Here is a 144,179-nt window from a genome sequence, read left to right as displayed (position 1 = left end):
TGAGAGAAGCAAACAGGGCCAGGCACAGGGTGTACATCACAGCCACACATTTAAATTGTGAAATCAAAGGCAGAGAACTAGAAAACATTTCTTTGGTGTGGCCATGACCTCACTGTTATCAACTCTGATTGGCTGTAGCTTTCCTGGGTTTCGAAGCAGGATGCTTTCTTCACCCTATCTAGAGATCCTGGATTCCCCTGGTGTTCTCCCATCCAAGTACTGACCAGATCTGACCCAGCTTATCTTTTAAAATTAGGCAAGATTTGGTGTTTTCAGGGAGTTATGCCCTAATATCACTAGATGTACATCTTTCTCCTTGAAACAAACAAATGACATGAAATATGAAAATATAAATAGTACATGAGAGATACTTCTCCTCAAGGTTGAGTGAACTTTTTTTTGTCCCAGGAAATAATTGATTTGCACTTGAAATCACTTTAAAAAGCATTAAATATTTTTAATAAATTAAATACTGCCATGCAAGAATTTGGGGGGTGAGTGGGAATCACAACTTAGAAACAATGTTAATTTCCTCATGGCTTGCAGAATATCACTGGTGACCTGTTTTTGGCTTGGATTGCCAGATAAAACTTTCCACAGCTGAAGATAGAAAAGAGTTTTATCAGATTCAATAGTCTTTCACATTTCCTGAGGCACAGTGTGAGAAGAACCTTGTTTTGAGAATTTTCACATGTGCCAGTATATGGTGTGCATATTTCAAAATTCAAAGAGCTAAAAATGCATAATTGGAGGGGGGAAAGCCACAGACATGCTTTAGCGAATGTGGAAAAGCTGTGTAATGTTAAGTAAAATGTCTAAAAGGCATGTATCTTAGAAAAATATACAAAAGAGAAGAAAACACCACATCCTAGTGCATTTCAGTGCAGAAAGAAAATGCAGTGTCTTGCAACCTAATATAAACTGGAACTAGAAAAAAATGCAGGTGGAATCCGAGGAAAATCAGAACTGTGAGATCTTCACATTTTTTGTGGGAGAGAAATATGCTCACTTGTGTATATCTACAATTTAAGTCAGAGGTTCATGGGTGAGAAAAAAGTTGGCAAGTATAGTTCAGCTTGATGAATCTTAAGTGACGCAATGATTCATTTTCAAGATTTTCCTTATACTCTTCTTTGAAAATTAAAGATCAACAATTTTCTGCTCCTAGGTGTTTTATTGTTATTATTGATTCTTAGTTTCAGATGTAGAATTGTTTCACTTGACTGATATGTCTTTTGCAGGTTCAACTGCTGCCATTCTGAGCTTGTTTACTGAACTGCCATATGACCTACACATCTGCCAATAAATAAAATCATTTGTTTTTGATAAAGCTCTTGTGTTGAAAATGATTCATGGCTTTGGGCAGTGTAATATCTTTATTGCTGCTTATTGCAAATGCTTTGGTGAAGAGAAGAAAAAAAAGAGAAATGAGATAACAAGACATTATCCTTTTTTAAAAACTTCCTTTTTAATACAATGACACCACTGTTGAGAGGCAGCAAAGGCAATGTCAGCTACATCAAGGTTTGCTATGAACAACAAAAACATTTTTGTATATTTCATGGGACGCCAAAGGGTAACAAACATGGTGGTGAGCCTGGAAAGGAAGGATTATGTAAGAACGGAACTGTTTACGAAATCAGTATTTAATGCAAATCAAATTATGTTAACATTTTTTCTCCTAGTGATAAATTACACATTACTTGTGGGAGTAGAGGGAAATACTGTAGTGTGTTACTGAGCAAAATAGTGGTTAAAAAAAGTGAAGCTATATGGAGCTGAGAGTACAGTAAAATATATCACAAGTAGAGATGGGCACAAGGCACTTTGTGCCAGGTCGTCTTCACTCATTCTCCTACCCCATCCCACCATCTCCCCCACTCACCAGCTGACATGCCCTGCTTGTTTCCTCCCCATCACATGATCTTCCCTTCTCCACCTCCACCAGCAGCTGTCCACTCACAGGCAGCATTGCAGGACTCCCTGCCCACCTCCTTTGTGCCCATTTCTAATCACAAAATAACCCAAACCAACAATTCTTTAGCATAGAGATGCAGAGTCATTCAGCCAGTGATATTCTACTGGAATGTATTATAAATAATAATACACAAATGGACTTAGGATAGGACAAATATTTCCTAACATCATCACATTGGAAAAGACTTGAATATCCCAATTGATCAGCATGAAAATACGTATTATACTGCATTGTGCCAAGAAGGACCAAGGCAAATCATTGAAATAAATGACTGAGCCAAGACAGATTGTGTCTGTGAACCTATCAATATCATAACTTCTATGAACAGTGCACCATGTGTTAGTATTTCAAACCATATTTTCATAACTTGACCTAGCTTGAATCCATACTTTGACTCCTACGTGCTGCATCACCAAGGTATGAAGTGATTATGAGGCAGCCCTGAAGGCAAAAGTAAAATGTGTTCTTACTACCTGCAGAGTTGCCATAATCATAAATCTAGAGACTCCTAATGGAGTGCAATGAAAATTTGCTCAGTCTGAAAAGCACAATTCAGCACCCTAATTTGAAGGTCACATTCTTATTCTCTTCTGCTATACATTTACTGATATTTTGTTCCAGTCATACAGGAATTTTTATCACTGGTCATGTCTTTCTGTGTTTGCATCAAATGCAAAACAATCTTCTCAAGGATTAAAGTGATTGTGAAGAATTCTAACACCAACAATTGTAAGGTTCAAGGAAACTGGAACCGATGCTAACAACAATGCAGTTCATGTTCCATCGGGGGGGGTCACCCACGGGGGGGACGCCCACCCAAAAGCCATGGATGGGATTCAAAGGGTTAAATCCAATATTACTCTTATTTCGAATAGACCCACTGAGATGATTGGAATTTTATAATAACAGCTTAGTCCCCCTCATTGCAATGGTTGTACTCTAGGACAGTGGTTCTTAACCTTGGGTTACTCAGGTGTTTTTGGACTGCAACTCCCAGAAGCCTTCACTACCAGCTGTGCTGGCTGGGGTTTCTGGGAGTTGCAGTTGAAAAACACCAGAGTAACCCAAGGTTAAGACCCACTGCTCTAGGAAGAACTAATATTGAATATATCATTCATTATTTATTTTAAACTTATTTAAATTGGCTTTCTGTCCACCAGAGTCAGAAGGTCATTTATATTAGACTGCAAGAGATTAAAATAAGAACAGATTAAAAGCATACAAAAGAAACTAAAACTCTTTAAATGAGTTTAAAACTTTAAAACAACTGTTTTAAAGTGTTTAAAAACATACCTCAAACTTTTTTAAAGGCACTATGAGATTAAGGATTTTTAAATTTTTTAAAATTTAATTTTTTATTGTTTTCTACTTGTTTTTAAATGCTTTAAATCAGTATATTCAAAAAGCTATTTTAAAAAGTAGTTTTAAAAACATCGTATCTCACACATTCACCAATATATGGTAATCCTCTTAACATCCATTGGTTAGCACGAGACAGAATCCAATTGGATACATAAGTTAGAACATGCAAATTGCACAACTCTAACATTCTTGCATACACATACATACATGTTGGGTTGTACGTCTGTATTCCAACAGCCTGACACCTCCAATGACCTTTACTACCAAGGTCAACCTTACACAGTTGACTCTCATTATAGGAGGATGGTTCCTCTGCTCAGACCCTTATCAGTTTGTCATTACCTTGATGCATATGGTGGGAGTTTATCCCTCTGCCTCAGCAGCTACCTCACATCAGTATAATGGTGCTTTCTGTAAGCAGAGCTCCACTAATGCAATCAGGAGCCATTAGCTCATTTTCGGTAATCAGTACTGTCCCTCCTCAGCATTCTTAACAACACAGCCCAACCTGTTCTACAGTGTCCATGTATTAAGGGGGGGAGCAAGGATTGTCTGCTGCACTCACAAACTGGTAGTAAAACTATCTAAATATTGCTTGAGGAAGAGAAAAGGCACTGCTTTGATACAAAATGTATTGAAAATATTGAGGATAAATGGATTCAGTCAATAAATAATTCAAGCACAATAAAAAAATAGGGTTTCTGAGATACACTGATGTTGTTCCAAAGTGTGTGCACACTAAGGTAAACATGTTTCTTACTCTAGGAAGAAAACCAAAGCAAACAAACAAACAGTTAGGCTATCTCACTACCTTCCAGAAATTGCTAGAAGGAAAACAGAGAGGGGGAAGAAAAAACCCACCAAGAGAAATCTCTCTCAGCTTCCTCAGAAAGTGAAAGGAAGCCTGTTCTGAGAATCAGCAGGCACTCTCTTCTTAGACTAGTTCACAGGAAGCTATGATAAGGGAATAGAGATGGGCATGGACTACCAGTTTGGTGGTTCATGCTGGTTCATTTCTTTTCAGAACAAGTGTTTGGAATTTCCCAGCCCTGCCTCCTCCAACAGGCGCCCACTCAGAGGTAGTGACTGGAGGAGGCAGGGCAGAGAAGACGGGCCACTGCCTCTGAGTGAGCGCCTGCTGGAGGAGGTGGGGCTGGTAAGCACCAAACATCTATTTGGGTGAAAAAGGAACTGGCACAAACCGCCAAAGGGTTCTAGAAGGAAATATAACCCTTTTGTGCCCAAAGACATCAGCAGTGAACAATTCACATATTTCTTTTCTGCTGCTAATTTGCAGACCACTAGACTTTCCTATTTTGATGGAAGGGATGCTATGAGAAAAGAGGGGCAGGCAAGTCCATTTCTGCCAGCCTTGTTGGATATACAGTGGACCCTTGACTTACAGACAGCTCCACTTACAGTCTTTTTGAGTTACAGACTTCTCTGGCTGCAAAATTTAGTTTCGACTTGCAGCCAGAGAATCGACCTACAGACCTGGGAAAAAACCAAAATGGAACAAAAATGGCCAGTTACGGATTAATCGGTATTCAATGCATTGTAGGTCAATGGAGCCTCAACCTACAGACTTTTCGACCTGCAGCCACCGTTCCAATACAGATTAATTCCGTAAGTCGAGGGTCCACTGTACCTAAATTGACATCTAACCCATTGTGAACTCAATATTGTACGTCTCTTGAAACCAAAATATATTTATTGCACATTAATTGCAATAAAATATCTTCACATATGATCCAGAGGAAAGGACCTGTGTCTACCAGCAAGAACTGCCACTTCTATAAAGAAATTTAAGAGAAAATAGAGCTGTTAAGTCCAAGTGGTTACTGAATTGTCCTCTTTATGATATTTTTTAGCAAAGCTGGCTATTTTAAAGGAAAACAAAGCAAAAGCCTGTTACTTTGAGGAAATTGTTTCTAGCCATTTTTTCTGATGTCCAATGACTTACTCTACAGTGGGACCACATTCTATCTACAATTATTCCAAATACAAGGTGGTCCCATAATCACAGCTGTTTTCTGGTAAAAACTATGTTCAGTGTTCATTTATCCAGGACACAAAATGGCTCCCAACTGGGGTTTAGTGATGAATCAAAAGTGAAAATGCAATCACTTTGAATAACCTGCAAATGGAGAGCTACTGTGGTGACCTGATGATTAGTCTATTATGCTATTGTAAGGTTTTTTTATAAAAAGGATTTGAATTAGGCATAGTACTTATCTACTTTTTGCAAAAAGGAAAAGAAGAAACATCTATTACTGACTTCATTCCCAAGCCATAAAACAATGGCTCACTTCTTATGTGAAGGATTAAAATGCATCATTGAAGAAGCAAGGCATCAACACTGTGCCACATAAATTTGGAAATATGAAGTCTAATGTTCCTTCCTCCCCAGCCAACTTCTAAAGGGAGAAATAAAGTTAATATGATTTCTTCAGAGCCAATAATTCTATACAAACTTTTTTTGCTTTAATTTCTTTGTCAACATCATGGTAGTACTTGTGTGTGTGTTCATCTACACACACACACACACACACACACACACACACACACACACACACACACAGAGAGAGAGAGAGAGAGAGAGAGAGAGAGAGAGAGAGAGAGAGAGGAGTCACAACTTATCACAAGTTTTTAATAAGGTTTACACTTTTTGATGCATTTCCCCTGCCCCTCCACAGGTTACCTTTTCCAGAAAATTACCCTAATCCTAATTATTCCCAAAAAAAAGATGTAAGAAAACCAGTTCACTAGAGGTAGTCAGATTTCATTTGGCAGAGGTTTTACAAAATTTCAACCACTCCAGCATGATTGTCAAAGGTGTGACAGAGTCACCTACATACAAACATTACTTGCTTGATGGAAGCATCACATATAAGTGGCTTAAGAGAGGATGTTCATGAGTGAAAGAGCAGTCTGAAAAATGTACGGATGTTACAGTCTGCAGTGCACATTCCCCCCATCTCAAGAAATCAATCAATCTGCCTGAATACACTTCATTTACATGAAAAACGATATCATAAAGTCTGGATATGGGAACTGATCCTGAGCACCATATCACATATGAATTGCGGTGCAAAATGAAGACAGAAATCTATGTAGTCCAGTATTCATGTCCCATAGTGATGATCCTGCTGCTGACAGGAAGCTCAGAAATGTGAGTTGAGCAGCACCCTTCCTTTTGTGCTGCCTAACAAGTGATACACACAATCATATAGTCCAAGATGGCAGCCATTTGTGGTTTAGAACACCATCAAGTAATGCTTCTTTTTCATCTACCTGACCTTACTATTTTGCTGAGGCAAATAGTTCAGGCTCTGGGGAATGAAAAGCAGGAAGTTGTGCTGCTCACCCTCCTATTTCCCCACCACTAATCTCTCCCCTCCCTCTCCATCCCCCATATCTCAAAATGTCTGCCTTTCCTCACTTTTTGCAGAGTTGAGTTCCTTCTGGCCTTCCCACTTGTTAGCTTGCCTTTGGACAGGGGGGAGCTGGCTGCACAGAGTGGCCAATTCATGCTTGCATAGAATTGATGATTTGTGTCTCCATACAAAGTACTGTTTGTATGTGGTGGCAAGTCCCACTCTAGGAATGACAAGCAGGTAGGCCAGGATGCTATGGGCTTCATCACTGAGTCAAGGAAAATCTCTCTCACTTACTCACTCACACTCTCTCTGTGTGTTTGTGTGTTGTGCACATGTGCAAGCATGCTCCCTCCCAGAGAAGGGAATATTGAACAATTCAGCTTCAGTGACAAACTTTTTCTTGACTTTTCCTCTTGAGGGGAGGCCTTGTAGGGTCTTCTGCCTCAGTGGCCAAAATACGTTAAGGTGCTCTAATGCAAGACACTTGGAAAGGTGCCATTTGTTCCTCAGCCTGAGGCAACAACATGCTTTTGACTGGCCTTGGTCCCGAACCTCCCTCTATTAAGCTTCAGTGGATAGAGTTCAATGTATATTCAAAAGCCAGTTAAATGATGGGGCAAGTGCCTGAACATGAGCAACAAATTGCTCAAAAAAACCAATGTGATATTTGCAGTATAATTTCCTTTCTCTGTCGCTGTTCATCACACTCAACTGACAGAGTATTTCCTGGCTCAATGACTCTATTATTGGTGAAAAGAATGCAGGGGCTTAAGTGATATTGAGTGTGTAAAGAGCACCCCAGTGATTGAATCTACCATGAAAGAATGATTTAATATATTAAAAAGTGCAGGAAGGGAAGCTTAACAAAATTTAAAATGACAGTACCCCTTAATTTTTTTCTTCCTCCTTCTTTTGGTCTTAAATATAACCCACAACACCTGTATTTGGAGTACTTAAGTCATGAGATAAACTTTTCCATGTATACCTCAATTCATCAAATCATGCCAGTTCCTTGTCTCCTTAATGATGAGCCAAAAAAATGTCAGAGCATATTTTCTAAATAATGTTGGATTTAGAGGGTGGATTTCGTGCTGTAAAACTATTCACACTTTCATACCATGTACTGTTTTTCAACCATCAGAATTCAAAGAACGGTCCATTAAAGAGCTGACAGAAACAAGCTTTCTTTCCATGTTTTATAGGGAAATGATATTTTGGAGAAGCCATACATTTCAGAGAATGCATTCTTTTAAATCATCGAAACAAAACTGCTCTTTGTATGAGTTCTTTAAGAAACTATTAAGCATGACTTCTTCCTCAAGAGGATTTCTTTTCATCTCAAAATTTGCTTCTATACTGCCTGATTCACTCTGTAGGTGCCCACACATGATATGGACATCTCCAAAGTAAAACATCTGGGGACAGGTGCCTCTATGTAAGCTTCCATGTAACCAGAGTTTGTCTAGACTGGATGTCCCATCTCAGGTGGAAACCTTGTGCACAGGCTTTTTATTTAGGTCCTTACAGCTCTCTTCTTGTTCTGATTCATTCCCCTGCAGGGGAAAAATAGGGACACAGATGAGCTGGGATCCTTTCCTTGCAGACACCCGTGTTAACATGTGCTATAAGGGCAGAGGTCATTCACTAGTTCTAACATGATGCCCTATGCCGTAGTGTGTGATGGTAGCGTGAGGCCTCTTCATGCAAGTAGCAATCTGGGAAGTGCTAAATATTCACCTATTAGGGTGTTGAAACTGGGCGCTTCTTGATGATCTGGAGTGCTGAAATTTGACACACATCTCGGACAAGTCACTGGAAAATCTGAAAAAGGTCCACTATACATTTCTCCTTCCGAACGGAGACTCAGAGTGTGCCTTCAGATGACTACCATGTTTCCCTGAAAACAAGACAGGGTCTTATATTAATTTTTTGCTCCAAAGAAACCATTAGGGCTTATTTTCAGGGGATGTTTTATTTTATAGTCATGTCATTTTCTGGTTGATGCACAATGGTGCACAATGGTGAAGGGCGGGGTTTCACTTATTTTTGGGGTGGGGCTTATATTACGAGCATCCTGAAAAACCATACTAGGGCTTATTTTCAGGTTAGGTCTTATTTTTGGGGAAACAGGGTAATCTACTCATACACTCAGTAGAAAATAGAAATTAAATGGTTTTTTTTTTATTGCAAGAGAAGCATGAAAGGGGACTTTTTTCCTTTCCTTCATATAGTAACTGGAGAGGGGGGAATTAAATGCTATAAAGACACCTTGAACAAGATATGTAGGTAGTATTCAAGGCACCTTGCCTACGGAGGAAGGAAAGAAGGAAGGAAGTTAACTACTTTCACCTTTGTTAAGATGGTGTAAGGTTGGAGCACAAACTAGACAAACAGTCAAAGCTGATAAAAGATATATTGGTCACAGCAGATATCTAAGCATCCTTAGAGTGCTGGATCCAAGAGTATCCGTAAGCTGTGGACCCAACCTTTCAGGGGAAGTGTAATTCCACTGAGGCCAGTTAAGTTTCCTTCTAGCCAGTGATGATCCTCCGAACATTAGGGGATGTTTCTTATCTGGATCCAATTACAGTTTATTGCCCTTGTCCAGTCCATTAGCAATAGGCAGCACTTAAGGACCTGTGCAACATTATATGCAGATGAAGAAAAGGAGAGATAGATCTGTATGTGTTCATTGTACTGGCGACAGCAAACCACAGGTCTCTATATGATGTCTTCCAGAGGCTTCACGTATATGTTAAAAAGCATTGGGGAGATGCTGAAAGCAGAGGTCCTGAGGGGTACAGATAACATCCCCAGGCTGTCTGGGACTGGCCATCAAGAAAGGACTGAAACCACTGGAAAATGGAGCCCCAGATTCCTAAACTTGATAGTCATCCCAGAAGGATGTGGTCAATAGTATCAAAGGCCACAGAAAGATCCAGAAGGACTAACAAGGTTACACTTCCCTTCGTCGTCATTTAGTCATTTAGTCGTGTCCGACTCTTTGTGACCACATGGACCAGAGCACGCCAGGCCCTCCTATCTTCCACTGCCTCTCGGAGTTGAGTCAAATTCATGTTGGTTGCTTCAATGACATTGTCCAACCATCTCATCCTCTGTCGTCCTCTTCTCCTCTTGCCTTCACACTTTCCCAACATCAAGGTCTTTTCCAAGGAGTCTTCTCTTTTCATGAGATGGCCAAAGTACTGGAGCCTCAGCTTCAGGATCTGTCCTTCCAGTGAGCACTCAGGGTTGATTTCCTTTAGAATTGATAGGTTTGTTCTCCTTGCAGTCCAGGGGACTCTCAAGAGCCTCCTCCAGCATCACAATTCAAAGGCATTAATTCTTTGGTGGTCAGCTTTCTTTATTGTCCGGCTCTCACTTCCATACATCACTACAGGAAAAAAACATAGCTTTGACTATTCGGACTTTTGTTGGCAAGGTGATGTCTCTGCTTTTCAAGGTGCTGTCAAAGTTTGTCATCGCTTTCCTCCCAAGAAGCAGGCGTCTTTTAATTTCGTGGCTGCTGCCATGGAGCCCAAGAAGGTAAAATCTGTCACTGCCTCCATATCTTCCCCTTCTATTTCCCAGGAGGTGATGGGACCAGTGGCCATTATCTTAGTTTTTTTTATGTTGAGTTTCAGACCGTTTTTTGCACTCTCCTCTTTCACCCTCATTACAAGGTTCTTTAGTTCCTCCTCACTTTCTGCCATCAGAGTGATATCATCTGCATATCAGAGGTTGTTGATATTTCTTCTGGCAATCTTAATTCTGGCTTGGGATTCCTCCAGTCCAGCCTTCTGCATGATGTATTCTGCATATAAGTTAAATAAGCCGGGGGACAATATACAGCCTTGTCGTACTCCTTTCGCTATTTTGAACCAATCAGTTGTTCCATATCCAGTTCTAACTGTTGCCTCCTGTCCTACATATAGGTTTCTCAAGAGATAGATAAGGTGGTCAGGCACTCCCATTTCTTTAAGGACTTGCCATAGTTTGCTTTTGCATAGTCAATGAAGCAGAAGTAGATATTTTTCTGGAACTCTCTGGCTTTCTCCATAATCCAGAGCATGCTAGCAATTTGATCTCTAGTTCCTCAGCTTGTGCTTCTGGGAGTTCTCGGTCCACATACTGCTCAAGCCTACCTTGTAGAATTTTGAGCATAACCTTGTTAGCATGTGAAATGAGTGGAATTGTACGGTAGTTGGAGCATTCTTTGGCACTGCCCTTCTTTGGTATTGGGATGTAGACTGATCTTTTCCAGTCCTCTGGCCACTGTTGAGTTTTCCAAACTTGCTGGCATATTGAATGTAGCACTTTAACAGCATCATCTTTCAAGATTTTAAATAGATCAACTGGAATGCCATCACCTCCACTGGCCTTGTTGTTAGCCAGGCTTTCTAAGGCCCACTTGACTTCACTCTCCAGGATGTCTGGCTCAAGGTCAGCAACTACATTATCTCGGTTGTCCGGGATATCCAAACTTTCTGATATAATTCCTCTGTGTATTCTTGCCACCTCATCTTGATGTCTTCTGCTTCTGTTAGGTCCCTCCCATTTTTGTCCTTTATCATGTCCATCTTTGCACAAAATGTTCCTCTAATATCTCCAATTTTCCTGAACAGATCTCTGGTTTTTCCTTTTCTGTTATTTTCCTCTATTTCTTTGCATTGTTCATTTAAGAAGGCCCTCTTGTCTCTCCTTGCTACTCTTTGGAAGTCTGCATTCAATTTTCTGTAACTTTCCCTATCTCCCCTGCATTTTGTTTCCCTTCTCCTCTCTGCGATTTCTAAGGCCTCGTTGGACAGCCACTTTGCTTTCTTGCATTTCCTTTTCTTTGGGATGGTTTTTGTTGCTGACTCCTGGAGAATGTTACGAGCCTCTATCCAAAGTTCTTCAGGCACTCTGTCCACCAAATCTAGTTCCTTAAATCTGTTCTTCACTTCCACTGTGTATTCCTAAAGGATTTGGTTTAGATTATACCTGAGTAGGCCACTGGTTTTTCCTACTCTCTTCAGTTTAAGCTTGAATTTTGCTGTGAGAAGCTGATGATCAGAGCCACAATCAGCTCCAGGTCTTGTTTTTGCTAACTGTATAGAGCTTCTCCATCTTTGGCTGCAGAGAATATAATCAATCTGATTTCGATATTGCCCATCTGGTGATTTCCATGTATAGAGTCGCCTCTTGTGTTGTTGGAAAAGAGTGTTTGTGATGACCAGCTTATTCTCTTGACAAAACTCTATTAGCCTTTGTCCTGCTTCGTTCTGAACTCCAAGGCCAAACTTCCCTGTTGTTCCTTTTATCTCTTGGCTCCCTACTTTAGCATTCCAGTCCCCTAGAATGAGAAGAACATCTTTCTTTGGTGTCAGTTCTAGAAGGTGTTGTAAATCTTCATAAAACTGTTCAGTTTCAGTCTCCTCAGCAGTGGTGGTTGGTGCATAAACTTGGATTATTGTGATGTTGAAAGGTCTGCCTTGGATTCGTATTGACATCGTTCTATCATTTTTGAGATTATATCCCATTACAGCTTTTCCCACTCTTTTGTTGACTACGAGGGCTACTCCATTCCTTCTACGGGCTTCTTGCCCACAATCGTAGATATGATAATCATCTGAGTTGAATTCACCCATTTCTGTCCATTTTAGTTCACTGATGCCCAGGATGTCGATGTTTATTCTTGCCATCTCCTGTTTGACCACATCCAACTTCCCAAGGTTCATAGATCTTACATTCCAGGTTCCTATGCAGTATTTTTCTTTACAGCATCGGACTTTCCTTTCACTTCCAAGCACGTCCACAGCTGAGCGTCCTTTTAGCTTTGGCCCAACCACTTCATTAGCTCTGGAGCTACTTGTACTTGTCCTCCGCTCTTCCTCAGTAGCATGTTGGACGCCTTTCGACCTGAGGGGCCCATCTTCCAGCATCATATCTCTTAGCCTTTTGTTTCTGTTCATGGGGCTTTCTTGGAAAAGATACTGGAGTGGCATTGCCATTTCCTACTCCAGGTGGATTATGTTTAGTTGGAACTCTCCACTATGACCTGTCCATCTTGGGTGGCCCTGTACAGCATAGCCCATAGCTTCCCTGAGTTACTCAAGCCCCTTCACCACGACAAGGCAGCAATCCATGAAGGGGTACACTTTCCCCAACCTGCCTCCTTTAGGAGATTTTCTTGCAGAATGACCAGTGCTGTTTCAGTACCATGCCATGACCCAATTGAAATGGATCCTAACTGAAATGGATCCAAACTATCAATTTATTTCAAGAATGCCTGCAACTAGTGTACCAATTGAAAGCTTGCACTTTCTTTTCCTTTCCTTTCCTTTCCAGGCCTGGCACAAAAGACTTTTTGCTTTACAAAACTTTAAAAAAGAAGAAAACATTAAGAAGTTGGAAGATCATCTTATATTTCATGTTACAGTATTTATTAAAATCCCAGATTGTACAGTGTATCTTAGCCCAGTTTGAACTACACTTTATTGTAAATGCTTTGTATCAAGTCATTGATCATTCAAGAACTATAGACACACCACATTCAATTTGCAACTTGACTAATCTCAGATTTGGAGACCAGTTCTAATTAGAAGAAACTAGCTGTGATGGTTTATGCTTGCAAAGTGCCAGCAGAATGTGTCCCTGTGTTTAGTGGTATGCATGTCCCTGAATAAATAACCAAATACATAGCTAGGTTTTATGTTATTAGTAAAAAAAAAAAAAAAAGAAGAATGCATCAATGTATTATTCACTTTAAATCAGGATGAGAAGGTTCCCAGTTTCACACCATTCTGTTTCACTTCAGGGCCCTTCTATGATTGGTTCTATTTGATTATGGCCATCCAGAAGCTGAGCTAAGAGACTCAGGGCAAAATCCTATAATTAACCCCAGCTAGAGTAGACCTGTTGAATAAGTGGGATTTGTTAAGTCAACACAAAAGTAAGACCTGTTGAATAAATCTACTCGGTTTGGGATTAACAATGGGATTGTGCCCATCAGCTACGGAGGGACTTGCCTCAATAGATGGAGCAGGACTACAAAAGTAAACTAGGAATCTGACAATGTGGGAAGTTAGATCTCCCATATTAATCCTGAAAGCCCAGCAGATTATGATACCCCCTTCAACAGGTCAAGGTTTTCTAATCAGCCAATAGCCTGGCATCACAAAGAGAAAGCTGTCACTAATGCTTGGCAGTGACAGAATGTATACACAGGCCCAGTAGTTGTAAATGTTCCTTACTCCCCACATTCCCATTGTTTTAAAAAGTATGGTTTGTGAACGTGCACTTTCCAGGTTGACAGCAAGTTCCATTCCCAGCAAGAAGCACTGAGAAGGCTTTTAATAGAAGTTTTTCAGACTCCAGTGCCATGACAACCAACCCTCCAGGCCTCTAATCAGGCACCATGATTATGACCTTTAGAAGATGTTATAAGAGGGCTCCTCGCTGACAATTAGAGAAACCACCTCTCCCTCTGATTCTGTAACTTCCTAGCATACTCTGACGGGTGCTTTCTGAAATACTTCTCCAAAATGCATTTGTGTAACTTTGTTGGACAATTCTTACCAAACAGCTGTTAAAAGAGATTATCGCCATTTGCATGATTGGAGAGATGATTGCTTAGAAAGAAGCAACCCCACAAAAATACAATATGATTTCCATTTTTAATGCTTTCTGATCAGTTTTTTTTTTCCAACTGGGTCAACCAAGGGACAGTTAGGTTCAATAAAAACCAAAACAGAAAAAAACCTTGACTCAACAGGAGCATACTGACCACAGACATGAAGTGGGGAAGCTGCCAGTATGGAAACATTCAATCTTTCTGAGACGGTCCTGTTAGATCTAAATCTCACAGATGATATTCCACCAAGTCAGGCCAGTTTATTCCTTTTGAATGATTCTATCTCTCAACTTGCTCCTTGGCTGATCCAATTTACAGAAACGTAGACTATACTCAAAGTGCAGCAGGACCAAATTTGTAACAGCTTTTAAGAAGTTCTTCAGATGTTACACATCATAGAATGAATTGAGAATAGAGATGCACATTCTCTTTCTCTCACATTCAAATTTTGCGAATTTTGGTAAGTTCTGAAAAAGAAATAAAGTGGAATAAAATTTTTCCTCATTCTTAACTGAGCAAGATTAGCCAATACTTTTGAAAATTGAGCACTGGCAAAGCCAGGGGTTCTCATATCCTCAGCTATTACAGGTTACCCTGGAATAAGTAAATAATGGGAAGGAATGTATATCTTTTTTCATGTGCTTCCATTGTGAACTTTGATTCTTGAAAAATAAAGAAATTCTAAGGCACTGAGTGAGACTCAGTCATCAAACTGCACACAATTTTACCAGCTGCAACTTGGCCTTCACAACATTAATGCAAATGTTATGCTGGTATGTGAATCACATATGAGACTTAAATTGGGTCACAACACACTAAGTTGCCTGAAATACTGAATATGTTTATTATTCTTGCATTTATTTAGTTGGCAGAATGGGAGGGGGAGGAAGAACCGCATACAAACAGGACTCAGAGTTGTACCTGCTCACCATCTGAAAAGGAGGCATTGAATAATTATCCAATATCTTAGTTGAACAGCAACAGTAATTGGTTGCTAATTCCACATATGAGAAAAAGGCCTAAATTCCAGTGTAGTCCAGAAGCAAAAATCAATGTGCAAGGAGAGTTACACTGGATTTTCCTGTTATTCAAATAGAAGTGCACACATACATGAGTGGACATTAAGTACTGGAAGGGCTAGCCAAAATACTGCCTTAAAGTTGAGCTAGCTGAAATAGTGTTGGACTGCTTCCTTGCACCTAGTTTAGAACTGTACTTGTAGTAGAATAATATTGTTTTATATCAACCTTTAACTTGTTTCTCCTCCTTCTTCTTTTTCGTCTTCTGTTGTACAATGTGTGCATATTGTTACATTGCCTTATAACATATAAATTAGCTACACTACTATAAGCACAGGAAACAGGTCTTCCAGTGTGAGCTTGGCCATCAATAGCAGTGGCTTCAAAAAGTCAAAGCCATTTTTCCTGTTTCTTTCTACCTTTGCTCATAGCTGTGATTGTTCCAGTTTCCTTGTCCCTAGGACGGATGCATTCTTAAAATGTCAAACTGTCCCCTCACCCAGTGATATAAAAATTAGTAAACACTGTACATTTTATGAGTGATGTCATGAGTCTTAATGCACACTTATGGGTCTATTATACCTCAGTGAGATGGAGCACCTGGCTGCAGATTTTGATTCCTAACGTGTCTTGTAGGAGAAGAGCCAATCTCTGTGGTGCGAGGGAAGCTTTATGATCCCAGAGCATCCCCACAAGAAGTTAATTTTTGGACTACATCTTCCAAAATCCTACAACCAGCGTGGCTAGTGACCAGTGAGTGATTAAGGTCAGTATCCATATCGCCTGTGTGAACTGGAGGACTATAGTCTAAAAAAGTAACTTCTCCCCATTTCTGACCTTAATGTCTTTCTAATTATCTGCCTTGACATTTCCCAGTCTTATTCCCTGGAGAGAATAAATTAGGTAAGGCTCTGGTAGCACATTAGTCAATTCTATGCATTATGTATAAAGCAAGTGAGATCTGAATAGTAACACACTCCAGTCCTGAAAGTGGAAATAGATTGGCCTGTCTGTATAATGACTTTGTTGTATTAACTAGGATAAACAGTTGCAAATGGAAGCTACTCAGAAGAGCTCACCCAGAAACAGATCATTATTTATCACACAAAGCTTGTAAGAAAGTGAATATATAAATAGCACTTGCATGGCATCATATTGATTTACTTCTAGGAAATGTATTTACTGTTGGCTATTATTCACTTTTTACATCTAAGATTACAATTATCCTTTAACTTTTTAACAACTGATGTTCTGGAAATGTTACTATTGACTGGTAGAATGTGGAGAAATTCTGTTTTTGGAGTATTGTATGATGTGCCACCTCCTTAAGAAAGAGAAAAAAGGAGTTGAGGATAAGAAGGTAGTTTCTTCCTACATCAGAAAGAATTTAAATCAAATTAAGTCAAATTATTCTGTTTCATAATGGCATGTCACATATGGAGTTACACTGGCAGACTTTAAGGCAACTTGTGGCCTTCCATATGTTCTTGGACTGCAACTCCCATTAGCCTTAGGTATCATTAAGAAATGCAAGGGATCATGGGAGTTGAAATCCAAAAACATAGGAAGGAATACAAGGTGTCCAACCTGATTTAACAGAAGATCTGAAATTTGCAGGTTGGTAAGTCATGTAGATGTGCAGAGCCAGTGTGACATAATAGGCAGAAAGTTAGACCAGGGTTTAAAAGAACTTGGTTCAAAGCTCCATTCAGCTATGGAAACCCAGTGAAGAGTGACAATGAAAAACAAACCTTTAAACATTCCACATAGCTTGAAAACCCTATAAGGATCTCTGAAGTTGGAAATGACTTGCCAACACATAAGAATAAGTAATGCACAGGAAACATGATAGATAAGCAATTGAAGAAGTAATGAGAAATTGTAAGATAAAAAGGTGCCCTGAAAAAAATAACATTCAACTGAGTGAGGTTATTAGTTGTGCAAGAACAATAACTAAATCAGATAGGGTAAGACAAAAATGTGGGAAAGAAACTGGATATACCTGAGGGTGTAAAAGCTAGGAGGAGCTTCTTGCATGGTAAAGTTAGATAGCTTCCTTATTTTATTTGAAGGCAGAAGACAGCACTAATTTTTAAGATGGAGGGTGATCACACAGGGAATAAATTACATTTTGTTTTGTTTGCAGAATGGTCCAGTACAACAATGTGTGGGGAATTGTCCTTCAGCACAACCCTGATCCATACCCCAAAGTAGCAGGTGCATGGCTATTTTGGGGGCGGGGGGGCAGGGCAGGCTGGATTCTGTGACAGATGGATGGGTTGCTTTAAGGGAGATCATTCCTACAAAGTGACTCTTCCCAGAGCCTTTCCTGCCATGTGATCATGAATTTATATATTTCATATATTTACCCTTTCCTCACCACAACACTTAATCTGTTCTCTAAAGTGAAGGGAGGTGGTAGCATTCAGCAAGTCCTCATCAAGAAAGACACAGATTTTTGCATTTTATTTTTAAATACAAGGACATGTGAAATGGTTATAAAGAGGGCAACATAGCTTGCCTTCAGGTTTTCAGATTATTCATAACAAGAGTATCATCAGGGGGTGTGAGGCTTTGTGTCATCAGTATGCTGATGATACTCGGCTCTACATCTTTTTTTCCAACAACAGTGGATGCTGTTTTGTCCCTTGAGTGCTGCCTAGAAGCTGGTCAGCAATGGATGCAGGAGAATGGACTGAAGCTGAATCCAGGCAAGATGGAGGTCCTTCAGATGGGTGTCCCAGACATCAGTGGTCTGGGAAACTCCCTCTCTTTTTTTGGGGGGGGGGGGTGACTCTTACCACCAAGAGTGAGGTTCACAGTTTAGGTGTACATCTGGACTCGGCGCTCACCCATGGAGACCCAGGTGTTGTCAGTGGTCCATTCTACATATTTCCACCTTAAAACCTGGCTATTTGGGTAGGCTTTCCCTCCTGCCATATCTTAATTTCTTATACTTTTGCCATCTTGGATTTATAATATATGATTATTGGTTTTATTGTTTTTAAATTTGTAAACCACCCAGAGTAGACCTTTGGTCTAGATGGGCGGGATAGAAATTAATTAATCATCATCAGCATCATCATATTACGTAGATTTTGGGCAGAATAATTGTCTAAAGAAACATCTGTATTGTGAGCTAGAGATGTTTGGAAGTTGTGATGATCATTCAAAATGTATAGTAGGTGCACAATGTGATACATTATTAAGGTTCCTAGCCTATGCACTGACATACCTACTTAGAAATAATAATGCATTAATTGGGCTTTATTTCTAAGTGAATATAGGATTGCAGACAGAATGATTCCCTAGCTTCCAAATAGAACAATACCTGTATAAGAAGGAAGGAAGATGTATATCTCTATGGCATTGTGGAGGAAGTATCTCAGTTGACATGATGACATCCATTACATCGAGTGTCTTAAAGAAGACTCACTGTGGTTGTAACACAGAATTTAGTCCACAAACAGACATGGCAGAGGATTTGCCCTGTTTAATATTTTTGATGTTACAATTTTAAAGTTTAAATTAGATTTCAAAGGAATTAAATATGTAATTAACCTAAATCAGAAAATGCCAATATTCAAATTGGAAGAAATACCCTCTGATGTCAGGCTAGATAGATTTACATAGATGTCCACTTGAAATTCATTTGATATTAAATGTACAGAAGTGTAAACTGTGTCCATTAAAAATATGAACTAAAACTGAATTAAATGTATAGTGAATTATCCAAGTAAAAGTTAAAGTTTGCCAGTGTTTTGAGACTAAGAACTCTTCTCTATACAAAATGAGATGTAGAGCAATATTAGAAGTATGGTAAGATGATATTCCCCCTTCACGGTTTGCTGCCTTGTTGTGGCAAAGGGGCTCGAGTAATTCAGAGAAGCTATGGGCTATGCCATGCAGGGACATCCAAGGCGAACAGGTCATAGTGGAGAGTTCTGACTAAACGCGATCCACCTGGAGCAGGAACTGGAAAGCCACTCCAGTATCTTTGCTAAGAAAGCCCCATGAACAGAAACAAAAGGCTAAAAGATAAGATGCTGGAAGATGAGCCCCTTAGGTCGGAAGGCATCCAATATGCTACTGAGGAAGAGCGGAGGACAAGTGGTTGGGCCAAAGCCGAAAGGACGCTCAGCTGTGGACGTGCCTGGAAGTGAAAAGAAAGTCTCAAGCTGCAAAGAAGAATACTGCATAGGAACCTGGAATATAAGAGCTATGAACCTTGGTAAGCTGGATGTGGTCAAACAGATAAAAGGAACAACAGGTAAGTTTGGCCTTGGAGTTCAAAACGAAGCAGGGCAAAGGCTAATAGAGTTTTTGTCAAGAGAACAAACACTCTGGTCATCACAAACACTTTTTTCCAACAACACAATAGGCGACTCCATACATGGACATCACCAGATCGGCAAGACCAAAATCAGATTGATTATGTTCTCTGCAGCCAAAGATGGAGAAGCTCTATACAGTCCTGGAGCTGATTGTGGCTCTGATCATCAGCTTCTTATAGCAAAATTCGAGCTTAAACTGAAGAAAGTAGGAAAAACCACTGGGCTATTTATATTGCCTGGACCAATTTCACTTCATTTAAAACCTGTGGCTTCTTTGAGTTATCCATTTTGCTTGCTATGGATTCACTTATTATCCTACAGGGAAAAAAAACTTTCTTTCCTGGTGTGTTCCATCACCTGTAAGGTGAATAAATATTTTCTAGAGTCTTCTGAATTATGAAATTCTCAATAGTTCTGTATATCATTAATCAATATAAGTCAGCTATGTTGAGGCTCAGTGGAACAATTTTTCCCATTGACTCATAACTTGATAAAAAATTGGACATCCTAAAAATAAAATTATGAATTAAACTTTACAATATTCTTTTTGGGGCAGTGTCTTATTTTTCAGACTCATTTCTTCATTCAGTCCATGAAATTTGGAAATATTAAGTCAATTGCTTATCCATTCTTCCCTGTTGTTTTCAGTTTTCTTCCTAGTGGTTACCTTTCAAGTCCTGCTTGATGTGTGGGAAGAAGTGGAAATTGCAAGGTGAAAGATCAGAGCTGTAGAAAGAGGGGGGAGTTAGAATTAGAGTTAGTGTTGGACAGCAAGACATGACTAGATTATGTGACAATTACAAGTTGATTACATCAACCCATTTGTCACCATCAACAGCCCTCATTCCCTGAGCAGGAATTATTTCCCACCCACCCTCCGTCACTTAACAAATGGCTACGAATTAAATTAAATGATTCCCAGGTTGGTGTCGTAAACAGAGTGACAAACTAGCACCAGAGAACAGGGTTAGAATCCCAACTAGGCCATGGAAATTTACCGGGGGTTTGGAACTGGGGGAAGAACACTCCTTAAATATCTCACCTTGAAAGCCCTGTTAGAATGAACACACACATTTACATTGTGATACCAAGTCACAGTTCTGCATATGTGTAGAACAGATGAGGTGCATGTGCAGGGCTTGAAAAATTTTAGAATGTCTCACTAGTCAATCAAAAATTTCACCAGTCAGCATGACCGGACTATAGCCTTGCAATTTTTGTTAACAAATGTAAACTAGGCAGTTATTCACTTTTATTTCAACATAACAATGTGTACAAACCCAAAGTAAATGGTGTTATGTACACGGTATTTGCCAATGTCTTCTAGTAGAAAATGCACGGCTGTCAGAGGTGTTGCACTTCTGTCCTTGAACATGCCTGGTAGTTTTAGCACTGAAGTACCATTTATCAATGGCTTTAGTTGGGTTAAACTGTGGCAGTGGAGGTCCATTTAGGTTCACCATCATAAGGTCATCTAAGCTTTCAGTCTCTAAACACGATCTGAATTTATTTTTGATCAGATTTCATCTGGCTGAAACCCCTTTCACCGCTAACTGTAGAAACTGGTAGAACAGAGGCAATTTTAAGGAGCTTCAGAAGAACAGGAAACCTACCCCCATGGTGGTTCATTGCCTTTCCCAGTAAATCCACTGATGACAGACCTTTTGCACATATTTTGAATTCATACCATTCATCCAGGGCTTTCTGAATTATGTCTTCTTTGCCCTTGTGTTGCAAAAGGTCTTCATAATGAAATACAAGTACTGTTTCTTCCTTTTTACCAAAACTTTCCAAGGACGTTTCTGGCCATATGAAAGTATCAAATATTGACATAGATGTTAATATGCCATCTGTAGCAGTGTTCAAAAAAGCGCATCTTTATATCAGCCATTCCCATCTCAATAATTTTCTTTTCTATCACATTCAAACTTTTTTTGTCCATTTGTAATTTCATCAGGCTGGATTTCATTGTACATCCCAGTCACTGAAGTATTATTTATAAATTCATTCTCCATAGGTTCTGGAGTTTTGTTTTATTTTTCAGTTCTTCAAGACTGGCTGTTGTTTTCTTGATATGACTCTGCACTTGATTTATTAGTAGATCAGGCTTATGAAAAATCAAAGGAAGTTTTTTCAAAGGCAACAAAAATCATGAAGAAAATGCAAGGTTCTTAAGAATCTGTACTTTTTAAGGGTCTTCAGAATGCCTTTAGCTTTGTTGCTGTCACTCTCCTTCCCACAGCTCACATTTTTGAGGTGTGTCACAAGAGATCTCCAATCTTGAATGACACCTTTGATGGCCCCCACTTTGCTGGCTACCCAACATACTGTATGCAATTGCAGCAGTTTTGTTGACAAAATGTTTCTGAGAACTGCTTTTGCTTTTTACTGGACCTGTTGTAGAATTTGTACACAGAAATTAGGCAGTGATCAATTTCATCAATATAGGACACTCCTTTAAGTGACTTCAGCACACTTAACTGAAGTCTGTGTGCAACACAATGAACAGTTGTGATATGATTTGCACAATTGGCAATTTTAGTTGCCAAACCATTAGCACCCCCTATCATTGAAGGTGCTCCATCAGTTGGCAGGCCAACTAGCATTTTCCATGTCTCCAATCCAAGTTCACTCTTTGGAGTTCCTGGCCTATGGTGTCTAGGTAGCCTGAACCAGTTCTATGTGCTAAGGGAGTAATAGCTAAATATGATTCCTTGACACCACTAGTATTTATATACCTAATATAAATGATACATTCTTCCATGTCAGATCTATCAGTGGAACCATCTAGTAACACAGAAACAAATTCCGAGGCTTTTTTTTGTATTTCTTTTTATTTATTTTTTATTTATTATTAAAAAAAAATAATAATAAAAATAATTCCGAGGCTTTTATGTCACAACATCTTCTTTCACACTTTGTGCAATGTAATGTATGAGCTCCTTACGCTGCTTATGGTTGTTTAAATCCATTAAGATGAATCACACAATCTTTTGAACTGTGGACATACTGAACATCTTGCAACACCACTCTCAACGTTATACTCTAGCCATTTAAACTCCTCCTTCCACTTTAACAAAAAAAAAAAATTCTTTTTCCACTTTTTTGACTCTCAGCTGCAGACCCAGCACTAGAAACACATGGTAATTGTGGGGCACCTTGTACCGTACAGCTTTCATTGTTCTCCGATCTTGACATAGGAGATTGTTTTTGGAAAAAAAAAACAGATTTTTTGCACCATTTCTTTACCCCTCACACACGAGCAAACAATTGACAGGATTCACCAGGCCAGGAGTTTCTACTTAGGACACAGTAATTTTGGAAGCTTTGTGTTCCCCATTTTACTTCTGTGTTGCCAGTTGTATTCATGCAGTGGCGCGTAGTGCTTGCCGTGGATGCTGTGCAGTTGCTCACCCTCGCTGACTTGCTCGCGCACGTGTGGTGCATGTAGCCAGTCTCCTGATCATGATGCACCTAAATTCCTACAAAACCAGAAGAATGCATTCAGTCTGTACTTTTGACTTTGTCTTCCCACCAACTCTGCCAAGTGCTGTATTATATAGTTTCTCAGTTATGCAAATTTTGAAGTAATTCCTCCTTTCCTGATTTACCTTTGTACCTCCACCCCCAGAACTGTGTAAGGGAAAATCTTTGGCAAGAGTGTGGGGAAAACATCCTCTTTATTGTCCTCAGCCAGAGTGTTATATGTTTGACACACATTCATTCTGGAACATACACAAGCACTCAAAGCAAGAAAAAACAATGTTCTGCAAATAAAGGGCTGCAACAGGTTCTGAAAGAGAGATAGAGAGAGAAGAAAATAGAAAATAAATGAGTAGGAAGAAAATCTGCAACTCTTCTTTGACCTATTCAGTCGAAGCCCACACAACAAAGTCAGTCATCCATCCCACTTGCACACAAGCACAAGCAATTCTGAGTGAAAAAAAGAAGTAGGGTGGTGAGGAGAAGGAAGACATTCTAGAATGTGGCTAGTTTGATAAGAGAAGTAATACCTTTCCCTTGCCATTCTTCGACATGGAATAGCAGGTGGGTGGAGAATAAAGGGAGGCTGGCGAGGTCAACCTCAGCTCTCCCCAGGGCTCAGCAAATCGCATTTCCAGGAGAGGTTCTGGCTTTCGTTGGGCATTTATATTTATTTGTATTGCCATCAATCTCTTTCTGCTTTCGTGCTTTCTTCTTTTGCTACAGCAACTGGCACCCAGTACTATTATTTGAATTTTAGCGTTTTTAACACCCTGAATATTTTCAGGGACACTGTAACCAATCCAAGCCTGACTGGAAGCCTCTTGAACTGCCGTGCATTTCATTTGGTGACATTAAAATGACACTGCTTCACCTTACTTGGAGACATTTTTCTCGGAAACGGATGTCTGTCTCTTGTTTAATCTCTCTTTCCTCCAGGCAGAGCTGGGAAAGACTCCCATCCCAAACCCTGCCTGTTAGTGTAGATGGAGGTGGGCATGGTAAGCCCCTGAGCATCATTTGCATTCTGTATTATTATGCAAATGCTACACTCCTGCAGATTTGTGATAGCCTGTTCTGATTCCACTCCCACTCCCACTCAAAATAAATGAGCTGTATGCAGTTCCAAGCTTTTTTGTGCACTTCATGCTTAACTATATATGTAGTTAAATATTATGTTTTGCAGAAGTTCATCAGCAAGTAACTAACTAAAGAGGATTTCAATAAGGCACTGAGCAAGGCTTTTTGGCAGTGCTAAATGAGGAAGAAAAACCTACTATACCTTATTTCCAGGTATTTCTCCACCATTTTTCCTTAAACCTTAGTTGTTTGTTGTAGAGGTGTAAAGATGATGCTTTGGCTTTCCTAGGTGGGCCATCTGCTTTCTGGTGGACTTGCAGCAACGTGTCCTGATAGTGTGGAAGGTAGGAGTAGGGTTCCAGTTGGGAGTTCTAAGCTAAATAAGCTATACCCATGATAGCACTTTTCAAATATTTGAAAGGCTGTCATACAGAAGAGGGGCAAGATCTGTTCTTGATCATCTCAGAATGCAGGACACACAACAATGGGCTCAAGTTAAAGGAAGCCAGATTTTGGTTGAATATCAGGAAAAACTTTGTTAAAGCAGTACGACAGTGGAACCAGTTACCTCAGGAATTGGTGACTGCTCCAACACTGGAAGCATTCAAGAAAAGCATAGATAATCACCTGGCAGATATGCTTTGATTGTATTCCTGCATTGAGCAGGGGGTTGGACTTGATGACCTTGTAGGCCCCTTCCAACTTCATTTTTCTATGATTCTAGGATACCTGAAGGGTGGATCTGGATCTGTGGTGAGGTGGCAGGATCTGGGATTAGAGGAGGAGTTGGGGCTCATCATCCCCCACTGACAGATAGATGGAGGATAGGGTTGAGGCAGCCCTCTCCCATGTTCCGTGCTCTGTGTGAAGATGAGCCATTACTCATATAAGCCCCTCAATGGGCAAGTGGGTCTGCTTCCCTGGCAAAAGATGTGGGGAAGGAGCTCCAGTTGTCGCCTTGTCTAAGCTTGTGGAACAATTGTGTAGGTTCCCAGTTGAGTCACCTGGACCCAGACGTGACCTAGCAAAGGAAGCACCACAACGAGCAGCTGCAGCATCTTTTGAGAGACGGATTGCTGGGGGAAGAGGGCCCAAATCCAGTGGTTTGCTGGCTGGGGATCACACAACAGACAGAAAATGAGTCTCATTAAAATAATAATAATAAAAAATTGCTTCCAAACCAGGAGAGGCTCAATGCACTACAGGAAAATAAGTATGGAAGGAGAATGTTCTAGAACAAAGACACAGATAGCATTTTATAGTCGAAATTTCCAAAGTAAGCATGCATAGGATTATGTAAATTCATTGTTGATATGCGTACAACAAATCCAGGAGAGTAAGGTGTCTTTCCCTGATAGGCTGTTAGACTACATGAAACATGCATGATCGGGAACTGCTTATTTGTTGGCACATCTTTGCATATGTGACCTCCTGGCAGGAAGATATTAGTCCCACAGGATGCATTGCTTTGACTGAAGGACTTTTATTGGCCCAACATTACTGGTCCTCCCTAAAAGGCATGAGCTAGTTGGGTCAGTGTTTTGAGCTCAACCCCAGCCCCAGTTTAGAGTCTAGAGGCCCAGTGAAAAATGGGGGCCCAACCATGGACAGAGACTGATGAGGGACTCATGATGGGAAGAGGTGGGATGTGAGGTGCAAGGCAACCAACTGAACTTTGTACCCATTCCCCCTCTTAATAAAGTCCAGTTCTAGCAGCAAAGAGAATATTGGGCCCATGGAATCAGTGACGGAGGAGGCTTGCCTGACCCACCCCCAATCTGAGAGGGAGTGACAGTGGTCATAAGAGAATTGGGCCTTTTATTATTTAAAGCTTAACTGCTCCTTTTTTATTTAAGTCTGAATGGGCAGCAGTAAGAGAACTATGGAGAAAATCTTCTGGGTTGTGTCTCAGAGATGCCCCGAAGGATACCATGGTCAACGGTTGCTAAAAGGTCTAGCAGACATAGCAAGGATGCTCCCTGCAATCTTTAAGGTTCCCAGAATAAATAATCCACAAAGGCAACCAAGCTATTTTCATTCCATACCCCTGCCTGAAACTAGACTATTTAATCCAGAAATCTCTGGAACTGTGATGTCACCACACACTCAAGCGAGTAACATTTGTTGTTATTACTAATATTAAACAAATAGAACCCAGTAAAAACTTCCTGCTCTGCTACAGGTCACTTAGAGATCTCCCAGTAGACCCCAGCACATCTGTATGTGTTCTTATAATGGTTCCTTTTAAAGGGAAAAAGGTGGGCCTATGAATAAAACAAACAAATAAATACATATGATGTGTAGAGTTTGGACAAAACACCAGCTAGACTGTTGTACGTCTGGTTCTTGATTATTTGACATGTGTGAAGTCTTGACTGTGTAAGGATGAATTGGACCAAACTGGCACCATATAGGAATATATTACTTAGCAGCTGGACATTTCTATGCACCTGGACTAATTGTGTATCTTAGATATCAGTCCGGCGACTGCAACTGGTCCAGAATCGAGCTGCGCGGCTGGTGAGTGATGCGGCTGCCAGGGAACGTATCAAGCCAATTCTGTTTAAGTTACATTGGCTACCAGTTGCTGCCTGGGCCCAATTCAAAGTGCTTGTTTTGACATATAAACCCCTAAACGGCTTTATAAATGGTACCTGAAGAACCACCCCCTTCCATATGAGCCTACCCAGCAGTTAAGATCTAGCCAGGGGGCCCTTTTGAAAGAACCATCCCTTAAGGAGGTAAGAGGGATGGCTTGTAGACAAAGGGCCTTTTCGGCAGCTGCCCCAAGACTATGGAATGCCCTCCCGACTGAGATTCGTCTGGCGCTGACATTGATGACATTTCGGTGCCAGGTCAAAACCTTCCTGTTCCAGAAGGCTTTTAATTGAAATAATATCAGCTGTGGGTTCGATGGCAATTTTTAGAGTATATATTTTAATTGCATTTTAATTGTTCTGAATTTCTATTGTATTTTAAATGTTGTAAGCTGCCCAGACACCTTTGGGTAGTGTGGGCGGCATATAAATTAAATAAATAATTAAATAATTAAATAAATAAATAAATAAATAAATAAATAAATAAATAAATACATACATACATACATACATACATACATACATACATACATACATACATACATACATACATACATGAAATAAATAAATATCCACAAACAATTCCTACAGGTTCTGCCCCTTTACCACCAGGCTGTACCCCTAATCTCAATAATCTCATTCCCCAGGCCCCACCATAATGCTATCCTTCCAATTTTGCAATGCCATAAACCACATTTATGTACATTTGTGCAAAGGTTTCCAGATGTGATGTCAGCATATCAGAAGGCAGAAGTATCCACAAAAAAACATGAGAACAGATTTTGCACCTCCCTGGTGCAAACCAGCCTCATTTGTGGAAATACTTTAGGACGTGATAAGACTTCCTGGCTTTACAACAATTTCACAAGCTGTAAATAGAGATTCCCGTTCATTACGATGTGTGAGCCCAATATTTCCTATATATTTCCCATTCCATTCTCAGCTTTAAAATGCTTTATTTTGCTATGCCAACTAAATTTTCTTTTCTTGGAAAGAACTCTGGGATTCTCATCTTATTTGCTATCCTTGGGGTTTAATTGAAAGCACTGTCTCATGGGTTATATGTCTCTGATCATCCTTGAAAGAGCTGCCAAGATTTTCAGTAAATTCCTGCTTCTCAAAAGTTACACATCGAGTCAACAACATTGTGTTTATTTTCATTGGTTTGTAAATCGGGATTGCACTTCGTTTACCATGAGATAATTTCCTGAAATCCACTGGTGTAGAGCTAAGCCAGCTGACTTGGCCACAGGCAAGAAAGCTCATTTCTATTCCAAAATGCAAATATATTCTTAGGATGTGTGTTGCCAAAAAGTTTTCTCCCAGAGTTTGCATTCTATTTTCATGTTTGTTGCCTACTTCATTATCCATTTGGGAACGTTGATCAAGTAACAATATTGTCATCTTGTTTAGCAGCTTTTCACATGAATCCTGATTCAAATGTTATGAGTTATAATTTGGTGTTTACTCTTATTGCATTATGAATGTGTTTCTCTCTTTTTTTATCACTAATATCAGGTTACCTACAGACCCATCACTTAAACTAGCTGAGTGAAATACAGTACCTTATCATTTAAGCCCTATTCAGCCATTTATCTACTTATGTTTCTGGCCAAAAGGCTGGGGTGGGGTGGGGAATTGGCAGGCACATAAATGTCCCAGATCACCTAAACCAGACACCTCCTATGTATGGTGAACTTATGAATGAGCACTCTCCAAGATGTCCTGTCCTTAACAGCCTTGTTCAGCTGTTGTAAACTCAAGGCTGTGGCTTCCTTGATGGACTTAACCCTCTGTTATTTGGTCTTTCTTCTTTTCCTGCTACCTTCATCCTTTCTTAGCATTATTCTCTTTTCCAGAGAATTTTGCCTTCTCATGATGTGTCCAAAGTAGGTCAGCCTCAGTTGCAATGATTTGCCTCCAGAAATAGTTCAGATGCAGTTTGCTCTAGGATGTACTTGTTCATCTTTTTCGTGGTCCAGGGTATCCACAACACTCTCTTCCAGCACTGTTGATATTTAAAATTTTGTGTTTTATAAGAATTTGAAAGTGCAGTTTAAAACTAAGTCCCGGAACTGCTACTAGGAGTCAATTCACAACACTTGAAGTGTACCCAAAACAATTGATCACACATCAATGTTATAGAATTTGTAAACAATGATAGCTAAATGTTGAATATGTTTCACTGAAATAGCAGCATCTTTTGGGAAAGTATTAATATTCGAACTCTCGGAAATTCATCAATACGTTGTACTGAAGTATCAAAAACCAAGGCACCATTTCCCTGAAGTCATATGATAGTAAAAAAATATCAAATGTTATGAAAACAATTTTGTCAACTTTAAGAAACAGAACTGGATCTGAGTCAATGGAGACTTGTATTAGATGAGAACATGTAGAAATTCCTACAAGTTGGAAAATCCTAGTTAGTGAAATAAATTGCGGGGAAATAAAAACAATTTGTAAGAGTTATAAATATGGTGATAGGGCACACACAGTCATGAATGAAGGAACAAGCATTCGTCACAACTCCATGGTGCTCTGAGTACTAGCTATGAAAGAAGATGTAGCAGTGCAGTAGGAGGTTCCAAATGAATCATTCCCCCCCCCATCGGCTTTCTTTACTTTCCAGCTTTCACACCCCATAGATGATGAATGGAAATACAAGAGTGTAGATGATCTTGGTCTTGACCTCCAGTGGCACATCTTTACACTTGACGATCTTTTCTAATCCCTTCATTGTTCCCTTTCTAGGTCTCAGCCTTCTTCTGATTTCTTGGCTGGAGTCTCCATTTGAATTGATGATTGAACCAAGTTATATAAAATCTTTCACTATTTCAATTTCTTCATTGTCAATATTAAATTAAAATCAGGTAATTCTTCTATAGACAAGATTTTTGTCTTCTTCATGTTCAACTGCAGCCCTCCCTGCTTTGGAACTTTATTCCTTCACTCTTATCAGAAGTCATTTCAAATCATTGCTGCTTTCTGCCAGTAAGATAACACCATCTGCATACTTTAAATTATTGATGTTTTTTTCCACCAGTTGTCACACCTCCTTCTTCTGAATCTAGTCCAGCTTTCCACAAGATAAGTTCTGTGCACAGATTGAACAGACAGGAAGATAAAATACACCCTTGTCTGACACCTACGCCTAGAGGTCTCTCCATATTCTGTTTTAATAGTAACTTCTTATCCATAAGACAGGTTATTCACCAGGACAATAAAGTACTGAGGCACAGCCATTTAATTCAGAACAACCCATAGTTTCTTATGATCCACACAGTCAAAGGCTTTTCTGTAGTGTAGAAAACAGGTTGATCTTCTTCTGGAACATTTTGGTTGGTCCAATAGCCAATGTTTGCAATGTGATTTCAAGTGCTTTTTTTTTTTTTGGAACTGAGCTTGAATGTTTGGCATTTCTCACTCCATATAATATAAAAGCCTTTTACATCAGTTTGCGCATCAGTTTGCCTCCATCGGAAATTAGACTAGTGGTCCTAGAGCTATTGTGTTCTTTGGCATCTTCTTTCTTGGGGATTAGGATGTATATTGAATATTTCCAATCTGAGGGCTATTGTTCTGTTTTCCATATTTGTTGGAAATATGTTGGATTTGTTGGATTCTCATTAGGACTACTATACATGGTGATTTATTTCTCCCCAGTTCTTTTTGAGCAACTTTCACTTCACTTTCTACAGTTGCAGGTTAGTCATAGGATTCCTCTTGAAAGGAGTCAGTTATCCTTTTATTTCTTCTGTCCAGGTCTTTTATATAGTGTTTCCCCTTTTTCTTTATTTTCTCCTGGTCAGATAGTGCACTTCCTTTTTGATCTTTTAGCATTCCTAGATTTAAATTTCTCTTTGTTTTGATATGTGATCAATTTACTACAAAAATAACTTGTTACAGGTAATTATGCAACTTGATATTTCAAAACTAATTATGACTTCCAGGTTTATGTGTGTGCCCATAGCTCTTTAAAATTCTAATTTGTAAATTTGCATTTACTTTTGTGTCCCATGTTTCTAATCTTGATTTGGTTCATCCCAAGGCTTTGAGAATTTAGCAATCTAAAATTAATCTCATCACCAAGCTTGAGGCACATGAAAGTGAATTGTTTTTAGTCTATTTCTCTTTATACATGCACTGTTGTATGCAATTTTGGATCTTTACATATTTTTAGGCAATTTTCCAAAGAGGGAATAGATTTAGCTTTTGATGCAACCAGGCAGCATTGAAATATGATCTTGCTGTATATGACAGATTTAAGTTAACAGACTTTACAAAAGTATGCTTCTTGCAGTCTGAAGAATAATAATAATAATAATAATAATAATAATAATAATAATAATAATAATAATAATAATAATAATAATAATAATAATAATAATAATAATAATAATGATGATGATGATGATGATGATGATGATGATGATGATGATGATGATGATGATTCTCTTCTCTGTCTTTATCCCCTTGTTTCCTCTTGACATCTCTCAGAATGTGGAAACAGCAAGAACCCAGGTACAAGGAGAACATTACAGGTCACTTTCTGGACTTAGAAGCTCTCGAGTATTATGTTTCCTTACCCTGATGCAATACCCTTGCAACGTTCTAGATGCTGTAGATACAGTAAAAGTGAGGGGAAGGAGGAAAATGTTTTCACTGCTGGAGGGAAAGATGAGCAGACAGTGGGAGAGATTGACTTTGTAGTTGTTGCTGTTGCTACTATTCCTACTTTGCTGCCAGCTACAGTTGGGCTGATAGACAGAACTTTCCTACAGTGATTCATATGAGCCACATTTAGTTCACCTGATAAGAAATACAACATTTTAAATGGACATAGGTGCTCAGACAGTATTTTCTCCACAGATGAGATGTGCTCCGTGTGGCCAGTTTCGAAGTCTACTAGCTAACTGAGCCACAGTTTTGAAGGTAGTTGAGCATCTTGCTTCAACAGACTCCAGAAATGGATTGTAGCAGCCCTTGAGAGAATAAGTTACAACAATGGTGTGATTGATGACAGCTAGCTATGCTTTTGAAGTCACATTAGTTTGGTAGAGAATTAAAACTCCACTTCAGAGTGTAACCAGAGTAAGTGGTTTATTAATAAGGCAGTTTACACAGTCTTTCTGTCTGCTCCCACAAAATGGCAGTGAAAGAATCAGAAGGTCATTTCATTCCAAGTGCAGGCAACTTGTTGAACAAGGCACGGGGTTGCTTCACCCCCAAGTGCGTGTGTATGTTTGTGTGTGCATGTGTGTGCGTGTGTGTGCACGTGCATGTGTGTCTGTGTGCATGTGTGTGTCTGCCCTGTTCACAAGCTGTCCCTGACTGCAAGCTTATCACCTGTTTTAATTCTTTTTTTTTTCACAATAGACTCCCACAGCCTGGATTGGGCTTTGTTGTTGTTACACTTATTGTCCCCCTGCCATCCTCACTGCTCAGCTTCTCTACTGCTATTGCTGCCACCACCAAGAGGAGAAACCAAACCACAATGACCCCAAAGAAGCACCTCTTTTCATAGTAAATGAAAAGAGCAGTGCCACCCCAAAAGAAACTAAACAGGCACCCCTTGAAAGAAACTGAACTGAAATGAAAGTTTCTGACATGCACATCTCTAGTTTACAAGATCAAAACACCTTGAGTCTGGTTAAGCACATTATGGATCAAGCGTCCAGAGAAAATGAATTGCTACCAATTTTGTTGCTTAAATCCCAGTAAAAACAGATTTCTCTATTTTAAGAACAGCATATAAAAAAGCTGTTCCCTTATTTTATTGTGTTTATGTGTGTTTTTGTTTCCAAAGATGCTACAGGCTTGGCTCCACAGTAATGACTTGGAATCTGCAAAAACAAACATTTAGCATTCCTCTCTTTTTGTGTGGCACAGTCTTGCAGCCAAGTCTAAGATACAACTTACTGGAGAAAAATGCTGTTACTACTGAACATGCAAGGGACTTGTGGACAGAAAGAAATTGTTTGTTTGGTTTTTTCCAGCTGGAACAGTTATTTATGCACTTCATAGCAGCTTTCCAACTTGGAAGGAGGGAGTGACTGGATAAAGTGTAAATCTCTGCAAATCTAAGTAAGTAGAAAATAATCACAGGATACAGTAAAAATATTTGCAGATGTGCACCTTAAGCACTGTTCATTACTTACCCTTCGGATTGCTGCATTTTGGAAAAATGTGTAGTTATGTTACCTACAATCCTTTGGATTTTTTAAAATTTGGAAACATCATCTGTCCATCATTGAAGATAATAATAATGATAATAACGTGTCATCAAACCCTTTTTCAGAGTTTTCCAGGTAAAGAATACTCAGAAGCAGTTTACGACTCCCTTCTTCTGGGGGTGCCCTGGGACTGTGCAGCTTGCCCAGGGCCACACAGGCTGGCTCTTCTCTCTGCAGGCACAAAGGGGAGTCAAACTCCCAAACTCCCAAGCCAGATACTTAAACTACAGTTATAGAGGAGGATACTAATGTTGCCACTGTAGGTTGAGGATTTCCCCTCTGTTTGCATTGGGGGCGACCTTGCTTGAAAGTAAATCCTATTACTGTGACAGGCCAAACACATCTGCAAGACCATGTTGTCACCCCCAACCACGGGCCCCAAGCCCTCCACACCATTCAAAAATTGAAAAACGTTTGATGTATTGTCAAAGGCTTCTTTAAAGGTTTGTTTAACGTTCCAATAATTTGTCTGGAAAAAAGTTTCATCCAGAAAGTTACCTTGTGTCCCTTAAGGAGCCATTGGGAGGCAATTTGCAGATGCTTTTGGAGACTCGGGGGGGGGTGTATCTTAAAAGTCTTTTTAATTTACAGAGATTGTTAGCAGATGCAAGTGAAGCTCTTCATTTAAAATAATTAATACAGTGAAACTGATCTTTATGTTTTCATAAAAAATCATACTGTAGCAACGTTTACAATATAAAATCACTACATTACACAACACCAGCTTCAACACCAAGTAGTACTAAAAAATTATTAGGACCGTTTAAGTTCAGTGGAACATATTCTCCTGTAAATGTGTTTAGAATTGCAACCATTATTATTTTCTCTTTGCACCCATTATGACTGTGTTTAGAACTGTGTTCCCAGTTCCTGCATGGACAACATTATTATTACCTGGGGCTCTGTTTGGTTTGAACAGTACCAAATTAGTCACAAATTTCATGTTCTTTTTGTCTGCTCCACAAGTTGCATATAGGATGCTCAGCATGCTGCAAATAAAGCCAAATGTTACCTGCTTACTGACTGTTTTTCAAAGCTTTTTTTAGAATGTTTCAACTTGTGCCACAGAATTCCCACAATTAGCCTATCACCTCTCCTTTTTAACCAAAGTGCCTCATTTTTACTTGACAGGTTTGAAGTGTGTCATCCGCTGTATCAACAACAATGCAAAAATTATTTGCCTTCTATTTTATTGTTGCTTCTGTGCACTCAGAACAGCAATCAAACCTTCTTTTTATGCTAAAATCCTGCAGCAGATAATCGTGTCTCTCCTTTTTACTGCCTTCTTTTCTTCTCAAAACTTTCTTTTCTTTTTTTTAAACATCAGTGTTTCTTTCATGCTTTTGACCTTGCCATTTCTATACTCCTCTCCCATGTACCTTACCACAGTTTCATCTGTTTTTACAATCCATTTACAATGCATTATTGTTGCTGTTTAATGGATAAAAAAAATGAGTAATAGGGTAACATATTTTTCCATAATATAGCCTGACTGGTTTCATTTGCTTTTTGATTTCATGTTATTTGGAAAGTTTATTTGTTATATTTCTGTAGAATATTTCTGTTCTAACAACTTCAGAATGCTTATGCTGTCAACTGAATTCCCTTTGTTGAAAAAATGCCAGAAGTTGGTTGAAAAGAGAACTGGTCTACTTTTTAATCTATAAGTAAATGAAGTTTGAGTACAGAGTTGTATGTTACTAGTCATTGTCATTTTGGTCAAACCCCTTGTGACGTTTACCACGTGCCCCCTGCTTGTTTCACCAAACAACAAGCTCACGTTACATATCCCACCACGTCCTTTGCCACGCTGCCACCAGTTGATCTCTTTACCAACTATGTTTCCTGTGAAAGACTGAGGTCCATTCAGTACTTTACTTTGAAATAAGAACAGGTTTATTGGTTACAGGTTGTTTCAGAAACAGTTCTTAAGCACATTCTTAAAGTTGCACAAAGCGTTCAGTATTTTCCTTTAACCTCTTCTATACCTAACTAATAAAGATAACACTCTGACTGTTCACTCCCTAAACTCTCTCTCTCTCTCTGACTCAAAACCCAAAGCTCCTCTTCAAACTTCTCTATCTCCTCTCTATATATCTTCTCCACACTCTGCCACAGCCCCCCTTCTATATAGCTGGCTCCACCTCCCAACAGCTCTGTATTGGTTCATACAAATGAACTGCTGAATATGCATGCCAGAGTGACCACTACACCCCTAATTAGAAAATAGACACTACCAAGGAGTTACCCAAATGAGATAATGATAAAGTAGCTGCCTTCATCCAAATGGTTAAGTGTATGTTCCAGTGAAGCCCAAGAGGTAAAATGTCTATACTTTCGATAATTCAATTATTAGAAGGCAAGAGAGCTTCAAATTGACCCTATGTGGTACCCAGGATATAGTGTGGCTGAACTATCTGGAAACAGTGACCACAGTATTATCACATGCAAGTTCCTTGTCAGAAGAAAACTGAAAAGGAAATTCAGTACAGCTAAATGTACATTCAGAAGAGAGACTTTCTCATAAATGAGGGGAAATGGTTAAAAGGATGTTGTTAGGGAAAGCTGGATGGGGAAAATCTCTCTGGAATTCTAGAGAGTTATTCAAACAAATAATAACAGGAGCTGAAATAAAAATACATATCATACAGCATGAACAGAACCACATGATTATCATAGCATTGATTCAAACTGGCCTACTTTAGTTGTGATTTGTTACTGGATTTCATCAAGTCTCTGTTTCCACATTTGAGGTATAATTACATTTTGAATGCTATGCACAGTTCTGACCCCACTTTTATAACTGGTGACTTAAGTTATGACAATTAGCATTCTTGGAAAAGAAATGCAAAAAGGCCATCATAGGAGGTACCCTACTTTGATAAATAAATGAATTGATTTTTCCTTCCCATATTTGTTGATTGCAGGATGCACTGAGCATTGTCCATAGCCCCCCCCCCCTTTTTAAATGAAAACATTCTTTTTCAGACATTGTACCTTGTTAGCTATTGAATTCTTATGTGCTATTGTACTTGCGTGTTTTGCGTATCATTTGATGCACTCTTCTCATTGTAATAGAGTTATCCTAAATGAATTTTATGAAGGATGCTTTAAAACTGGAAAAGAAGCTTAGGGCTGCTTAAATTAGTTTTTTTTAAAAAAGGCAATTAATAGAATGGAATTGTATTTTCCTTAAACTGTGGATGGTGGTGGACAGGATTCTTCCATCCATGTCCTCTAAATCTTTGCTACTGAAATGTAGTGAATTGATATTGTTTTTTCTCTTCTTTTTGCTAAATGATGCAGTAGCATCACAAAAAATCTGAAACATTAAGATGATACAGCAGCAAAAATCAAGGTATGGATAGAAACAACAACGTCAGAGTGAGAGTCCTGAAAGCAGCAGGAGAAATGTCCTCTTAAAAAGTTATGCTGTTGTTGCCCTTCAAAAGGTGAGCAGCAGTAAGATCATGAGAACTTCTCCTGGTACTGTAGGGCATTCTAGTGTCTCAGCATTATTACAGAACTGTCACTGCTTAAAAGATAATCTCATCCTATTGTGGTGGTTCTTTTGATTTAATCTGTGGTCTTTGACAATGTTTCATACATATCATTTAGCTCTGATAGGCCAATAACAGTGACAGCTGAAAACCAGTTCAATTGTTGATGCATGAAGATCAGAGGTTTGACGGATAATCTGAGGGCCAGAAGTAAGTTCAGAATCAGAACAAGGCACATAATAATATTCCAAAAAAAGAATAGAATAGTGAAGAAGAAAGAATTTGCTGTGTGTTTAAAAGGAGCAGTCTTGAATGGAAGCAGGAAGATAGGCCACTCACACCCAAGTCAACTGGTTCAAACTGTATAATGAGCTTATCTACATGACCCTTTTAAGGCTTTGTATATAAGGCCCAACTGATATTCAAGGTCAGCTGCTCCTTCTGCCAATTACTGGAATTGCTGGCATCCCAATATAAGGTACTGACATTTCTAGTCTGATACTTTATAGACTTTTTTGTATACCTTTAAAATAGTGTTTTATATAGTATACAATGATAACAGTATCTTCAGTATTCCGGTGCAAATGTAATGAGGTTAGTGGAGGAGTAGTGTACATAATACTTTTATTATACTATAATAATACATAATACAGTAACAAGTTAAATTGCAGTTGTGGATTTTCCCAGTTAGTTCAGATGTAGCTTCATTCACAGGAAGACCTAATTAACTGCATTTTAGGAAGAAATAGATTGTTCCTCCCACATTGTATTCCTACTTCCAAGGTAATATCAATCAGTTTATGGACAAAATCAAATATCTATTTGAAATCATTGAACAAGTGTCCTGAGTTTCAGCAGCATCTCATTAATTGGAATTTGGATTTCCCCCTTTCTGCACAGCATTATTAGCTTCAGAGTGTAGCATTTCTGGTTTTAGTAAAACGAAATCTGAGCTTGAAGAAGTCAACCCTGATTTTGTCCCTATATTCGTCATACATAAATGGCCCAAGCATATAATGAAGGAGCCACACCACTGCTGCGGTTTTCTGTAATCTGTAGGATATGGACATTCCAGTTTCCAAAATAGGTAACAAAGGATAAAATGCATTAGCATCAAAGAGTTTACAGATGTGCCAGTATAATTGATGCAAAATTCTATCCAGTCCATTTTTGGACTATAAAAAATGTTCATTCTCACCAGCCTCTGGGATTGTAAATAGGATTATGGATGGCCCTGCTGTTAAAGTAGTTTTGGGCCAGTTTGCTGATCTGCAAGAAGATCTTCATCATTGTATCTGGACCAATAGTTACATCCATTTCTTCTCAACTTGCAAGAAATACGTTGTTGATGTTTTAAATAGTTCGTTTCGCTTTAATCCATCTTAAAGTCTAAAAGCTAGGAACTTAGCATAGGGGTTTGTTAGCATTGATATGTGCACGTGTTGTTAAAGTATATAGGTCTAGCTGTAGAAAATGTACACTGTAATCTATGCAACACATGGATACTACTACTGCTGCACAATGAAGTCAATTCTAGCTTACGGAGGCTCTTTCTATGGTTTTGTAGATAGTCCTCAGAAATAGTTTCTTCTGGGGGCAGTCTGGGACTGCACGGCTTGCCCATGACTACATAGGCTGGCTGTTCTCTCAGGAGGCACAGTGGAAAATCAAACTCTCAACCCTCTGACTTTGCAAGCCAGAAACCTAAACCACTGAGCTATCCAGCTGGTTCACACACAATAAAAAGCTGAATATAAATCAAATGGCCAAATGGTCACTCACAACACTATCCTCTGTCTCATTCAACACCCCTTCCATCATGGCTGCTGCAATATTGGCGTATTGGGAGAAACAAATTTTCAGAAAAGTCAAAATGTTCTTCATTTTTTAAAAAAATAAATAATATTTGCAAAATATATATATTTTTATTTATATTGCTGTCGTTAGTCTCTTGATTTGGCTCTTTTGCTTTTAGTGGAATCACATCTCAGGAAAAGTTTTCAGGGTAGTGATATCATCCTACATACGGCATAATCCCTGATCATTTGGGATCACCAAAACAGCAACAGATGAAGGAAACAGGGACATCAAGCAGAACTGAGGAAACAAAAACAGAATGAAAAAGGCATCTGAGGGAATTTCGTAATCCTCCCCCACACCTGAAATAATTACTATGGGTCTAAAATCAAAATGAAGGGATTTTTGGCACTTCACTATTAATACTACACACACAGACAGAGGAACTGAACCATCAGCTGTACTATTTGAGTGAAAGCATTTCTATTTTTAAATATTGGCTTGCAGTCTTAATCTTTCGGTCTGATTCATATCCTTGTGAGGACATTTAAATATTCAGCTGCTTAACCTGGCTGTATGTTCCCAACTGAAGTGCTTGCTTCATAAATTACCAACAACAAATCTAAAATGTCCAAAGAAAGTGGAAAAGCAGTGAGACTGGAAGAAATATTTTATTTTGTCAAGCTTGAAAACACTAGGTCTTGAGTTGGGTATGTTTTATAGCTACAAAATACCTTATCTAGAAATTTATATCACATTCTGGGGAAAGGCTTTTCATTTTTGTCAGGAGAACTGAATGCAGATGAGAAAGCAAAAGAAATGTGTAGGAAGAAAAGCTGAACATTGATGTGATAGAAGTGAAGACAAATATAAGAGAATCCTAAGATTGCAGTATTTGAAAAAAAAAACACCTCATTTTCCACTGTTAAAAAGAAACCAACTATGCACACAATAGTTAGGCCTAGAATTGTGTGCAGAGAGCCTTTCAGAATTCTCTTCTGTATTGGAGAGCTGTGTTGAAAGGTTCTTCAAGTGTATCTCAGGAGAAAGATGAATAACAATAGAACATCTTCCCTAAAAAAAACAACAACAACTTTCATGCTTCCCGTTAGGGATGGAGAAACCTTTCAGTTTTGTTCCCTCCCTCTTTCTTTGAATATTCAGATTTGGGGAGAAATCTGTGAATTTTCATAAGTTCTTGTAAAAACAAGAAATTCCATTAAAAGCAGGGAGAAAATGCCTCACTGGTCTACCATGTAGTTATTAAAGATGAAGAGAATCTGAGGAAAACAAAGAGAGGACAATCATAGTTCAACATCACAAACATTAAAAATGGCAAACCTCACCATCAACAAGTGTGCATTGTATTCAGAGAAATTTCTATGAAGAGATACTCATTTTTTCCAGAGAGGCAACTGAGATAAAACATTTTTGTTTTTTTAAATCAGAATATTTTTCAGGAAAATAATTTCGTTCTAGCTGGGACAACAGGAAAGACCACAATGTGTCTGATATTTTCATTATTATCACCCAATCTAATATATGGTGGATAGGTAAGTATTTAACTTTATGCAATTCCTTAAAGAGAAGAAAAACCTTTCTTATGGAGGAAATCTGGTGGGTGGATGCATTAATTATTGTTATTACCTCCTCCTATTTCAAAAACACATATAAGACCAAATTCACATGCTTAAAAGATCATCTAATCAGCCTGAGTCCCAGAGCCTGCTTTTCTATACTGAGGCACAGGGCTTAATAAATCAAGTGCCATGTCCTCTTTAAATTTGAAAGTCAGATAGCAAAGATATTCCACTTCCAGTGACAAAATATTTATTCTGCCTTTAATATGCAGTGACTCAAAGAGGGGGCAATTCAACAGTTATGTGGAGCATCTTGAAGTTTATTTAGTCTGATGTACAATTCAGAAAATATTATTTTCCCCTATTGGTCCTGAAGTGGTGCAGCCTTATGGGGACATTCATTTTTCTCTTAGGGTTTGCAATAGAGCTGTGCCAATCTTCTTTTAAAGTTCAGAATCTGATTGGGTGGTTTGAATTCAGATCTGATTCAGTTCAGAGCATTTCAAACTGGATCCAGTATAATTGGAACTTGAACATCTGTATCTTTATGTCTCCCACTGTAAATGAAATCTTTCTTTCTTTCTTTCTTTCTTTCTTTCTTTCTTTCTTTCTTTCTTTCTTTCTTTCTTTCTTTGATATGCAAGAAGTTGGGAGACATGGCAGTAATTTCAGAATGGATTATGCCTGCCCAGGTGCAATTTACAGGTGTCCATATGAGAGAGGGAACAACTTCTATTCCCCCCGTAAAATTGGCATAACATTATTATTATTATTATTATTATTATTATTATTATTATTATTATTATTATTATTATTATTATTATTATTATTATTATTATTATTATTATTTATTTATTTATTTATTTATTTATTTATTTATTTGATTTATTTGATTTATTTGATTTATTTATTTATTTATTTATTTATTTATTTATTTATTTATTTATTTATTTATTTGATTTATTTATACCCTGCCTATCTTGGCGACTCATCCACTCTAGGAGGCTTACAATATAGGATAAAACAACAAAACACAATATAAGCATATGAAATGTGATGCCATTACAGTGGGTGCCTCGACTTATGAACGTCCCTACTTAGGAACATTACAACTTACAAGCAGCTCCGGTCGCAACATTTTGCTTTGCCTTGCGAACGGAGCTTCCATTTATGAACAGAAAAAAGGCAGGGGAAAAAGGTGGGCAATTCAGATTTCTTACTGTAGGTGGCAACGAGGCTGCTTTGTACTGTAGCTCTTTCACTTTCAGCATTTAGAGAGTGTATCATGGTAGTAGGCTTGGGAGAGCCACCTTCTGCTTTGGGGTGAGCTTGTGTGTGTGTGTGTGTGTGTGTGTGTGTCTGCAGGGAGGTAAGCTGCTGTTTTCTCCTTTTAAAAACTGTTCTGGGTGGGTTTTGGCTGGGGCGGTATGGCACAGTATGTTTCTGTGCTGTGTTGTTGGTGGCTTTGCTGTTTGTTTTTGTTTTTTTCTTCTTAAAATTCTGCAACGGCAGTGCCTTTAGTGTTTGTTTCTGGAGGGTTTGTTTTTTTTCTTCTTAAACCCCGACTGGGCTTGTTGCGTTCTTTTTATTTATTTTTTGGTGATTTTTTTTCCTTCAGTTGGAATGGATGAATCAGTTTTCAATGCATTCCTATGGGAAATGGTGCTTCGACTTATGAACATTTCAACTTATGAACACCATTCCAATACGGATTAAGTTCGTAAGTCGAGGCACCACTGTATATCCTTTTCTGAGCCAATAATTTTATTTGCTTTCTGAAACACCAAATGGACAAAGGGAGAGAAGGTGAGAGAAGTTCTAAAGCAGAGAAGACCTCCTTCATGGACCTCAGACCACAATCCACCAATCTGTGGGGAGGGAAATCCTTCCTTCTATGCACCTGAGTTGGCTGTTGGGTGCTGGCCACAATCCTCTCCATGGCCAGGTGGGATCCTGAGCAGGGACAGCCAACAGCCTCCACCCAATGCCTGCTAAGTCATCCCTACCCACTGTCAACACTGAATGACAAATTCAGCCACTTGGTGAGTCAGGGGCTGCTGCTTACATAGGTGTTGACTCACCAAATCCACACTGATTCAACAGACCTACTCTAGCTGTAACTTACTACTGGATTTCAGCCCATATTTGTGAAAAAGACAATGCTCACATTTGATGTCGGTAGAATAGATATTGATATATAGCTAAAGTCTTGAGATCTTCTTTTGACCACTAAATGATGGATGTTTTATCTTTATCTTTATACTCTTGAAGTGTAAGTGTTTCAGTGATGGTAATTGCTCATAAAATCTAACCATCTCAGCACTGGTGATATTCCAGGATTCAAGGACATAGTTTAAGGTACTTACGTATATACAAATGCAGTGTTCATTCACTTCAATAAAGTGGAAGATACCAGAACAATGGTAGAGAATGGGATAAAATAAATTTTTAAAAAAGCCTACCTGTATGTGTTTGACAATTATTATTTACAATAGAAAAGGAAGGGAGGAAGCAAAGAGGAGAAAAAAGAGGGGGAATCCTGAGGTGGGGAGTGAATAAACAATTATATACACCTATATGTACAGAAACGGAGACAAAGAAGACAAAAATGTAGGCTCTATCAAAAAAAATTGACATGGCCCTTCATATCTTATGCTTCTTTCCTTATCTCCCAATTGGTTCAAAGAGGTAAGTGCTTTAGTGTTGTTGTTATGTTACTTCTGACTTTGAGGGTTTTCAACGTACCTGTATGTTAGATGAAGGTACATTCAAAATTGTCACACACACACCTCAGTGAATTTTCATAACCAAGCAGGGATTTGAACCCAAATCTCCTGAGTCACAGTCTGACACTCTATCCATCATATGACAATGAGTTTCAATTACTTTACCAGAAGATCGTATGTATCTTGTGGTATCTAAATATATGATCTCCTGGCATATTATGCTTCTACCAACAGAATGGTTTGAAGGCATATTTAAATTATGAGGATTAAAAAGTAAAGTAGCACATGAACCAGTGACTGGCTTACAGAATGATAAATATGACCAATCCATTAAAGTCATTTGTATAGTACTGCAGCTCTTGGGTCTAGACAGTAAGGCAGTATTTCTACATTCCTAATAAGAAAAATGAAAGTACAGCTATCTTCCGAAAAAGGTTATTACTCCATAAGCATGTCTAACTGAGCAGCAAAACAACAAAACAAAACATAAGTTTTGAGTAAACAGAACCAGTGGAACTCAGTTGCTTTCCTCCTACCTAATCGGAGATACTTGCACAGTAACAAGGTTTGCTCCTGCAGAAGAAAGAATTTGGAATACATGGAGATGTTCACATTGTCAAAGTGAGAAGGTGGCTGGAAAAAAAAAAGATTCAAACGTCCTCTTCCTGGCTAATTGGCAAACCTTTTTAGAGAAGTTTTCTTTGGGCAGTCAGGAACTACTATAATATGTGCATGAATAACATGAGCTATCAGCTCCCCATTGTGTCTCTTCCATTTCCCAGGCTCTGCACACTAAGCTTCTGCATTAAGGCAATGTCTTTTATTTATGTGCAATGCTTGTGCATGAAGACTTACTCTGTAATGGGAGTACAAGCACGGTTTGGATGCAGCTACTGTAGATGGGCATTTGTCCTGCAGTGTGGTCTGGGTTGGGGGCAGGCTGGTTTATATCTTTTCCCAGTAGCTGCACAACATATATGCCATCGCAAACCAGCTCAGCCCTTGATCAATGCCTATGTGCACCTTTTGGAGACACTATTAGGGGATTCTAGGATGTGTGTGTGTGTGTGTGTGTGTGTGTGTGTGTGTGTGTGTGTGTGTGTGTGTGTGTGTGTGTGTGTGTGTGTGTGTGTGTGTGTGTGTGTGTGAGAGAGAGAGAGAGAGAGAGAGAGAGAGAGAGAGAGAGAGAGAGAGATCACTGGGATTGAAACAAAGTAGATGGTTCAAGCTGTCCCCTTTGCTTAAACCACTAAATGATCTTGAGAAATAGGAACCTTCCTTGCTGCTGCCCCATGAAGGGGAAGGGAGGGTAAATTTTGCACTTCTTTTTAATTGTTGCTAACACATCAGCAGTGTTTTGAAAGGACTTAGTTTTAAAACCCTTTTAATACATTACTGATGTGCTTGTCAGTTAGCAACAAGGAGGAGGTGACAGGAGGCGGATTTGTTGTTTCTTTCATTTTAAAAGGAAAGAAAATTGGTCTAGATCACTGGTTCTTAACCTTGGGTTACTCAGGAGTTTTGGACTGCAACTCCCAGAAGCCTTCACCACCAGCTGCCCTGACTGGGGTTTCTGGGAGTTGCAGTTCAAAAGCATCCGAGTAACAAAGGTTAAGAACCACTGGTCTAGATCATGCTAAACAGGGTTGTTTGAGGTCAGGTGTGGTTGATTGTTACAAGACGATGCAAAGATCACCCTAAATGGCATACTATGATCTCTATGATCTTGATTGATCATGTTTAGCATCATCTAAACTGACCCAGGCTGAGATAATTGGCTAGTCACACCCTTAGCATCGCAGATTGAAGTAAAAATCAAACATAACTTGGAAAACAAATGGGGCAAAAATGTCTGTGTTTCTGGTGGTGAGGAGCAAAAGAAAGTACCACTGCTTCCCAAAAGTACTGCTAAAACATGAAATCTCATGCACAGGTTGGCTCCACAAGCAAGCAAACAATATAAAGAATAAAGGAAGATAAAAAAAATCAAGAGAGGAAGATTGAGTAGTACTGTAATTATTTATTAATTCATAATATGTTTCTTACATTGATGTACTACACTTGCACTAAAGGATAGTGGTCAAAGGGGCTTCAGACTGCTTCAAAGAGTAGAAACAAATAAAACCACATTTAGCTAATAATACAGTCATATAATCATATAATCAACCCCATCGTAGAACTATTAAAACTAGGTGCATTAAAAAAGAATTAAGATAATGAAGGATACATTTAAAATAACACAGTGGCAGGTTAAACATCAGATGACAGTCAAATTCCTTTCTTAAAATCAGTAAGAGTGGAAACAGATTGCAACTCAGAAGTGAGCATGTTCTGTAGTCTGAGAATCACAGACTGTGCATTTGAAGCAAAGAGAAGCAAGTGACAATTAAAGGAAAACTACATATGAGCTACACCAAAGTTATCAACAACTGTTGTCAGGGAGTGCTGGCAAACTTCTTCTCAAATGTCTGTCACATCACAATTCACATGCAGTACATGGATTACTACTCAAATGTGCAAATTAATAAGAAAGGCCATCCCCACGCATCCCCCCAAAGTTGGCAAAAGGTTTGGAAATTTAGAGGCAGCCACTCGAGATTAATCAAAACAATCAACTGCCATCGAAACACTTACTGGCAGCTTTTCCAGTCATCTGCTACAAGTCACAAATGAAAAACAAACAAAACATTTTAAAAAGAGAACTGCATGCCAGAACTGAATATATAATTTTAATGATATCACACAGTCCCTTCCTCCAAGCACAGTGACTAGAAAACTCTGGGAATCTCCTTGTCTAAAATTGTGAGCTAGAGCTGTTAATGAGCAAGATCTCGGTCACTCTTCTTCCATTTCTCTGTCCCACAATTACACCACCCTAGTTTTTTCCTCATATGGTGCTCATGTGCAGTCTTTTGGAGAGTCATTGCCTGTTGTTGTTCTTGCTTAGTCCTTAAGTCATGTCTGACTCTTTGTGACCCCATGGACCAGAGCACGCCAGGCCCTCCTATCTTCCACTGCATCCCAGGTCAAATTTGTGTTGGTAGCTTCGATGACACTGTCCAACCGTCTCATCCTCTGTCGGCCCCTTTTCCTCTTGCCTTCACATTTTCCGAACATCAGGGTCTTTTCCAGGGAGTCTTCTCTTCTCACGAGATGGCCAAAGTATTGGAGCCTCAGCTTCAGGATCTCTCCTTCCAGTGAATACTCAGGATTGATTTCCTTTAGAACCGATAGATATATTCTCCTTGCAGTCCAGGAGACTCTCAAGAGCCTCCTCCAGCATCACAGTTCAAAAGCATCAATTCTTCAGCAGCCAGCCTTCTTTATGGTCCAGCTCTCACTTCCGTACATCACTACAGGAAAAACCATAGCTTTGACTATGCGGACCTTTGTCAGCAAAGTGATGTCTCTGCTTTATAAGATGCTATCTAGGTTTCTCATCACCTTCCTCCCCAGAAGCAGGTGTCTTTTAATTTTGTGGCTGCTGTCACCATCTGCAGTGATCAATGGAGCCCAAGAAAATAAAATCTGTCACTGCCTCCATATCTTTCCCTTCTATTTCCCAGGAGGTGATGGGACCAGTAGCCATGATATTCATTTTTTTTTTATGTTGAGCTTCAGAACATTTTTGGCACTCTTCTCTTTCACCTTCATTAAGAGGTTCTTTAATTCTTCCTCAATTTCTGCCAATAGAGTGGTATCATTTGCATATCTGAGGTTGTTGATATTTCTTCCGGCAATCTTAATTCGGGCTTGGGATTCATCCAGTCCTGCCTTTTGCATGATGTATAGAAGTTAAATAAGCAGGGAGAAAAAAATACACCCTTGTCATACTCCTTTACCAATTTTGAACCAATCAGTTGTTCCATATCCAATTCTAGCTGTTGCTTCCTGTCCCAAATGTAGATTTCTCAGGAGATAGATAAGGTGATCAGGCACTTCCATTTATTTAAAAACTTGCCATAGTTTGTTGTGGTCCATACAGTCAAAGGCTTTTGCGTAGTCAATGAAGCAGAAGTAGATGTTTTTCTGTAATTCTCTGGCTTTCTCCATAATCCAGCACATGTTAGCAATTTTCCTCTATGTCTTTGCACTGTTCATTTAAGAAAGCCCTCTTGTCTCTCCTTGCTATTCTTTGGAAGTCTGCATTCAGTTTTCTGTAACTTTCCCTATCTCCCCTGCATTTTGTTTCCCTTCTGTTCTCTGCTATTTGTAAGGCCTGGTAGGAGAGCCACTTTGCTTTCTTGCATTTCTTTTTCTTTGGGATGGTTTTTGTTGCTGCCTCCTGTACAATGTTACGAGCCTCCATCCATAGTTCTTCAGGCACTCTGTCCACCAAATCTAGTTCCTTAAATCTATTCTTCATTTCCACTGTGAATTCATAAGGGAGGTTTAGATTATACCTGACTAGCCCAGTGGTTTTTCCTACTTTCTTCAGTTTAAGCTTGAGTTTTGCTATAAGAAGCTGATGACCAGAGCCACAATCAGCTCCAGGTCTTGTTTTTGCTGACTGTATAGAGCTTCTCCATCTTTGGCTGCAGAGAATATAATCAATCTGATTCCGGCATTGCCCATCTGGTAATGTCCATGTGTAGAGTCACCTCTTGTGTTGTTGGAAAAGAGTGTTTGTGATGACCAGCTTGTTCTCTTGGCAAAACTCTATTAGCTTTTGCCCTGCTTCATTTTGAACTCCAAGGCCAAACTTATCTGTTGTTCCTTTTATCTCTTGACTCCCTACTTTAGCATTCTAGTTCCCTATAATGAGAAGAACATTTTTCTTTGGTGTCAGTTCTAGAAGGTGTTGTAAGTCTTCATAAAATTGGTCAATTTCAGCCTCTTCTGCATTGGTGGTTGGTGCATAAACTTAGATTAATGTGATGTTGAAAGGTCTGCCTTAGATTCGTATTGAAATCATTCTATCATTTTTGAGACTGTATCCCAGTACAGCTTTTCCCACTCTTTTGTTGACTCTGAGGGCTACTCCATTTCTTCTACAGGATTCTTGCCCACAATGGTCTGGAAAACTCTGAAAAGGGGTTGCCGTAAGTCACAATTGACTTGACAGAACCTGATTACTATTGGTTTTTTTTAAATTATTTTTAAAATGTTAAAAGTTAGTTCTTTAGAAACAGATCATTGACTCTAAAAGCAGCATTTAATTTATTTTGTGATAATAATTGTGTGCTGTCGAGTTGTTTCCAACTTATTATAACTCTTATGAATTTGTTAGGTATAAATTCTCAAAAGCAATTCAAACACACTCAAAATCTTCAATTTCTTTCACATTTAGTTTGTTTTAATCTCAAATCCTTTCTGTCAGGTTCATGAAGAAATTTGCAAAGCTCATACAGAAAAACAAAACAAATTAATTCTTGTTTTTTCCTGTGTAAAGCAGGCTTTGCATATACACTTGAAGAAAACAACTACTTTACTTAAAGTATCAGCTATAAGAGTGAAGGATGTGATGTCTGAAAAAGAAAACTATAGACATATTTCGTTGTTTAGTCTTTAAGTCGTGTCCGACTCTTCATGACCCCATGGTCCAGAGCACGCCAGACCCTCCTGTCTTCCACTGCTTCCCAGAGTTGGTCAAATTCATGTTGGTAGCTTCGGTGACACTGTCCAACCATCTCGTCCTCTGTCGTCTCCTCCTCCTGCCTTCACTCTTTCCCAACATCAGGATCTTTTCCAGGGAGTCTTCTCTTCTCATGAGATGGCCAAAGTACTGGAGCCTCAGTTTCAGGATCTGTCCTTCCAGTGAGCACTCAGGGTTGATTTCCTTCAAAATGGACAGGTTTGTTCTGTGACCTTTTAAGATGCAAAGAGGAATTTAGCAACAAGAGGAACTTAGTGAAGTTCTAAGTGTCACCTCTTTAGACACCAGTTACACAGGTCCTCTTAGTGGTGATAAGAAGACCACCTTCTTCCCTACTCCCAAAGCTTCCTACTATCTTTTCCTTGCTGATGGGTTAGAGCCAAGCTGGAAATGACATCACACATACCCTGACAAATTCCACCCCCAAACCGGGCCCCTTTAAATTTCCCCTCATTTTCAGTGAAATTAAATGTATGAAACTTGCATTTGAGGTCACAACAATCTATCCAGGGTACCACTGAGTGCCTGAAATATGAGAGTTATGTGGGTCTTTGGTGTTCATTTATAGTATGGATTTATTGTTCTTCCAATGCTTTTCTTGAAGTTCTATAAACTCAGCTGAGGAAATGTAATATTATCAAAATGTTGACAATGAGTTTTGGTGCAAGAAAGTGTCCATATCTCTATCCTGATATCATTGAAAGGGTAAAAGGAACAGTATAAAAATAGAAAAGTAATATGCTTCCTACCTTAAATAAATAGAATTACCAATTTTAAAATCAAAGGTTAGCAGTTTGTACTTCAGGATGCTACAGTGTGCATTTTATGGATTTTATGTCCTTCTCCAGTGATACAAGGTCTATCTTTCTGTTGTATAAAACCCCAGACAGATACAATTTATCAATAAAAATTATCAAATGACTTGTCTATCTTCTCCCTCAGACGCAGAGATGACCTTATCCTTTTCACCATTGGAGATGAAAATGCAATGTCCACACCTGCTCGAGTCCCACTGGCATTCCCAGGGGTAATGGGAAAGTTATTTCCAAGCTAGTGCTTGCATTTAAGTATTTGTAGCGAGTCCAGGCTTCCAGCTGCCATGTTGCCCAGAGAAAACTGTTACCTCTAAGTTTACACTCCCGGGAATATTAAAATTCTGGATTCCTCTTTCTAAATAAAATTTGGATGATATAGCTCAAGGAAAGATGGGTAGCCTTCAGACACAGTGTGTTCATAACTAGGATCATAAGTACTTGTATAGATCCAGCCAGGAGTACCATTGGTACAGATCCCATCAGACTATCTCTTCCATGTCAGGAAGGTAACACTGCATGGGTACCATGAACTAGAACTATGACTTCAGGCTTGGAAGTTACCTTTTGTTGAGGGAGGATATCCTGGCTCATGGTGTTCCTCCTCAAAACTTCAAATATATACTCTGGATGTTGCTTTCCTCCCTTTCACAGTGTCATGTTGCTCCAGATACAGTGGTGCCTCACTAGACAGTTACCCCGCATGACAGGTTTTTTTTTGCTAGACATTGACTTTTTGTGATCACTTTAGCGATTCACAAAACAGTGATTCCTATGGGGGAATTTCACTGGACAATGTTTGGTCCCTGGTTCGCAAACCAATTTTCGCTAGACATCGATTTTGACAGCTCCCTCCGTGCTCGCAAAACGGGTGTTTTTGGGACCTAAGCTTCGAAAGACAGCTATTTAAACAGCTGATCAGCGGTTCTTAAAGTGGCTTTCGTATGGCCGATCTTCGCTAGAAAACAACGATTCTTCCCCATTGGAATGCATTAAACAGGTTTCAATGCATTCCAATGGGGAAATGCTTTTCGCTAGACAATGATTTTGCTAAACAGCAATTTCAGTGGAACGGATTATCATCATCTAGCGAGGCACCACTGTAAATTTGAGTCCTTGACTTTCTCCATAAAATGTATTTAGTTGATCATTAAAGAGACTTATACTCGTGGACAACTTTGTCACTGTGTCTATCTGGTGAGACTCAGCACAACCAAGTTCCATTCTTCCTCTATCCAATGCAGTATATGAGAAAATGAGACAAATTAAAGAAGAAAAGGTGTCTCAATGATCTAGCAGAAAGCAAGCAAACATACTTCCTGTCCCTCACAGCAACCAACTACAGAGGTGCTTCGACTTACGAAATTAATCCATATTGGAATGGTGGCCACAACTCAAAAATTTTGTTAGTCGAAGCACCATTTCCCCTAGGAACGCACTAATCTGTTCCGGCCACAGGGAAAAAAAGGTCACCAAACAGGAGGCAGCAGGCAGCGGGAGGACTTCCAAAGCCACACCTGCTGCCCTCTGCCTCCCATCCCCGCTGCCCTCTGCCTCCCGTCCCCGCTGCCCTCTGCCTCCTGTCCCCGCTGCCTCCGCCACTGCTGGAGGCAGCAGGGATGGGAGGCAGAGGGCAGTGGGGACAGCTTTGAATTTCCCACCCTTTACCCCTGCCTTTTGTAGGTTGAATCTCTGGCCACAAGTTGAACCAAAATTTTGCGGCCAGAGCTTTTCATACCTTGAAATTTTCATAAGTAGGGGCCCCATTGTAAATTCTTTGCTGATAAAGTAGAGTGGGTAGGCAGGACCAAGTTGAAGAGAAAGTGGCCGACAAAAGGAAAGGTCTTATGCCTCTTTCTTTGAGTCCCCCCCCCCATGTCACTTGTGTTCTGACACTCTTTATGTTGTGATAATGCCTGGCTCATCTCCTTTTAAGCCCTATAATGGTGGGCTACCTCCAGAAGTCTTGGGGGCACACAAGATCATATCCAGAACCTGTAGGGTTACACTTGCTCTGGAGAGCATTCCCCACTCCTCAGAATCTTACAGCTTGGATGATTGTTTAATGAAAAAGCTCCTTTTGTATCCTTTACTGGCCAGAGGGTTTAAAACAGACTGAAATTGTCCGCATATTCTCATGGCACAAGGGGACATTTTGTGGGAAAAACATTTCTGATTTTTGGGAGGGAAGAGTCAAGATGGTTGGGGGGGGGAACGTAAAGATGCTAGACCTGTATTAGGGACCCTGATAGCTGTGCTCAAGAGGGGTTGCCATACCGTAACTCCTTGGTTTCCCCACTTCTGTTCAGAACACACAAATGCTGCCCTATGCCTGGCTTTGTCTGGAGCTGTGTGGCTGGTTTATTATCAAGCTACCTTCCTGATCACAGGGAGGCCCTTCCTTATGACTGCAGAATGTCCCTTTGAAGGAAGTGTGGGTCGGTAGGTGGTTCTCAAGGACAACACAAGTCAGTGTCAAACAGGAACCACGTTCCGGTTCAATCAGAACGATAGCATTTGCCCTAGAGCCACTTCTGGTGAAGAGGAGAACTCTATTTTATAGACTTATAATAGACTCATTAGAAGATGAACTTTGCAAGGGCTTATTTAAGCTGTCACATCTTATCAATTATGCATCCTTTTCAATATTCAAAAAAGTATCTAATAAAAGCAATTTATTACTTAATTTATGTTAAAATGTCATTTAAAAATAGCACCCAAAGCCTTCTGTTTTTCTTTAAAAGAAAGATCCTGCCAGTTGTCTCCAGGATTAAAGATTTCTCTCCTTCTCCTCCAAGAACAGGCAACTTTCTATGTTAACCACACTCTACATGCTTCTCCTCCAGCTGAGAAGTTTAGAGACAATTTCTTTTTCCTATAAATTTTCCTATAAGAGACTTCCCTTTTTTAAAAAAAAAATGACTGAATTAAATACCTTTTTGCTTGCCTTTCCTTGTCTCTTGTTATTATGGAGATTTCTTGACAGGAGGCCATTCCTGTCAAAAAATAAAGGGGAAAAAAGAATTCTGGAAACACTTTTCCCCAACCATAGTTAAAATAACTTCTACGAAATGTGTAAGAGAAATTGTTACCAGGAGAGATGGGATGCCTTGCTTTATTTTCAGTGTAACTAATTAAAATATTTCCCCTTCATTCCACCACTTGTTATAATGGCAGAAATATAATGGACAGCTTTTACATTCCAAGCACATTTTTTAACCAGTAGAGCTTGAAGACAGTGTTCAAAATTAAGCCCAAAGGGCACATCTACAACCAGATCAATCCTGCCTCTTTACACTATATTGTGGGGTATACCAGCATTCGGAAAAGTTTGTGGTTTTACTGTCAGTAGGATCCTGGGAGTTGTAGTCCAAAGAAGTACCTTCCCAAGCTGTTGGCTTTTGGTTCTATACCTTATATAGTGGTAAGGAGCACGATCAACCTTTTGACTGGCACAGAGATTAGCAAATGCAGCTGATGCAGAAAGGTGAAAGCAATGACAAATCTTTTCACTTTGGAACTTTCAATAAAAGAAGCATCTATAGAAGCATTCAATAAAAGAAGCATCCCCTGCAAGCGGGCAGGGGACAGTCTTTTCTGTGTTGGGGAAGATTGTTCCTTGCTGGACGTGGCCTCATCCTTAAGAATTACAGTTCAATTTATCACCGAAAAATTCCAAATCCACAAATTTGAGATAGAAAGGAGATAAGGTTAAAAAAAAAGATGTGATTGTGAGGGAAAGCCTCATGGTACAATAGTTAAACTGCAGTACTGCAGTGAAAACTCTGCTCATGAAGTGAGTTCGATCCTAATGGGCTCAGGTAGCTGGCTCAAGGCTGACTCAGAATTCCATCCTTCTGAGGAGGGCAAATTGAATACCCAGCTTGTGGGGGATGGGCTTAATGTGTAGCCTGTATGATTACATTTAAAATGCCCAGCGAGTGCTTTAAGCACTATATGATGGTATATAAGCAGCACACTTTGCTTTGTTTTGAAAGCAAAAGTAACAGTTTTCTGTTCTTAGCCAATCTAACAAGTACTGTTTATGGGCAGCAATTGCTGAAGCACTGTCCCACTACTGCTTACTAAAATCCCTTAAACTGGGGCTGTTACAAATCAGATTGGTGACCATATGAATACCGGGCATCTCTTTTACCAGTGAGCTATGATACCTATAACCATTCTAATTTTGTTGCAGACATAAGAGTCCAAATGAGAACAATTCAGAAATGGTGCGAAACACTGGTTTATGTGATCTTGTCTCCTTGTCTTAGCATATCCTCTGATGATACAGTGGTCTAATTTCATTGTCAACATTATGACGATGGAATAATCTCTTTTATTAATCAACTATAGTAATAGGCCTGAAACAAAATACCTAACACACTCAGTGGAGTATTTATTCTTCTTGATATAGCATGGTCTTCGTTTTCAATGAGTTCAGTCCAGAGATTCAATAAAACTGAATTTAGACAGAAAGACCATCTTAGCTGAATATAGCTATATAAAACCAGTAGTAGTTACTATATTTCCCCACTTTCCTTTCAAAAACTCAGAATGGGGTATTTTCAGCTCTTGGTAGAGTTCCATCAGGGCAGAGGCCAAGCTGCCTAGTGACTATGTTTCCTGACGGACTGGGAAAGTATTTTGGTCTTGTTTGAAAAATACAAAATTTTTGGCATATGGTGCTTGACTATATTAATGATGTGTTACAGAGTGATATATTTTTGGACTCATCCTGAGCTTGGATGCCCAGATTCAGGTGGTGGCCAGGAATGCATTTACGCAGATAAAATTGGTGTGCCAGCTGTGCCTGTTCCCGGAGATGTCTGATTTGGCTTTACTGACACGTGCCTTCATTATATCCCACTTGTTTGACTGTAATGTGAACCATTTTGAAGATGGTTCAGAAATTTCAGCTGGCTCAAAATGCAGCAGCCAGATTGCTGACTGGGGTTAGTTATAGGGAGCATATAACTCTCCTGTTTGCAACAGCTCTACTGGTTACCAGGTCTAATTCTGAATTCTGGTTATGACATATAAATCCCTATACAGCTTATCTGAAGGACTGTGCCATCCAAGGTAAGCCTTCCCAGCCCCTAAGATCTTCAGAGGAGATGCTTCTTTTTCTCCTGTTGCCACCACAGGCCAATTTAATGGGGACAAAAGAGATGGCCTACCCTGTGGACTGCTGTCAGATTGTAGAAGGCTCTCCATCAGAAGGACTGGGTTGGTTTCCCTCAGTTTCATCCTTTTGGTGACTGTAAGAGAAGGGCATGAAGTTAAAACTAAACCAGGAAATTTGTTAAAAAATCTCTAATTTGTTGGTTTGGATCAGTTCAGTTCGGTGATTTATGAAGCTCCTGGTTCATTGTCCCCACAATTTGCCCCCTACCTTTCCCCACTGTCCCCCACCCCCTTTCCTCTGCCCTTGTTGCCTCCCTACCTTTTTCTGCCACTGCGTCCTTTTCCTCAGGTGCTGCCGCCATCTTAAAAAAACATGTCTCTGCATGTCCCTGCCTCTCAACTGGTAAGCAGGGACATGTGCAGATGGCTCCGAGCTGGCTGATAGGTGGGCTAACTAAATCAACATCATCATTTTAGTTATCCAGCCTGTCAGCCAGCTGGTGGCCATCTGTGCATGTCCCCACTTCTCAGCCTGTAAGTGAACAAAATCCCCAAATGGACCAATGATTCGATTTGTAGTCCAATCAGGAGGACAGGTCTATGCTGTTTAATATGCCATGGAGTCAGATTACTTTGCTTGGAAAACTACAAATCTCTGCAGAAAGTCTTCATGTCCCTTTTGTTTCTGGCTAGTTACATGTTGTACCACTTTTCCAGGATATTTTACACTTTCTCTTTCCTCATTGTCAATCCCAATATAGACCCATAAAATGGCACCACATGTATAAGCACAAACTATGACTTTATGAAAACCAATGACTTTGGAACTAGGCTAAACTGCTTAGACAAAGTCAATACATAAGACAATCAACTGTTTTTCTTGTGATGCTCTATCTATACCAACTCAGTTTCCATTGTTTTTCATGCAAAATGTTATTGAGATGTAAAAGTGATTAAGATAATCCTTTTAAATATCAAAAAGTCTGAGTATCTTATATCTGTTAATTGCAATTAATCAGCCAATACCTGATTTGTGTTCCTTTTCTTTTGCATTCATATTATGCATGCATAATAGATTTCATCATCTGATTATGAAAGCTAACCTTTTCCCCAAGTAAGAATTATTCATGTGCTATGTATTTTCACAGCGTCTACTTAATGTGAGGTAGGGAATGAAAAGTGGAAATGGTGCATGATCTATTAAGAGGAATATAATGCCTGGTGTTTTGTTTTTTAACAGCAGTTTTTATGCTGGCAGTTCATTTATTTGAGAAAATGACTTCATTTCCTGTACAATATAGCTAAAAAACAGAGGAGAAGAGAAAGACTTATTACTCTACCTGAGAAGTATAATAACGTTTCGGATGCTAAAGTCAGTGAATACCAAGCTTCTTTGCTATATTGTAAATGGGATGAGAACTAAGAATATGTTATATGTGATAAATAATTTTAAATAACTTGTGAACATCTATGTAATTTCCCCCAACAATGATAGGATCATAATTCACAGGTAAAATTTAACTATTTAATAAGTAGGTATTTAGAAGGATAACTTAAAGTAAAGTAAAAGTAAATTAGAATGATCTTGTTACATCAGCCAGTTCTAGCAAAATGTGGGAGATAGCTAACAATGGCAGAATTCACAATATTAAGATACCTAGGAAAGTAGTATGGCATAAGCTCTCTCCGTTCACAATTATTCTCACGGATAGTGTAATTTATATGAGGTTGTTAGATGTTACAGTAGAACCAAGGATGTAATGAATACTCACAAATCTTCTCTTCCTCCATGAAAATTAATGAAAAACAGTTAAAGAAATTGTCAACTATTGTTGGGGGTGGTGGGTAGGAATAAAAAGAAAGAAAAATACTTTTTGTTAGCAGAAACAGTTGCAAACAATGTAGATTTTTTGCACATAAAGCATATTTTGCATCTAAAAAACTGTCTTGCATTATAAACTAGCATTTTGCATTTTTTTGTTAACATCATTATCAAAACCAGGTGTTCATGGATCCTTTCTGGCAAAGTAAGTATGGCAGAAATGAAGAAGGCTCCTAATATCTGAAAGACTCTAAAAACTAGGATTCTGGGAAGCGACTTGAAGAAGTGGCTTTTGCTTTAGCAGAATCCAAGCAAAGTGGGATTACAATGTGGCTATTTTGCATAATAGAAAATAAAGTGGTGGGATTGTGATGGAGGAAAGCATCAGCACTGAACCTATGAAAAAAGAACATTTCCAAACTCTGTTATAGTGCCCTTCTCAATTCATGAATGCAAAACTCCATAATATAGAACAATTTGTCTCCATCTGCAACCATTATTCATTTTTCAAAAAATGGGGTAAAATCCTGTAGTAACAGAAATATGTTCCTGCCACAGAGGGTCACTAATAAGCCATTGGATTTATATTACTCCCACATACTTTGGGATTACTTTTTATAAAGATTGAGCTTTTTAATCATCCTTTTAAATCTCAATTTTGGTCATTAGTCATGGTACCAATAAAGAAAAATAGTTAACATGACAATCTAGGTAGGAGAAATTAATATTCTAGTTGAGTTGTTTTATGTCCAAATAATAGCTTTGTGTTCAAGAACACCTACGTTTTCTCTTGGTTCAACAAATTTACTTAAATGTCAAACACAAATTGCTTATTGTTATCCATCATTAATTTACAAAGCATGTTAAAACGAGAATTATTCAAATGTCAATCAGTGAAATTGTAAGAAATTAAATGGGCTGGGTCAGTAGATGGTTGTTCCTCAACCGTGAAATGAAGAAGCAAGACACAAGAGGACCACAATTTTATTTAACTATGTATATCCTCTTACCTGCGGAGAGACTTTAAGGTAGTTCTTGAACTTTGGTCAATGATCAGGTGGTTTATCCATGTCCCTCTCCTGCTCAGATATGGTAAGAGCCTCATGGTGCAGTGGTTAAACTGCTGTACTGCAGCCAAAACTGTGCTCACGGCAGGGAGTTCCATCCCAGGTAGGTGGCTCAGCCTTCTATCCTTCCTAGGTCAGTAAAATGAGTACCCAGCTTGCTGGGGGGGGGCAATGTGTGGCCTGCCCAATTAACCTTCAAACTGCCAAGAGAGTGCTTTAAGCGCTCTGGGGTGGTATATGAGCAGGACACTTTGGAGTTTTTGTTTTTGTTTTTTGTAAGCTCCGCAGTCTTGAAGCCTTGCTCTGCCTAGCACCCTTGCCCCAGGCAACCCATCTTGGGAAGGCCAACTAGAGTCTGTTCCCAACCTAAGTCACAGGGGGGTTGGTTGTAGCTCAAACTGATCTCAGAGGGTATCCCCTAGTTGTCTGCTTGAATCACATGATTTACAGGATGCAACCAGGCTGACCAATTGCCAAATAGCACCTCCTGTGATTCACCACTGCCATACATCTTCCAGCACTATGTGCCAAATTATGACCGAGTTAAGTCAACACCACCTGAGTGTGATAAGCTCATGTGTCCCATAAGAGATCAGAGTGGGATAGACAAAAGCTTCCTCAGCCCTTTTTAATAAATACACCAATCAGGGGGTTCAGGGGAAAAAATTCTATCCAACCCCAGGTGGGATCGAAATCACTCTGGTTTACAGTGCGGGTGGGTGGGTTGAACACACCACAGGAAAGAAGCCAGTGTTATGACAGAGCAGACATTTTAAAGTCTCACAATCTTTGTCCCCTGTACCAGGTGCATTGTGACACAGTGTATCATGCTACATGCCCTGCTTTCTTCCTGGAGTTGGGGCACACAACCCTTACCATTCAGGCTCACAGTTGCAGCCAAAGGGGAAGGCAGTTTTCCTTGAGCCATCCAGCATATTGATTGCAAATTTTCTTCTGCCTTTACCCAGGGTGCCAAACCCACCTCTACCATTTCCATCTCTATGAGACAGATTGTCTATAGCTGCCTGTATCAATGCCATTTAGTGCATGAAAATGAATGTGATGTGACTGATTTCCTGATTAAATTGGGGCATCAAATTATGAAAGAAAAACCGAAGTCTCTTTTTTACAGTATAAAACCTGTTCATAAACTATAATAAAGCTACAGTTTTTATACATCATGAGTCTGGCCTCTTGTTCATAACTGGATACGCTGGAAGTTACCGATCCTTGATTGCTTGTTTAAATTGGGAAATCAAACATAAGATTTTTGTCATATGTGCATTGAATTGCATCTGAGCAGGTGGCATATCAGTGAGCTATTTCCATCTGTACATGAGAAGGCAGTGGAGGAAAGGATTCTAACTATGTGGGCAAGAAGTTAGAAACACTCATGTTCTGTGCATTGGACCTGACTGGGGAAAAGCATCAGCTGATTTGGTTCAGTGACTCTCATATGCCGTTCTGTCTTCTCTCTTTCTAAATCTTTTGCACAGCCAGAGCACACTACGGGCTGCTACTTAAACAACTTTTCCTTTAGCCTCCTACCTGATCTGCTTGTGCCATTGTATAGATTTGAGCCCAGGGTGCTCCCAGCATATAACCACTCATGTCTTCATTGCGGATTGGATATAGCCAGAATCAAATATAGACAAAACTCTTCATGATTTTGTCTTGCATCTTGATTTTGATTACTGATCTTACTTCCAAGGACTATATTTAAGATAAATATGGAAGCTGCTCCTTGGTATGTTAAAATGAAACATCTTAAAGTGAAACATAGCCACAATTTTGAAGTCATGCTGATGATACAGTATATCACCAGTGCAATGGAGTTTCCTGCCCTTTTGATATCCCCTATATCTCAGCATGCTGCCGCTAAAACAGCCCCAGTGGGTTTTCAGCCTTACAAAGCCAGTTGTAAGAGGGTGCTTAGAGAAGGATATCGACCCCTTTCTTTTAGATTCTTTTGTTTAATCTGGCACTGGATATTCTCCATAGGTTACTTGTTATTTCTAAATGATGTCCCAGATGACTTGACTCAATGTTTGTTGGTTCTACCACAATAAAGAAAGTTACACTGGAAAGTAAAATTGGTGATATGCAGGCTGGAATCTTATCGGCTGCATACAACAGCGTAACACCATCAGCATGGCTTTCTAGTGGTGTATCACTACAAGTTCAGAAGTTATTCTAGGCATTTCCTATCCCAATATCAATCGATGTTGCACTGAGACCATTATGTTGAAATAAATGTACAACAGGATTCCAGCCAATGTGTCCAAATAATATCACTAGCAAATGCAAGCGTTATATAAGTTCACTGGTTTGGTGTCCTTATTAGCAGAATTGGACGAGAAGTTTAGGAAAATCAATTTGCTAATGTGAAATATCTCTAAAGGACATTTTAGAGAAAGATGTGCAGATTTCCCCATTTTCAGGTTTAAACAAAGAACTCTTTCATTTAGTTTTTTAAGGTAAAAAAAAAGTGGTCCCCCCTTTGACTACACAATAGTGCATACTGCAGTGAAAAAGTGGAGATGTAGAATTGCACATATTACTTACATATACCTACCTATTTATCATGATATCATGGAATTGCCTCTGTTTACATTCATTGTTTCCTTTTAAAGTATTATTTGTTAGCATATGTACTATAATGACACCTGTCAATAGTCATGTTTCTCTGTTGACTGATCTAAGCATATACACTGCCATTTGGGCACATCCATCACATTATTCACACAGTGAGAAGGCACATGCAACCACTTGGGGCTAAAATGAAAGGTGACTGCCAGCTGAGTAGACTTATTGAATCAATGTAACATACACAGGTGTTGACATAACAACAACTTTCATTAAGTGGTGTAGCGTTCTCCATTTATTAGATCTATGGTTCTTGTTGTATTATGTAATGGTTTATGAATATTCATATTACTGTGAGGTGGAGCTGGGAGAGATGCTATAAGAGGTGGAGTCAGAGAGTCAAGAGCAGATTAAGTGAGTTTAAGTCTGAGAAATGTAAGAGTCAGCCAGGAGAGAAAAGCCAGACTGAGTAATAGAGTGTGTAGTTTGGGAAATTTAGGTGTGATTAGCTACTGAAGATATTTATGGTAAAGGTAAAGGTAAAGGTTCCCCTTGACAATTTTTGTCCAGTCGTGTTCGACTCTAGGGGGCGGTGCTCATCCCCGTTTCCAAGCCATAGAGCCAGTGTTTTGTCCGAAGACAATCTTCCGTGGTCACATGGCCAGTGCGACTTAGACACGGAACGCTGTTACCTTCCCACCGAGGTGGTCCCTATTGATCTACTTGCATTTGCATGCTTTCGAACCGCTAGGTTGGCGGGAGCTGGGACAAGCAACGGGCGCTCACTCCGTCACGTGGATTCGATCTTACGACTGCTTGGTCTTCTGACCCTGCAGCACAGGCTTCTGCGGTTTAGCCCACAGCGCCACCACGTCCCTTGAAGATATTTATGAATCTCTGTAATCAATAAACCAAAATCAATAAACCAAAGTTTTATTTAAAAGAACTTGAAGTGTAGGCCTGAATCTTTCTGAAGTAATGGTGATTTAGAGAGCATCTGGTGGTAGCAAGTGTAAAAGAAGAGAGTCAATTCTGAGCCACCTACACCGGGAGCTCTCTCCTTTTTTAAATACAGTGAGTCGAGCTGAGATGTCCAGCGCTCCGTCTTGCCCAGTGACTTTCGACTCCTTTCAGCCCGTGACACCTGATTCTGTGGACAAGGTGCTGGACCACTGTCAAGCTGCCACCTCTTCTATTGACCCTATTATTTTATTTTATTTTTATATCTTAGGCACTGTATCTGTTATGAATTATGTTATCATGTTTGTACTGATTTAATGTACATATTTTATGTTGGAAGCCGCCCAGAGTGGTATAATTTACCAGATGGGCGGGATATAAATCAAATAAATGAATAAATAATATAAATAAGTGTTTGCCTCCGTGTGCTCTGAGGCTTGACGGTCAAGCAAGGGTCACAAGCATGGACACCACAAGTGGATTTGCAATAGTTGGGATAGTTGTATTTCACTTACAAACAAGAAGTTTACAAGTTTGCATGAGCATCCACACAACAACATTTTTTGTAAATGTTAAGTTGGAATTCTATTCTCATTTCAAGTATTAAGTGTCATACCCAGGAGGGATGATGAAAGATAATACACATTCCAAATGATCACGATGAACAGTCTATAACTATAAGAACATGTACAGCAGTCCTGTCACATCAGCACATTTCTTAAGTTATAAACCTCCTAGATCAATGAGGAAAGAAAAGAGACACTTAATGATGTAGCAGACACTTATGTCATCAGTTCTTCAAGCTAATATTTTATATGGTTGTTAAAAAGCGCTTTTGATTTTGAAGATGATATGATGCATGCAGTTAAAAGACTTCCCATTTTTCAGGTTGCGCTAGCATTGCTGAGAACCTTTAATTTATTTACTCTTTTTTTCTTACAATTTTTTAAAACACTGCAATTTTGATGTAATGCTCTTCTTCTTGATATGGCCATCAGATCTGATTTCCAAAGTTATAGGAAGAATGTCCAGCAGTGTGATAATTATCTCTCATTTAAAGAATGAGATGGAAACAAATTCTGGAATATGAGATAGATGAAGTCTCTTCCAGGAAATGTTTAGGTCGATGCTCTTAGTGTGATAAATTTCAAAGATACACAATGGACTGTTCAATATTTATGCATGTGAAACTCCAACTGAGGAAGCTTCCACAGTAATCTGATCAGATGCTAGTCACATATCTAGTTGTGCGCAACAAGCACCTTCTCGGGTCACCACAGCAGCTTCCATAGCTGGAATTCCACGTGTATATAAATGTTGAACAGGATATCCTTCAGGATAGAAGTCACTATCCTAGAAGTTCATAACGTTCATCTTATGAAAGAAGTATATTCCACAGAACCCCCAACCTCTGGCTCCATAGCCAGATATCTAATTGACTAAACTATCAAGTCAGCTTTATTCATATTAGGCCACTTCAAAATGGGTGGCTCTTTAAAACAATGATATCCCCTTATTTTGCTGATGCATGGCAGTTTCCTAAACACTGCATTGTTCCATCAAGCTTCAGAGGAGATAGCAAAGCTTTGCTTTGTATAAGGAAGCTCCCCAATTTAGTCCTAGGCATTTTCCATTCATAAGGAATTGGTACCTCTAGGGAGAAGAGCCAGTCTATGTGGCCTTGGGCAAGCTGCACAGTCTCAGAATGCTCCCAGAAAAAGGGAATGGTACACTACTTCTGTATATTCTCCACCTAGAAAACCCTGAAAAGGGTCATCATAAGTCAGAACTGACTTGGCATGATTATTATTCATCTGAACAGAGTCTTTGTATAGAAAGCTTTTTTTTTTTTTATCTTGGCTTCTTTGTGAATCTTAGGATTAGAAAAAGCCTGAACTATTTCTCCTAGCCATGCATGCATTGCATCCCATATTATGTGCTTTCAGTCGAATGTTGCTGAGTCAAATTTTCCAGATTTTGTGATATTCCCAAGTGGTCAAGGGTGATTTCAGAGGTGAAGAAGGATCAGCGTTTTCCTATGGTTTTCCAGACAGCAGCATACCTTACAGATGTTATTTGCATGCACAATTATCATCCTCATAGCAACTCTAACCTTAGCAAATGAGTTGGTGCTGCATGCAAATGCAAACAGTATTAATCAAAATGACAGATACACTTCCCCGACATTCAGATACCATTTTAAAAAGAAAAGTCACTTCTCTCATTTTTAAATGGAATTTTAAAAGCCAGAGAGATGTGCCCATGATTCCAGCTTAAGCTGCAGAACACTTTGGCCTTTTGGTTTAGAAAAAACACAAACAGGTAGCTCGTAAAAACAGCTGCTGCAGCAGTAACAAGAAAACACTTGTGCATCATGGGTTTAACATAGGTGGTTTCCTTTAATCCTAGGCTTAGTTTCATTGCACCACAGACTTAGACCCAGTTAATGAGGCATATGATAATCCTGGGGCTGTAATCGCATTAGCTTTATAGCCATGAATGCAAAAGATGTCACACTAAGAACAGAATACAGTATATAGTAACACTTCTTCTGAAAGCTCTAGACTGGTTACTGTTTTGTTTCCGGGGCCAGTTTATATTGTGGTGTTGACCTTTAAGAGCCTAAATAACCTCACCTTTAAATATGTGAATTTCAAGCGCGATCCTTTGCTCACAATCAATTTTACAGTTTAGCAACAAGACTCTAGCAAGAAGACTGCTAGTAGTCAACACCCAGGAAATTCTTCATTCTTTAATGAGGATGTGGAGATAAATATAGTCCATTTTGATTTAGTCCATTTTATTTGCCTTACAAATGGAGAATGGACTATCAGTTTGGTAGTCCATGCTGATTTTCCTTCACATGAAGAGGTATTTGGTGCTTTGTGGCCCCACATCCTCCAGCAGGCATCCATTCAGCACCCAGAGGGGGCCGGGCAGGGACGCTGGGACACTGCCTATGAGTGGGTGTCTACTGGAGGAGGCAGGGCTGGGAACCACAGAACACCTGTTCCTCCAAAGGACAAATTGACATGAAGACCTGAACTGGTGGTTCATGCCCATCTCTACTTAGAAATCACAATCGACAGCAATGAATTTATACTGTATTTATATAGAATTCTACTCTCTGTTCCAGTACCACTGTCTAACTACATCAGTGTTTATGGACTGTAGAAGAAACTAAGAAAAAAGTATGTGCAAATACAATCTGCTTTGATTCAGTCAAAATTATTTGTCTTTACAAATTGCAACCAATTCACTTCAAACCAATTTGTACCCCTTGCAATTCGGTTTGTATCTGAATATTTTGAAGTATTTGTATTTGTTTGTTGTGGGTTTCTCAGGTTCCTTGGCCGTGTTCTGAAGGTTGTTCTTCTTGACGTTTCGCCAGTCTCTGTGGCCAGCATTTGTACTTCTTTTAATTATCTAAATGGTGGGGAAAAAGGTGGGGGGAATGAAGAGCTTCGACCTGGGATGGGGAGTGAAGTTCAGTGCCATCAACGTCTGCTTGAGCATCCATGCGGAGACAAAACTTCCCCTAGTTTTCTTCCTTCCTCCTCCGCCATTGCCAGAACCCATGCAATTTACCATATTGTTCTGTTTACAAGATGACCCAAAGTATAAAACGACCCCCCTTTTCTAACCCCCAAATTAGAAAATTTGCATGCTTGCGCCCCTTTGATCCTCCCACCCTTTCCTGGCTGCGTTTCCCACTTCCTAAGCCCTGTGGAGCTAAGGAAATGGGTAATGCAGCCATGAAAGGGCAGCATGCTTGCGCCCCTTTGATCCTAATGCCCTTTCATGGCTGATTCAGGATCAACGGGGTGCAAGTGAGCTGCCCTTTCACAGCTGATTTCCTCTGTGGCTTCACAAAAGGCAGAGAAAGCGGCTGCCTGCTGTGTATAAAATGACCCTTAATTTTTGGTCTAATTATTTAAGTAAAAAGTCTCATTTTATACACGGAAAAATACGGTAGATAGTTTAGGTCCTATTCCTAATACTGCTGTGACTTACACCACTCAAATCCTGCATAAGAGTGCAAATTGCACATAAAAAGGAACTCAGTAGGTTAGACTGAGATGTCCGGATGCCTAAAAGAAAGAAGGAAAAAAAATCTTCAATGCACATCCACCCTATCTTCAGAAAATTAACGTGGTGCAAATAGCAATATTTCTATTTTTCTACCTTCCCTTGCAAAATGGCCACAGATCATAGGTTCAGGGGAATACCCTCTCAAAGGCTCTGTGATTGGTTTCCAAGATATCTTGGGCTATTCTTGTGTGCTTGAGCTATCAATCTGCTTTGAGCTTAACAGTTCTTCTATTACAGTTTTTCATTTTCCTTCTGAACATTTTTAATCACCCTCACCCCAGCTTTTTAAACAATGAAGCACCAAAGCGATAGATGGCATCCCAGATATTCAGTTAGAGCACTACTTTAGGCTTGTTCACTTCGCTTTGGATCAGTTTGGAAAGAGATCAAAACCTCCCTGCTTCACTTTGTTGTCTGAACGACTACTGAATTTGAAGTGCATGCATATCCTTTAGAAACAGAATCTAAAACAGAAAGAGAGAAGACACCATATTTGTAATTAGAAGATGATAAAATATTTTCCTTCCAGAAATGTGTTGTTTCAAATCCCCCATGCCTGAGCAATCCACTTAAAAATGGAGTGAATGCTCATCTCCTAATGACCAACCCCAAACAGCAAACTAATGGGACTGAGAAACCCCACACGATGGTGGACAGCCAACAAATTAGCTTCACTACTGATTAAGTGATAGCTGTTATAGCGCCCCCCCCCCGGTTGATTGAAACTGCCTTTTCTCTTTAAATTGTATGGTTCTCTCATAGCGGTTTCTTGTTTGAAGCTGTAACTTCCATATTGTGATTTCTTTGCAGACGTTATTTTCTCAAAGTTTTTCCAATGAGAGTCTCATAGCCAAACTTTAAAAATGCTATTAGAAATCTGATTAAAAACAAATTATACAAACACCATGGCCCAAATCCCGTTGCCTAATAAATCACATTAGTAGGCCCACTGAATCAGTGGGGACTTGGTAAGTTCACTTCTCTATTAGTTTCGATAATTCAAACAAGCCTACTTTAAATGCACTTACTTCAGCATAGTAAATTGCAGTTGGACTAGGCCCATTTAAATCAACAGAGCCTATGGAGGAGTTGACTTGCCCAATCCCCATTGATTTAATGGCCCTACTTTAATGCAATATACTATACTAGGCAACAGGATTTTTGGCAATAGTTTAAGTAATTAAGGTAAAGGTTCCCCTTGACAATTTTTGTCCAGTCGTGTTCGACTCTAGGGGGTGGTGCTCATCCCCGTTTCCAAGCCATAGAGCCAGCGTTTTGTCCGAAGACAATCTTCCGTGGTCACATGGCCAGTGACTTAGACACGGAATGCTGTTACCTTTCCCATTGAGGTGGTCCCTATTTATCTACTCGCATTTACATGCTTTCGAACCGCTAGGTTGGCGGGAGCTGGGACAAGCGACGGGCGCTCACTCCGTCGCGTGGATTCGATCTTACGACTGCTTGGTCTTCTGACCCTGCAGCACAGGCTTCTGCGGTTTAGCCCGCAGCACCACCACGTCCCACCAGTTTAAGTAATTATCTGTATTTAATTAATTTAGAAGCATATGCACAATAGAAAGTGAAGCATTCAAAGAGTATATAATACTATAGATGGGAAAATTTGTTCATTCATGTCTAGTCAAGGTTGGCGTTCTGTGTTTAGTACTTCCTCCATTGAACTTGAGTGGACTTTCTTCTAAGTAGAAACATGAAACAAACCTGTTTGATTCCATTACACAAACACATCCACATACAACAGAATAAGCCCTTTACATTATGGAGAACTATCTGTTTCTGCATGTCCCGAGGCAAATAAAGAGCAGGTTTCATTATCCCCAGTCAGAAATGATTAATAGCTAAAGCCCAACAAGGAAACAAAAAAGTGACCAAGGTAGAGTGCTTTATTAATGTTCTTGTTTCCTCCTCATTTTCTTCTGTGCTCCCACAATGCCTATAAGCTTGTATGAGTTGACAAGGTGTCTGGGCACTCGTAGTAGTCAAAACTAAGAACGTTAAGACTTGTGCATAGTGGCTTGAGCCTTTGGATGAATGTGCATAAATGAACCAAATCAGTGATTGTGCACAGATTAAGGTGCCACTCCTCATCCTGGGGCTTAGCAACATCACAATGGATCCTTCATATCCCAGGGACAGAGTGGGTTGAAGTGTCTCCTGACAGTACGGGCTGGATTGGCTCCGATTTGGATGACTTTATTCAGGTAAAGAGTTGGTCAGGGGGGCTTCCACACACCTATAATATGGATTTTTATCTTTCTACATTAAAATAAATAATTAAAAAAGGACAATTGGCTTAAGCAGACAGTGGAGAGTTCTGGTGCTAGGGGTGTTCTCTTTTAATAATTCCCACTTGTAAATGGTATCATGAGAAATATGATGATTCCACATGTTCAAAAAGGGGGGCGAAGTTTTTCTCATGTTAGGGGCTTATAGATTTCCTCATAATAGTGATACACAATGGCTGACAATTTTTTAAAAATCTCTTCCTTTCATTTACCTCCTATTAAAACAAATTTTGTGAGGATGATCTCCTCAACCCCTACCTACCTCTTTTTTCCCTGTCTCCTTCTCTGTGATTTATTACCATACAGGTTCAGAAGGCTTATCTCCGCTGTTTCTTCTGTGACAATTCCTTAATATCTCTTTAGGTTGCCTTAGTGCTCTTTCTGCTTCCCAGCACACTCACCAAGTTTATTTTCAGTGGTGGCTTTAACAGAAGCTATATTACTTTTGAACATTTCAAACACGTTCAAGATTTTTTTTTTCATTCTATGAAAACACACACTGTACAAATGTTCTGTGATAGTTCAGGATGTTGGGTTTTTTAAAAAAATAAATAAATATTTGTGCTCACCTTCATATCTGTATTGTGGCTCAAAACTGCTTTAGTGCATTATCACTGTAATCATCACTACTAGCACTCCCTCTCCTTCATCAGTGTCCAATTCTAAGTTGCAAGCCTCTTAAAGGAGGGACTTATTCTTTTGTATGCTGTAAAGCTCCATTCACACTTAATGGAAATAAATAAATAAGGAATGCAGAAAAGTCAAGTGAGGGAGGGAATACATCGCAGTTTATCCCACAGTTTGTGTCAGAATTGGCACAGTTAAAATTGGAATATACCATCCATCAATTGCACAATATAAGAGATACTCAGAGTGGTTTAGTGGGTAAAGTGACAGATTAGGACTCAGGAGATGTGGGTTTGAATCCCTGCTATGCCATGGAATCTCATTGGGGGAGTGGAACTGGTAGAAACACTCTTTTAAATATCTCGATTACCTTGAAAAGCCTATTAGGAGCACTGTAAGTTGGTTTCAACTTGACACAGCCCATAACAACAACAACAACACAACATAAAGATAAGTGCAGGGAAGCCTGACCTGTTTTCATGGCCATTTGTTTCTTTTTATTTAGCTGGAAGAGAATGGTTTATTTTGTACCAATCCAGCCCTCATTGCTTTTCTCCATTTTCTGACAGGTGTGATCACTTATCCTAGCCCAAAGGGACAGTCACAGTTGTGTTTATTGCAATAACAATGATTTCTTCAGTGGACTGCAGCATTACAGCAGGAAGATTTCCCCAATAAAGCAAATGTTATTGTCCCTCTTCCAAAAATGCCTTTTAAAAAATTATATTCATCAAATTTAGGGTTGAATCAGATAAGTGTTACGTGACTTTTTAAAAAAAGAGGATGAAGAGATGGGATGAGGAAGATGATGGTTTCAATAGGGTGGGCTACACTCCAGGTGGAAATTGAACAGGTTGGGAAGTCACGTGTGGACTCTTGTAAATGAATAATTAATTTTATTGATGTAGACAACTACAGGAATTTCACTATTGGAAATCAGCAGCTACCCAGTTTAAAAAGCCTTTGAAGTGAACTGGGTATTCCTCCCTGTGTAGTCACACCCTGAGTCGGCCTCCAAACATTCTGCATGCAGAACTCAAGCTTTTTACCAAGGTTTATGCATTTTATGCTATGTGGATTCATTACCTAATTTTTATTCTAAGTTATGAGCTATCAATCATTTTGTTTTCACTAAGCATGAAGATGGGAAAAGAAGTACTGAAGTACTTGGCTGACTTTTTTAAAATTAAAAAATAAAAGAAAATTAAATTAAACATATTCAAATGTTAGATCCTAAATTCCATGCTTTTCTATGGTGAAGCGTGTCTTGTCACATTTTTTTTTAAAAAAGCATAATAATAATATCTCACAACACAAACTCTTTTTCTTTCCCTGACATATTCAATGTGTGGAGGAAATAAAATCATGTGCATTATGTTTGTCTCTGACACACCTGTCGACAACATTATGATGACTGAATAATTGGCAGTTATGTAAAAGAGGGCCAATATCTATATAAATTATGCAGATAATACTTCTCTGGATGAGCAAGAATACTGTGAGGCTCCTACCAATGGTATGGTTTGCCTTCATGTATCTATGTAGCCATAAACCATCTTTGCTCATCATGATCAAATACATGTTCATGGATATGAAATCAGAACATGCATTGATGTCAGATAGAATTTCACTCTCCAATTATATGTTCCCTGAATCTATGGCAAGTTTTCTGTTATACTTTTATAGACAGGTAAATTTAAAAGGATAATACTCTCTTTAAAATGCTGATTACAGTGCTTCTAATTGTTTTTTTTTTTTTCTGGCTCCAGTAGGAATATTTGGCTCCAGGCAAAAGATAAAGTTGACCACTGATGTGGTAGAAGATTGAACTTCTGGTAATCCAAAATATTCTAATCTCAGTATATCTCTTGTGAGAATATCAGCTACTGTTCTTACAATTTAAGATATATCTTCCCAAATGTTCAGCTACCATTAAAAAAAGAGACAACCTTCTGAATAATCACACTGATTAGTCAAGAGGTATCATCTTAAATTTGTATTTAATCAGACTAAAACAAGATAATCAAGGTGAATCTCCTTTAGCATACTCCAAACCACCTCTTGAGAATTAATAAATTAAAATGACAAATTGATTAGACAGATTAGATATACTTCTGGTGAAAACTTTGGCTCCCAAATATTATAATAACCTTTTATGGTCATTTTACCCGATTAATTTAATCATCTGACCTTTGATATATTGGTGAATCAGTTATATCTAATAAATTTCCATGTTGTGAAGTACACAATCGCAATGACTTTTTTTTTTGGCAGGGGAAGGTTGATTAAAACTAAATCATAAGTTATAATTTAGAAAGCAAAGCCATTCACCATTAGAAGGACAAGTCCATCTTTCATGGCATGTTTTTCATTCCTTATTATGTACATGCATCAAAACTTTTTTTTAATAGGTAAGTTCTTCTAAACTTGATTGGACTGTCTAAAGAATGAGGATTGTAAAGGTGAAAAGCTTTGCATCCTAATTTGATTGGTAATTCCTGTCATCCATCTTGGAGCCCCCATAGGTGCTCATATTTCAAGATTGTTGCTCTATCCACCCTATTTCTATATCTTCCTTCTCCTTTTGGCCTTTGTGGCTGTGGCATCAGGGAAGAAAGAAGTTTAGTAGTCTTTTCCTTTCCCCTTTTCTGTATTGTCTTTGTTCCTCATCTTGCCTTTCCTGATACTGGATATGTTGAGAAGCATAACTTTGTCAGGGACATGAGCAGATGGCCACCTGTGACAATTCCATTTTCCAGCAATAGTCAAGGAAAGGAAGGAGGTGAAAGAAAACTAGAGAACAAGCTAGGAGGCAAAAAATTATTCTATTCTCTTTGTTTATGCTGCCACCAGCATTGGTTCTATCATGGAAGCAGCTATGGTTATAGAGCTTGTTTGTTTGTTTTTGTTTGTTCATTTTGTGCAATGCACTATTCTGCATGGTTCACAGCATACTGTACTAAAACAACACCCAACAGTGGTAGGGTTATAAACCAGGCAGGCTTCGCCAGACAGGCTGGAGGGCCATCTCCCTGCCCTGAATGGGGTTACACTCCCCCTAAGGGACAGGGTCCGCAGTTTGGGGGTGCTCCTGGACCCCAGTCTAACACTGGAAGCCCAGGTGGACTCGGTGGCCAGGGGCACCTTCCTCCAGCTGCGGAAACTATACCAGCTACGGCCCTACCTGGACGAGCGGAGTCTCATGACAGTTACACATGCACTGGTAACATCCCGTATAGATTACTGCAATGCGCTTTACGTGGGGCTGCCTTTGAAGACGGTCCGGCGACTGCAGCTGGTCCAGAATCGAGCGGCGCGGCTGGTGAGTGGTGTGGCCGCCAGGGAACATATCAAGCCAATTCTGTTTAAGTTACATTGGCTACCAGTTGCTGCCCGGGCCCAATTCAAAGTGCTTGTTTTGACATATAAAGCCCTAAACGGCTTGGGCCCTGGATACCTGAAGGACCGCCTCCTTCCATATGAGCCTACCCGGCAGTTAAGATCTAGCCAGGGGGCCCTTTTGAAAGAGCCGTCCCTCAAGGAGGTAAGAGGGACGGCTTGTAGACAAAGGGCCTTTTCGGCAGCTGCCCCCAGACTATGGAATGCCCTCCCGACTGAGATTCGTCTGGCGCCGACACTGATGACATTTCAGCGCCAGGTCAAAACCTTCCTGTTCCAGAAGGCTTTTAACTGAAATAATATTAGCTGTGGGCCCGATGGCAATTTTATATATATATTAATTGTATTTTAATTGCTACATAACTTTATTGTATTTTAAATGCTGTAAGCCACCCAGAGACCTTTGGGTAGTGTGGGCGGCATATAAATTAATTAAATAAATAAATAAATAAAATAAAATAAAAGTCCAATAATCACAAGAGGAATAAATTCCATCTAAAATATGGAAAGCAAGACCTGAAATCAAGTATGGATATCATGAACAGCAATTTGGCAATTGCTTTCAAAGAGAACCATGCTTCTTCACTTAATGAAATTCTTTCCTTCTCAAAGAAGAAGAAGAAGAAGAAGAAGACGTGTGAATTTTGATAAATTCATATCCATCCAGAATTGAAAATGAATGAAATTCCCCCTAACACTTGCAGCCTTATTTCAATAGTTATAGCTTTACCCAACATGGAAAGGACTATGTTTTGTCTAACTGTCATAAACAGGATGAAACTGTCAGGAGAAAAAGAAAGGGGTTGAACCTGTCAGGAGGAGGAGAAGGAAGAAAGATGGTGAAATGAAAAGTCCCAATGTTCATGAATTTATGCAATCCCCTTTCATGTTTGTTTGAACTGGCAACCATTAAAACTACTTGTGGTACTGAATTCCATGTTTGTATGCTGTACAAGGAAGTTCCTGAGTTATCTGTCCTGAATATCCAAATATTAAGCTTGAGAAGATTACCTCAGGACTTAATACTATTAAAGAGGCTTCCACATTGGATGAGGAATTCTTGACTATGTCTAGATATGCGAATAGCTGCAGGTCGTTGTCAATTACACCAGAGATTCAAGGCAGGAGGAAAGAGAAGGAGCATCAGGCATGATTTAATCCTTCTCACAGGGATCAAATGAAAGAGGAAGCCTTAGGAGATCACTAGTTATCTCCTAAGGCTTCCATATGTATGTAGTAACTTGCTTGCTACTGTGCATGCATATATTTGCATCAAGAATTTCTGCGTCTACAAATCAGAAGAACATTGTTCTATATTTATAATATGCAGTATGTTCTTTAATATTTGAAAGGGTTTTTTTCGTATTGTTTTCCCACTCTGTTTCTGGTTTTCAGCTTTAGATTTATTTTTCTTCCTGTTAGGGGAGCTGCAGTTTGACCTTTTTTATCTGTCATCACACTGAGAAAAATGTCACACTTTCTAAACATGGATTTAGAAAACCTATTGGATTAGAGTTTTGCTTGGTTGTTTATTGGGTATATTCACTTGTAACAAAGAACAACGAGCACAGAATATTTTTACAAAATCACTGTTTTGTATTTATGAGGCTTTTAAGGTAGCTTGGACAAGATCCTACGGATTAGCTGAGGTCTATGGCTCATGGAAATGAATTCTATTATAAAAATATCACTTCACTTCTGGATTTTGCAAAAAAAAAAATCAAATTGGCAAAAACTGAAAATGGGGGAAAAAAAGAAAGCAAATCTCGCAAGAGTTGAATTAGCTTCTATAAATACGTTCAACAGATTGTGCTTTGGAAGGACCAAACTATGGAGCCAACTGTTATAATATTCTCTTTACACCAACTGCAGAAAAGTTACTAGAACTTTTCTAAGCTGTCATAACCCAGCAGGAACAGATGTGCTCATAGCAAAAGTAGAATGGAGTTTAAGGAATGGATAAGGCAATACCACTCTTCATTCACTCGAATGGGCACTAGCTTATTCCCAGCAATTGCATCCTGACCCAGGTCAGCTGAAGCCAATTCATGCTGATAAAAACCTTCTAAGCCTTGTCCATTAATCATTTTGCAAATGTTTTCCTCCTATCCATATATCAGTGATATGACTAAATGGCATTAATGGAGTTCATTGTAGCGAAACAAACAAATCATAAAATGAATACAGGGAAAGTCATCATCTTATGCTGGGTTGCAAATTATTTTTAAACATCTTTCAAATAAATTAACAGCTGCCAAAATAGACCTTGCAGGGAAGTGGAGAAACTCTTGCAAGGAAGTGGAGAAACTCTGCCCCTCTGACTGAGTAAATGCATATGATAATGGGTATTGTCCAGATAATGTAAAGGAAAGGCTATATTAGAATTAGAGGTGGAGAACCTGTGTGGTATTTTAAAAAATACATATAGGAGTCCCTTTGTCCATTTTGAAACAAAGTATCAAATTAAGGAAATGTATTTTTCTATATCATTTTGCTAGTTTATTGGACATATTGCTTACAATAGTATGACTTGTGAAGTGTAAATTATTGCAAAATGAATTGTGAAATATAAATTAATTAATCTCTTGTCTTACATAAATAAATTTAAACAATTAGCAAAACTTCATATTTAAAAAGGATATATCTTTGGAACTTCAGGGCTGGCTTTGGTCCTATTGCACTGAATTTTCACAGAAAATGATTCTGCAAGATTTTTACTTGGGCCCATAAAACCACTAGCCTATGATATTCCTTGAGGCTCCGTTTTGCCTTCTTTGTTTTAATAGGAAAACACTAGACGGTCACCACCCATAGTTCAGAAACAGTGAGATCAAATATTAAGGCAATTCCTCCCCCTCCTGCTCCTAATGCCTTTCCAGGCATGATGATTGTTCATTTCTACATGTCCAAGAGATCAGAAATACAAACAAAGTCATGTGTCTTCCAGTTGACCAATTATGAAACAAAAGCAGGATCATGTTCAGAATATGGATTGGAAGAAATTTATGATAGAATAAGCAGGAAGTCTTTTTCTCTTAAAGGAGCTCTGCTTCTAACGACAGGTTAACTGTATTTTTGATTGTCAAGACAGTTACTAGGACTCATCATTATGCTGATGACATCCAATCTGACCTATCTTTTTCAACTGACGCTAAGTTGTTGAAAAGTTGCTAAGGAAATACTGAACCAAGCTGGTTATAGATGAGATGTTACAGATTTGATGTGGGCTAACATGTTGTAGCTGAATCCAGACAGGATTACAGTTTGTGGATTTTTCTGCACTGCTCTTGGAGGATCAGGTGGGTTTCTCTGGTTTTGCCAGTGGTGCTCCTTTCCTAGAAAAAAGTTAGTGTTGCTGCAATGATCCATGTTTTAATCCTATCTTGTTTGCATTGCTCTGCTGTGCTTTAAGTGGGCATGAATACAGAATCTGTGAATGGGAAATGGATTTTTCAGAAATTAGTGCAACTGCATCCTCTTCTGTCAAACCAGAGATGAAGGAAAGAAGCAAAATAAATGGTAGGATTTTTCATACTCCCCCCCCCCAAAGAGACATTACTGTAACTTCCATGGCAATTGAACATCAACTTAACTGTTTAACTCCCTCCAAGTAAGCTTGGGGCATTTGTTTTTCTTCCTTTTGTGCCAATCTGTTCTTACAGATTGTTGCTGTCCGTGTTTATTCTTACTCTTCTTACCCTTTACTCTTTCAGAAATCAGTTCCTGTACAAGAAATGGTCCACATATTTTTAACTTCTTGAAGAAATGCAACAAAAATTCTATTGTATGCTGGATTTTTGTGTTGTTGTTGTTGCTGTTCTTTCAATAGATAAAGACAAAACTGAAAGCTTCCAAAGGGAGCCCACAGCAGACATCTGCGGCCAATTCACTCTGAGAATGTATTGTCTCTTCAAAACATTTTCAGGAAACCCATTTTTTGGGGGGGGGGTTGTGGTGGTGGGCTCTCTGCCTAGGAATTCAAGAACTACAATACAATTCCATCATGCAAGCAAGTAGCACCCTCTTGTCAATTCTGTGCCACCCTTAGGCTTTGCCCTTTCCATGAATTTTCACTCTCCATCCCAGGCCACAGTCCTTCATCTCCCCCATTTTCATATTGTTTCAGTATCTGGAGAAATGCAAACACATACAAATACTTTAATATTTTAAAGATACAAACAGGAGGAGATGCTGTACAAATCAGCTTGAAGTGAATGTATCGTAATCTGTAATACAAATAATTCAGACCAAATCCAAGTGGATAGTGTTCATACGCCCCACTCTGTATAATCAGACCTCTCCTCAGCTTTAAAAAGTGTTTGCTAGTAAATCTTATGCTTTCACTGGTTTGATGTTTTGACATCCATTGTATCTTCTATAGGGTAAGTGGAGCTTTTGCCAAATTATTCTGGAACTTGAATGCTATTTTAAACGTGAAGCCTCCAATCTTCTATTCTACAGTACTTATCCACATGCCTATGCCTTAAGATGCCATGCTCCACTTCCAAGTATTGAAGTATGATTGGATTATACATTGTCATCAAGTCTCCAGATTAAGATTTAGGAGCATTAGAAGTGGATACTACAGCACACAGCTCTCCACTGTGCAGGCATATGTTGCTGCTTTGTATAAGCTCTATCTTGGCATCAAAAAGTCAACAGATCTACTTATGCCAGTAGACGGACTCAGGGCCTGACTGTTTCAATACAGGGATCCTCTGATTGTTAGTTTCCCTAAAATGTATCATTTGGAAACAAGACTAGGACAACAAAGACAGTAATTAAAGTGAGATTAGCCCCCAGATTAATACTGTCTTTCCCCAACCTAATTTGATTTAGTCCAATGTAGAAAATAATCACCACGTTCTACATCAGGCATTTGTAATTTCAATTTCCATACCATATAATTATCTAGGATAATCAGGCATAACCGCTGGTTAGTTCCCTCATATTGCTGAACATACAAATTGCCAGGGAACCTGACATATAACTAGGAAAAATTATGATGACCCATAATTGTAGAAATTTGAAAAATGTGTAATTTCTGCAATCAGCTGCACCAAATAAAGGATCTTTTGAGCAAACCCGCAAAGAATCCTATTACTACTATGTTTAGGTTCAACATGCTTTTTAAGTAGATTTGTAGATACAGGTACATGAATATTCATTGAACTGAAAGTGTCAGCTCAGAGGTGAGCTTTAGAAGTTTTAAGTTTTGAAAAGAACACTACACATTGAGATCTGCATGCACATCACATTTGTGGTGAGCCACAGTTTTCATTTTCAGTGAGATTCACATTCACATTCTCCCTTTCAACATCTTTCATCGGAGAAAAATCCTCTTGAGTAAATTGCACTTGCATAATATCTATGATGTCACCAGGAGGGGGAGACTGCCTATAATCCTGCAGAGTTTCTACTTCATTCCCAAGGCTTGCTTGAGTTGCAAGTGAGTCAGCTGAGAACCAAGACTGAAGGAAAAACTCTTTAATCACCATAATCTCCATCTGCAGGGGATGTCATCACCCTTAACAAGGCCATAATTTCCTCAAAAGGATTTTAGGCTATGTCTACTGACTTGGAGAATTAAGAATCCTTGTGAAGCTTTACTGCTTCAATCCAGATCCACTCCAAGTGTTGCTGTTTACTTTAGAACAAATATAAAATGCATAAATATAAAACAGAGGAGATTAGCTTTGTGTGTGCATCCATCTCCCTGAAAGAAGAGGTGGTAGATAAGGTGTTGTTGACTGTAGGCTCCATGGACTCACCAGTTCTGATAGGTTCCAACTCATCTTTATTGGGGCAGGGAGATAGAATACATTCCCAGTTCATGTGTCTTTGGTCCCCCTTTCCTGTCAGTCGTTGTAAGGGTTACGTTTTTTGCACTAGCCCCTGTATTCCCTAGTCTGCAGCTGGAGCTGAGTTTGTAGCACTAGCTTCTCATTGTTCAACATCTGTGTCTGGGACTGATGTTTTGGCACTACACCCACAACCCAATGCCCCTCATTGAGGGCCAGTGGTGCCAGGCCAGTGTCAATCCTCCTAGCAGAGCTGCTCTAGGCCAACTGGATTAGGTGCTGGTGTTGCTGTTGATGTCTCCAGTCTCTATATTAGGTCATTGTGGACTTTCCCAGATGAAACTGCCAAGGATGGTTTCGGTAACCATCCCAGTAACCCTGGCAGGGGATGATGGCTACTTCCCCACCATGGTTTCTACCTGGGGCATAGCTGACCCTCTCTCCCATCCAGGGGCTTTGAAGGAATTGTGGCAGTTTTCTACTTAGGTGCAGAAGACTGGGTTGGTTCCTCCAATACCTCTGACCACTCTTCTGACACAGAGACCAACGAGTCCCCCTCATCCTGTTTCTCTTTTAACATAGGCTCCCATCACCCAGCACCACCTGTGGCCTCACCCGACAGCCAATGTTCTTCCATCTGCTTGCTCCTACCTGGGCCTTCTGTACCATTGTAGGCACCCTCGGGTTGCCCTACTCGGAGTAGTCATCCAGGGAGTATGGGGCTGAGGTGGACAGCCTACTGGCAATGACAGAAGTGTTCCCCTTACACTTGGTCAGCTATGTACCTCAAATCTCCTCAAAATCTATATAAAAGTTTTGCAGACATTTTGCTGCTTTTTTGTGTGTGTGCAACATTTTTGCAATATTCCCCCAAATGATGTAAGTAACCAATCAGATCAATTAGTGCAAAATTTTGGTATAGACTTTGGATGAAAAGGATAGTGCTGGGTTGTGGTTAATTAGCATGAACTCTGATTTGATTGGTTAGTCACATGATTTGGGCTAGCATTGCAAAATATGGGTTTTGTGCTGCAGATGTTAGCATATCTTTTAGGGAGTCCCAAATGTGCAGGTTTGCAGCTACAGTACTAAGGTTTTTGAAATGACATTTCTGAGAGGATAATTTTCTGAGGACGTTTTGAGTGTTCTCATACATTTAGGAAAAGAAAGCTTTTTACAGACTTCTTTAAAAAATCTCAGCCATGATTTTATGTGGCAGCAAACTTTGTAAACACATTTACACATGCATACATCTCTTAACAAAAAGGAAGAAGCTGTGCTATTGATACTAATTGTGAGCTTGGCCACCACCTTTAGGAATAACTGGAAAATTTTCCATTCTTTTAAGACGTGGTGAAATGGCCTCTCCAGTTTCTCTGCCTGCAAGGTGGGAATGTTTAGATTCTATTTGTCTATTGCACTAAACAGCTTGGGACAAGCACAAAATGTCCAAGAAAATTGGACAATTTAGAGGAGAATCATTTATAGCAGGTCAAATCTCATGAGTATCAGTGTGTGAACTTTGACCAAGATGGCTAATGAACTTTGACCAAGATGCCCTTCTTTCAGTCATGAAGCTTACTGACAAAATAATTATATGCATGTCTACTCAGAAAACATGAGCTCATTTCACTCACTGCTGCCACCAATGCTTGTGCAACAAGAAGGCTCGTTCCCTTTCTCCAAATGGCACAATGGGCCAACAGGAACATTTCAAATAATGAGGGGAGGGGAGTGAACTGGGAAGACAGCAAGCAGAGACATGCACTTGGGCCCTCATGCCTTATGGAACAACACACCCAAACACCTTCATGCTGAGACAGTGAGTCCTTGCACCAGCTGGGAATGGGTGGAGATGGGTGAGCAAGCTTCAAAAACCACCTCTCTCTCTCTCTCTCTCTCTCTCTCTCTCTCTCTCTCTCTCTCTCTCTCACACACACACACACACACACACACACACACACACACACACACACACACACACACACACACACACACACACACACACACACACACACACACACACACACACACACTTTATCCTCCTGAACCAGCATGCTTTGTGTGGTACTGGTTTTCGTGTTTGCATTAGTCTCTGTGCTACAATCTCAAATACCATCTTGACTGGAAAGCCAGCATGATTAATAAAATTTGAGAAATCTATTCTTTGTTCAGAGCAAAGAAGTCTTTTAACCACAGAAGGATGTGTCCAGAAAATGTTGCCAAATGAACAAGGGGGCAAAATGTAAATGAATGTGATGGTGGGAGAGTCATTGTGAAAACATTTGCATGCATCAGAGGTGGGCGTCTCTCTCAACGAAAGAAATTCAACCTATGTAATGATGACTCTTGTAGGACCTTAACCTGCATCCTCCATCTGGGTGATGGCTGGGAGTTTGGGTAGTCTGGAGTGCAGATAGAATGTAACATGTAGCCTATAATTGCCTGACTGGGTTATTGTTCTGATGCATTTCTAGAAAGATGATTGTCACACATGGTGCTAACTGTTGAGAACCTTGTGAGACTTTTTCTCTCTCGTTGATGTCCATACAGCAAGACAAGTCCAATATATATGCATTGTAGTGGGCAACCCTGAAGCCTCTACCAATACAGGCCTCCTAGAGTGCTCACTACTCTTCTTCTACTGCTGCCACCAAAGTTTATTCAGTAATCAAAAAGGACGTTTCTTCCAAAACAAAAACTTTGTTTATTGAGTTGACAAAATAAAATAAGCAAATCACAGGTAGTAAAGGTAAAGGTTCCCCTTGACAATTTTTGTCCAGTCATGTTCGACTCTAGGGGGCGGTGCTCATCCCCGTTTCCAAGCCATAGAGCCAGCATATTGTCCGAAGAGAATCTTCCATGGTCACATGACCAGTGCGACTTAGACACGGAACGCTGTTACCTTCCCACCGAGGTGGTCCCTATTTATCTACTTGCATTTGCATGCTTTCGAACTGCTAGGTTGGCGGGAGCTGGGACAAAGCAACGGGCGCTCACTCCGTCGCGTGGATTCGATCGTATGACTGCTTGGTCTTCTGACCCTACAGCACAGGCTTCTGCGGTTTAGCCCACAGAGCCACCACGTCCCTTACAGGTAGTAAATCAAGTTGTAAATCACGTGTCTCATTTAATGTACCTCGCACAGACTTTTCCCTCACTGACTAACTCTCACAGATCTATCTCACTCTCTCAAACAATTTATCTCATCTCTCCAAACTCTCAAAAACTTTCCCCTCACACATCACACACACCCCTTATATAATCCAGCTCCTCCCCCTTCTGCACCACCCTCCGTCCTCTCAAGAGCCCTATAACACGTAACAAATACAATGCAGACTTTGTGAAATAAAATATTTCTGAAAATATCTGTTGAAATATCCTTATTCAAACCAATAGTAGTCAATCCAGAGCAGAATGGTGTACCTTTGGTTCTCCAGATGGTTTTAGACTACAATGGACATCATCCCTGACATTGGTCATGCTTTCGATCTGAAACTATAATGAATTGGAGTCCAACAATGTCTGTACTTCAGAGTGCTGATCACCTTTTGTTTAAAGGGACGGGTCAGAAATCCCAAGCCAGCAGCTGAAACCACACCCTTCCCCCACAAGCATATTGCAGACTGGAGACTACAGCTATCGCCATCTAAGAAGCTACACCTGCCACCCAACAGTGGCCATTAAAATTTTGAGATTTTAATATAAACATATAATTTTGGATCTACCCAAATTTGGGCTGTACCCAAACGAACAGCCCAATGAAGATTAATTATAATCAAAAACATGCTTTTTTTGGTTTTATTTTCTTAAAGGTCCAATAAAGGTACCACCTGTTCCTGGACTTGTATTGTTTTGGAGATCATACAGCCTTCTCCTGATTTTTTTCTGCACAGTAATAGGTTCCTTTCCACTTTTAGTGGGAAAACTAATTTCCATTTCCAATAAAATGAAACAACTGGAATTATGTAGTTTGTGGAATAATCACTAGGTCCATTTTCATCTTCTTAGAATAAAAATACATATATTTCACTTCTGCATTGCTTGTTTCAATCAATTTCTCAAGCAATGTCTTATTCTACAACCGATTTGGCCATGTTTGTGGGAGATGGGGAAGGACGTACCTAATAGGCCGAACTATTTTAGTGATGATAAGTAAGTGCTTTTGAGAGTACACAATATATAAAGTTCTCCACTGGAGGTCTTTTCCTCAATAAGCATTGCTGGGAGACATGTGTTCTTAAAAATCAACCAGCATGCTTTGTACAAGGCCGGTTTTCTTCCCCTTGGCTTCAGGGAACTATTATAAGAACAAAAACAACTTGTGACCCACAAAGCTGAACACAATCTCCTGGCCCTGTATGTCCTCCCCTTAGAAGATTGATAAACCTCCTTGGGGTTTTTTTTTTGTGTGGCTTGCCTGGGAGACTAGTAACTCAAGTCAAGCAGCTGGCAGTCCATAATACACACCTGGTGGGCTATTTGCAGCTTATCAGTCACAAGTTGTTTCAGTCCAATCTGTTATGACGCATGATTGTGGGGTCCTTTTTTATATAGAGAGGATAAAAAGTTGGAAAGACTCAAAAGTGTTTTTCTCCTTCTCTGCTTTCAACTGACTTCCCAGCTGCAGTAGGAGGGAGAACAACTACTGCCAGGGCCACCCTATCATGGAAGGCATTCTTTCAGGGCTAATCTGCATTCTTTCCAGAGTTCAGTCCCTGAGCATCAGCACCAATGTGGGCTGTTATGCAGTGTTCATTTAATGGGTGCTTAATCCTGGTCAGTTGGATGCATTCTCTTCCAGCCTAATTGAGCACCATCTCTTTCAGTTGCTGTTTCAGCCTAATCATCTTCTTACTTGTTGAATCTTATGGGAGAGGAGAAACATCAGGGACAAAGGATTAGGAAATTTCCAATGAGCAGTTGCTAGCAGTTGATATCTTGGCCTTTCCCACTATCCCATGATCAGGTTCCCCATGTCTTTTTTGGGTAGAATTTCAACAGGTGATGCCTTTGTCACCCTCGCATGTGTATGGTACAAAATATTAAGAAACATAGTTATGGGGCAAAGGAAACAGCCTTCCTAAAAGTTAATATCCTCCATCCAATGGAACGTCTTCTTAAATAACTGAGGGACAGGTAATGATAAGCGATAGCTACTACAATATCTCGAGAGCTGCAAGTTCCACAACCCTGGAAAATTACAACTAGAGCTGTTTTCAGAGGAGGGGTGAAATAATTGGCTTTGTGAGAAGGATGCATTGCTACATTGTGGATGAGGACTACAGCTTCTCCATTCTATAGTAACAGTCTGTCCTTAAAATATGGTTAAATTGTCTTATCACTACTTGAACAATGGCTTGGATTAAGGACAGGACAAAGGGCCATTCACACTGTCATTGCGCTGTAATTTAGTTGAGTATAGATTCTGGTAGCAGCACTTATCCAGAGCTTGGAAAAGTTACTTTTTAAAACCACAATTTCCAAAATCACTCAGCCAGCATGGTCACTGGAGATCTAAGATCTGTATCTAGCCAGGGTTTAGTGGCCTTCTGATGGACCTGAAGCCTGATTTGGAATAAAACAGAGGCTTCCACTGCAGAAAGAGAAGATTCTCATTTTTTCCCTGAAAAGCTTTTGAGGCATGCAAGGTAGAAACCCTACTTTGCCTAATTGTGGTCTCTAGCACAGAAGGGTGTGTTGAAAATACCCCTCTATTTCAATGTTGCAGGCTATAACTATGCAATATTTCACATTCTTTAGGAGCCTCTTTGTGATTTGAAAGTCTCAATTGACATGAGAATCAGGATAACATCACTTGACTTACATAGGAAGCAAATTCTGTATTGGTCAAGGAACACATGGAGCTTCACAACAAGATTCCTATGTCACATCCCAATGATCCATCTCTGCAATTAAATATAATAAGGATGGCTTGGTGCATCATAGGTCTTTGTGTATGCCCAGAAAGAATTGTAGAGGGCGTTCCCAGCCCATTTTGAGTAAGAATGCTTTTTTTTTTTTTTTTGGCATTCACTGAAATTCTGTTAAACTGTCTATCACTAGCTTCCTAGGAGGGCAGAACACAGGCACATTATCCTTGATGAATGGTGTGGAAAGGCCTATTAAAAAGAATGCAAAGGATGGCTAATGGAAGTCAAATGGACTAGGAATTTCTTCTTTACCCATAATAAAGGTGTACAACAAGTTTTCCAGGGTTTCTTCAGGTGACTTCAAAATTAATTTCAGGTGCATTCTTATTTTTGCTATTGAAAATTATTTTCACTGCATTTTTAAAAAAATTTTATTCATGAACCAGATGTAGACAATTTAATCTGCTGAGCACCACTGCAGTAATTTTGAAAAGAGTTAGGAATTAGGAATAGCTTGAATTTATAAACCAGATGTTTTTTGTACATTATGGAAATGAATGCTTAGTGGAAGAATTTTAAAATTTAGCCTTATATTAAGAGTGAAAGAGTGAAATGGAACTAATTATATATGCACAGTATTACACAAGAGTCGTCAGCTGCGATGGTCACCCCTCCCTACCCTAATTCAAATCAAAATGTATGAAATGAATGAAGGAATCTTTAGAGGGAGATGATTATTTTCGAGAATGAGGTAAGTAAAATAGCCACCTTATTAAAATAACATAGACATAAGTGAAAATTAGATTGTGTCAATAGAGCACTTCATTTCTTTTCTCTTTAAACCTCAGGAGGATGTGAAGGATGCAGATCATAAATAATACCTAAAATATTTGCTGTACGTGAAATTGCAATCATTAGTGTGACAAACCTTTTAGTGTTTTACTTGTTTATTTCTCATTTAAATTAATGGTCTCCACCACATGCATTAGTGAGACCTTTCATACGGTAGAACATTTAATAGATGAACTCGAACAGAATGCAATCTGACGTGAGTTCACAGCCCTGGATGAGATCATGTCAAGAAGCTCAAATAATTAATGGCTTAGGCAGCTCAGAAGAACCAGTATCATTTGGAGACTAATAAATCTTCAAGCCTAGCATGGCTGTGAAAGAAAGGAAAGTGAAAAAAATGGTGTAAAGCAAAGATTGTAATCTGGGGGAAAAAATCTAATATGAGGAAAACTCAATAAAACTCTTGGTGGTCATTAACACAGATAGTCAACTTGCTACCCAGCAACTGGATTTCCAAATTCAGAATCCAGGGACTTTTAAAGTTGCTGGTATGGCTAGGAATATTAGGTCATAGAAGTAGGATTTAGTATTTGGTCACTGCTGCTAAGCACTAGCTGAGGGCAGAAACTGACAGAATGGATAAGGAGTTGTTAGAAAAAGACAATCCTGAAGGGTTGATTGTGCACTGGTGTCACAGATGGAACTATTTTCTCCTCCTGGAATTTCCTGATTAGCTCACTTTGTTTTGTGATGAAGTCTTCAGGACTTTCACAAGGGTTCCTTTGAAGTCTGACTCCTTGAACATCAAAGTGTGCCTGAATCTCATTTCTCCAACACTAACATGCTTTCAGCTCTAATGATGAGTCAGCCACAAGATTCTGCCATGAGGGAGCACAGTCCTTACATCTCTGCACAGGAAAAGATTTGTGACTCAAAGAGCAGGGGAAACCGTAGGTGCGTGGAATCTCAATTGCTCACCCCAGAAATGGAACTCTACAGTGTGTGCACTTTTTGTTAAGACAGGCACCATAGCTTAACACTTTCAAGTTTTGAGGTACCTTTAATTTTTAAATGGGAGGTTTTTCTAATCCTATATTAATATTTGTTTCCAGAACAATAGAACATTTTTAATGAAATGATTTCAGAATAGAGATTAGCCCTATTCAGACATGAACGATTCCATTCTCAACACACTAAGAAGATATTACTTACCTTATTTTCCTCCTAGTAGCTTTTGTTAGGCAACCTGTTGAACCTGTAGAGGAGAGGTTCAGTACATATTTAGGCTCTCCAGTCCAGCAAGAACACTGGAAAATCTGTGTTCCTGCCTCAGGTAGCACCTATGTGCAAACAGGAACCAATCTTCCCTAAACTCAACAAAGATTTTATGAAACCATGAAGGAAACTGGGCTAGGCAATCCCTTGTAAACATGTTGAGAATAGATCCCCTGATCCCCTCTAAGTGTGTTCAAGAAGCTGGCTGGCTGGCTGAGTGATTTAGGTATCTGATTGTGGAGACATAGATCAAGATTAGAGATGGGGGTATTCGTATTCATATACAAATACCCCAATTTCTAGTTGGGATTTTGATTCCCTACTGTGCTTTCTAGGAAAAGAGTCATGGGTAATCTGGGTAACGATGGGAAATCATGGGCAAGCTGCACAGTCCCGGGGTGCCCTCAGAAACCATTTCTAAGTTTTCTCTACCTATAAAACTCTGGAAAGGGTCGCTATAATTTGGAATTGACTTGACAGCACAGAACTATTATTACTGTGTTCAAGCTACCAGGTTCCGTTATGTAATGACTGAGTCTGTATGGTACAGCTGCAAAGTCTTATACTGTATCGGACAAAAACATTCTATATGTGTGTGTACAAGTACTGCAGAGAGATTCTCGTTAAACTAGAAGGGAGGCTGTTCTGAATGTCACAGTTCCAGAACACAGCAAATTAACCAGAACATTGGAGAAACAAGGCTCTGATGAGCAGATTATCAAATAAGCATCCAAGACATGGAAAATGACAGGAAATATTGTCTCTGAATAATCCTATTCAATGGCTCCAGCTATCAGAAGGTAGATAGTGCAAAGAATGAGACATTGGACAGGAATACCCCAGGAAAAGAGTTTCAACTCAGAGAAGCAGATGTTCTGCACACAGGCAATGACTGAAATCCTGTTATGCAGTTACACAAAGAGTATAACTTTTAGACACGCATTGCCATAATTTAAGAAATCTCTGTAGTCATTATCTGTGTCATGTTGAGATTTCTCAATTTACAGTACTTTGCTTCTAAAACTTAAACCTTTTGTGTAACTAAACAACAGGATTTCAGCCAATACATATCAGTCCTATTCTGAAATAAAAAAACAACACTGTTGCAGTGGAGAATCTAGATCTCTTCCACTCCTTCATCACTTTGCTCACATCAGGTGGTGATAAGGCCAAAGAGGTGAGAATCCTATCCACATGCAGGCTCTACACTCACTTGGGAGATCTAATTTCTTCCTTGCATGTGGAGGCTACACTAGAGCAGGATCTTCTGTGTCAGGGTGTCCAATTATCCTGACCTGGATCAATCTAGATCATGCTAAACAGGGACATTTTTTTGCTGTGGTATATCATTTGGAGTGATACTTGCATCCATATGCAAGGATCAATCATACTGTACCTCAAACAATCCTGTTTAGCACAATCTAGTAATCTTCTTTCCTTTAAAGGGGAAGAAAAACAAATGACGAAACCCCCTCTTGTTTGCTCCTTCATGCTTTCCCCAAGCTGCTTAATGAACTTGAGAAATGGAAAATCCTACACTGGAGCAGATCTGAGCATAGCAGAACAAATATACATCACTACCTGGTGAAGGTGTAGTTAAAAACAATAAGTCAGGATGGGTGTTCCCCCCCCCCCAACTGTGTTTATACCAATTTCAGCCCTGTATTGTCTGGACATAGCAGTATCCTGGCTTCAAGGAAGGTTGAACAAATACTCCATGTGGACGGGCTTATGGTGGGTTTTTTGTTTGAGATTGGACTAGAGGTGAGAGCCATATCTGAAAAGGATGAAGAGCACTGCACATCATTAGATACACAATTAAGAGTTGGGCAAATAACTGGTTGTACTGAACCCTGGTGCCTTTTAACATACAAACCATTTACTGTATATATTGTGCAATGTAAGTAAAATAGGTTTACCCTGTTTCTAAACACAACCATTAGTCTGACAATATCCTAGGTTTTGATGGCTTTCTGGTGGGACACAGAAGTCATGTCAATACACAATGTGCCATAAAATTATGTAATTTGCAAATCATGTGCAACACTGGCTCACATGTGCTAACTAATCAGCTGAGTGAATCACAGTGTCCTGACGATTCTCAGAGTCAAGTGGAAAAAACTTAATTAAAGTTCAGTTTGACAAATGAATTGTCACATTGTTCATCTGAATAACAAGGAGAATCATTTGAAGAGTAGTACATGAAAATGTGGAATGAAAAAGAAAAGAAGTGGCTTTCCTCAGCAAGGTTATTGTCCACAGACATGTTCAATAAGCATATAGGCAAGTGCACCCTCTCACTGATAGGACTTCTGTGGTAACAAAAAAAGAGAGAAAGAAATGTAGCAAACAATGGCTGTTCTCTTACGGTGTCACCATTTTAGCAAAAGTTTCACTTGCTAAATTTCTGTCCGGGTGCTTGTCAAACTCATAGGCATTCTGCCAGCAAATGGGTAGCTCTGCTTTCAAGGTTACTGACAATTAAACCTGCTAAATGCAGTTGATACATGATTTAAAAATCAGGGATGCTAGTTGTAACCTGTTTATAGCCCCACAATATAGTGTTTCTTTTCCTCTTTTCCCCCTTCCTCCAACTCAAAATATATGGAAAAGCTACCATTTTCAAAGAGGGAAAACAGGTTCTTATTAATTAACCTTCCTCAAACTGTGCATCATTAGGCAAGGAAGGTCTCTAAGCCAACTCCTCCAATTTCCCTTTCTTAATCCAAGCATATTATTCCCTGTGGAAGTCAGCTTGACATATCACATTTGAGTATTCATTCGAGACATGGCTTGCCGACGGTATGACCTGCCAGGCTGCATAATGCTTGTTAGTTTGATCACTGAGTATGTGTAGTGCTCAGTTCCTAATGAGAACACAGGTTTAATAAAAATGACCAAATGGATTTGCATTGCAAGATAAAATTGGAGGCTTCAGCACAGAAATCCCTGGGAGATATTCGGAAGGTCAGGAGTCACAATAAAATGTGAAAGGCGCTGTACAGCAAAAGAAGATATGCAGTTTTGGAAACTCCAGTATCTTATGTGTGAGGTCTGAGCACTGAAACATATACTTCCTATAACCAGTTACATTGGTACATTGGGGCTTTGTGCCTCATGCTGAATTTCCTTGATTTCAAGGACAGGTGAATGATGAATAAATCTAAGATCAAAGGAAATCTCACCTATATAATAAGAATACCATTTCTGTTCTTAGTTTATGACTCTGCATTAAATGCTAATCTCTCTATCTGCTGAGAGGGGGGAAATACATATGATTAAAGAGCTCTCTTCTCTGCAGTAGTCACCAGCCCTGGCCAATGTGGCAGCATTCGATAAATAATGTATGAAACACTCTGAAACCTGGTGGTGGGAGATATTTGCCTTTCCTTGGTCTAGGTGCTCAACCTCATCATCTTAACTGAGGGCCATGAATGCTGCTCTGGTTTTGGATGGGGGTGGGGAGAATAATGACAATATCTATTTCTTATTATCAATTTTTTTCTTTCACAAGATAAAAGACACAGTTTTCTAGGATGTTGTTCTGCATTTCCACTGTAGGAATAAACAGTAGCTTCAGAAGATGACTGTGAAGATTCCAACTTCAACACAGTTGCATTCACAGTGACAACAGTTCAAGTTATATCTTGGAATGTTACCAAATTAGGCAAAATACAGCTGACAACAAGCCTAGAAACACTGATGAACTTGAATGAACTTTAGATTTATTTTGTAAATGCTGGAGACTGCAATGAAAAAAAATTATTTCAGTTGGACTAGGGATACACTGCAGATCCTGACTTGTTTGATCTCAGGAAATAAATGTAAAAATGCAAATACATGTACACAGATATACTATCATATAAGGTTCTTTTTTGTTTTCGTCTCAAAGAGATTTTGCACGTTTTCCAGAATTTTATTTTTTACATTGGAAAATGTGACATGTGTTGCCTTCTTGCACAAACTGATGAATATAGCAACAATAGACAGATGGGTCATATCTTATTGTCTTTTGGTGCTGTGCATATGTATATATATGTATGTATGTATGTATGTATGTATGTATGGATGGATGGATGGATGGATGGATGGATGGATGGATGGATGGATGGATGGATGGATGGATGGATGGATGGATGGATAGATAGATAGATGGATAGATAGATAGATAGATAGATAGATAGATAGATAGATAGATAGATAGATAGATAGATAGATAGATAGATAGATAGATAGATAGATAGATAGATAGATAGATTTTCAAAGAGAAAAGACACTAGTTTTGTGCTAAATCATTTTCATAAAATGTATGAAAATGATGGGAAAGAGTTTGTTGTTGCACTCTCACATGGCAGGAGAGAAATTTCAAAGAAGCTGGAGAATCGTCAACAGGCTTTGCCAAGACCTAAAACAAGTAGTGGTGGATTCCACCCCCACCCCACCCCACCCCACCCACATACCTAGTCTGGGCTAACTTTCAAGTGTTCCAAAAAGGGTCTACTATTGGCATTTTCTTTATGTTTGGGTCTTACTTGTCAGTTCTACATTGGGATTTGAAGGTTCCTTTCAATTCATATTAATCTGTTGTAGGAAAAGCCACATTATAACTAAATTTAATTTTACATTTTCTGGCCAAGTACAGATCTCAGTTTTGTATGTTACAGTCTACTGATCATGTATTTCTTATGTAATCATGTTCTATGCCATTGTTCCTGAACCTGGGGGGTTGGGACACCCAACTGGGTCGCAAAGTATTTCATGGGAGGTTGCAGGTCACCTTACATGTAGTCCTTGTTAAACAATTGGTTCCTTGACCTGTCAGAGCCAGCTGTTAAAGTTAGTGTTTATGTATGGCAAACATGTCCTTTGAGGGAGAAAGAAGCCTCTATTTTCTGAGAAGATATGACTTTGTCCCATTAAAATGTCTTTTTATGAAAATGTGGTGCAGGTTGCAGGTTACTTGACTATTATAAAAGGGGATCACAACTCAAAAAGTTTGGGAACCACTCTTATATGTTATAATGACCTCCTACTGACTTTGAATCTACAAAAGTTGCCTTCATGACACTGCTCGGAAGATTTTATGGTGGCCAGAGTTTATGGTCTTTCAGGCAAGATACCTCATATATAGCATAATTTTATTTCCTTTGGCTTTTCAGATGTCTGCCAGCTCTGGCCTGACTATCAGCCAGTGAGGCAGCCAGTTCAGACAGCAGATGCTGAAGCATGGAAAATGATGATGAGGTTTTGGAGGGCAGAGCTTTATGCTATATAATGTGCCTGCTGAGGACGGTGTGACCCAAGAGGGTCTGAATGAACTCTTCCAGGGAAGGAAAGAGCTGCAAAGTGGCACTGCAGCATAATTTGTGTGCACAGTAGGCTCCAATATGAAAACAGTACGTGTCTATGGCTATAGAAATAAATGAATTTAGAATCCCAGAGAGGACAAATGCTCCTCTCCTCCCCCCCAATGGGACAAAGGAGTCTCAGGCCCAGTTATACTGTAAGGTTCAATTACCAGTCTTTGTGAAATTCCACAGAGGCACCATTTTGTTCTTTGCCTCAGGCAGCAAATCCTCTTATGCTGGCACTGCCTGTACATTTCGCACCATGCAGTGGCTTCTTTGTTGTCAATCTCCCCAGATATTTACACAAACACACTCTTGTTTGCCTATCTGTACAGTCTTTAGACAAATGTGGAAACTTGTATCATATCAGGGTTTTCTACTGAAGTCTAGAACTATTGAAGCACTAAGGAGGACTCAGACTGAGGTCACCAGAGGTATATATCCCTTCACAACCATGCCATCAGCCATTTCATGGAGCTGTAGGGTGAAGAGAAGGACTTGCTGTTTAGACAGCAATCCTGTATTGAGAATTTTTTTTCTATTTCTTTTCATTCTTTTACTCAGCTTAGTTACTAAATTTTACTAAAATATTACATTATTTAGATTGATGAAATATGTCATTGTGGAAGGGTGATGGATGTATGGATTGCGAATGGCTAGGTCACACAATGAGGACTCAGCTCGCTGGGGGCCAAAGTATTGTTTGCATAATTATATTGTAAACTGATCAGAGTGTGATTTAGCATGATAAGGCAGTACATAAGTTGAAACAAGAACAACAATTAGAGTACTGCATAGACCCCCAAGGTCATAGCTATTTGTACTTTTCACCATTTGCAATATTTTGTTAAATAGGTATCCAAATAACATCACAGATTCAAGGACAGAGTGGGTCAGACTAACGCGTACCTAAAAAGTCTAGAGTGAGGGGGCTTCAGTACACGTCTGCTCCTTTTCAAGGTACTTTTCCTTGGCTGAGATGATGTGGACATGCATAATAATGCAATAATTGGAGGAAAACTGGGAATTCCATAGGAATATTGTGCGGGTAGGTTGGTGAGCCAGGTATTGAAAGCATTCAGCATCCTCTAGGAAGGAGTCTCACTTATGTTAGCCCTGGAGTTGGCATGGTTATTTCCCCCCCATTGACTGTAGTGGGGAGTGGACTAGGGAGTGGATAATGAAACACAGCACCACCTTCCTCTGTAGCTTCAGAGAGCTGGCTCAGCTTAGGCAGTGGTCAGAAATCCACCATGGAACACCCCCTAATCCCAATAACCATGTTCTGCTGATTACCTTCAGGATCCAGTTAGATAAGATACTGTAATGAATGAGTAAAGAATATATTTGATTCTTTGATTCCTTCCTAAATGTAAGAGAGTTTGGTATTTCTATATAGGATGGACAAATGAGGCAGACCCCCTGATTTGGAGCTTCCACAGTCTGGATGTGTAGGAGTCAGCCATCTGGATGAATGTGACGAAGGATAAGATATCACTGTAAACAATGGTTCAAAAGTCTGAGTGCCTGAATTTAGGTTACAGCTCATAGAAGCTGAAGTCAAATGAAAAAAGGTTTTCACAGGATGCTTTGCTGTTTTTGCTGCAAAAGACTAACGCAGCTGCCACATCCACAATTTCTGAACAGTTCGACTATGTAGAAAGCATGCTGTCTTCTTGCTGTGTATGATATGCAGAAATATTCCATTCAAGCCGGCTCTGTGCATGTCTGTCCTGAAAGACATCCTCGGGTGAATTTACTCCCAAGGATGTTTGTACAAAATTAAAGCTTTATTCCTTTCCCCTCATTCTAAAGTGAGGCACCTCTCAGCTAATGGCTATAATCTTCTGATTCTATCTCATTCTTGACTGCTTTACAGGCCTGTGTTTTATCAGTGTGGGCACCTTTAGCCATTATCACCCAAATTACTTCTGTCTTTCCATCTCTTCTAGAGTTGTGTTTTTCTCCTGCTACCTCTCTGCCTTTATTTAAAAGTACGCCAAGATAATAAAAAAGAACTCTCTTTAAATCAGGAAAAGAAGCAGGGATGTGGGAAATGAAGTTGTTCCTTTTTGCTTTAATTCACCCTTCTGTGCATTAGACTTGCAGGAATCCTATTAGGGAGGGTGATAATGTTTGCTAAGATGAGACACAAATGGGTCATCTCAGGACATAACAACATTCTTAGCTTGTAATTACCTGACATGGCTTTTGTAAGAAGTAGTTGGTATCATGTTAATTGCCATACTGCAGAAGAATTGCCTTCTTTGTTATGAACACCAAATCAACAGAAATTATTGGGAACATTGTAAGTCACAATGTGTTGAAAATTAGCTGGAAATTGTAGCAAACACATCCTGGCTTTTGTCATGTGTATTGGTTGTTTGTTTGTATTTAGGAGATTGACTTTGAAAGCCTGCCTCTCAAAATACAGCATTTTCTTAAGATACCATACAGGAACCATAAAACCCCACATTGACATTAAAGGTAATGAACATAATAGACCACGGAAGCAATGAAAAGCAGTAAAAGAACAATAAAATCAGTTCATGTCAGGCAGCCATTCTACTGTAGGATTAAAACAAAACAGAAACAGAAAAATAGAACCCACTGCACCATTAACATCAGTAAAACCCTGAATTACACTCTTGGTTAAAGCAGTCTGATGCCTTGTTCATTTTTACTTTGAAGTGTGCCAAGGAGCTAGCCCTGCACTCATAGAAATGCAACTTGCTGAAAAGAGGGAAGCTGCTGTCCTTGGGTAGCCTTTTCATGTGAGCCAGAATCATGATCTGGGGTGGGGATAGGTTGGCTTGCATAGAAATTGGAATGCTGAAACCTCTATCTCTATAGGCAGTCAACTCTCCATGATTAAATAGATGCCAGAGGGGTGTGTGTGTCTAGCATAGTCTCCTCCAGACATATGGGCTCCACACACACTTCCACTCACACTTCAAAGCACAAAGGAATAGCCAGGAAGGACATTTTCTGGGCCACCCTAAATGAAAAGAGGGTGAAGAAGAAATAAATCTTGTGAGGGTGAGTTCTGTAACCTCGGAGCCACTGATGAGAAGTTCGTTTCCTTTGAGCTCACCAACTGAGCTCCTGGCAGGTTCAGGGTCTAGGTCAGTGGTGTCCAACCTTGGCCCTCCAGATGTCCTTGGACTTCAACTCCCAGAAGCCTTCACCACCACCTCTGCTGGCCAGGATTTCTGGGAGTTGAAGTCCAAGAACATCTGGAGGGCCAAGGTTGGACACCACTGGCCTAGGTAGTGGGTGGCAATACTCAGGCAGGTTCATTTGGTATGTGCATAGGAAACCCATGGTTCACTGAGGGAAATTCTGAGGCAGGCCTAGGCTCCAGAAAGCTCACTGGATAGCTCAGTGGTTTAGCTCTGTGGAGCCAGAGGTTGGGAGTTTGCTTCTCCACTGTGCCTCCTGTGAGCAGAGCCAGCCTGTGTGTCCCTGGGCAAGCTGCACAGTCCCAGGGCAACCCCCAAGGAAGAAAATTGTAACCACTTCTGATATTCTATTCTGGAAAACCCTGGAAAGGTTTGCCATAAGTCAGAATTAATATGATGACACATGATTATAGGGGGGGGGGGGAAGCAAAGTGTGCTGCTTATATACCATCCCATATTGCTTAAAGTACTCTCTAGGAAGTTTACAACTTAATTATGCCGGCTACAAATTGCCCCCCCCCCCCCGCAAGCTGGGTACTCATTTAACTGACCTCGGAAGTCAACCTTGAGTCAGCTACTTGAGATTGAACCCCAGGTCATGAGCACAGTTTTGTCTGCAGTACAGCAGTTTAACCACTGTGCCACAAGGCTCCTATATTATTATTACTACTACTATTACTACTATTACTATTGTTGTTATTGTTATTATGCTCCAGGCTTTGTTTTTAAACTATTTTATTTTAATTTATTCCATTTTATTTCATTTTCCCTGGCCTTTCTCTCAACAGAAGAATCCAAGGCAGCTTGATTTCAAACCTTTTTAGGTTGCAAAGGATAATACCAAGACTTTGAATTGGTCCCTGGGAAGTCTAACCATTCCAAGCATCTGGAGCACTATATTCTGTACAAGATGGCATTTCTGGGTTGTCTTGAAATGCAAGCCTAGGCATAGTGAACTTGCATTTCCCTTGTATGGATGTAACTAGGGCATAAGTAACTGAAGCAAGTTCTGGTGTAGCCAGACTAGGTGAAGTTGTAGCTGAGGTATAGGCCTTAGCTACGAAAAGACACTCATGGTCATGAGCATCATCTTTGTTTCCACAATTCATGCCAAGTTCAGGAGAATTGGAAAACTAATAATGTGGTGTTTCAAAAGCAATGCAACTGCAGATATATCCAGAACATGTATTCTCAAAGGCTTTCACGGCTGGGATCTGATGGTTGTTGTGGGATTTTCAGGTTCTTTGGCCATGTTCTGAAGGTTGTTCTTCCCGACGTTTCGCCAGTCTCTGTGTCTGGCATCTTCAGAGGACTGGGGTAGGAACTCTCCAGAAAAATATGGTACATAAAAGCCGAAAAGAGCCACCATACATTGGCATTGGTTTCAAAGTGGAATTACTGTAGTTAAAACAGAGTCTTACACTGCTGCGGGTGGGGGGGGAGAACAACTCTGAAAGAATGTATGTTTTAGTGCCAAGTGGGAAGTGGCATTGTGTGAAACAGCAGGAGTGGCTGTGGATTGAGAAAGGGCAAAAAGGGACATGTGGATTCAGCCACTCTGGATGAGTTCCCCAGTCAGCTTCATTGAGATTTTGAAATGCCTTTTTGGGGGCTGAGGGGCTTAAAAGTAAAGGGTTACAAACACCAAGTTACTTGTAATTAATCCCTTTTCATAATAATATATAAGTACACCTGTGGTGCCTATATGTTTTTTTTTCATGCAACCACAGCCCATTTCTCTAGCAGGTTTCTCTAGAGAGTGATGAAAACATTTAAATAGAGGGGGGGGGGACTCATCCTCTCCAGCAACATCACACATATCTTAATTATTTGCATCATAACAAACACAACCAGGGAGGAAATAGACAAATTAGAGCCAGGAGAGAAGAAAATAGGCCATTGATAAAGAGTCCAAGGATTTGGTTTTCCTTCCTCACTTGTTTTGTGATAAAGGTAAGACCTTGTTCTAAGGCTGGTCTTAGAATATCACAGCAGACATTTCCCTGGAATGAACAAGGTCTACTTTCACAATGCCATGTGTTTTAATTACTATTGTGAAGCTGAACCTAGCAAACAGAGATTGGATACCAAGCATGATTCACTAGTCTGAGATTCACTGTAAGAAAAGCAATCTTGAGCCGGAGGTGATAGAATGTGCACAAGGATATAATCATATGTCCAAATCATATTCATGACTGCATAATGAGGATTCTATTTGTGTGGTGTTATATCCTTGTGCACATTTACTGAAAGGAAGCTACAAAACCTCACCAGATATATATTGGTGTGTGAGTGTGTGTGTGTATTTGTGGACTAATTTTAATTTCTTTTTAATTTTTTTATTAATATAACAAAATGTAGCAAAAATATAAATGACAAATAGAATCACAACTCAACTACACAGTGTAACCCACCACCATTGGGAATATAAATTTATGTATATATGTATTTTCATAAATATGTTTTATCTTAATTTGTGGACTGATTTTAAGGGCTATATTGTTCTCCCAAGGCATGTCACACAACGTAAGTTTAATGAAATCATAATCACTTGCAAACACATTCAATATTAGAACCAAAACAAACCAAACCAAAACAAGAGCAGCAACCACTTCAAGATTCTCATTTAAGAAGCCAGGCAGCTTCAAAGCAGTCAATGGAAGCAGATGTAGATGATCAGGTCTAGCTTGTTTTCATGTGTTAAATAAGAACAACCCAAAGCAAAAGTAACAGCAAAGACCTTACAAGGAGGAGGTGAGATGGGGGAAGGATCTCAGAGAGAATTTGAGTGATCATTTATATAGTTGCACCAACTTACAGGACTAACTACCTTTTCAGCACATGGACTTTTCAAAAAAGTAGATACATAAGGGGTTTGGTGGGGGGTTATGTATTTTTTGGCATATTTTACATTTGTTACACATACAGTACACGTGCTTACTTTCAGAAAGACAAAAGATGCTAGAAGCTAGACATGTCTGAACAGCCCTTTACTTGTGGTATACCTGGATACTGGAGAAGCATCTGTAAGCACATGATTAGACATAGTTCTCAATCACATGAATGATATAAGCTCATTCAGGTGAATATGCCTACTAGAGATGGGCATGAAACTCAGTTCAGAAGTTCATACCAGTTCATACCAGGGAGGTGGGCACCTGTTCCCTTCTCCCACCTCCCCAGCTTGATCACCCACTTAACAATTGGCAAATGGTCCTCTCCTTCTCCTCTTTGGCTGTTTGGCCAGTCTCTGGTAGGAGCAGAGGCTTCCCTGCCCCACATCCTTGGCTGATTGCCCACACAAGGAGGTGGGACAGGCAAGCCCTCACTCCTGCTGGAGACAAAGGAGGAGGAGAGGAGTGCACTCTGACTGGTGAGTGGGTCATTGGCTGGGGAGGCAGGAGAAATGAATGTACAGCACCTGTGGCGTCATGTGTATGAACCAGCACGAAGCTTCAAACTGAGGTTCATGGCCATCTCTAGTGCCTACAGGTGCATCTTCAGATCTTCACACTGAACACTGAGACATCTGTGTGCATCCAGGGCAAAAACTAAGCACATGACTTAATGTGTATGTCCTTGTCCTCACCATGCTTAAAGCCCTATATAAATTTGACTATAATGTCCCAGGGCCAGCACCCTCCCCCTCAATTTTTAAAACTTTCTGAGGAAAAAAAAGTATTCAGAAAAGTTGCCTCCTGTACTTTAGAGGATAGAGGGGCCAATTTCCAATGGTTTGAGGATCTTGCAGCACCTCTAAAGCCACACATTCTACTAACAATTTTTCAACTTTTGCTCACTGGAGGGTACATGGTACTTTTTTTAAGTAATAAAAATTGAATTTTATTTTTTTTAAAATTGGAAATGGAGGTATGGGAGTGCAAACAGCTCTGTAAGGTTGAGCAATGGGCATGTTCAGGCCTCAGACTTCTGGAGTTCACCTACCCGGTTAAAATATCTACACAACAACATACGTTTGGTGTGGCATTTAATTGGCATGAAGAGACCCTCACTAAAACACAGTAGAAAATGATTATTGCTTCATATAAGCCACAAAGTGCCTTTTTCCATGCACTTTTTGCACTTGAACAGCAGTGTGTCAGGGGAATCTGTTTCACAGTCTGAAACACCACACAGAAAATAATCAGATCTTGTCACTCAGGTAAACAAATTAGATAAAGGGAGGCCAAGGCAAAAAGCTGATGGTGATCCATTAACAAGGCAATAGGTAGCAAGATGACTAACATTGAAGCTCAGACTACAATCAACACAACTGTGTTCTCAAAGGTCATTCACTTTCACTGCTAACATAGCTATACTTGGCAAGGGAGTGACAAACGAGAAGTGTGACATAATGTTATCAGCATTTTTTTTGTACTGTCTTTTTATGCAAGTGCTGTAATTGGAGAGTTCTGATGAAATTCTTGCATCAGATGGCATGTTAGAGGCATCAAAAAGCAGAGCCATCTCCCCTCCCAATCTTGCCATCATGTTAGAAAAAAATATACTGTTTGGCTTTTTGAGGGGAGACAATTAATTGCTGGATCAGTTGGAAGGCTTTTGGACTCTTCTGTTTTGCTCTGGAATGAAATCCAGCCACTCTATTTCCATCGAAACCTCATACTTATCAGGCCACATTAGGCCAATCCAGTTAGTACTTTGGGCTTCAGCCAAAGCTGATGCACAGTCCTAATTATAAGCCACCTTTTGACATGTGTGTTCTACTCCATGTCTCTGAGGAAACATATTGTAATCCATACAAGCTCATGTTAAAATTAACAAATCTGTCTGTTTTAATGGTGCCATGAGACATTCTGTTGCTTCCTTTATAGAACCAGTATCCAGGAGTAACAGAAACAGAAAGGATAAGGAAAAATAAAATGGGAAAAGTGGAAAATCTTCACTCTTCTGCCTTGAAGACGAAACACAGGAGAAAGGAGAGAATGCTGAGCTTGGTGGCTTGGACAGGAAGCTTCTACTTGCCAGCTGAGGCTGGAGTAAGGCTGCCTTCAAAATGGTTTATTTTAAAGTAGGTATGGATCCATTTGCAATGAGATGAAGAGAGTGGACAGGCAAGGCAGAGGCAGTGAAAAATAAGATGGTGCTATCTGTGGACAGAGTGCTACTAATGGCAATTAATCCACGGGTCTGCTGGGCTTTTCAAGTGGACCATCAGCAGTTTGAATCCATGCAATGGGATAAGTTGAGCCTACTTATTAAGTTGGCATGAGACTCCCAGGTGTAGCCCTTAAGTAGCCCTTAGAATAAGCAGGCAGGCAGAAGGTGGTAAGGACCCAATTTGGAAGGCCCTTGAGATAGGATTTGTAGGAGTCACTGAAAGTAGAGTGTGTTGCCCCATCGGGCACTGTAGTAGTGGGCAGCAGCAAAGTACTGTATCTTGCCCCATCGGGTGCTGAGGAAGTTGGCAGCAGCAATGTAGAGTGTGTTGCCACATCAGGCACTGAGGTAGTTGGCTCCAAAGTAGGCAGGAAAGCATGTCTTAATAGGGATCGGGCACCGAGGCAACTACCTCAGTGCCCAATGGACTGCTGTTACTAGTACCTTACCACCAAGGTGGTGCCTATTTATCCACTTGCAATTACATGCTTTCAAATGGGTTCTGGCTCAGTACCCCAACCTAACCTGACCCAACCTGTCCGGGCATGGAAGCGTCACCCCAGGCCAGTCCCTGCCCCACCCAAAGCCTGTCGAGCCACCCCAATCTCGCACGGCTTGAGATTGCAGAGTTTATCTTGTGCCAACAACAACCACCATCTCTTTTCTTCATCAGTAACAAAACAAACAACACCATTGCAGAGCTTCAAATTCAGACTGCAGACTGATCATCTGGTTTTCAAAGCTGTCCTCCTGGCTTCCCTGTGCCAAGAGGGCTGGGCCAACCCAAGCCCTTCCTGGTAGTCAAAAACAGCATACTTAACTAAATAATTAATTCTTTCTGGAGGCTTGTGTTTCATATGCCACCTTGATGGCAAACACCACCCACTTGCTCATTGATGTTGAAGATTTCTGTCACTACACACCCAATAGGCAAAGCCTACTTTGCTGCCAATTGCCTTGGCCACAGCTGCCGACGATTCCATGATAGCTGCGCTTGGGACATCCAAGCCCCAACCAGGCCTGTCTGTTCCCCAGCCAAAGCATGTCTGGGCATCCCTGGGTTCTGCCCACCCAATTCATCTGCTGGTACTGCTAGTGCTGTTGCAACCTCAGTTGCCTCCTGGGGGCAAAATTAACTAACCTTGCAGACAAATGTGATGTTGCTGAAGACAAGAGTCTTCTGCTTTTTGCCTCAGTGCCTTGATGGGACCAAAAAGCCTGCTTTCCAGCTGGCAACTGCCTCAGTGTCCCATGGGGCAAGACACGCGACTTTGCTGCTGCCAACTTCCTCAGTGCCCATTGGGGCAAGACATGGTATTTTGCTGCTGCCCACTATCATGGTGCCCAGTGGGGGCAACACACTCTGCTTTCAGTCCCATGCCAGCTCAGTAGGTAGGAAGAATCTGGAACAAACTACCCAAACAAATTAGATTAGCTCACCAGCGCCCCCGTGGATTAACCACTATAGTAGCAGTGCAGCCGGGCTCTGCCCCACCCAAAGCCTGTCTGCATGTCACCTGAATGTGCCAAGAGGGCCATCTAACCCTCTTGGCTGGCACACCCAGAGCTGGTCCTGGCACCCCCAAACAAGCGAAGAGGACCATCCAGTTCTCTTGGCAGACCCAGACTGAGCAGTAAGAAAAATGAATAAATAGTTGCTCTTGTACAACTATTGGGTTGGGTGATGCCCATAATGTGCCAAGGCAGAGGGCTGTCCAGCCATGTTGGCACACACACTCTGCCCTATCCAAGCCTGTCCAGGCATCACCCCATTGCCCCATTGCACGGCTTCAGATTGCAGACCTGATCTAGTTTTTCAACTCATGCCAAGAGAGCTGGCTGGTCCAAGCCCCCCAAAACCTCTGAGGGCTATCTTTGTTGTCAACACTCAGTTAGTAATAGTCTACGTTGCTGCTGCTAACTTCCTCATGTGGTGAGCATGACTAGACATGGAACACCGACACCGTTAGTAATATCTTCCCAATGAGGTGGAGCAATTCATCTGATGGTGTTATTGTTGTTGCTGATAAATGTTGCTTGCCTCCTTTTGTTTTCAAAACAAACAACACACCTCCACAGCCACCTTTTGCTAATGCCCAACCAGGCCTGTCCCTGCCCCACCCAAAGCCTGCCCAGGACATCCCCGTGCCAAGGGGGCTGGGTTGAGCCCCACCCAAGCCTGTCCAGGTGTCACTCCATCTCCCCATCACCTGGCTTCAGACTGCAGAGCTTGTCTGGTTTTCAACCCATGCCAAGGGGGCCAGCCTATGTAAGCCCCCTCCCCCAATCCTCCGAGGGCTATCTTTATCATATCCAGGCGGTCTCAGCAGCCAAGTTGCAATCCCCAGCTTTCTAGTTCTAAACGAGCATCTTTGTTGCCCCATCGCCCAGCTTCCGATTGCAGAGCCGGCCTGTTTCTGACAGCCCCACGGCCCCGTGGATTAACCAGTGTTAGTAGCACCGTCCCTGTTCATCTGATGGTTCTGCTGGAAGTTGCAAGCAACCTCAGTTACCTCCTGGGGGCAAAAACCTTTGCTTTGCAGGTAAATCTGATGTTGCTGAAGAAGACCAGAGTCTGTTCTGCTGCTTTTTGCCTCAGTGCCCCAATGGGGCCCAAAAGCCTGCTTTCCAGCTGCCAACTACCTCAGTGCCTGATGGGGCAAGACACGGTACTTTGCTGCTGACAACTACCTCAGTGCCTGATGCGGCCAAAAAAGCCTGCTTTCCTGCTGCCTTTTCCCTCAGTGCCCAATGGAGAAGCACACACCACTTTGCTGCTGGCAACTAACTCAGTGCCCAATGGGGCAAAAAGAGCCTGTTTTCTTGCTGCCATCTTCTTCAGTGCCCAACAGAGCCAAAAAGCCTGCTGTGCTGCCAAATACCTCCTTGCCTCCAGTCCTCCTGAGGGCAAACTCTACTTCACTGGCAAATGTAATGTGGTGCTGAGCTGAAGACAAGCTCAGTGCCTCATGCATGCCTCTGCCAAAGGAACCTCTCATTCTGCTGGGGCTAAATATAACTCCATCAATGCCATGGGCTTCTGCACCATGTGTTAACTTTCCTGTGGAGACCCAATTTGTGGGTGATTAACTTAGAGTTCTGATATCCAATATTCACCAATGTTGGCAGGTGTGTTGGGGAAAGACATAAGAAGCTCTGTTGTGATTTTGGATTCTCTAAGTACCTGAGGGGACCTTTCCTGGGGGGGTCCTCTTTGTGACTGTGTAACCCCGTGGTCCATGATCCAATGTTCCCCAACCTTTCAGGAGTTGTAGAAAAGTGTCTGAGGAAGCTTCCCTGCAAATTTGGTGTCTCTAGATCATTGGGTGCCAGTGTTATAGCTGTTTAAAGTGCAGATGAATCAACAGATTGATCCATCGATTCATCAAAGAATATTTGTATATTCGTATTCGCTGATCCAGTAACCATGACAAATAACAGATCAAAATGAATCACCATTTTTTTTGTCCCCATCTCTAGTAACCACCAATAGGATCTCAGAAGGCAAATCAATAACTTTTGAAATGTGCCAGTTCCAGATTTGTTAGATGTAATGAAGTGTTGAAAGAAAGATGCATTTAAAGCTGTGACAAATCTGGATGACACTGTTCTCTCCAAGCTGTATTACATTTAGTAAACACAACATTGTTTGAGTTCATCGAGGAGGCAGGAGTTAGAAAGAAAGAAGCAATTGAGGGGAGGAGCAGGAGAAATTCTAAAAGCCACAATATAATAATTGGCTAATAAAAGAATATTGTTACAAAATGAATCCAATCCCACCACCATTTTCCAAAGTCAGCTTCTTCCAGGGGCCAACATTTTAAATAAACTGTCCTAAACCATAAGAATACTGCCAGAAATACTACTTTCAGAGCCGGAACACGGAATTACTAACACTGACTGACTTTTTCAACCAAGGACTAATGCATTCATTTACAGAGTTTGGACAAGTTACTTCTTTGGGTTATAACTTCCAGAATCCTCCAGCCATCATAGCTGACGTCCCTGAAGAGTAACATGTTCAGCACTCTTTATTAATACACCATCCAGTTGTTTTTTTCTGGTGGAGCCATCACTTTTTCTTAGATTTAAACAAAGAAAGAAAGGAAGTTTTTTTTAATATAAAATCCTTACCAGAAAAAGAATGGTTTTGTGGTAGAATTTTCCCATGTGAATATCAACCCTCTTGTAAAAGGTAAAGGTAAAGGTTCCCCTTGACAATTTTTGTCCAGTCGTGTCCGACTCTAGGGGGCGGCGCTCATCCTGCTCTTCAAGCCATAGAGCCAGCGTTTGTCCGAAGACAATCTTTCCGTGGTCACATGGCCAGTGTGATTTAGACACGGAACGCTGTTTACCTTCCCACCGAGATGGTACCTATTTATCTACTCGCATTTGCATGCTTTTGAACCGCTAGGTTGGTGGGAGCTGGGACAAGCAACGGGCGCTCACTCCGTTGCGTGGATTCGATCTTACGACTGCTTGGTCTTCTGACCCTGCAGCACAGGTTTCTGCGGTTTAGCCCACAGCGCCACCACGTCCCACATCAAACCTCTTGAGTATAAAGTAAATACAAGCTGTCTGTACATACTGTATGTGGTACTAAATAAACCAGCCTTCATAATAAAGTCCTCTTTGTAGGAATTTTGGGAAAATAAAATGTTTTGTAACTTCAAAACATGTTTCAATCTTGCCTAGACATCTCGCTATTTCCTTCTTGATTGGAATTTCCTTCCGATGATATTTGTAGAATGGCAATTTAGCTCCACTGAATAAATCCCAGGAGAATGGCATAATGGCCACATTTTCAAGAGAACAGGTTTTTTATTGGGTTGAAATCTACTCCTCATTGCCAGAAACATTGGTCAAATGTTCATGCATCTCAGCTGTTGATGGTAAGAAAGTTGATGGTAGTCTTTACCCCCTAGCTGTGTGTTTTAAAACATTGTTCCCTGCTGTGAACTAAAAGAAAATCCTCCTAATAAGCTTTATCTCTGAGAATTAAACCAACCTACTTTCAATAAAGTAATTTTCTTTCCTAAGTGGGTATTCCCAGATTGTCTGTTTAGTATAGCTAAGTGTTATGACTTTTCCACCCTTAATCTCCTGGGATCTTTTGCCTTGGGATTTCTGGGGGAGAAGGGGTAACATAGTTAAATGTTATTTGTAGCAAACCCAACCACCTACACCACTTCACATGGGAATCTAATACAACAAGGGACATGTTCAGTTACAACTCTCCTTGTTTCCATCCTTCTTTCCCATATTCAGAAAAGTATTCTTTTTGTTGTTGTTGTTCTGTTTGGAAGAACATTTAGTCTTGTGACTCATTCAGTTTGACTAATGGTTAGTTAATAAGAACTAGGTCTAAAGGTCAGACTAAACATTTTTAAGGAAATTGTAGTCATCTAGAAGTTTCTAGATGGATCCACCAGAATAACTGGTTAGATCACCTACACTCTTGTATTTTTAATCACCATGTATGGATGTGAAAGCTGGACAGTTAAGAATGCTGACATGGAAAGAAATGATTCATTTGAAATGTGGTGCTGGAGGAGAGCTTTGGACTAACAGAAAGCTGAACAAGAGGATCCTAGATCAATTCAAGCCCAAACTATCTCTGGGGGCAAAAATGTTGAAGCTGCTGGAAAAGGTGGAAGGCAGCAAGAAAAGAGGAAGACCAATTATAAGATGGAATGACTCCCTAAGGAAGCTACAGGCTTGAGTCTATAGGACTTCTGCAGGGCTGTTGAGGACAGGACATTTTGGAAATTGTTCATTCAAAGAGACACCATAAGTTGGAAGCAACTTGAAGGCACATACCAACTGCTGTTTCAGAAATTCGGGTCCCATAATTCCTCAACATTGCATATAGCAACTAGGATTCATGGAATCTGGTGGCTATTGGGGTGTTACTCATACCTGCTTTAAAGACATAGCTAGTATTAATATCTTTTCTTTGGTAATGAAAACTGCAGGGAGGGAAAAGGCCCAGATGAGGATCTAATAAGAACCAAAAGGATGTACTCATGATATTCTCCCAAAGTGGATTCTCGCACTTCTTTTTGTGTATGAAAAAATTACATTGTTGCTAAAATAATATTTAGTTTGACCTTAGCAACAAACCAACTGAACCTCAATCTGCAGTATTCTAGATACAGTGATGCATCGCAAGACAAATGGCTCATGCAATGAAAAACTCGCAAGACGAAACTGTTTTGTGATTTTTTTTGTGACTCAAAAGACGAATTTTTCTATGGCCGTGCTTCACAAGACTTTTTTCCCTTTTTTGGGGGGGGGGGTTGTTTTTAAATAATGTTAGTACGGTTGTGCAAGATGAAAATTTTGCAATACGACACAACTCACGGAATGAATTAATTTCATCTTGCGAGACATCACTATAGTTACAAGACAGATAAAATGTTTGCATGGGGGTCGGGGACATGTTTTCAAATAAAATATACTAGCGAAGCCTGTATTTCTTTAAAAAAACTGTAGCTAGAATCATATTGCCGGTTTCAACTATAGGAGTCCTATAATGGCTCATCATTAAACAGTTGCTCCAGTGGGTCCCCTCTCATTGGGACTAACAATAGGATATTGTTCTACGTTTTGTACTCTTCTTCGGTTTCTTTTGATATTAATATTTTGCCAAAGATTTAGAAGAACACAGGAAGAAAAAGGTCAAAATGAAAAATATTGTGAATTGTATGGGGCATCAGGGAAGGAAGCGAGGGAACAGGAGTTCTGGTTTGTGAATACAAAAGTCAAGTTCCTGGCAGTTCCTGTATGACTTTTGTATTTACAAACCAGAACTTGGGAATAACATGTCAATTTCAATATGTTAACATCTTTTCTTCTTACTCATTAGACCTCATTAGTAATCAGTATGCCATCTGCACAGGGCACATATGTGTGTAAATTCCTCCATATGGACGGATGGCACTGAAACCTCTCCAGAAAAACACTGGGCGTACAATCAGTTCTTCCAATATGTGACAATTCCTATTTTTGCATCAGAACTTCCAACCCACTAGCCAACAAAAGCAATGGCCACTACTGTGGAGATTTGTAACCAAGTATACCTGGGGCCCTAAAATTGGGAACTACTTTTCTACACAGATAATAATAACCAGCAATTATTCAACTGCTTTACATAGGCTTCTTTAATACAAAAAAGAAATCAACTACTGCTGAACTAGAGTCATTCAGTTCACCTACTCAAATCCTCAGTTTTACTCAAGTCATAGCCACTAATTCTCTACCATATCCATCACCTCCTCAGGATAGTCACACTCTGGCTTCCAGTATCCCACGGATAATTTAGTTTGAGAAATAGTTTTAGAAGTTGGCTTTTAGAACAATGCCAGTATCTAACCTCACGCAGAAGATGCCACAGGATTTGCATGGCCCATCCTCTGATCTATCACTGAAAATATTTCCAAAGAAATGACCCAACCATTGTACTGTGGCAGCAAAGAACAGAATCTTGTGACATCTTCAAAGATAGCAAGCTAATTAATAAAGCCTCAACTTGATCTAACATGTTGTTTATCATTGCTAGTTAAGTAAAGTGAAGCTGCTATGTTTGAATTTTGGATTTGCATTCTGCGCATGTATGGATTTAGTACCCTCCTTTATTATCACATACTTTGATGTCTTCTTTCCAAGTTCTCTTTGCCTTCTGGTTCTGGAAACTGGATGTGCAAGGAAAGAGGCAGGCCACTTCCTTTTAGTATTTCCTTTAAAAAGGAACAAGTGGAACTAATGAACTAGCAAAAACAAAGATACCAAAAACTACCATCTGTTAGCAAAATCAGTAACTCATCCTTAATAATTAATCCTGTTTTAAAATGAATCTGCACATACATCGAGACAATGGCTGAAATCCAATAGTAGATCACAATTAATCTGAATCAATGGAATTGACTCACCAAATCCCCACTGATTCAATGGGCCTACTCCAGTTGTGACATACAGCTGGATTTTAGGCAGTGTCTTCCATTTTGATATCTTTGTTCTAAGACTTATCCACCTCCTACTTCTAAAAACCAATGGGATTTTTTTTAAGCCTTTAGAACAGAATATTAATAGAACTGTATATTGGCAGTGCTCAGTAAACAGAAGCAGCTATTTCTAAATATGGCAAAGGATTTAAAAGAAAACAGTAAAGGCAGCAGCAGCAGCAGTAGTGTGTTAAATATACAATCTAAATCAAATCATACTTCAGAATCCAGTTCCTTCAACGTTACCATCACAAAATAACTTGTTATTTCCAACTGCTGACTGACTTTTCTCCAGGCCTGGAATTTCAGTTGCAATGAAGCATCCCTCCCTCTTTTCAATGAACTGGAATTTTCATATGAAATAACTTTTACACAATGAAAGGGAAATCTCTCAGCATGTGGCCTCTTAGGCAGAGGGCATGGCATGATTAACAATGTTTAACAAGATAAAACCATATTAACATTACATGGGATTTTTGAAGTAAAGTTGAACCATTGAATTACTGTCATCACAGTAATTTAAGGAAAAAATTAAGAGATTAATTTATGACAAATCAAAATCAGTATCTGAAATCCTATTGCTATAGCTTATGCCACTTAAGCCTGACAACATCATCAACACTGGCAGGCGGGGTTTTTTTGTGGGGTTTTTTTTGGAAGTTAAATATTTCTGACTTCTGTCCTTAAGTTCCCAAGGTTCCTGTGCCATCCCTTTCATTGTTAGGAAGCCATAGAAGCAGTAGGATGCAAGTCTTTAATTACATAAGATCACTGTCATAGGCAAAATCCAATGGCAGTGATTTATGGTAATTGAAGACTTCTCCATTCCTTCCTGTGGTTTCACACACCAACCATGAGAGCCTTGGGACAGAAGTAGGAAACAATATATTTTTAAAAAATGCCACAGCTGCTGCTGATATTATCAGCCTTATGAAGCTTAAGTTATTGCAGCAAAACCTCAGTCAATGAATTGTTTCTGAGCTGTGCTTTTAGAGTGGAACAGGTTGCCATTATTTTCACAGATATATTGCCAATGGTGCTGAAAAATAATGGCTATACTAAGCACTTGGTCTAAGTAGTTCACAATCCAGGCTAAGTTACAACAGTACACTATTTGTTGTTGTTTAGTCATTAAGTCATGTCTGACTCTTGGTGACCCCATGGACCAGAGCACGCCAGGCCCTCTTGTCTTCCACTGCCTCCCAGGTAAAGGTAAAGGTTCCCCTTGACAATTTTTGTCCAGTCGTGTTCGACTCTAGGGGGTGGTGCTCATCCCCGTTTCCAAGCCATAGAGCCAGCGTTTTGTCCGAAGACAATCTTCCATGGTCACATGGCCAGTGAGACTTAGACACGGAACGCTGTTACCTTCCCAATGAGGTGGTACCTATTGATCTACTTGCATTTGCATGCTTTCGAACTGCTAGGTTGGCGGGAGCTGGGACAAGTGATGGGAGCTCAGTCCGTCGCGTGGATTCGATCTTACGACTGCTGGTCTTCTAACCCAGCAGCACAGGCTTCTGCGGTTTAGCCCACAGCGCCACCACGTCCCGCCACTGCCTCCCAGAGTTGGATCAAATTCATGTTGGTAGCCTGAGGAGGTGGAGCAAGGAAGCCCACACAGCACCCACAGAACACCTGTGTGGATACCGGGCTGAACTAGCCTGAACAGCTGAAGGATGGTTTGTGCCCACCTCTAATTAAAATAAATGGGCCTTGCCAACAGAGGATAACAAAGTATATGAGATGATATCAGAAAGTTATCTACCTTCACAAGATTTAGCTATGCGACAGTGACACCAATAGCAAAGGAAACTGATTCAGACCAGGTACTATAATTTAAAATGTGAATTAACAGTAATACAAAGGTGTTAACAACTTAACAGCAATCACCAAGAGAAAAGAAAAATATAAACTTAAATAGGGAGTCACAAATCCCAAAGATGTTGCAAAGTCTGGCCTCCTCCCTGCTAAAAGCACATTTGAAATTATCCATGGCAATTAGTTAAAATCCTTTAAAAGCGACAGGAAAAAAGATATAAACAATGGCTGAAGTGAAAGCAAAGTTATCAGGGAGATTAATTAAAATTGTTTGTAAATGTTAATCAGAAAACCAAATATGAACGTTCACACTGAGTTATATAATCTGACTGATTCAGTAATTGTCTGATGCTTTGTTGCTGCAGACTGTTGATTCAGCAGTAAAACCTTCGTTATCATATTTGAACGGTACCCAAAGATTAATGTGGTTGGAAATATAACAGTTAATAGTGTTGTTACAGGGAGTTGCGAGGAAGCATGTATGCAAAGGTCACTGGATCTATTTACTTCTTCAAGCACTATTTGAAATGACATTTCAAGATTGAGCTAGTTATCCAGAAAGTACACATTTATAAGAAATATTTCACTGCTGGAAAATGAATTGCTCTCTTGTTGTTTTAGCAGAACTAATGATAGCATAACCACCCTCAACGTATGTAATATTATTCCATGATAATAACATTTGAATTGTGATACTAGTCAACAGACAAAGACCAAACATATATTCTAATGCATGCCAGCAATGGTTCCAAGAGGGTTATAATGAGGGTGGTTAATGGGCGTTTTGCCTCAGGATGCTAAATTTAGTCCCTTCACTCAGACTTCCAGGATTGGCCTTGGAGCCTGGTCTATTGCCACAGAAAAAAAGTTACTGTTGACCAGGTCTTGGGAGGAGGGAATAGGACAGTGGTCCCCAACCTTGGGCCTCCAGATGTTCTTGGACTACAACTCCCAGAAAGCTTCACCACCACTTCTGCTGGGCAGGATTTCTGGGAGTTAAAGTCCAAGAACATCTGGAGGCCCAAGGTTAGGGACCCCTGGAATAGGAAGAGTATACCAGACCCCAACCCCTAAACAGCAGAAGGCAGGTCTACACAGGTCTCAGTAGACGTGTACCCTGGTCAGGGGATGGCAGCCAGATAATGAGCTGGTCTAACCAGATTGTGGGTTGACTTTGCCCCCAACCCCACCCCCAGTTTGGAAGGTGTTTACCCAGTTCTCAGTAGACCAGACCTCTGCACTGGACAGCTAGAAAACGTATATACCTATATCACAAATATACACACATTGGATTTGGTTTTGCGTTAACTTCTTGTATTATTTTCAGATCATTAACTGAAAACTAGGTTTGGGGTTTCATTTTTCACTTTTCTGGGATAACGTTGTTGGTTAGTTCTCTTGATTTCATTGCATATTTGCTGCATTCTTGGGGCGTGCCCTGGCTGATATTTGTATGCTTCTGGATCTCCAGGAACAAATCCTTTCCTATAAATCATTGGTTCCTAAAGTGGTCTATATGGAGCCCCAGGGGTCGATTTTGACTTGCAGAGGGTCCACGTCAGAAAGGAAAAAAAATTGGGGATACACAAGATGTAAATGGGGGTTTACGCGAGCAGGTCCCATTAGGCAGATCACAATAAATATTTAGGCGATCCATAATTACACCGAACACAGGTTCTGCGTATATAATTTTTCATAATACACTGTATTATTTAATCAGGTACTATGTACTATCTATATTGTGGTGTGCTACATTCATGTGTAAATTCATAAAATTATTGGTAAAATTTTATGGTAAATGTCGGTGTGTTGTAAATGGGATTGATGACATTTTGTAATTTCTCATTACTGAGCTATACGGGCACACACATTGCGTGTGTATGTATTGTTTAGATTTGTATCAAAGCTTTGCACTGACTTGTTTGATTCATAATTAATAAATAGGAGTGTTAGAGACATTCTGTTGTTTTCTGAGTTTTGAGAAGAAAAGTGGCTTTAAAATGCATTCAAAAATATATGTATATGTATTCAGTACACACTGGAAACCCAATCGGGGACAGCAGAGGGTCAATGAGGTTGGAGTCTCTGATTCCAAAGGGGGGAGGGTTTAGTTTAGTAGAAGGGGTTTTTTACCTTTTTTCCTTCTTTCTTCTTTCCTTGTCTTTGTTTTTGTATGTCGATGCTTTAGTTGAAATTTTTTTTAAAAAAAAATATATATAGATAGAAAATAGGCAAAAGTCAAGTGAATCAAAATCACCTTCTTTAGGAGTGCCTAAGAAAAGTAAGTACAAAATCTTATACATATTTTGTAGTCATTATGACTGCATAGAGCCATATATGTATTTTCCTGGACATTTCAACATTTTAAAAGCTTTTTTAAGGTGAGCTGGAGGTGCCTATGCTCACCATATTAAAATTAAGAAATTTTAAGGTACATTTATTCAGAGACTGTTAGTGATAAACACCTGAAACTTTTACAACATGTTTATTGATAAGTTTATAAGATTTTAATGTGGCAATATTAATATTTCTGACTTAGTTTGTTTGGTACAATTTTTTAATTAAAAACTATATTTTAACTTAAAATATGATATATATATATTTAGAATTTCATCTTTTGTAGCAAATATTTTCATTTTCCTACATTCTTTCTCTTCCTGAAAACACAACACTTAAATCGTGGCATCATCACTACAAGCAGTCTTCACACTCAAAGTATAATTGTTGCCAACAATACATCTATTCAATAAAATGAAACCATACAAACACAAGACTTTTTTTGTTCTCAACACTTCATTTGTCACAAAGAAAAACAGAATAAGCAACCTTAACACAGAAAATGTGTCTAGGAAAAGGATATAATCTAGTTCAGAAACAGAAAATCCAATGTACTCACGAGATGATGTCAAATGCACTCACCGGCAACACCCACTTTCACCCCAGCCATGCTGCAGTCAACTATAAAAACCGTAACCCATTTCTAGGGTGAATAGAATGATGAAACAAAGTTTGCCAGAAAACACAAAGTTTGATTTAATTTTTAAGATCAAAAACTAAAAATTGGTAATTTTTTTATTTTGACCACCTCCGTCTCCCCTTAAAATATTTAGAAACATTTTACTAGTATATTACTTGTGGATACTGGAAAAGTCAATTTACCAAATTATATTGAATGTGTTTGAATTTTTCCACTATGGTGTTGTAAACAAAAATATTTTCAGTATTACCAAAAACTGTTTTAAAATTTTTTGCCTGCTGTCTGGACATGAATCAAGTTTGAATTTCTCTGTCTTAGCATATTTAAATAACTTCAATTTTGTTCACAGTTAACTTCTACCCAACATGGCTGAAGCTAAAAAGAAATGTAGGCAGTATAGGATTGATTATTTGAAGTCCGGCTTCATTGCATCGGTGTCGGACAAACATACTGCCCAAGTGCAATAGTTTTAAGTAATGATGCCATGAACCCATCTGATCTAGAGGATCATTTGAGAAGGTGTCACCCTGATGAGAGAATGAAAGATTTGGCATACTTTAAAACACTGAAAGGAAAACTTCAGAAGAGAACCAGGGTGAACAGTATGTTTGCTTCAATGTCAAAAAGAGACAACGATGGATTGTGAGCTTCTTACAATATCTCACTACTCATAGCAAAATCCAGAAAGTCTCATACTATTGGGGAACAGATGATTCTGTCAGCCATTGAAGTGGTTTTAAAAACTGTTCTACACAAGCCTGCATATGATATACTCAAAAGAATTCCTTTGAGCAACAATATAGTTCAAAGAAGTATTGATGAAATGAGCCACGATGTTGAAAGCTTCTTGAGTAATTATCTGCAAACTAACCATTTTTCTATTCAACTGGATGAGTCTACGTTACCTGGGAATGAAGCACTATTATCGGCATATGGTTGTTTTGTTATGGGTCAAGAAATCCACGAAGATCTGTTTTTTGTGAGAACTTTGACAACCAATACTAAAAATGAACCAATATTCAAAATTTTGAAATATTATTTCATGGAAAAAGCGATCCCTTTATCAAATATAATTTCAGCAGCAGTAGATGGAGCACCAGCTATGTTTGGGCGCTATCGAAGTTTTATGAGCCATTTAAAACAAAATGTACCAGGGTTGTTTACAATTCACTGCATTATTCACCAACAACATTTAGTAGCTAAAAATCTGAGTGCTTGATTGCATCAATCTCTTCAATTTGTCATAAACGCAGTAAACAAGATTCACGGCAATGTGTTGAATTCTAGGTTATTTGTACAATCGTGGGATGAAAAAGATGAGGACTGTTATCGATTACTCCTTCACACTGAAGTACACTGGCTGTCAAAAGGCTTATGTTTGACAAGATTTTTTTTCCACTTTTTGAGACTATTTTAGAGGTTTGGATACTAAAGATCCTATTTTGAAAGAAAATTTAATCAAATGGAAAGCAGACATTGCTTACTTAGCAGATTTGTTTAGTAAATTTAATGCGATTAACTTGCAGTTGCAAGGTGACAATCTAAATTTAACAAAAACAAAGTCTATCATTGCATCTTTTCTTGCCAGAATGAATCCAATGAAGCAAAATACTGGATTATGTGAATTTTCCCACCTCCCCAACTTGTTGTTGACAAACATCCACGATGACGAAGTTTTGGTCTATGTTCAACATTTACAGGTCCTTCACACGGACTTTAAAACCAGATGTGATGATGTGTTGACTATGGAAATACCACAGTGGATTATCAATCCATACAGTGAGATTGAAGAGTTGGGTGTCATATTGCAAGAAGAACTGGCTGGAATAAGCACTAATGAAGAACTAAAGGTAGAGTTCAACAAGGGGTATCAGCAATTCTGGCTTCAGAAAGATATACCTGTTGTTTAGCCTGCACTATGGACTATCACAAGAAAGTTTTTGACAGCTTTTCCATCTTTGTACCTCATGGTACATGAGGTACATGGTTTAAGTGTGGTTTCCAATCTTCTTGGAAAAAAAGAAGTTGATTGCAAATCAATGAATGTGGAGATTTAAGATTATAGCTAACTAATTTCAAACCAAATATTTATTTATTTATTTATTTCATTTATTTATTTCATTTATTTATTTAACTTATATGCCGCCCAGACTACCCAAAGGTCTCTGGTGGCTTACAACAATTGAGCCTTCCCCTTGAGCCTTTCTGCCGGATTCTACTGAAGGAGAAAAATCAGATTACTACTATTTGTGATGATACAGGACTGTTGATAAGCAATAAATAATTTCCATGCCTTTTTTTTGGCTTATTTGATTTTTTCCAGAATGTTAAAATATTAATTATAATAAAATATAAGCCACATTTACTGAGTAATTCCTTGGGAGATTATTGAAATAGAAATGAAGATCTGGTACAATGACAGAAGAATTGTTGGGTTTGTTTCACTCTTTTCAGCATAGTTGGCATTTTCTATAATCTGTTCTTATTAAGAAGCTATTATTCTTACAGCTGTACTTTTATTATCGTTGCTTTTAACTGATGGGACTTCACTTCTACAGCTATGCATGGTTGAATAGTGAAGTAGAACAGGTGGGCAAGGATGGTCCTTCAGATATTCGTAGTGCGCAGCTCACATGATCCCTCACTGTTGACTATATTGGCTAGGGCTGATGGGACTTACAATCCAGGACAGTTCTAGTGTGCACTTGGACACAAAATGTTCAACTGGAAAAACAATTGTGCAGTTGGAAATTGATAGATAAACCCTAATGTCCCACTATGAGAACATACTATTCTTTGAGTTGATCTCCAGCAGTTTCCATCTGCACATTTTTCTACAACTGCATTTTTGGTGTTCAACTGCATGCTTTAAAAAAATCCCTTTTACAATCAAACAACATCTGGAAGGTTGCATTTGCTCACCCAGAAGCAGTTACTAGTTACTGTTAGCACAGTGGCAGAAGCGTTCTGTGTGAATTATCATGGTCACATCCATCTTTTTGTGTCTGCTCAATTCACAGCATGCTGAATTGGCCTGATACATGGCCTTTTATCAGACAGTGACTAGCAGTGCAAGAGGGGTTTTTGAATGGCTTGTTGTGCCTTGTTGCTTTAAATAGGTTTTTAATATTGATTTTATTTACCTTTTTAATGTAATATTTGTTTAATTCATTTGAACATTTGCATACTTACTATTTTTAGCTTTTAAATATTATCTTTTAAATTATGTAAGCTGACACGGATGTTTTTAAAGCAGAAAGGTGGTGTAAAATATTTTAAACAAACAAACAAGTTCAAGCAAACATATAAACATTGCAGAAAGAAGGTTGAGAGGAATCTCTCTTTTTTACAAAATTTACCTGCTTTTTTTAAAATTCAGATCTGACCACACAAATCATATCTGCTTGAAAATGTTCCTTCTATATTTCAGAACATCAACATTTTACTGGGTGTTTTTAGCCAAAGCCAGTAGAGGTAAGATGTGCAATCTGAATGAACAAATACAAATCTGAGTTTGACATTTCCATATGTAGAGAGATGTCACCTAATAGACTTCCACATTTTTATGAAGTGTGTATAGACATTTGCTCTTTATCATCGAGTTTCACACTGTTAGTGGTAGGGCTGTGCACCTTATTCAGTAGAATGCTAACTTATTTAGCTGAAGTGTGAACCGAATCTGGACTATGTGTGCATTTCGTGGTGACCATGGGGCAGAACAAAGAGCCTAGAGCAATCACAGGGCAGAGTGATTACCTATTATGTTAAATCCAGCATTTCTTGGGGTTAAAAATATTACATTAGGAAAAAATGATGTTACTGAAAATGGGAAAAGAGAAATTGTGCTTGTTTTTTTAAAAATCAAAACCTTGTTGGGAAAACTCTTAGTTGCCACTAATGGACAACTGACAGCTTGTCCTTCAAAAGAAGCCCAAAATCTCTAGCACACACTCCTGACTTAGTCTATACAGCAGTGAATACAGTTCTGGGTCAAAACTATACATTTTCCATAAAGTTTAAAAATCTGGAGTGATTTTTCTGTAGCACTGAATATAAATCCACAAAAGGCTGTAGCAAGCAAGCAAGCAAAGTAAGTTTATTGTGTGGCACACAAGCAATTGCAACATACATTAGGTAATATAAACATTTTATATAATAATATAAACATTATAATATAATCCATTACAATATAATGCCAAACAATATTAAAAGCCATTTAGAATCAAATCATTGATTTCTATTACGGCACAAAGTTTTAACATCTAAGGAGAGAGCAAAGGCAGATGGAAGACATTAGCCAATGCCAGCAGCAAGCACTTATCATGAGGGGAATAACCCCAAAGATACAATTATTTAAGTATTGACTTAATTGATGGGGGGGATACAGATTTTATTTTTAACAATGTAGAGATAAATCGTGCCATTTGGAAAGTGACAAATTTGTCTCTATCAGAAAGTAGGATCTTAAGCTTTTCTTGTTCAGAATCATTAGAATGTTTTTGCAAAATAGGGTTGAGAAATCTTTTGCAATAGGTCTCGAACAGTGGACAATAGAGCACTACATGTGCCAAATTCTCCATTAATTTTTGCTCATAAGAACAAACTCTCTCGTGATATGGAATTTACGTATAGTGTCCTAATAAACTGGCTAGTGGTAACATATCAAAACATCCCTGAGTAAAAGCTTTTCTATAATCAAAACTCATTAAATCAGTAAAGTAAGATGGAAGATTTAAAGGCAAGGGTAAAATGTTCTTATATAAAGAGGCCATTTTAGGCCTAACAAGCCTAAATTAGTTTGAACCCAGTGGTCAGACAATTTCTGTTTCAGTAAATGTTTTGCAGTGGGTAGGCTAAGATGTCTTAGAAACTAGTTGCAGTGCAAAAAGTTTCCACAATCTAAAATTCATTTCCCCATATGATGCTATTAAAAATTCTGACTGAGTGATGAACAAACTTTTCAGCCAGTAATTAATTATTAACTTATAGACAAATGTCATTATTGACATTAGTACCAGTTCTAAACTAAGAAATGATGAGGGGAGTTGAAGAGGGGACTGCCAGGAGTAATCGAGCAAATTTATTTTGGATTACTCCTAGGAAGGTTAGGTTTCCAGTTCCCCATATTTCAGTGCCATATAGCATCTGGGGAAGTAACTTGATTTTGTAAATTTCATGGATGGGTGGGACCAAATGCCCTCCTTTAATTTTATAGAATCTAAGTATAACAAACATAGCTTTTTTCAAATTTCTGCTTTGCAAAGTCAATCTGAGCCATCCAGGAACCTGACTGGTGGAACATCATACCCAAATATTTATAATGACATACCTGTTCTAATATTCTCCCACCCATTGACCATTTATGAGTCTGAGGTCTTCTGTTAAAAACCATAATTTTGATTTTCTCATAGTTGAGATTAAGGAAGTTTTCCATACAATAGTTACTAAATTGTTTCAATAATCTAAGTCCTATTTGAGTATGAGATATTAACAAGGTATCATCTGCATACAGTAATATTGAAATAGCCTTTCCATCTACTTTTGTGGGAAATAAATGTAGTCCCATTAACCTATCTACCATGTCATTGACATATAAGTTAAAGAGCAATGGAGCCAGGATGCAACCTTGGCAGACATCCTTAGATGAGCACAGAGTGCTGTTCTCTGAAGATGCTGGCCACAGAGACTGGCGAAACGTTAGGAAGAACAACCTTCAGAACATGGCCAAAGAGCCCGAAAAACCCACAACAACCACCCTTAGATGTTTCAACAATATTAGATAGCTGACCAGAAATGCCGACTCTGACCTTTAGAGAAGAGTCGGTATGCAGATTCCTAATTCTTGCTAGCAACCTAGGATCTATTCCAAGTTTTTCCCATAGTCATCCTCCTGGAATGGAATCAAAAGCAGCTTTGAGGTCGATAAAGGCCACACATAATTGTCCAGGGGATGCTACAGTATATTTGTTAATTAGATGATTTAACAAAAAAATATAATCTGACGTGGAGTGACCCTCCCTGAAAACAATCTGTTCAGGAGATAGAAGATCATTTTCTGCTACCCAGACTTCCAGTTTAAGATGTCATGTGTAAATTTTTTCTATGACATCAAGTAAACTTATAGGTCTATAATTAGCTGGGTCCTTTTCCTCTCTTTAAAATGGGCACAACAATTGAGGAGGTCCATTCCTTTGGGTTACTATCCTCCATATCTAGATAGGTAAAGAGAGTTGCTAAAATCGGGACCCACCAGTCCTGAAAAGATTTAAGTAAATCGGGAGGGATGTAATTTTTCCCAGAAGCTTTGTTGCTCTTGATTGATGAAATCAGCAATATTATTTCTTTAGTTGTAACTAGTGGCCAAACTAGTTTAATCACAGGGAAATGATATTAGTGGTAGAACAGTTTCACTAGTAGGGGTATCATTGAAAAGTTTAAAATAATACTCTTCCCAGCATTCATTATGCACATAAGAGTCACAGTCATATCAAAGCCTTCCTCCTGCTGATGCCAGATACAAGTAGGCATCCTTCAGTCTTGAGAGACTATGGTAACATGTTCTGATGCCAGGAGTTGCCAGAATTTCATCATATCTTTCTGAGACAAGGCCAGGGCAAGTTCTTGATAGGAATCTTTAACTGAAGCTTTTTTTTTCTTTTTAAGAAGTTGTTTATAATTATTACGTAGGTCAAAAAATGATCTAGATAAACTCTTAGATCAATTTTGTTTATGCAACTTGAGGGCTCTGTTTAATTGATGCTTCATAGTTTCACACTCTTTATCAAACCAGGTATTATTAGTTGGGCAGTTTCTAGATGGTATTTTTACATTTTTAGTCAGGAAGGTTACCAGAGTATCAGTTCACCATATCCTATCAAAGCAGACTTAATATTTTGAGCTGTCTCAATTTCTCCTTTCATTTGAAGTATAGGGTACTATACAAAATGTTTGCATTTCATTCTGCAGAGTAGGTGACCACTTCAGCCTAATATCCGTTGACACCAGCACTTGATCTATCAGCAGAGGGTTATCCACTCCCCCCTTTTAATGGGGATTTGGGGGTATACACATGAAGTATAAGAGGCTGATGGTCGGTCTCCGGCTGCGTACTTATTGTGAAATATAAAATGTTACCTAATAAGGAAGGGGTGATGGCTAAAGAATCAATTAAACTGGCTCCATTTTGAGAGAAATGTGTGAACTCCCCCAGTTCATCATCATGAAAATTTCCATTGAATATGACTAAATTAAGCTTATTGATCAGCTGCCAGAGTTTTTCCTAGAGTTATTCAGGAGAGGGTTTTTGTATTTCTTAGCTGATTATAAAAGTCACCAATGTGGTCAGCATAAATAGATCTAAAATAACCATTGCCCAAACGTGCATTAAAATCTCCAAGTATTATTGTTTGGGCTTGGGGGAACTTTCTTTCAAGATCATATATATATATTTCCAGGTTATACCAACAATGTTCATAATAGAAAGGGGATGAGTGGGGGGGAATATAGACATTCACAATCAAGATTTCCCAATCTTTAAAAGTCAGAAGAACAGCCATTGCAATAGGTCTTAAAGGTGGTAACAAGACAGCTGTACAGACCACTGAAGTAGATATCATACAAGCCAGACCTCCATTTGGGCGGCCTCTAGCTGCAGGGGGAGTGGCAGTAAGAGTTTATGCGGTGAAACCACTTAATATCAGATCACACCACGTATCCTGGATAAAGATAATATTAAAGCTTTCCATAAATTGTAGAAATAATGGATTTTGGATTTTGTCCAACCTGCCAGACACATTGCATGAAATACACAAAGGGCAAAATCAAACAGAGAGAAAAAAGAGGAGTCTTCCTCTGTAATTTTCTTCTTCCAGAAAGGGGAAAAAGGTTTTCAGAGTTTTATATGAAACAGCATCCAGCTATGTCTGGATCCAAAGAGACATGACACTGGGAAAGCCATGATTCAACCTCTGCTAAATGAATGGTGAGGTTTCAAGATTAGACTTTTGGAATTATGGGGCACCATTCCCATACGTCAGCTAGAATCCCAACCCTCAAGAAGAAGAGTGGGATCACCATGGTAAGATAAGCACCCAACTGTGCTGTGGGAGTTCAAAGGATTCCCTGGGACTCACCAAGGCATGTGGGAGGGTGAGTTTCAAAGCCCAGTAGAATGTACAACGGCAGCCTCTGATAGAGCTCCAGGATTCTTTGTGAGCTGCAGGGAATCTTTGAGATTCCCACAATGCAGTGGTGCCCTTTTCTTATTGTTTGAAGAAGTCATGTAGGGATGGGATGGAGGTAGAAAGGACTGCTCTAATTTTTTCAGATTTGGGAACTTTCACTCCTATAATTTTGCCTGGTTTGTCTTCATTTTGGGACTGAAAGTCCTGGAATTCCAAATGTCCCACCCCTAGTGAGGTTCCAAATCCATATGGAAACTTGAAGTAAGGAATAGATCAATCAATATCTTTTTTGTCTATTTCAGATTTGCATAAGTCTATTCATATCTCTTTCTGTATTTATCAGCAATTTTTTAAAAAACCTAAAAATATTTAAATATGCATTTTATGTACATATTTTAATGTATGTGGTCACAAAAAATGCATTCTTAAAGTGTTTTACATCCAAAACACAATTCTAAATGCTTTTAACCTCAAAATGAGTGGTTTTATATGCATTATATTTATGAAAGTGAATTTTTTTGTCCTGTACTCAGGAAGAGAATAGGAAACTACAAAATTATTTTATTTGCCTATGGGATGACAAAATACATTCTCCCAGTATCAATGAGAGTTCTTCCATTTACACAAACGATTTTTGTGACGATTATGAAAGTATAGGAAATGTCAATGTATTTTTGTTTGTCCCTTGGTGTGCTTGGCTTCACGTAGGCAAAAGATAATAGCTTTGCTCAGAAACCCTTTTTTTACTGATTTCAGAAACTTCCATAAAATTCAGCCCTCCTCTCCTCTTATCTGAGAAATTTGTGGGTGTTACCAAACTCTCAACAAGCTGTTTTTACCTGTCAAGACAGCTTATCTCAATATGAGTGAGAGATTTCCTATTATTTGTTCATATTTTACACTTCCATAAAAACTGAGAATTGCCATCACAAAATAAAGTGTGAAAAAATGACAGAAAAGCTGTGTTTTTATCTGGGCAATCAGAATGAGGATGTGGGAAATATTGTTTTGACCAAGATAGTCAATAATGATATAAATTACCTGATTGGGTAGTGTAAATAACTTTATGTTGGCTTCTGCCATAAACATTCTTCACAAACAGTCTCAACACACCCATGGACAAGTTAAGGAGATTGTTTAGAGACAAAACATGTGCACAGAATGCTTGTTTGTCTTGGTCAGCCTCTAAGCACAACATATTTGAAAACTGTTCAAAACATATGAGCTATGCTGACTCTATTCTGATAACCCTCCCATACAAACAAACAACTGGCTAGACTTCACCAAGCGCAAAGCCCAGCAAATTGGTGCAAGAATCCTAGGTGCTTTTTTTTCTTTTTTGCAATAAGGCAAAAATGAAAAATAAATTGCAGATACAGTAACATACACTTTGTAAAGTACCGTGTTTATTTATACAGTTCAATAGTCTCGCGACAATTTATATTTTTACTCGTGTAATTAACCTTCTGAACTTGCTGGGAAAAATACATAAGTACTATGAATTTGCTACCCTCCAATCCTGCGATGGAATGTGAGTATTGATTTTCTTCTTTGAAGTTCCACAAAGTGAGGGAGAGGGGGAGAGAAAATTTCAGTTCAAATGGAAAAAACACAATATTTTGATAAAGCTTGCCCCTTTCTCTCATAGCTACCAATGTCAGCTTTCTTGCCCTCCAATATTGCACAGTGTTATTTCTTTTCATCTCAGTTATTGAAGGAAAACACTCTAAAATGCCATTATCTGCAATTCCAGCATTTTCCAACTCATTTGATATAGTGGTTCTTAGCTCCAATTGGTGATAGTGTGGCCAACTGTGGAATCAACTGCTTCCCAGTAGCTACCAGCATCCCCTCCATTCAATAGCCACAATATACCAGTTCTCTCCAACATAAGGCATTGTGGGTTCAGCAGGCTTTTATTTTCCCTTTCAAAACAGTCAGAATATGTGTATATCTTCTCCCTGGAATCATTCCGTAAAATTATGTCTCTACCATTTCTTCTCCTCATGAAGAGGCAGAGCATTTTGGGAATCCCAAAAGTTCTAGTGGGACTGTTGTTTCAGATTTTTCTTGTCATGTTTGTGAAATGTTTATGCAATGTCGAACATTGCCACACAATGAACATGTTTTCTTTGAGCAAAGGACACTGTCAAAACTTGACTTAGATATTTTATAAACAGATGCTAGTAAGTATCACAACTTCCATCCATGGAATGGAAAGGGGGAAATCCTTCTTTCCTCATAGCCCATACTGGCAGGTTGGAGAGCTGTAGTGGAAGTGAAGTGAAGGGGAAAATGATATGTTAGTGACTGGGTGCTAGTGCAATCTTTTATTAAGGGCTATTCAGGTTATTAAGGGCTATTCAGGGCACCTCTTTCTTTGTATTGTGAACCATAATAGCATAGAGGGCTCATGGTGGCACTGCGGATTAAACCACAGAAGCCTCTGTGCTGCAAAGTCAGAAGACCAGCGGTCGTAACATCGAATCCACGTGAGGGAGTGAGCTCCTGTCACTTGTCCCTGCTCCTGCCAACCCAGCAGTTTGAAAGCATGTAAAAATGTGAGTAGATAAATAGGTACCACCTCAGTGGGAAGGTAACGGTGTTCCGTGTCTAGTCGCGCTAGCCATGTGATTACAGAAACTGTCTTTAGACAAACACTGGCTCTAAGGAGTTAGCCTTGGGAGTCAAAGAAAAGCAATATATCAATCTGACTAGTGTTTTTTTTTTTTTTTTTAGGTTTTGCTTGCTGAAATCATTGTAGTGTTCACTACTGACAGGTTTCCCAGCAGCAAATGGTCATTGTCAAGAACTCCAAGACATATCTTCAAAATGGAGCATGAAATGTTCCAAAGAAAAACAAGTTGTGCTCTCTCGGATGTGACAGAAAAACCCTTCAGTTTCTGGGTTTTTTTCTGCACATATTTTTGTGAGCTGCCTATTCTATTATTACTGGGCATTTTCTGTTTTATATAATATGTACATACTGTGTAATGCATAGAACAGCTTGCAGTATCTTTGTTAGCAGTGACAAATGCAACTTCTTAGTATTAAAAATAAACTTGTAAAATCAGGGTGTTATTTTTCCATATAATTAATATTTTAGTGAAACATCCTGGCAATGTGCTATAGAGCATGACATATTGTCATATTTTGGTACCATCTCAAGCCATCAAAATTTATCACTTTAGTGTTTAGGATGCAAAAGACATTATGAATATAAATGCACACAATAAAAACTCACTCTGATTAATGCCCTGCTAGTATCCAAAAAGTATGAGTAGAAGAAAAATGCCTTTACAGTTAAAATTAAAAAGGGCTGACACTGTCAGCTTAGCTTACTATGTAACACAAGGCTCACAATCCCAAATACCAGAGTGTGAAAACCTGGTCTTCATCAGATTTCTATTTGGTCTCTTAAAACCCAGTCTTAAATTTGGATATTCTCTGATTCACTGGGTCCACTAAAGTCCCATGACAGGAGATCCTAACAAGAAAAAGTGTCCAAGGTGGGTGGAAATTTCTTTAAAAAGGAAATTCTAAAGGCATAACTACAAATCATTCCAACCAGAAAAAAGGCGCAAGATAGTAAAAAAAAAAGCTTAGAGAGAACCTGAAAACAAAACAAAACAAAACAAAAAACACATATAGGAAGTGGAAGGAAGGCCAGTACACAAAGAAAGAGGACAGAGAAGTAGTAAAGAATTATAGGGATGTCATTAGGAAGGCAAAAGATGAGAATGAGCTGGAGTTAGCAAGAGATGCTATATCCAAAAAAGGAGAGCGAGAGAGAGAGCATTCTTCAGCTATGTGAATAGCAAATTTTATTTTAAGATATTAAAGGGTTTTTTTAAGAGCATTTGCAATTGTTTGTGTACCATAATAATCAGATCATAGAATAATGGAGTTAGAAGGAGTCTAGGGTCATCAAGTCCAACCTCCTGCCCAATGCAGGAATCCAAAGTACAGTGGTGCCTCGCATAGCGATTGCTCCGTTTTATGATGAAATCACTTTGCGATGGACTTTTTGCCATCGCAAGAGCAATCGCTTAGCGATGGCCCCTATGGGGAAAATTCGCTTTGCGATGATCGTGGGGAAGCGCTCCCTCGCGATCATCCCAAAGGCCCCATTTTCACACAGCTGATCGGCGGTTCCGAAATGGCCGCCTGCTTTTTGCCTCGCTTTAGAGGCACCCCCTATGGAGGATTTTCACATAAGGTGAGTTTTTAAGCCCATAGGAACGCATTAAATGTGTTTTAATGCGTTTCTATGGGCTTTTAAAAATCGCTTAGCGATGAAATCACATAGCAGCGATTTTTGCTGCACGGATTAACATTGCTAAGCGAGGCACCACTGTATATCTGAAAGATGATTGTGTGATTTTCTCTTCAATGCCTCCAGCTTTGAAATGTTCACTACCTCCCAAGGTACAGTATTTGGCTGTACTCCTCTAAAAGTCAAAAAGTTTTTCCAAACAAAATCTGGCTTCCTGTAACTTGAGCCCATTATTTTGTGTCTTGTACTCTATGATAATCAAGAACTGATGCTGCCTTTCCTCTATAGGACAATATTTCAAGTTTCTCAAAACTGCTGTTATATATCCCCTCTGTCTTCTTCTCTCAGTACTAAACAAGTCCAGTTCTTTCAATTTTTCCTCATAGGGTTTGGTTTCCAGTCCCCTGACCATCCTTGTTGCCCTCCTCTGAACTTGTTCCAGTTTGTTAGCATCCTTCTTGAAGTGTAGTGTCCAGAACTACACTCAGTACTTAAGATTAGGCCTAAACAGTGCCAAATGGAGGGGAGCTAGTATTCCATGGGATTTGGAGAATATACTTCTGTTAATGTAGCCTAAAATAGTATTTGTCACCCAATTTTGTTTTATCCAAATATTTGATAAGTATTCGCTGCACCCCCTCATCCAAGTCATTAATAAAACCGTTGAAGAGCACCAGATCTAAGACTGAGCTTTGTTGTATCCCACTTGTTACCTCCTCCCAGTTTGATAAGCACTCTCTGAATATGGTTCTTTAATCTACTGTGTTTTCACCTGACTTGTTTTTTATCTGATGCACACTGACTTAGATTGCTAATCAAAATATCATGGCACACTTTATATTCAGCTTTGCTGAAGTCAAGTTATATTACATCTACAGCATTCCCACCGTTTACCAGGGAATTTTTTTTTTTAAAAAAGGGGAACCTGCTGATCAAGATGGGAATGCAGGACCACTTGTGAAAGGAGTTGTACTCCTCCTGAAAGACCAAGTACATAACTTTAAGGGATTCTTCTGGGCCCATCTGTTTTAGGTGTTGGTTACCAAGTGTGCCTTCTAAACTTACTTTTTGGCAGCTATTTCTCTTTGAGAGAAGCAGACCTTGCTATAATTTATGTTGTGATTACCTCCAGGCTAAAGTACTGTAATGTACTCTGTGTGGCACATCCTTTAAATATGGTTTTATGATTCAGCTGACACAGAATGGAGACACCCAATGAATTTTGGGAGCAAGGAGAGCAGAGCATCTAAAAGCTAGATGGCTTGCCATGTATTTCTGGGCCTGGTTTAAAATACTAGTGAATATCTCGAAAGCCCTAAAAAAGTTGAGATCAGGTTATCTCAAATATACTTTTTCTGTATCAAGCAGCCCAGGATTCCAGGTTGACCACAGAGGCCAGGCAACATTCTTGGTAAGCACAAGAGATAGGTCCTTCTGTACGTGGATGGTATGCCTGGCTCATACCAGCCTCCTTTTGAATGGGTGTTAATTACTTGGATGTTGCAGTCTTTAAATAATAGTAGTGCATCTCTCTTAGTTTGCATTTCATGGTTTAACCCTCCCGTTGTTTCAACATTTGATTTGTTAGAAATGTATTTCAATTAAATAATTAATTATTTAATTTGTATTCATGTAAGTAATGTATCCTTATTGATGTAAGTAATCTAAGATGTTAATATATATTGATATATTGATTGATGTAAGAGTAATGTAATGTAACCTTAGTGATGTAAATGATGTAAAAGGTTAGTGTTTGTATTCTTCCATAAACCTTCATTTGTTTATGAGGGAAAACAGCTAAGTTTCCCCTCCTAAAACAAACTTATTAAGGGGAGAGGAATGTGGCATCCGCCCAGGCCATGAATATTAATATGATATCTGCATAGACCAATGGGAGTGCTGGAGGGGCGGAGTCATGAGATATAAGAGACTCAGCTGGAGGAGGGGGAGGTTTTAGTTAGTCAGGGAGATTGAGAGTTTAGAGAGAGTTGAAGAGTTTTGGGAGTTTGGGCAGGAGAATGGTGGTGGAGAGTGGATGAAGGAGGATGTTTGTTTAAGAGTTAACAACATTGCTTATCCTGTCAACATCTGTAACAATAAACAATTTCTATTTGGTTCTTTTAAAAAAGGACACATTGCCTGGACCTCTATTATTACTATTAAACAATGTTGATGTAATCAACTGGTGGCGGCTGAAAGGCACGTAGCATGAGCTCTGTGATTGGTGAATCAAGCAGGAGATTGTGACTGCTGCTCCAATTAGTCAAATTTTTATATAGACATTTACTTTTTTATTTTACATTGCTGAAAAGGCTTTTTTTTATTTGCAGAGGTGGCATGCTTATGTTTTAGATTTTAATAATCCACATATCTGCATAGCTTTAGGTGAGGTCAAAATGTCAACAAATTGAGGCTGTGTTTCCACACTATGAGCTAAGAATGATCAATGGTGTCACAGCTCAAGTAAAGGTGCACTTAGACAACATCTGTGAGGGCACAGTGGATCATATGAACCATGTAGGTGTTAAGCAACAACAGCTGCTGCAGGGCACCTCTGCCCGCATGGTTTGCTTCTTGCTACTAGCTGGGCATTGCATGCCCTTTCATCTTGTTCTCTGTCAGAACATGTCTTTTAGTTCCTTGCCTCCTTGAGCATCTACGTACATCTGAAGCTCTGCTGAGGGGCTAGGGGTCTCTGTAGGCTGATGTGTAGTTCTATTTATATGTTTAATGTGTCACTAGCAATCCATTGGGGCACTGGAACAACAGAGCCATTTCTCTCATGTGGACGAGATATATTTTAAACCTTATTGTCTTCACAGAATTCTATAAATCTAAGGAATACAGTTAACCAAGAATTGTAACATTACTTTCCATGCATGCTGCCCTTATGCTGGGGAATGTTGGGGTTCCTTTTATTTCCTAGCTTTGTGTCACGGTAGGAAAGCTGACAAAGTGTCTACATTTTTCATGCTTTTATTTGTTTTATGATCTGTTTGTATGTTTTTTTATAATGTCCTGAGGCTCATTTTTAAGTGAAAGAGAAATGGAAATACTGTAGATACCTGCATCTGAGAGAGATTTGAATTTTGGGACCATGGGTTATGCTTCCTGGAAGAAGGACTGCTGGCAAGTGGTGGATTGCATCTCACAAAGACTGGCAAAAATGTGTTTGGGCACAGCATGAAGAAATTCATCAGAAACATTTTAAACTGAATTGGAAGGGGAAGGGATCTGCAAACTCAGAGGTAAAGACAGATAAAGGCTTATACCCAATAACAGGAACAGAACAAGTCACACTAATCTTCATAAAAATATTATCTATCTATCTATCTATCTATCTATCTATCTATCTATCTATCTATCTATCTATCTATCTATCTATCTATCTATCTATCTATCTATCTATCTATCTATCTATCTATCTATCTATCTATCTATCTATCATTTAATTTATATGCCGCCCACACTACCCAAAGGTCTCTGGGCGGCTTTCAACATTTAAAATACAATAAAAATTCGTAACAATTAAAAAGTGATGCCCCGCATAGCGAGGTTAATCCGTTTCGGATTAACCCTCGCTATGCGGAATCGTCGCTAAACGGGTAGGGAAAATGTATTGAAACGCATTAAACTTAGTTTAATGCATTCCAATACCTTGCTTACTTACCCGTTCAGCGAGGATTCCCCTTGCCGGCAGCCATTTTCGCGCCCTCGCTAAGTGAGGGCAGGGCGTGAAAACGGCTGCCGGCAGCCATTTCCGGGCTTGCGGTGGCCATTTTGGAGCCACTGAACAGCTGTTCAGCGGCTCCAAAATGGCCGCCGCAATACCCGATCTTCGCAATGCGGGTTTTCCCCATTGCGAAGATCAGGTATGTTTCCATATAGCGATCCCGAAAAAGGGATCACTATACGGAAACATCGCTATACGGTGCACTCGCTAAGCGAGGCACCACTGTACAATTAAAATATATATAGAATTGCCATTGGACCCACAGCTAATATTATTTCAATTAAAAGCCTTCTGGAACAGGAAAGTTTTGACCTGGCGCCAAAATGTCATCAGTGTCGGCGCCAGACAAATCTCAGTCAGGAGGGCATTGCATAGTCTGGGGCAGCTGCCGAAAAGGCCCTTTGTCTACAAGCCGTCCCTCTTACCTCCTTAAGGGACGGCTCTTTCAAAAGGACCCCCTGGCTAGATCTTAACTGTCGGGTAGGTTCATATGGAAAGAGGCGGTCCTTCAGGTATCCAGGGCCCAAGCCGTTTAGGGCTTTATATGTCAAAACAAGCACTTTGAATTGGGCCGGGCAGCAACTGGTAGCCAATGTAACTTATACAGAATCGGCTTGATATGTTCCCTGGCGGCTGCACCACTCACCAGCCGCGCAGCTCGATTCTGGACCAGTTGCAGTCGCCAGACCGTCTTCAAAGGCAGCCTCACGTAGAGCGCATTGCAGTAATCTATGCAGGATGTTACCAGTCCGTGTGTAACTGTCATGAGACTCCACTCATCCAGGTAGGGCCATAGCTGGTATAATTTCCGCAGCTGAAGGAAGGCGCCCCTGGCCACCGAGTCCACCTGGGCTTCCAGTGTTAGACTGGAGTCCAGGAACACCCCCAAGCTGTGGACCCTGTCCTTTAGGGGGAGTGTAACCCCATTCAGGGCAGGGAAATGGCCCTCCAGCCTCTCTGGTGAAGCACCCACTAACAGCACTTCCGTCTTGTCGGGATTGAGTTTCAATTTATTAACCCTCATCCAGTCCATTATCAGGTCCAGACATGAATTCAGCACAGAAACTGCCTCACCTGGATTGGTGGAAAATGAGAGGTAGAGCTATCGTCAGCATATTGCTGACTCCTCAGCCCAAACCTCCTGATGACCTCTCCCAGCGGTTTCATGTAGATGTTGAACAGCATGAGGGACAGTATTGAGCCCTGAGGAACCTCATGACATAAGCGCCATGGGGCAGAGCAACTGTCCCCCAGCACCATCCTCTGGACACGGTCAGCCAGGAAGGAGTGGAACCATCGTAAAGTGGTGCCCCCAACTCCCAACCCAGACAGCCTATCCAGAAGGACACCATGGTCTTACTTAGATCACACAGTCTCCTGTGCCTATATACAAATGCTAGGTCTATGGGAAACAAACAAGAACTCCCAGAAAGGATATGAATTGTTCAGAAAGAACAGAAAAAAATAGAGAGGGAGGTGGCATTCCACTATATGTCAAAAATGCATATTCTTGCAAAGAAATACAGGAAGAGGAACTTGGTTGTCCCATTGAGAGAATCTGGATTAATTGGGGTAGAAATAAAAAGAAGACATACCTACTACCAACCACCCAATCAAGGAGAAGATACAGATGAAAGCGCTGAAAAACAAATTTCAAGGATTTCAAAGAGACACAATGTAGTCGTAACAGGAGATTTAAATTATCTTGATATTAGTTGGGAGGAAATTCTACCAAGCAATTTCTGGCTTGTGTTGTTGATAATTTTCTCCTCAGTCATTCTGGCCTGACCTTAGGGTGGTGAATGAGGTGGTTTGCTGGAGTACCAAGGTGAGGGCAGATGCTAAACTGTTTTTTCTGCTGCCCGCACGAGATCAGATTATTACCCCATTGATTGAAAACATCCCTGGCCAATAAGAGAAAACTAGACTTGAGTATCTCCTCTTGGACAGGGATAGTAAGATATCATACAAAGTAGCTGGGTTCTGTCTGGCGATTCTAAGTTTCAGAAAATTCATCATACTTGACTCTGGTATTGGTATGGAGGGTTTTGAATTCCTTGTATATTTGTTTGTTTTATGTCTATGTTTGGTGTTTGTTTGTTTGTTTGTTTGTTTGTTTACTTATTAGATTTATATACAGCTCATCTAGAACAAGTCTGCTCTGGGCGGTATTGCAGAGACTGTGTGGATCTGGGTCTAAGGACAGTAAATAAAGAATTGATCTCTGCAGTGAAGTGTGTTATATGATGTCAAATTGGGACCACTTTATAGCAATCCTTGTAGGGATTTCAAAGTAAATGAGATATTTAAGATATTATTTTATCAGTACCAACCTCCTCCCCACAGTAGGTTTCCGTGGCTGAGAAAAAAAATGAAAATCTCCTAAGTCCTCGTCCATCACTCTGTGTTCTACATGCCACTAGGTACTCACACTAAACTAGATACCCACACCACTCTTTGTACCTACACCACACTGGAGTGGACATTGCAGTGAACTGGGTGTGTGTGTCACAAAGCAAACTTTTATCCAGTTTCTACAAGATGTTAGGATACTAACTACAAAAATGATCTTCCTTCATTTAGTTTAAGTATGTTTCTCAGCTTCAGTAGGTAAAAATCAGTGCAACACAGCTTTGTAACACATGTTTGGGTCTTTGTAGCAGGCACCAGCAGGCCCCATAATATGATGTCTGGCCCATCTTCTGAGTGACCCTACAGATGTCACCATGGGGGGCAAATTTGACCACGGGGTGCCTATTTTCATTTCTGCTTGAAACAGTATGCCCAACAGGCTTTGGAGGTTGCTTCAGACATTAGTAAAAATATTTGTCTTCCATTTTGACAGAGTATGGATTCCCCCACCCCCGCCTTGCATACCTTTTACTGTAGGCTAGAAGTGATTAAGTTGTTGGTGTCATTAAATAGCTGGTCATTAGGCAGGATGGTTTAGGTGGGGGCTCTGGCACAGTGAGTGATACTGAAAACAAGGCAAACCTTTCAGGCAAAATCCTGAGGATCTGTACTTCAGATTCTGGACTGGGGGGGGAGGAGAGGAGCAAGCTTTGGGGCCACACTGTGGAGTCCCCTTTTAAGTCATAGAGTTTGGGAAATACCCGATTGAGTGAGTCTTCCTGCCATGGGATGGCCTGCTATTTCCAGGCCATTTTTGATGTCTTCCTGCTGGGATAGGGTTGCCAGACGTCCAGCAAAAGGAGGACATGTCCTACTTTTCAGGATCATGTCCTCCGTCCGGCAGGCAAAACTAAAAAACTTCAAAATGTCCGGCTTTTGTATCTCCACCTTCTCCCCCACGCCCTGCAGCGGAACCTCTCCTTGTTACTTCCTTGGTTGCGGCACTTGTAAATCCTCCGGTTCTTCAAGAGAGATCGGAGATAAGGTGGCTTGATTGTTTAGGGCTGACAGCCCTGGGTAATCAATCCCCAGCTTGTGGATGGCTGCTTCTGCCTGGGAGCTGAATAAGGCAGGAAGGTGGGAGAGAAATGGATGGATGGATGGAAATGGATGAGAGTGAAGTAAGTGCACTTGCTTGCCTGCAGGAGGGGAGGCTGTTCTGGGGTTTGGAGGGGGTGGCAGTTCAAAGCCAGGGAAATAGGGGCTAGTCCGGTCCCTCCTTCCTCCTAAAGCCAGGGAACAGGAGGTACTTTTATCCCCCCTTCTGCCCTGACGCACACACACCCGACCTGGGGGCATGTGCAGAGTGTGTTCCCAGGTCCAGGAGCATATGCAGAGTTATTCCCTATGCTTGTGGGAGCTGGAACACGCACATATGCGCACACAGCTTGAGAAATTGCAAAGGGTGGAGAAAATGGTTTTGTGTGTGTGTGTGTGTGTGTGTGTGTGTGTGTGTGTTTGTCTGCAAATCCATTTTCTCCACCCTTTGCATTTCTCAAGCTGAGAGAAATCCACACATTGTTTTTTCCTCCTGGTTTTATAAAGTATTTCAAATCTGTCATACAAATCTTTAAACTTTTTATTTCACTTTATTATGCTTTTATTAAAATAAAAAATCAATAAATAAAACAATGGCGATGGGTCTCCATTAAAGGAAGGAATAGATTGTCTCCATTGGTCCTGGGAGCCCAGTAAGTGTATATGTAGATTTGTTTTGTTTTGTTTTTATTTCTAAACATTTTTAAAACACAAAAATACAGTGGCCAGTGGATTCTGAGTTTTGTAGTCCAAAAAATGTAACTTTCCCAGTCTTGACCTTTCAAGACTGAGTAGGTTGAATGGTTATGGTATTGCCCCATGATCAAAGAGCTATTCTCCCCAATACCTAATTCCAAAAGTGACATGCCCCCCACCACACCACACCCCTGCACAGAGCCCCCCAGTATGTCCTCCTTTGTCCTTTTTTTGGCTTTCTATGTCCTCCTTTTCATACACATGTGTCTGGCAACCCTACGCTGGGACCACAGAGGTAACTTGCACAAAAGTGCTAAGGAGGACCCAATCATATTGTTATCTCTCACTTTGGGTATACCTTTTCAGTAAATTGATAATCAATAAAGAATACAAGTCCTGTACTAATTCCATCTTTGTGCCCTCTCTCTCTCTTCCTACAATGTTGGGTGTAGGCCTAAATGGCTAAATTTAGTGGCCAATGGTACTAAATTTAACAAGCACAACTTGAATTTTACTCTGTTGCTCCATCAGCAGAACTGGAGAATTGTAGTGCTAAATGAACCTACTGTAGATAGTGTGTACAAAGACAAGAGCATTTCTGAAAGCACTACCCTGTGTTTTTGCATTTAGCTCCAGATCATAGGAAGCTGCATATAATAGATCAAATTATTTGTCAGTCAGTATTCCTTCCCATCAAAACTCATTGTGTGTATGTTTATGTTTTTGTGTCTGTTTGAAGAAAGGCATTTGCAAAGTGTCAGAACTTTAGAAAACAAAAATATTGCAGCTTCTAATTGGGTTTTCTTTTTCTTTTAAAAAAATTGTAATAAAAATAATCTGTTCCAGTATTCCTGATGTTAAGAATTTTATTTATGATATCTTTTTGGAGCAGTCTCTCTCTATAAATTTCTTTAATCTTGCCTTTTCCCAGTGTTTAGTTGTTATAAACAACTGGAAATATGTTGTAATTTGTTATTTATTGCCTTAGAAGTGGCTGCATTCGGCTAAATTCGCCACAGAACAATAATATATGTGATTTTAAAAATGTGCACCTGCCTGTTGCTATGGAGACCCTTGTAATTAATTGTCTTTTCCACCAACTTTCCAAATGCCTAGCTACTCCAGCCTTCTTTTAGTTCACTAAAAGAATTAATGACTCTTCATTGATGTCACTGGTTAGGGGAGAGAGAGATTCTCAAACTTATTTAGTGTTGACTGGAAACTAATAAAGAGACGAGGCTTCATAGACTGCATCATGTCAACCTGTCTCCATGGCAACTGCAGCCATCACCCATGGGCAAATGGATGCTAGAATTTTTAGAATTATTTTATATTTTTGTCTCCCTTCTCCCTCAAATGGTTCACGTCTACAAGCTAGAAATGAGGAACAAGAACTAGCATCAATCGGCTAGCTATTCTCTCCCCTGGAATGTGGCCACCAGGGGAAAAGTCTGTATGGGAACAATCACTAGCTCCTTGTACCCTGATCAAGCATATTCTTCCCCTTTTGTATGCTTCCCAGCACTGTCCTAATGAATTCCCATAATAGCCATGAAAATGCCAATATCATCTTCAAACTAACTCTCCCCACAGCAAACTCCATAACTCTGGCATGCAGGAGAACTCCATGTCATAGACAGGTACATATCCTGACCCTATATCCAGCCAGCAGCAAACCAAAGGCCAGAGAGAAGAAGATGGTTTCCACAAAGTACAGGAGAAAGCAATGGGATTGTATCTGTTTGTCATCCTCAGGGTCGCCATGGTTATGGTGGCTGCCCAGACTCAGCACGAAGGGTGCTATACTCTTACAGGCGTCTGTGCTATAGTGCTCAGAATAATAGACATATCAGTCCATTTCCACTTGTGTCAGTTCTGCATGTTTCGTTCACATAAATTATCTGCTCTGTCCACATTAATCTGAACACATCTTTTATTTTATTGTAAAGATCAAGCTTGTTCACACTGTAGTAAAATTAGTTTGTTTCAAGTTAGTTAAAGTATTAGCCAAGTAAGTGGGCAAAGAGGTACACACTGGAACATGCAGAAGCAGATAAAAAATCTGGAATGTGCTGATTGTCACAGCTGACAGGGAGAACAGTAAAGATATTGCACCTGGGGAATATGAATGTAATGTTTAGCATATATATATACACAACAAAGCAACTGTAACTATGTGCAGTCATTAGAAGATATAAATTGCATAGAAAAGTCATTTGTGGAAGCACTGATTTGGGCTCATATGTCCCATGAGTCTCCATTCTGCACAAATAAAGCTTTCGCTTTTAGTTGGTGTGTTGTGCCTTGTTTTCTCTCTCCCCTCTTTTAGGCTTGTTTGGATTTTTGCCCGCCAGAGGTAACGAACTTGCAAATGTTTGCAACAACTCTAGAAGACACAAAGAACAAAATGGTCAAGCAGTCCTAACAGAAAGGCTTCTCCACAACAGCAGTGACCCACAAAACAATGGCAAACTCCATGTGCAAACAAAGATTTTTGCTAAGTCAGGAGGTGTGTCAGTAAGGCAGTGAGTATAGGGTGCTGGTGTCTAGACTATTTCATTTCATTTCATTTTAATTTGATTTCTAGGCCACGTTTCTCCCATTGAGAAGGGGGAGGGACAATGGCAGTCCAACATGGCAGCTTTCGAGTGATGAGGGAGGAGAGAGAACTCCCTGCCCCACATCACTCCACATGCATTTCAGGCACTTTCTGACACTCAAAATTAGACAAGCCTGGGAGCTGAAAGAGGGAGAGTCTACCTCCACCCTGTCTGTTGTTTATTCTGTATCTATGGAGAATGACTGTGTGAAGAGGAGAACCTCTTATGCATGTGAAAGGTCTCTGGATGAACAAGGATCCTGATTTAGAGGGTTATTATGTTGGGTCACTCCAGGCCTTGCAAGATCTCTCCTCATACAGGCACTCACCACAAAGGGAGAACCACAACACAGGGGGTAGTGTTAGTATTCTTCCTCTCCTTATGTTTTCAGATTAACCTCGTAGGGCTTGAGGCAACACGATCTGATGACTGAGAGTAGAGCTTCCAAACCATATGCTGCCCACAGTCCTGACAAATTCTCCTGTGAAGCAAGGCACCTCTGTCTCAGGGAGCAGCAAATATAGTGTGGATTTGGCTGAGCAGTCATATTGATTGATTGATTGATTGATTGATTGATTGATTGATTGATTGATTGATTGATTGATTGATTGATTGATTGATTGATTGATTGATTGATTGATTGATTGATTGATTGATCTTATATGCCACCCACTCTACCCAAAGGTCTCTGGGTGACTTACTCCATATAATGATGGAGAAATCCCACAAGAGGAACTACATTTGCAACTCTATATCACTCTACCCCTTCAGAATTCTATTGCTAGTCTCAACTCAAGTAGATCCATTGAATTGATTGGATTTATAGGAGTATAGCCTCACCATTCAACAATTGATTTAGTGGTTCTATTCTGGCTGGGATTAGCAGCAGGATTTAATTTTCAATGTTTATTGATTCTTGGGATAAAGAAAGAGTCTAAATTAATATGCAAATTCTTAAATTTAAATCGGGGATTACTTTATTTCTTACATTGTTCATTGGATGTGGAAATGTGTGTTAATTAGACTATTCTGCTCTTCTCATCCCTTTTTTTTAAAAAAAGAGCAAGATATTTCAAAATTAGAATTTCTTTTGTTTAGACTGAAATATAAGTCTCTAGGTAGAATACAGACCAGAAAGGGTCAAAATGTGGTTTTCCCTTCAAAGTGAGTTCAGCAAGGGTGGCTGGCTTTTCAGACAACTGTGTTTAGTGGTCTGTTTGCAGGCTCCAACCTGTTTTGTTTCTGTCGTATGGTTATTGTGACAACTGACTTCTCATCAGTGTTCCCGAAGGGAACAAGATCCCACAAGTCAGCAGATATGACTTCTTCTTAGAGTCCCTTAATTCCTTTCTGAACATCAATAGGAGCTCATAAGCCTCAATCAGCAGTGAACCACAATAACCTATCCCAGCATCCTTAAAACTTCAGTTAGTTGGAGCACATTCCTCTTCCAAATAAAATTTTAAGGCAGGCTTCATTTTTTATATTGAAATGAAGTATTATGAATGCAGAGATGACCAGTCCTGTTGGAGGGGAGGGGGAAAATATGAGTAGCCAACCACATTTTGTGGTTAGATAATTCTTCCCCCAAATTGCATCTGGAAGAGACATGTGTACTATCTTAACACACATGTCCAAAACCATGGTATTTGCTCAATTTTCATATGAAAATGATGTGGAACAAGGAGATGTTGTTCACCTGCAAGGTGGAAAGACAACATAAATGATTTTTGGTATTCAGCAATCTGAAATGAGGAAAGGGGAATTTGAATACTATAGGCAGACAGACTTGATGGCACCAAAAAAGAAGATGAATGACAGCTGAGTTCCTCCAATGGAGCCCAAGATCTGTCCTGGACATTCCAGTCACTGAGGTAGTAGAAAGGGCTGAGTTCACTTAGCGGTCACCCCTGGCATGAATATTCAGCAGTGTATATTTGCATGTACCAATGAGAGCTGCCAGGAGGAGGAGCCAGAGAAACTAGAAGGGAGGGGGAATCAGAGTCTAGTTAGTTCAGTCAGAGACAGAGTTTGGAGAAGGAGTTTGGGGGTTTGAGGCAGAGAGAGTGTTTAAGGAGTCATTAGTCAGAATGTGACCTGTATTAATTAGGAGAGGTTGAAGTAAAATACTGTAGCTTTGTGTAACTTTAAGAATGTTCTTAAGAACTATACCTAAAACAACTTGTGATCAATAAACCTGTTTCTGTTTAAAAGTTCAGTAGTGAATGGATCTCAGTCTTTCATAGGAAAAATAGGTTGATAAAGAGATCAACTGGTGGCAGCGTGTTAAAGAGTGTGTTGGGATACTCGTGTGAGCTCTGTGTTTGATGAAATGAGCAGGGGCCATGGGGTAAATGCCACACTCACCATTTATCTCATTTCAGCAGTCCCATCAGCTATTTGAAGCCAAAGAGCAAAGAGAAAGCATGTGTTGCTTTGTATCACGTTTTGGAAGATTCTTATAAAAGATGAACTTAAGTGAAACTCTTGCCTATCTCTGCTTATGGTAGGATGATCTCTACTTCTCTTGAGTACAAAGAATCCTCCAGAAAGCTATGCCTAGAGAAATGCATGGTATAGATTGTAGATAATATTTTAGGAAAGCCCAAGGCACATCTTCAACTGAACAAGAATGGAGCTGAAGTGTATTGGTGTCATGGCTGCACACATAAGCCCTGGCTCCCAACATGCCAGAATCTCTGTCTGCTTGCTAAATATTTCAGCTGGAGGTGCATTCAGGCCTCTAGTGCAAGAGATGCAGGTAACTCCGATTTCATGGGCAGTGAATCTGCTCTGGCATTTAGTCTCAATTGTAAAGGAGCTTTCCAAGGTACTGAAATCCATTTGGTTCATGTCCATCTTTGTTTATATGTTTGTTTAAAGTGTATTCACCACCCCTCTGAAATCAGTCTCACCTTTGTCTACTGTTACAATTATCAGACAGTGTTTCTGAATGGAGGGTTGATAGAATTAGACTGACCCAGATGCACTTTGTAGATCTTTGTGCTATGTACATGAGGCAATCAGACACGTAATGATTATGGCAGAATGGGGCTTAGGCCCATTCCCATATATTCCTCAGCTCTATGTGTGTTCAGACAAACTGTTGCAAAAGACTAGAATATTTGACAGTATACTTACCGTAATTTTGCAGGTATTCTGTAGAAAGACAGATGTTACCATGTTCTGAAAATTCAGAGTGTTAATAAAACAACAGATTTGGAACCTGAGGGTTGTGTTACCAATCTTATATCTACATTTTTGACAACCGAATTTCCTGTTTTGACTTGAATCTCTCTAAATGAATTGTGCAATGCAAAAGACCATCCTTTGCACCCTGCTGTACTGTTGCCAAAAGGAACATTTTAAAGAAAAGTCTCCTGATAGAGTAATTATAATTTTAATATGATAAGATATCCAGGAATGATTAGAGTTTTACATTGAGGTAAATTGCCACAGAAGAGATGATATCAAGGAAACTGATGTATTTTTTTTAATCCTTTCCTCTTCCCCAAGGAAGTTTAACAAATCGAACAACCCATTAATAGGGAGGAGAAATAACAAAGGATGACTGATTTGGAAACTATGATGTCTCTGTGGGCCCCTCCAGGACTTTAGAACAGAAGGAGATTGATTGTGATTTGCTTGTGTAATTAGGAGAGGCAGAGACATCTTTTTTAAAGGTTGAAGAAGGAGATCTTTAACTGGGACAGAAATTAAGATAGAACACTAGACACACGTGCTCTATTTTTAATTTATATGATTCATGTCCCTAATTAATGCCAATTAGACTCGAATTCAGCACTTCACAACAATTCATTTTCTTCACCAGAGAAAGTGTGCTGAAGAAGTATGCAGATGAAGATGTACCTACTGTCTTTGAAGCATTAACCTGTAGTAATTCTTAAATGGACAATGCAGTGGGTACAAGGGACTTCAGTTTATGTGCTACTTCTATTCTTTGATTCAAGGCTGGGAGATTAGCAACCACATCAGCAATCAAACTCCTTTGCACTGAGTGTATCAGGCAGTACTCTGTGAATCTCTTAAAAGATACCACCTCAAACTTGTATCCCAGTCTAAGAAGCAAGGAGAATTTATTCCCAGGGTCCTCTACAACTACCAGGGTTGTAATTCCTTGCTTATCTAATTTTTGCTGAAGCATGAAAGTGGAAGATGCTTTCTCCTCACCCCAAGACGAAGGGGTTTGGGCTGGGGTTGGTCTCTTGACACAATTTGCACATTGAAAAGACTTATTTTTCATTATGCATTACTGTAAATGAACAACATTTAACTACTACCTTATTGCATAGACTTCTTAAAAAGTAGAAGCATGTTTCTGGCTTCATGAACAGTCAGTCTGTCCTTCTGTGATTGTTTGTCTCTTGGTGTGTGCTTAGCTTCACAGTTTATGCAACACATAACAATCAGGGTATAGGGGTTTGAGCTGCGCTGGATGTGATTATACTCCCCTTGAAAAACACAAGTTCACAACTTGGATGTGGTCTTAGATTTGTCCAGAGTCTGTATGACCAGGTCTCAATGGTGGCCAGGAGTGCATTTGCGCAAATAAAACTAGTGTGCTGGATGTGTGCACGCCGATGGGCGGGACCAGAAGGATCCCCCCATCAAGGCGGGTCTTTGCGACCTTTCTTGATTGGCAATGTTCATGAGAATAAAATGGATTTTAATAAAGTGTGGCCTATGTTTAACCCATTTGCCTGGTCTCGTGTGGTTATTCCAGGATAAGGGGGCAATATGCATTTTTTGAGATGTCTGAACTGGCCACTGACACATCCCTTCATTACATCTCATTCAGGCTATTATAATGTGTTCTATGTGGGGCTACCTTTGGAAAGTGTTCAGAAATGTCAGTGGGTCCAGTATATCCCAGTTAGATTGTTAACTGGTGCTGGTTACAGGGAACATATAACTCTCCTTTTACAACAGTTCCACTGGCTGCCAGGCCGCTTCTGTGCACAGTTCAAAGTGCTAGTTTTGTCCTATAAAGCCCTAAATGATTCAGGTCTAAGCTATCTGAAAGAGCACATCTTCCTGGATAAGCTTACCTACATTTTAAGATCATCAGGGAAGTCCTTATTTTCAGCTCCACCACCCTCACAGGTGTGTTTGATGATGACATGTGGCAAAGGGCCTTCTCTGTTGCTGCCCCCAAGCTGAAAAGTACCTACCTCAACGAGAGTACAGTGGTGCCTCGCATAGCGAGGTTAATCCGTTCCAGATTAACCTTCGCTATAGCGAAACATCGCTGAACGGGACAGGGAAAGCCATTGGAACGCATTAAACATTGTTTAATGCGTTCCAAAAGGCTCCTTTACTCACCGTTCAGTGAGGTTTCCTATGGCTGGCAGCCATTTTTGCGCCCTCGTTAAGCGAGGGGAGGGTGCGAAAACGCTGCGCGTGGCCATTACGGAGCTTCCGGCGGCCATTTTGTCCGCCGAACAGCTGATCATGGGGGCTTCGTTTTGCGAAGATCGGTAAGCGAAACGCTTACCAATCTTCGTAAAGCGATTTTCACCCTATCTAAATGACGTTGAGCGATCGCATTAGCGATCCAAAAAAACGGATCGCTATGCGATTTCGTCGTTATGCGGTGCGCTCGTTAAGCGAGGCACCACTGTACGTACTTTTCTTTCCTTCCATTTTTATATTGTTCCTTTTAATATTGTCCTCTTGGGAAGAAAGAATGGGTATAAATAATTTAAATAAATAAATAATAAACAATAAAAGTCCCCCTTGTGTCTCACTGTCATGGCAAAAATTCTTATGGATGATGCAGAATCTTGAACAAACTGTCATGGCCAAGAGAGGAGCCATAGTGAATTTTTTAAATTTTTTTTTCATATCTTTAATTCTAACTCAGGAGTGACATCAAAAAAGCATTCATGTTTCACTTTGCTGAAAATGACTTTTTGATGCTACAGATGAGCTATTTTCACAATGATTTCAGCTACAATCATCTATCAGTGTAGTTGTGAGGAATTGATCCCAAAAGACACTTAAGTTTAGGCTGTTAAATGTATCTGGTAATAGTGGGGGACATGAATGTCTATCCTGTGAGTGATCAGTGCTCATATATATCCGTTCTGAAATCAAAATGATGGATGCATAGAAAAGAAATGTTGTAATGATAGATGAGCATGTAGGCTTTTTCTTTAAAACATTGTGAGAGTCTTGAGACTTGGGGAAAAAAAGCAGTACCAAAAAGTTTCTCTGAAGCAGACATGCTACTGAGCCCAGGTATAATTATCAATAAAAATCAGGGTATCACTCCCTATATTCTAATTATGAAAAAATGCTGTATCCTGAGGGAACAGGTCTGAGTATGGTAATAAAAATACTGTATACAGAGAAGGATATAAAGTTTTATTGGTTGCATCCTTCTTTAGCTGATGCTTAGATAACGCATTTTTCAAATGTGTCAGAATGATCCAAGGCAGAAGTGACCAGCGACCTTAAGGCTAAGGTGACAGAAAGATCATATACTTAGAACTGTGAAGCAAACTGATTTGATTGCTGAAGACTTGATGCACAAGTGAGTGTGTGAAATCTTTCAGTGGAAAAACATAGCCAAAAACCTGTTGTGTAAAGTTACACTGGGTCAGCCAGATCTGGCACTGGAAATAATTGAAGGAATTGAAAGCTTCCTATGCTTTGCTTTAGCTTCTGAGGCCCCCTGAGTCTCCCTTTTGCCCTAGGGAAGCTTGTGGGAGCCTCAGGACTGGGAAGGGGGAAGGCTTTAATAGTAATAATAGTAATAATAATAGTAGTAATAATAGCAGTAGTAGTAGTAGTAGTAGTAATAATAATAATAATAATAATAATAATAATAATAATAATCATAATAATAATCATAATCATAATCATAATCATAATAATAATCATAATAATAATAATAAAAACTATACTGGATCACCACCATCCAGATTGGGATGACTAGAGGCTATCCGGCAGCAATTTTTGACTATTAAAGGTCCCCACTCCATCTGGAGGCAAAATGGAGCCCTCAAGAGCATTGGGACCTAAAAAGAGGGCCATAGGAAGCTTTCAACTAGTTAAAATTAATTATTTCCAACAGATCTGATTTGCAGTGGTGTAATTTTACTCAATATGAGTTTTTCCATTGAGTCTGAAGTAGGGCGTTCATCCATTTCAGTCAAACTCCAAATTGAAACTGAATCAGCCTGATTTGGACCATTTCTTATAAAGTCCAGATAGAAACAGAATGGCCAGATTCCATGCAAAAATGAAACAGCAGGTTCAACAATGATTTAGGATGATGAGAGATTATTAGGGTGTCTAAAAGGAGTGGGAAAAGCCAGATCATATGTCTCCAACATGACCAAATGAGGAAGGCACCAAGGTGATGTGATGAGGAGGGGAAGGAGGGGAGCTGGGTTTTGCTTGCTGACACCTCTAACATGAGCTTCCATTAGCCCTTATTTGTTGTTAGGTATCTGATTTACTTTCTCCATGTAGTTCATTAAAATTCTTCTCTCTCTCTCTCTCTCTCTCTATCTATCTATCTATCTATCTATCTAACTATCTCTCTCTCTCTCTCTCTGTCTTGTGTGTTTCCATGTTTGCAAATGTGTGTTCATCTAAATTATGCAAGAAAATACTTTATTATTCACAAATTATATATTTTATAAACATGTTGCAGATTTAATTCACATTGCAAACATGAAGCACAACAGGAAGCACAATTACTTTTATTGCCCATTCCACTCCTATTTGTGGGAACAAAGAACTACATTCACTTTCCAATCCATTATATCACATCATTTCAATTTACATGTATCATTTACAGTTTCATTTCAATGGTTACTATTATATTGCCATTAAATCTGATCATTGGTTTGACTTAATCAATCATGAAGGATTTCTGTAATCGTTACTCCAATATAGTAGGGCTGGAAGGGAGCAGACTGGTTTGCCTTCACCATAGGTTGTAGTGGAAGTAAACCTGCTCTCGTTGTGAAGAGAGCTCTTTTTCAGCCTGAACGTCAGAGGCAGGAAAAAGTTAATACCACCAGCTTGACATATACACCTCCTGACACAGAAGGGAGCCTGTCTGCATTACCATCACCGAAGAAAAGGCACAGCAATATCTAAAACCACTCTGAGATGATAGAGAAAATCTGGAGATTCTTCGCTGAATTCAAAGGAGGAAGCCAATGAGTAGGGTTACTCATTAGTCAACATCAGAATCCTGCTCAACCATATCATAGGGCTGCACCTAGTGTTATTTCTCAACCTAGTTGACCAGGTGCCTTGGTGTGTTGGGGGCAGGCTGGCTAGATGGTCCTTACTATACTTCCCAGTTCAGTGTTTCATCTCTGAACCTTGGGGATGTTCTTAGGTAATCTAGCATGATCTTTCTTTCTTTCTTTCTTTCTTTCTTTCTTTCTTTCTTTCTTTCTTTCTTTCTTTCTTTCTTTCTTTCTTTCTTTCTTTCTTTCATTCATTTATTTATTTATTTATTTATTTATTTATTTATTTATTTATTTATTTATTTATTTATTTATTTATTTATTTATTATCTATACCGCCCACCTGGCAATCCAGACCATTCTGGGTGGATTACACAGTACAATAAAACAGAGTATAAAAACAAAAACAGTACAATAAAAGGATAGTAGTACAAATTAATCCAAGTATAAATTAATCAATATGAATCCAAGGCAGACTTTTCAACATCACAGTAATCCAAGTTTATGCACCAATCACCAATGCTGAAGAGGCTGAAATTGACCAATTCTATGAAGACTTACATAACCTTCTAGAACTGACACCAAAGAAATATGTATTTGTCATTATAGCGGACTGGAATGCTAAAGTAGGGAGTCAAAAGATAAAAAGAACAACAGGTAAGTTTGGCCTTGGAGTTCAAAACGAAGCAGGGCAAAGGCTAATAGAGTTTTGTCAAGAGAACAAGCTGGTCATCACAAACACTCTTTTCCAAAAACACAAGAGGCAACTCTACACATGGACATCACCAGATGGGCAATACCAAAATCAGATTGATCATGTTCTCTGCAGCCAAAGATGGAGAAGCTCTATACAATCAGCAAAACCAAGACCTGGAGCTGATTTCAGTGATATAATCTGACCATTGCACTTGGCTTTTTTTGCACTATGCATTGCAACAGGACATTAACTCCAGGACTTAGAGCTCTAAGATGGTGTCCCCCCACAAGCTAACTTGGTCCACAGTATTTCCTTTGATTTAGCTGCTTGCTTGTCTTGCTAATCTGTGCCAAGCACTGCATATGTTATGTTATGTTATGTTGTGTGTGTCTTCTATTTGTAAAAGTAGAACAAGTCTGTCAATGAGAGAACCTTTCAGAGGTCATTAATTTACATGCTAACCATCAATCAGAAGTGACTTGACAGAGCTGGATAATATTGATAGTATTGGACTTGTCCAAAATGTTTTGCAGGATAGACTTCAATGTCTGCTGTGGAATATGTAGGTATTCTGTGGGTATTGTGTTGTGGTAACTGTGATTATCTACGTGTGCTTCAACGATTACAGGAAAATGTTTCACTGCGTTGACCATGACAAACTATGGAGAGCTCTAGAAAGACCTTGGGGTGCCACTACATTTGTGGAAGTTGGTGAAATCACTGTATGAAAATCAGGAAGCCACTGCACGATCTCAATATGGAGGCAGTGACTGGTTTAAGATCAGTGCATGCATATTTCATGGCATGTTCAATTTGCTGCCTGCACAACAGCAGTTATGCAAACAGTTTCCTAATTGTATTCGTGATGGCTTTCACAGCCGGGATCTAATGGCTGTTTTGGGTTTTTTGGGCTCTTCTCTAGGATGCTCATTGCACATGTGGTCATGGACTGTGATACAAGTGTGCACAGATACCCTTGGAAATATAAGTGATTGCTGTTCCACGCACAGTAAGTTGTACAGAATATTGGCTACTGAGTTCAGTG

Source organism: Pogona vitticeps, chromosome 5, assembly GCF_051106095.1.
Source record: "Pogona vitticeps strain Pit_001003342236 chromosome 5, PviZW2.1, whole genome shotgun sequence".
In the NCBI taxonomy this organism is placed as follows: domain Eukaryota; kingdom Metazoa; phylum Chordata; class Lepidosauria; order Squamata; family Agamidae; genus Pogona; species Pogona vitticeps.
The sequence above is the reverse complement of the archived record's forward strand: the minus strand, read 5'-3'. Positions refer to the sequence as shown.